Below are 142,050 nucleotides of genomic sequence, written 5' to 3'. Positions count from 1 at the left end.
CAAGAATTTCATTTCTGGGACTTCGTAGTTGCACATTAGTTTTTTTTAGAATGGGCTTCCTATGGAAATACATTTGTGGCATTACAAAACATCCAAGACATGCATTGTATTATATGCCTTGTATTATAATTTGTGTGCTATGAAACACTAATTTAGTGCTGAGCATCAGGAGACGCGACCAACGTAGAGCATTTGGTCTGAAAATGATCTGGATAAAATGAATGCGGAAAACAGAACTGGTATACTAAGTACTGAAGGGCACATTTGCATTGGGAAGGGATTAATGAATGAAAGGCCACAGCACCTCTGGCCTGCTCTCACATTAGTTCACTGCCCTGCAGCCCTGATGACTCAACTTGCCTGTCAACGGCCCCCTTCTCAAGTTGACCTCTGTCAAGTATTTAGAAAAAACAGCGGGTAATTAATCTCCCTGAAACGTCCTGGGACGTCTGTGTCACTGCGGGTCACGCTAGCACGCGTCCCCATGCCGACGCCTGTCAGGTGGCGGCCACGTTCGCTAATTGAAATCGCATGCTTGGAATTTCGGAATGTGCCCACACTTCGGTTTTCAGCCAAACGATGACAATAAATGACGGAATTCCTGACATTACAAGGGACTGGACTTTAAACAATTAAAGCTACCCCACACGCATGCTTGATTATTACTCTCTAGATAACTAAAAGTGCTGTAGTCAGCAATGATTTTGAACTCCACATCAAAGCATGAGCATGCAGTTTTGAAGATCTTCTTACAACAACAAGCCAAAAAGCATTCCAAACAACTGCCATTTTCCACATTTTCAGGCTGACAACCCTGTGCATTGCCAAGACCATAAAAGAAATTACACAACTCCTAAACGAGAAAAAGCAAAGTTTACGCAATTTTGGGGGCCTCAAAAGTCATGGAGGCCAAGCCTAGAGTAAGAAAGATTTTCTTAAGATTTTCTTTATATTAGCCTGTGCAAGTGCTATGAAAAAGTATTTGCCCCTATTCTCTATTTCTCTATTACTTCATATTTCACACGCGGAATGGTTTTAGTTCTTAGGACAAAATGTAATATTAGGGAACTGGAGTAAACACAAAACACATTTTTAAAATTGTTTCATTTATTTCATGAAAAACGTTATCAAACATGTAGGCCTATATCATGTGAAAAAGTATGTGAAATTTCCCACTTATACTTAATAACTGGTTGCACCACCTTGAGCAACAGTAACTGCAACCAAACACATCCTACAATTTCATATCAGTCTTTCACATCGCTGCGGAGGAATTTTAGCCCACACTTCTTTGCAGAACTGCTTTAATAAAGACAAATTGGTAGTTAACACACAAACACATACACACCCACACTCATGCACACACATACACTTATTCACACCTCAAATGGCTCATTTAAAATAGCCTATGTGTTTTGTGTTCACTAATTTTTTTCCCTTTGTTTAATATTAGCCTACATTTCGTCAAAAGATCTGAAACCATTCAGTGTGACAAATATGCAATAATCAGGAAGGGGGAAAATACGTTTTCACGGCACTGTACATTGCTCAGAATTGAAATTGAATCAAGAGTAATTTTGCATTTCATGAGAGGGTACAGCCCAAGAACTGAGAGAAGATGCTGATGAGACCAGCTTTACTCTAGTCTTGTCAGAGAGTTCTAGGCAATCAAACTAAAGAGAACCAGAAAAAGATTCGAACAGGGAAATCATACCTCTTTAAGTATGGCAATCTACACGAGAACCCAAAAACCTGAAGACAATATACTATGCTCTAATATGTCAGTTACAGGGAATGGCCTGGAATCAATACACCCTCAGATTTTTTATCTATAAAGAAGTCAAAGCAAAGTGAGTTTACAGTTTGTATATATCCAACGCAATGTGTGACACGTTTGTTAGATTTTGGAAATCCTCAGCATTCATTGGGTACCTTCAAACTGTATAAGATGAAGGAGCGACTTTTTTAAATGAACAAATCCTTTTTTTCCACCATGGATAACCAATACAACCATAACTCAATATAAGTAACTCAATATATGTTGATTTAACAATAAGACATATGGCACCTTAATGTTCCATCATCTTCCGTATCAAATTCCTCTGGTTTCCAAAACAAACGTGTACTGGGTCCTTTATTTAAGCAGATGCTACTTTTCTTGGAAAATAACTTCATTAATCTTCATGGCCCTTTTTCTCTAAACAGAAAGAACGCTTCATAAATCAGTAATCGGAGTCTGCCTGCACTGCTCCACGTTGACGATCCTAAAGCGAGATTGGGCTACGAGAACATGTTCGTCATGCTCACGTAGGTTCCTCGCTGGGCTTGGCTCAGACTACGAACAGGTGCACTGAAGACAGGCTGACAGGTAGAGCATTCCTTCCTACCAAATGGGATGGGATTCAATCCCAGCCACCCATGAAACAAAAAACACCAGGAATATTAGCTATGCTAAGGCTGTATCAGGCGGTATAAGGAAAGAACAAAAACGAAGAAAAATACAACAGTTTTAGTGCAGTACTTTATTCCTTGCAACAGTATTGCATGTCACACAGTCCTAACTGAATGACAGAGCATTAGCATGCTAATAAGGCAACACTGAGCACGTTCCAGGAACGAGAACACTTGAATTCTGCTTCTTCTTAGTATTCAGTAGAAGCTGAGAAAAATCAGAAGAAACAAATAGAGGAACAATCAGGGCAGAAAATAAAAGACCACAACCACAAGATTCCCAGTCTGGGCACCTGAAAGTCCCTCCATTTCATAATGACAGAAGACCATGTTTTGAAAAATGACTTCTCACTGCTCAGTTGATTTAGTTTCACTACACAACCCAAACAACTGAGCAGTTGTTTCTCGGTTCATTTATATTCACGGTTGGAGCAGAGGTGGAGTTGGTCAAACAGCAGGCTAACCATGAGCCATAGCAGTTTCTGGTGAAAACATAGGGGAAACCCTGTGACAGGCAGTGATCTGACCTTCCTTCCTCAAGATCTCCTCCAAGAAACATGCTAAAAGGCACAGCTCTGGGTTGACCTTCACCTGTAGAAAATCAGTTGCCCATGAGGGCTATCCCACATAACACAGACAAAAAAACTCAAAGCAGGAGAACAGGATGCCCATACCAACCCATCTGTCACCAAACAACATGGAAACCATTTCCTCATCATATTCCTCCAACATTTTTCAGAGGGAAGTGGGAGGAATTGTTGAGAGGGGCACGAACTGGAATCCAAAACTTCCCCTTAGGATGGAAAAAAGAAATATGCCCTTTGGGGAGAATGGGGTTATTAGTGATGGGGGGAGGTGAAGGGGGCTTAAATGCAGATATACAGGTTATCCTCTCTCTTGATCATGGGTTAGGGATGCCACATGGTGAAGACAGATGGTATCATCTGATCAACCCCCAACATGCTCCACTGCAGACTCTGCCCCCCCCCCCCCCCCCAATACCAAACTTTGGATCATCACTCCCTAATCAGAATCAGGCCAGGCTCAGTTGTTTTCTTAACCTGGCCAGGGCAGGAGTTCTGTATTTATTTTCCATCAAGTTTTTAGTCATGAAATGAAAAACTGGATCTTGAGTGAAAACAGCAGGTTTCTCGTTTCTCCAGTAATTGCAGTTTAAGGATCCAATGTGTTTTTCACAAGATGAAGCTTTGGTCTCATGCCCCATGAGCCAACTTCGTTGGGGTGTACTGATTTTAAATGTTAGTCAAAATTAAGGACAAATGTTGACGGCATCACAACCTGGAAGTCTGCAGCAAAACTGGCCTTGTCTGGCAGGTTAAGATGAATTTCAATAAATCAATGTCCAGCAGATTACTGACACAACTTCCCTCTGATCTCCACAAACAAAATGTCCCCTGTCTGGGTGAGGCCGATTCCAAATCTGAGAAAGGGGGAGGACGTGGTAAAAATTCAATACCCCAAAAATGAAGACTGGGAAGACCCCATTCTGGGTAAAATAGTAGAAAGACAGGACAACTGTAGTTATTATAATCTTTATGACATATACGCCGTCTTTTCCACTGCACTTGGCACAATTCTTGTAAACATTTCCTCAACATTTTTGGACTTTGAATGAATGACAATACAGTTGTTTGGCTGTCCAGCAATAATGTATGTGATGACAGATCTAATTCACACCAGCCTCATCAGAACACCATGATCAACAGGAAACCCTGGATAGAATTCCTGGCTCGCCAGATTTCACTTCTCTTATGTCAGAAACACTCCCATCCTGAGGACAAAAGATCTATAAAATATACTACAGTTTAAATTCAACAGACATACTGTACTTCTGCAATAAATCGACAAATGATTATGACTGTATTTAAGCATTCCGCCACATAGGCTAATCGAGGCTAAACTGACCTCACAGTGCAGACACAGCGGAGTGCGAAAAGGATGCGGGGATGAATCTTAGCCATATTATCTCCTGCCCTGGGTCTGTTCAGCCTCCCTGCGTACACAAATCATCAGCCACAGGTGCCGGCCTACTGGGAGCTGTAACACAATTTATGATGGGAGGTGTGCGAGACTCCACCATGTGTCCTTACTTCGTCCATTCTGAGCCGGGTTGCTGTCATAGACAAAGGTGCATTCCAGAGCTCTGACGCCTGGAATGCTCTGACTCCATAGGCAGTCTTGATTAAAGTAAAAGCTTTAAACTTTCAGAACCCCCCCCCCCCCCCCACAGCCAATGGAAATCAAACATGCTGAAGAGAACTGAGGAGATACACACAGCCGTAGTAATCTGAGCATTGTCTGAAGAGGACATGGAGGCTGTGAACTTTGTTGCAAGATTTATGTCATGTTACATATAAAATTACATTAGAGCTCCCTTAGAAAACATTAAATCTGACCAGCTATGCCTTTAAACTTTAAAATCATAAAAACAGCTTGACCCACGATCTGAGGCCAGTAGATTGTCTGTTGATGAGAATTAGCCATTCTGCTCATCGAGGCTTACCAGTTAACCATGGGCTTATTGGAGGAGAATGGCTGTGGTGTTAGCACGCTAACTATACATCCGGAAGTTTCCAAGCAATATTTAGGATAATTACGATGGCGGAGAGTCTGAAATCCGGTGTTGAACATTTGCTATGGAGTTAAACTCTGCCGGTCAAATGCTTGACATTGCAGTCAGATTTCAAGAGGGAAGTCTGGAATAACTAGAGCCTTGTTAAAATACCTCACGCAGTGGAATGATAATTCAAACCATGGAGAGTGATGTAAATTTAAAACAAGTGGACATCAACCGGACCATGCACGACACACTGAGTGTAACATGCTGCTAAATCAAACATCATAACCAGGCAGTAAATCAGCACTTCCACTTCAAGCACCGGCTGAATATTTTCTGCAAATATGCTAATTCTTGTCGTCCCACAATTCTCCCCTCAAAAGAAGGAGCCATGCTGTGCTTTTGTATTTTACTAGATTTTTCTTATGGACCAAAACAATATAACTAGACCACAAAAAAATCTTGGTCTGTCAGATTTTTAGGCTACATAATATTGGGCAGCATTTACAAGAAACATAGGCCTACATAAAGTAAGGATGATTTAGCTACTGCCTGTTTTATCAAAACAGCTTTGCAACTCACTGTTCAGCCAGTGCTTGATAAAAACAAAGTCAATCTACCGCCAGGAAATATGTCTGAACTGTTTGTGCCGTGTGCAGAAACCAGTACATGCTGTTAGGGCAGTCAGTGAGAGGCTTTAAGGAAACTGTCAAGCCTCCACCAGCAAACAAGCACACAATTACAGAACCAGCCCTGCACGGAGGGTCCTACTCACATCTTAATGTGAAGGCCCTGGTTTAACCCCTTAATAATCAGGCCACCCATTCCAATTAAACCTCTAATTAATTTGAATTAACAGACAAAATGGCTTACACAGCTTTTGGGCTGTGTAGAAAATATGAAAAAATATGAATATGACTGACAATTCAGAATATGAGTCCTATTTCTAACACAAAAATCATAAAGAATGGCTTCAGATAACCAAAAATAATTAATTCCTTTACATTCTTGTGCTTCGTTGTAGCAACAGCCACCACTCTGGAAGTTTGGAAGCTAGACCGAGGACAGTTAAGACTGACATGCTGAGCCAGGGGGACACGGAGACGCACACAACCAACTGTCACCGACAGTTGAAGAAAAAAATTGATACTCTTCAAAGCCCAAGGCATTACCAAAATTCTATGAGTCAACTAGTCAAACTAAACAAACAAAAAAATCCTATTTGATTGCAATAAAGAGAAAAGAATGTCCTCAGGCACATCTAGAATTTGGCTGTTCCTTTGGGTTGAGGGAGTTGTTTGAAATCACAAATAAACCCTCAACTCATGAAACAATAGGATCATCCCAAGTTATGAGAAACAACACTTGGTCCCCAGACTGACTGACCGACTGACTGACTGAATGAATGAATGAATGAATGAATGAATGAATGAAATCTTTTGTTGCACAGGCACAGGCCAACATAAAATCTTTCATAAACACAACTTTGAAATCTATTTTTCACGCATCTTCAATCAACTGAATGGCTGAAGGCTTAATTGCACGCCGATGTCTGATGAAACGGCCAGAGTCACGCTATCTGCTGATAAAACAACTCACCCCCCATCTGACCCTGACATATTTCTCATCTCAAAGGTACTGGCTAATAAAATCAAGGCTTGGGGGTCGGCAGGGCGTTCGAACGGACATCGGTCCGTCTGCATGTGGAAACGTTTGTCCTCTCCAAAAGAATCTGAAGTTACATCATTTGTTTCCTGTGTTCAAAAATCTATAAGCCTAATCAGCAGTGAAACAAGGCCTCTGTCATAAAAGAGAAGGGCCTGTTACTACTTGAAATCACGTCTTCCTCGCTTTAACAGGATGGGTCATTACGTGCCTCAACGGCAGGGTGAAGCAGGCCGCTAACTGGACTCCTCAGTTTCATGCTACAAATTACAATTTATTGCTTTCTGCAGAATGCATTTACAGAGTCCCTCTGCCAATAACCTGGATATGGGATACCTCATTAAGTAGACACTCCAATTTCAAGACAACACCCAGAGGAGTTGAAATTCCTTTGCAATATGGTGACCTGAACCAAAGTTAATGGAAAGAAAGGGCCTGCACTAGTTTTGCAAGCATTGAAAGGTGGGCTATATGAGACAAACATAGTCATAAATGTTTGCTTTGAATAAAGAAAGTTAATTCGTACCGGCAACATCCACTGTTATGAGAAAAGCCAAACAGCACAAGAACCGAACACGTTCTTCAGGCATCTGTTTGTGCTGAAGAAACGGAACATATCACGGAACTGGATGAAATACAAACTTTTCTTTCCCCTCGAGGGCACTGAGACTGTAGTTTTGGCTTTCATTTTTGCAATGTTTTTACATCACGCACACGAACGCAAGCGATTCTCCCTTTCAAAATGACCCACATTACTTATCATAAATACCACTCTTATATAATCGCTCCACTCCGGCCAAGCTCATTCGCAGTCATGTAACGTTGGCCGGGCTGCATCAGTGAAATATGTACCATGAGCTCCAGAGCCTTTCACAGTTCACACTGTTCAGCAGCTGTGGTCATTTCCACCTGCCTCTTTTCCAAGCTGGCCCACATCCTGCACCGTCCACATCCAACTGAGGAGCTGGAGAGATCCTCCAGTGAAGCGCAAACTGAAAGCAGATCAGACTGTTTTCAAATATAAAAACCCTAAGTGATCTGACACCACTACCCGGACCAAATGCAGATTCAGGGCATGGTTATCGCATGCAGCGCACGCAACAATAAGATGTTGGTATCTAAGTGTTGCCTTCCTAGAGGTAATACCACTGGTGGGAGACTGACATGGGAGTTTACAGGTCAATACCTACATATGATCGCTAAACTAACATCCAAAATATGTTTACGGACTGCTACATCCGAGTTTCAATTTACACAGCCACGTCTCCCAGCACATTGGCAGACTCCTATACCATATTATACTTGGCAAACTTTTATAGGTTGGCAGATGAGATCAGCACTGCATTACAGTGGACTGGCTGAGCACTTATGACACACCAGGGGTAAAGTGACTGTGATGCACTTTACATTGTAGAACAACAACTGCCAAATGGTTCCACTGCTGGCCTGCCACTGCATCACCATGCAAGCGGGTGGTAAATCTACCTCTCTCATATGGAATGGTCAGGGGAAAAAAACAAGGAGCGGAGAATCCTGAAAGGAAAGCAGAGGAAGTGTTTCTCTGGAAGGTCAAGCTGAACAGCACAACCACTGTGTTACTGCGGAAACTGCTGATGACATGTTTAAAACTGGCTCATTTCTCTGTCTGCTTCGACATTGGTAGCATTAGAACAACTATTCTACTGCTCGGCCTCCAATTAGTATCACTTAAAGTTTAATTGCCTAGGTGAAAATAATTTTATCAAAAAAACAAAAAAATAAATAAGTGTGTGACAAATACCTTGTGTGTGGTAAACTTACATTTCATTCACCCTTTGCTCATTAACAAGGAGAATAATCAGCAGTCTCATTCCCTCACAGTTACAGTACCTCTAACACCTTAGACAGTAATAGCCCATGTTCATCTGCAAACCAAGCTGGTTTAAAGTATAAAAACACTTTGACTCAAAGCTGTCACGTCAATTGCCCAGTGGGGCATGCTAATGATTAAAGCTAGGAAAATTCAGTGATGGATGGTGGAATTCCAATAGAACTGTTTTTACATTCCAAGCAAAGAATGTGATTTTGTCACTATAACACATGTTACTTTCTCATGAGGCCACTATGTCCTAAAGTTACATTTTGATTAATTGCACCTGAGGCAAAACATTTTTTAAACTAAAATACTAATGCAAGACTTTCAATCACAGATTGTTACTTTTTCATTCTTGCGGGTGCTATGAGGATGTTAGAGGACTGCATTATGGTGACTGATCTGTTCATTTCTCCAAAAGTAAAATCTTACCTTGTTTAACCTGTAATTCATTGCCCGTATTTTTTCAGTTTATATTAACAGTTATGACCACCAAGAGTATAGCACTGTGACAGTGCTTAAGGATTAACCAGAAAAGCATTTCACTGTTTGACATCAAATTCACAAACAGTCATAAATTTCTCACTCATAAAGTTCCACCACTGCGGTACAAAACTAGAATATCTCTACTGAGCTGCCCTTTAGCTGAAGCCTCTTCCTGCCACATGCCACAGACTGTTCCAGAATGACTATGCAAGATATCCTTTGGCTTCCAAGATATTTTCCGCTTGTGACTTTGAATCTCTTTGTAGCAGAGATGGGAACAGCCTTATGTTATTGGGCAAACTGAGTGGTTGAGTTGGCTTGAATCACACCCTCCAATTGGAGTCCTACCTACCCACGGGCCGTCTCTGAAGCAGTTTACTTGCCCACTACTGAGTATGCACGTTGTATACTACTTGTCTGCAAACAACTTACATATTTAATAGTAAGGCACTTAAGTAGTTTTGGACACAGCCAGAGTTTATCACAGGGATACTCAATTATGGCTATCGAGGCCAGTGGTACTGCTGATTTACCTTTCTCTCTGATAGTTACTTGATTGGTTTCCACTGACTGGCCAGAGATTTAACTCACCAGGTGTCCAGGTTTAAATCAGTCCTGACAGGAGAGGAAGAATGAAAACTGGCAGTACTACTGGCTTTGAGGGCCAAATGTGGTGTACCAGAATTGACCAACCATTGTTCATTAGCACAGCACTTCCCTGGAATTTCGGTAGCCTTAACTTGCATTATTTCAGCTCATAGTGCTGTATGCTAATGTGAGGCAGGACAATTAATAACTTGTAATTTAGGCTAATTATCAATCTTATAACAATTGTGTGAGTGCTATACACATTGATGATGGTTGAGGTTAATTTACCTCTCGTCACTGTAAAGCGCTTTGAGTGTGAGGAAATATAAATGCAACATATTGTTATGTATTTAATTTCACCTACAATAAAATCACTTACGTTTGAAGGATATTTCATCAGAAATATGCCATATTAATACAAACACTGGTTAATAGCCACCGACCTGAATTACTAAACCATGTAATAACCACCTAAGTGACTGGCGTGCAATAGGACCTTGTCCGGTTACTGGACCGCAGACAGAAAAGAAATCACTTACTACAAGGGTACTGACGGCCTCAAACTATGGACCTGTCGCTCAGAAACCTCAAGCTAGGCTAAATTCTGTTTCTGAAGCCATGGGAATGAATGCATCAGAATGTACGATCATCAGCGCATGCGGCTGCATCACATTCCATACTGGTGGCTGCTGGTCTACAATTATGAATCGCCTTTTGTATCATGCACTGAACGACGCCTATTTTGGATATTTCTAAACAAATGACGTTAATCTGACAACAAAAAATCGACCCACGCTTATATTACAGTCATAGCTACTGTAAATTGGCAACACCTGTGGATTCTCTAAACCAGCCGTGATGAAGAAAGGGACGGCAGCTGGATCTGCGTCGTTTACTCGCAGAAAGGATGCGCTCGTTTAATATAAATATTGGGACATCCTCACCAAAAGATAACATTGACTGTAATCCCCCGCAGCACTTGCCAGACGAACAAATGCATGGGTGTGAGCAGGCACTGTTCGTTTCAACAAAACAGAACTGTTCATTCTAAAACTATGAAAATCAGTGGACCACGATGCTCTACAATTAGGTCAAAAATACAGTCTGTTCATTGCAAATACTGTGTAAGTTGTCTAGTAACTTAAAACACGGTTTGTATACGCTAATATAATAGGCTACTACTTACAGTGACAGCTAGCTATAGGGCTATGACAAGTTAAGCTTTAAATAGTTAACTGTAGATAGGTAGTTGGGACAGCCAATATTAAATCCAAATTTCGAATCAAACACTGGGCACGTGACCACTTGTGAAATAACAGACTAGCTGAAATAATGCAGACTCAGACAATTTTATTGCGATCCGCGCTGTTTGCTCCAGTTGCGGCTTACAGTTTGCCAGTTGACAATCCATCACTACGTCATTCATGTTAGCCAGCCAGCTAACTGAGCTAACGTTGAACAACTCAGGCAGGATATGACAGACTATGCAGTTTCAAAAAAAGTTACAGTAACTTCCTAAATCCACGAAACAAGCCATATAACTAAAGTTAATCTGACTGCTTCTTTTATCGCTAGTGACATATTTTCACAAGTAGCACACACGCTACTAATAAATACTTTTAAAGTCAAAGTAATGAAACACAGACAGTGCTAGCCATCCAATCTCAAGACACCAATAACTAAGTAGAACCAACCCACTGCCTGCACGGCCTCCACAAAGGACGCAGACTTTTCTTGAAAAGTAGGATCAGTCGAAACTCACCGGCTTTTTCATGATCGTATCCCACGATAATCAAATAATCAGCCAGTCTCGCCATGTTTGGTCCCTTTGCGAAATTTACCAAGGCTATTCAGCATTTTTCTCTCTCCAAAGGTACAGCCATGTTTGACACAAGAGATTGCACTGCGCCTGCGTGCGGCCGCTGGTGCTCCTGTATGGGCGTGGGCCACTTTTAGTTTACAAACAAACCAGCGCGCTGTTCTTGAATTAGGTTTGATATGTGCAGTCGAGTTACGCAGATCTAGGGCAGGCACTGCTGCAAAATGTAGTGTCCTGAATCTCGCTCGCTTGTTCGGCAATGGTTACAGATATACAGTATACGGAACAGCATTGTTTAGATCAATGCATCAGTATATTATTGGAACTTAACCGGACCCGTGCTAGTTCTTTCATGATTGAGGAGCTTGGGGGAAATTGCGGACGTAGGACTTTGGATCGACGCTGCACAGATGATTTTAAGTGTATATTAACGCCCCACATTTTATAATGATACATACTGCGAAGTTATGACAATTTAAGTTTGCTGTTTACTTGAAGAAAGGCACAAACCGCCAAACTGACGTTACGAAAATATGGGTGCAATTTATTTGTTTGTTTGTTTTATTTTGTTTTTGCACACGCTCGTAAACGTTTCCTCTTGGAAATTGGTTGCTTCTTTTTGTAGCAGGCGCTCATAGATAGGCTATACGTGACAAAAATCGTATATATAGTATAGGTCGCGTAAATATCTAGTCTACATAGGCTATGCTATTTGTAATATTTCTGACTTTTGATTAGGTGCATGTAGGAGACAGTATAACATGGTTTACTGTACAGATATGTATGTAAAAACACAAGGAAAAAATATGCACAAGGCTGAAGTCCATATCTGACTGAAACGAACAATCCTGATTAAACGGATCAGATTATACAAAATTGTTGACATATCAGGGAATACATTTAGGCCTCTTGTATTTGAGTAGACTACGAAATATGACGACTCATATAGGGATTACATCCCTATATGATAGGGATGTAATTCCTACACATATGGATGTAAATACCCTCAAATCTGAGAGTCCGGACTTTAACCTTACATTCATTGCTTTATTTCAAATGTGCTGGAGTACAGAGCCAAAACAGTAAAAACTGTGAAACTCGAAGAATAAACTTCTCCGCTTTAAAGTGGAGCAGTCAGAACCCATATTCACGGAAACAAATCACAACACCCCACCCCCTGGTAATGATGCAGACACACATTTTTATTTTATATTAACCATATATCATCATTGACAGATTCAGAGTTTGAGGAGGCTTGGTATGAAATGCAGTTATGTCATTGGACACAGTCACATGGCAAGCACAATGCCGACTTACACATTTTCTGGCCTCAGTTTCCACTATGTTGATTGAGAGGCTCATATAAGATGCTTTTTCACTGAATTCAGAAGAATACATAATTAAATAAGTAAGGTGTTTGAAATGACTGATAATGGAATGTGGAAATGGTTTTGAATTATGTGCATGGGATCAGTGAAAGGAAAAGAGAGAGAAAAAAAAACATTTAAGAGCTTATATAAAAGCTTATTTGTGGGGTACCCAAAATCCCATTGACTACTATCTCATTCCGTACCTTAAATGGCAGCCCCACAAAACGATGAGTTAAGGAAGCAGTGTTTGATTGAACATTCGACACAGTAAATAACCAGCGAGTGTGCAAACGCTGTGAATCCTGGCAATTCACGCCTGGCTGCAGTCGCTCCAGTTAAACGGTCACAGGAGAATGGAACTGCACCACACTGACGCAGGTGCTCCTGAAGCTCTGCATCACTTGTCAGTCTTGCTGAGCCCAGTCGCTGGGACAACTGTGTTATCGCGTTCAGGCCTTTCACAGTCTGTGGTTCAGACTTGATTGTGTGTGCTTACCGAGGTCACATGAACGGGTTCGCGATGGAGCCGAAACGCAGCATAGCGGCAGTCCTTGACTGTGAAGCACCAACAGGCAGTGGACTATATACGTGTCCTGCCAAATGCTGGAAGAAAACAACAGAGTGGTGTGGAAAAACACTCAAGCCCTGTGTTTCTTCACTTCGCCTGTTTTTGCCAGGGAGTCAACAGCTTTAAAATACAAACGGAGGGAGTCAGATCTTCCGTCCCCATTGCACTTTAATGAAAGGGAATATGTCTATGCGAAAAAGCGCTGTCTGGACAGTCTCTTGTAGAAAAGAGATCGTTCCGTGATAAAACTTGTTAAGGTTGACTTGAACTTGAAGTTCTTCAAGTTTCTTGAATAGAGGGCAGTGGATAAGGGCACCACAAGGGTCCTTTAAAATTTAGTTGTTTTAGAGAAAGATGTTTTCTCTGCTAAGAGACCATTGTTCTGCGCTGAAAGGTATGCTCAAAAGCATTTTCAAAAGAAAACCAGGGTTCACCAGCGGACAAAAACATGCATGGTAAATGGGCACCAGTTCTATAATGTTAGTTAAGATATCATACAGACAAAACAGACCAATGTGCATGCGTCAGACTCACGTAAGTAAGCTTTGGTTTCATTTAATTGTCTAATGTTTCTTTTCACATTTAAGTCCACCCTGTTGGATGAGTCAGACTGAGCATTCAGAATTTCTGACAACACAAGGTGAGCTGTTTTGATGAAAAAAGTACAGGTATGGCAAAAAAATCACCTCTCTGTCTGTATGCATTTCCAAATCAGAGTGATGACAACGAGAGTTCCGTTTCAGCATCTGTCATTCTTATCACCAATAAAGCTAGAAAACAATTTCTATATAAGGAGCAACTCGCAAACAACTGCACAAGGGTATCGTTATTGCGCAATCCAAACAAAGTGACCATATTAGGAAAAAAGCTATTAGAGCACACAGAGATTACAGTTTCACCAGAGGCTATTATCATTACAAACTAGCCCCAGACAATTATTGTTTAACTGAATGAATCTTTCACATTTTCACACTAAGCTGTAACTGACACATGAAGACCCAACTGCAATTTCAGTTAAAGGCAAGAGTGTATGAACAGTTAAACTTAATAATAATAATTAAATAAATAATGAAAAGCCTGATCAAAGATATGCCTCACGCTATCTATGTGCATATTGTATGAATACAATACATACAATACATACACATACTATACATTAGAAATTCAATATACCTGGTAGTGAAGATGACTGATAGAATTAGAACTTTTGTAAACCATAAACACAGAGCATACATTTTTGTTCAAGAAAACTAATATATATTTTAAGTCAATGAACTTTAAATTTAAAAAATAGTTTTATTTTTATTTTTTACATTTTAAATCCTAGTGTTATCTGTCTAAATTTTTTAAAAGAAATTTCAGTCATTTGAACTATTTGGCATAAATAAGTGGTGGCGTCCAGAGGTTCACTGTTTTGGAATGTTCTTCTCCTAAATTGCATTGACAAGCCAGCTGTTTCTCAATCAGTTACCATTAAACTTGTACCCTGAAATTGCCTATAGCAGTCCCTCTGTTAACATTCCTATAAAAAAAATGGTTTCTGGAATTTAAGAGGTGAACCGAAGAATTATCCCCTTGACCCAAAATATGAGTTGAGATACTGCCTTTCCATCCTTTTTATTATACCAATGGAAATTAATTCTCTACCAAAAAATATTTTCTAAAATCTGCCTTTGAGTACTTTACACAATTCCTAACCTATGAGCAATTGTCTCTCGTGTGAATCATGGCCATGAATCCCTATCAGTAGACAAGAAATGGTCCATGTAATCTCTTTATAAAATTGCATCAAATGAGAAACAGGTTATAAAATTTACGGAAAAAAAAGACAACAAATAAAAATGGTCTGACTTAAAAATCATTCCATAATGGCTAGAGCAACATCAGATTTTTTACTGCACAACCCACATCAGCTTTAAATGACCCTAATCGCATGTTGGTCCATGCAGTCCCTTTCAGCCAACTGAAATTTAAACACACCCTTTATAATGCTGTTTGACTGTTTTATTGTCTTCGTGTGATTTAAATCCTTTCTCTGACTGAATTTCCCCGCTAAGAGAGAGAGAGAGAGAGAGAGCGAGAGAGAGAGAGAGAGAGAGAGAGAGTGCACAGCCTCCGGCGGCAATGTGCTGGCTGCTGCAGGCATTTGGGATGAGAGTGGCTGTCAGCCTGAGAGCCCCGCCCACCATCAGTATAAAAGCACCCACCTCTGGCTCGTAAGCTCAGATCATTGGAACGGTGTCACAGCTGCCTCACGGCACTAAACAGCAGACTTGGAGCTTCTAGGACACTTTCTCCTCACAGACTCTGTCTCTCTCAACACTTTACCCGAGTGGATTATTGAGAACTTTAGGTATGTTGCATCTGATACTGCTTGTTTTCTCTGGCTTTCCAGTGAGTGAATTGAAGGGGTCACGGTGCAAGTGCAATGGACTGGGGGTGTGTGTTTAGTTATCTGCCTTGTTGTAGAAGATGGGAAGTTATTTTGCTGTGTGTGTGGGGTATGTTAGATTGTGTTGAGATTTGATGGAGTTGTGATCTGATAGGGAAGGGAGTTGTATTTTTGGAGTGGATTGTTATTGGCTTCTGAACAAGTCTGGTATACAGATTGTGCCCTTCTACTCCAGACTGAACAGGGGCCAGAGGAAATAAGTTCACTTAGCTAACAAAACATAACCTCAGCCTGACATGTCAAATGAATAACAAGAACAAATAAGGATTTGGACTTTCTTGACCAGGGAACTTCAGATGTGCTGTTCAGAGGTGCAGGGGAGGGCCAGTATTAGTGGACAGGGCAGAAGTCATAAGTCATCCATTTATAAATGTCGTCAATGACTAACAAGTACTGTTCTACTTTCCTCACAGGTTTAAAGCCAAGATGAGACTGCTCCTCCAGACTTTCTTCTGCTGGTGGTTGCTGGCTTCTGTTGCCCCTGCAGTGGACAGTGCAAAACTGGACCTGAGTTCAGTGATGAAAAAGAGGTAAGATGTTTTGATCAGGATAAGTGTTTTTATTGTGCGTCAGTGGAAAAATCTGGAGTGTGTATAACCTTTCTTTCTGTGGTTCATTCTGAAGCAGTCGGTTGGTGTTTAATAAAATGGTTTTCCCTCCCACAGATTGAGCACCTGGCTGCAAAGCAGGACGAAAAGAGATCTAAATGGTGTGCCTGCAGCAAGTAACACAGACTCAGTGCAGTTTGTCCGGCCAGAAGATGTCAAAGATACCTTAAAGCCTCATTCCAGGTAAAGAGGAGGTTTCATTTAATCTGATCAATATGGCATTTCATTTGTTTTGCACTTTAAGCTGGTCATGTATATACTATTAAAGTTAGATGAGAGTAATGAGACTTTATTCAAGCAGTTAAGAGATAGTTAGATATATAGTTGAGAGCCCAGGGTGAGTCTCAGCAGGAATGCAGCATAAAGATTAACCCCCAAACCCCCCTCCCCTTCTTCTAGCACGGACATCAAGATCCGGGCAAAGAGAACCAAAAACTCAGTCAATCAGTCCAGGAGGACGGGCTGCTCCTTCCTGCCCACCTGCACAGTGCACGACCTGCCGCACCGCATCCACCAGTTCAACAACAAACTGAAGGTGGACAGCGCCCCCATCGACAAGATCAGCCCGCTGGGGTACGGCCGGAGACGCCGGTCACTGCCCAACAGCATAGCCGCCGTGCTGGGGGACCTGCAGCTGCAGGCGAAGAGCAGAAGGGAGGCCCGGGATCTGCAGCGGAAGGCTCTCCGTGAAATCCAACGGACGTGAGAAGCGCAGGGAGGAGGGGAGGTAAGGGAGGGTGGTGTCCTGCCAACCCACCCCCCCAGCCAAGCTCCTCTGGCTGATTCCAGAACTTTGCAGACGCCTCAGACTCCCGCCAAAGAGTGCTCTGCCGCATTCTTTCCAGGCGTGAACACCAGAGAGATGTCAGCGTGCCTTAGGAGAACCAGGGTCACCAGCATCGCAGGCGCAGAGCACAGCAACACTGGGGGTGGGGGGAGGGGGTGCGAAAAACAGGTGCCATGCCTGAAAATCTGGCCTGTGGGACAGGCTTTCTCAAAAGGCAGAGACTTCTCCTGCTTGTGGGACACTGGGGCGGACATCCCTCTCTGCCCCTCCAAGCTCCAGAGGAACGTCCCGCTGAATTACTGGACATGGCTAAACTAACAGAGACAGTCTGAAGGGGGCGATGTCCTAAATGCCAGCACTCATTTGCTTGGATTATCTCTGCACATTTATCTACATTAAATATAGGGAGTCTGACTGAAAAGATGCGGAAGTATAAAGCTGTTAGGCCGTTTGGACACTGTATGGGAAATTAAAAAAAAAAAAAAAAACAATGTTTCCAGTCCAAGGAGGGCTGTATCATACTTGAACTTAAATTTTTTTATAGAAAAAGTGCAATCTATATATATTTTTATTGCCAGTCTGTATATAAGTTTAAAATGCTGAGATATCACTATTTAAATGTTTTATACGTATACATATAAATATATCCATTACTTGTAACTGTACTTATGAAGATGGAATTATTTTTATACAGGAAAAAATGTATTAAGGGCATTATAGCTTTGTCTGTTTCCATCATTTGTGCTATGAATGTTAAGTGTTTCCAAATGTGGTAAAATAAAAACATGTTTTTTCCCTATGTCATAATAATTTGTATATTAGGTTTATTTTATGTGTCAAACATTGTCAAATAATAAACATTTGCGTAAAACCTGAAGTTGTCCAGAATCTCTCTCTACCATGAGCGCCGGATGCAGTAAATTGCTAACGACACGCTATTGTCTGTGCGCCTCCGTCTGCGGCATGCGAGACGCGCGCCACCTGGTTTGAGTTAAGTCGTTACAAGGTCTTGTTAATGTTGCCCCGAGGGCGGTCGAGGTGCCAACCGCATTCCTGCTCCGCGCGGCGCATACTTGCTGCCCTGCCCAATACCTCAACCAGCCTCAGCGAAACCTGAAAAGCATTAGGGTCTGCAGACAGACTTGATCATGCTCGACGGTTGAGGTTGACAGCCGAGACATCGGTGCTGCGTGTGGTAACTACAAAGCATTCCTCCGCGGAGTGCGCGTAAGTGGCGCGGGTTTCATTAAACGAAACTAGCGGCTCCTATAGGACGCGAGGCTCTCAGGATGTGTCGCATACGAGACGGGAAAATGAGGCTGTTTAACTGTTTCTTTACACATCATCACATTGCCTCCCCATCGCCCATAAGGAATTCACTTTGGTATGTGTGTTATATGACTAAGATACACAGCAAAGCTGACACGTGTATGTACTAGGCACCTCGAAGCGTGACACTTGTAACCAGACTAGGGCGTTTTTGACATCACCGTCTGAGATCAGACTGGCTTGCACGGGGTTTACAGTTAGCCACGAGCGATAACAACACATTTACAGTCTTGTGTTCAGTGTTGTGTAAATTATTATTACTACTCGTTGAACAATCCAGTTAAATGGGAATTGTTACTTAGGCTTATATCGTTGGCAAATTTTCTCATAAAACGAAAAGGCATTAAAAAAAAAAAATTATTTTCCAAAGGCAACATTTTAAAAAAATGACAAAACCATATTTTTTTCTAACTCTTTATGCAAAATGATTAGCATATTCATTGTTCTATTTATGCTGTTGTTCAAGAGTTACACAGAGGCGCATATACTATGCATTTTTCCAATTCACTAGATGTGTTAGCCTATTATGACTCGGCATTCATATCTTCAATTTTTTATCGACATGGCCATTATAAATCTATCTAAATGGTAGGGTTCTTATGGGGACTATTTCAAGGTTAGGAGAAAGTGCCATAAAGTTTTTCCGAAAGGTCTAAGATTGTAGTGCAGTTTAGGTATTTTATTATAGGAATAAGAAAATATACAGAGAGCGGAATCGCGCAAATGGACAAAGTCGTGTAACATGTCAAGGGTTGTAGCACCATCTAGTGGCACATACGCACTTACAATGCAGTTACAGGCTATGGGCCAGTTCTTTTTAATAGTGTATTTTCCAACATTGCAACACTGACATATGAGTTTTATAAGAAATTATAAATTCTAATTTTTAAAGTAAAACTCCGGTGCTTTATCAATAGTTGAACAGACCACTTGCAAAATTTTTTAGGAAAACGAGGTATCTGATCACAGTCATTCACGGTCAATTAATTAGTGTCCCCATCAGGGGAAAACAAAAGACGAGAAAGATTATGTGGATTGAAAGATGTTTAACAGATAGTATCGACAACTGTGCTGGAATTCACCTGATGTGCACACCGATTGAATGGATTTTCTCATTGTAGATGGGAATTAGGGACATTTACAAAGAAGAGAGAGGAATGTGTTCTGTTCCCTTGGACCATGGGGGCACAACTCCAGCACTGTAAAGCCACAATCCAGCTGGATTTAAAAGTGCTTCTATATTGCCAGACCAGAAAATACAACTTACCTCTCTACTCAGGACAGGAGATTGCAGCAGATTAACACTGTGGAAGTTACTCAGGTGTGTAGTTAAATGTCTGGCCCCTGTGAAATGTGCATTGTGTTTGGTACAGGCCACGGACATTCTGCGAACTACTGGCTCCTTTCCACAATTGCCGTTCTGGGACTCAGTATCCCATCAATCCCCATGGGGCGGCGAACAAATGTTGCTATGGTGATAATGCAATCCCCTGCTGTCCATTGCATGCATTCCTGCTCTGTCAGTCGTTCAATAAGATACCACCAAAAAAGAAAAAGAAAGTCAATAAAATTGAGTCCTAATTCTGGCATTTCCATTGGTCTGTTTCAGATGGAGCTTGGGCAGTAGAGAAGACATGAGGTTGGCTGAGCAGCACTGCATCCAGATCTCCATCTGACAGTCATGTGTCTCTCCTGGTGTTACGAGTCAGTGAAACAGCGAGAACTGGAGTGCCGCTATTCTTTAGGCAGGCCATGTATTACACATCTCTGGCACAGCCTGAGCTGGACTCTGAGCTGCATGTTGCCAAGATGTCTAACAATGTGAAATACTCAGATTTTTCATAGAAACATTAGAGCCCTGGGGTTAAGGCTATCCCTTGCAGCCTATAGATCACAGCCTCCATAGATCACAGAGTAATTAAGTGTCTCATATTTCATGGTGTGCTTTAAGAAGTGTAATTACTGAAGATTTATTGCTCTTTTCCCTCAGGAAAGATCTATGGGGGGGAAAATGATTTAGTAAGTGGAAGCAGCAATAAGAAATCCCTGTTTGTAAGTGTAAAAACTTTGAATGGTTCTTTTTTGTCCCAGACTGCTCGGTTTTAAATATCATGTGGTATTAGCCCCACCCATCCGGTACCCTACTGCGTTTGAATGCTTACCTGAAATCAGCATGTCTGCCTGTTTGCAGATGCAGTCATGGGGCTTGCTTGTTGTATCCAGTCCCAGATGTGCCCAGATAAGAAGGGTGCGTGGGTAGAATGAGCAGACACAAAAACAACTCCTGGGCACAGAGAAACAAAAAACGGCCAAACCACAGGTCAGACCAGAGACAGAGACATACATCCATCCTTCCATTATCTATACCCACTTATCCTGGACATTGGTTGTGGGGGGTACCGGAGCCTATCCCAGCGTGCATTGGGCGAGAGGCAGGAATACACCCTGGTCAGGCTGCCAATCTATCGCAGGGCACGCACACCATTCACTCACACACTCATCTTTATGCACAATTTAGAGTCTCCAATTAGCTTACCGGCATGTCTTTGGACTGTGGGAGGAAACCCACACAGTCAGGGAGAGAGCATGCAAACTCCAGACAGAAAGGTCCGGGCCTTTACACTCCTTTTCACTGTGTTTCAGTTGTTCATGGAGTTACCTGTGATATGGTGCTGTAACCACAGTACAGTCGCTGTAATCCTGTATACTTCTACACCTAAGCACAACCTGAGGACTAATGCTGCCATCTACTGGTTATTACAAACCGCACTACACACAAACAGTGAAACCGACAAAAAAAGACTGTTTTCTTCCCAGCAGTCCACCTGATAAAGGACTGAAGCTTCTGTGAAGCAGGCTGCCAGAAGATTGCAGACATCCTATTGACCAGAGGAGGCACTGCTTCTTCCCATGAAGCAATATTTTGTCCTCATGGGAAGAAGTATCCTTAAATCCCTTGCAGATTGAATCGCATTGTTTTCCTGATTAGAATTTTTTTTTTTCAAAAATGGCAGAGGAACTAAATGTTTGCAGTAATACAGAATTCTGGCCAAAGCATGGAAAAGTATATCAGAAAACACTGATAGCATTGAATGACCCAGTCATCCAACAATAACAACGTAAAGGATAAAACCAGTAATTTCAATTTTTGGCCAATGCCAATATCCCTGAAGTCATAGAACTCATTGATGTCCAAAAAAGTATTAAAATGAGCCAAGGAGACACTGTTACTTTAGTTAGCATACTTCACCATTATGAAGAACCTGGCCTTTACACTTTTTACTGAAATAACTTCATAAAGTGACAACGATTGATTTTTTGATATGAGGAAAATAGTATGGGGCAACATCGGAAATACTGAAAATAGTCCCCATCAAAATGAACAATTTGCTCTGTTTTGAAATACATTTGGTAAAAACTATACTAGCTATGTTTCTTGTGATAATAGGTTGCATTTTCAGAAAATTAAAATTTGATCTGTATTTAATGCCTTAAATGCACAACTGAAATAAATGGATTTCCAGGTCAAATGCTAAACAGGGTAGGAAAATGTAAAAAATGACTGAGAGTTGGACAGAAACGTTTTTGGTTTTGGTATTTTAATGTTGACGATACTGAAAAAATGAAAATTACCGGTGTAATCCTTTAATAATGATTTATAGCTTGTTCTAGGACTTGTTAGTCAAGTTTGTTTTGTCATAATCACATTAGAGGTGCATTGTTTCCATAGAGTTGTCATTTGAGGCAGCCGAACTCAATAATTTGATGAAAGCTCCAGATCAATGCACATCAATGTCTTTTATTTTCTACCAAATGCAAAAGTTTTGAATCGTTCAGAGGAGTGTATGTTGATGCTTCTGTGTTCCTGTGCCAGGATTTGCTTATATCATCAGCATAAAACCTTTCCGTCGTTCCTCCTGACCCAAAATACTTTCCCCGCCCTGACGAGGAAGTGTCTGTAAGTCTGCATTGAGCCACACTCTCTACCCATTTCAAAGCTGTACGCTCATATCAGAGGGTCACAGTGCCTCACTATCTCTGAACTGGCTGCCACAGCATGACACGTGCTATCCTGTCACTTCAGGAGACCACGTGTGAGCAGAGCTCTGGAGGTCGGCACATCATAAGGACTAGGACTCCACCACCACTGATATAAGGGATGCAGCCATTGGTCGCAGCCAGAGGTGTATTTTGTCCGTAGATACCTTTGTCCAAAATAACTTACGAGGGTCGAGGGCGATATGGAAAAGAACGCAAAGTGCAAATAGCAAAGATGCCTACAAGCACTAGAACAAACTCGATGGTAATGCTGACAATATTTAATGCAAAGCTGATCAGACTCTGCCACAGTGAGTGTGTGAATACTTGACACAATGCTTTTAGTAGCCTTAGTACTCACAAATATTAGTTAAATAAAACAGATAAATAAAACGCTATGCTTTTCAAACTCAAGTTCCTTGGTTCCTTCTCTTTGGTCTTTGGAAGGACTGATAAACAGATCATGTACAGATGGATCCCCCTGCCTTTAGTCTTTGAGAAGTGATTACTCGGAGCAGAACAGCGGAGCTCTGAGGTCTGGTATCGGCTGTGGCGACGGACTGGCTCCAGGGTCATCCAGGAACAGGAGGATTTTGGTCGCCCAGGATGGCAACGTATCATTGCGCACCAGAGGCCACGTTGGTCGATTGTTTGTTGTGCTGTACGTGGAGTGTCGTCCAACTCATGTCTGTGCTAGTCTGACTGGAGTGGAGTGATTACATGTGGTGGCTTACATCACATGCTTCGGAGGCAAGCACATGCTTGTCTGTGCATAGAGCCTTTGAATAGCTTCAGTGCCCATGATAATATGTCACAGTAAACATACAGAATATTGGAAAAAATTATAAAATCAACGAAAGGTTTCACAAATCAGCCAGGGGTTGTGAAAGTTTCTATGCGGGGTCCTCGTCCATACAAACTTGGTTAAGGAGTAGCAAGCCATTGAATAACTCCTACAAATTTAGAAATTAAATTCAGTAAAAGAATCAATACTTGCAATAACAGATCTGCCAGGCACTTTAACTAAAGATTTAAATACCTTTGGTAAGTCATACCACACTGGATTGGTGGAATAATCATAAGACAATCCTTTTGCCTAGTTGTTAAATATCCCGCATTACACAAGTCACATAAAAACAATAAATCTCCAATTTTCACATGCAAAACTGTGATTTTAAAATTTGTTTTAATAAATCTTGACATCCAAAAACTGTTGTCCTACATGACAGTCAGTTGCATTTATTAACGCTATGTTTTGCTATGTTTATGCTACCTTTGCCTGAAGGTTTTACTATAAAATCTGGGTGGTTAGCCATGGACAAAAGATGCATTCATCCTGCCAGATATTCAGTCTGGCATGATTCAAGGACTCAACCAGTTTTTCAACATCTCTCTCCGCCAACTTACAAAACATGTTAAGCGGTGCACTCGTCACAGAGTCAGAGTGGCGTCTAATGGTAGATGCATTCAGTTTTTATGACAAAAATGTTTACCTTAACCACGCATGAAAAGATAAGTTTGAACAAAAGATCGTGATTATACCAACTCCTGCTCCTGAATAGTTTTGGACTAAGGGAGAACTGTTCAGGTTTTTCCCAATCTGATCATTCTCTTCCTCTGGGTAGTCACACCTGCATCTCAGTTAAGGAACGAACAAGCCTGCATGTCACTTCCTGGCATCCACAACCCTTTTTCTAGGAAAAAAGGTGTGTGTATGCCTTTGAGAGACAAGTTAGAACCCCTCCCCAACTGTCACACACCGAATTTCTTAAAGAAAAACTAGACAGAATTAAATTGACTGAAGGATGTTGATAATCGACAACTGCAGTTGTACTATGGTAAATACATTTATGACAAAACACATGAAAGGTCCATTTTTAAAAAAGACTGTCCATTGTACCAACTCCAGACCTATTTCAGACTAAGGCAGAACTGTTCACATTTTTCTGTAGTACACTGGATAACTATTATTAGCATTGATCACTAGCTAATTTTTGCCAGCTGCTAGGTTCCTTTATTTAGCTAGACATCTTGAAGTGTATTGAAATGAAGTATAAGAAATATTGCTTTCTTATAACCAGTAGTATTAAGTGAGCTATTCTTTACAATGTTCAATGTTATTTAGACAAAGCACTGGTCTCTGGCTCAGTGACATGTCCTTTAGTTATGAATGCAATCGTACTCAGGCTTACAGTGGCAAATTAACATGCAACTGGCATCATCCAGGGAGAAAGGTTTTCAGCCAGCAGGGTATTCTCTACATCAGCACATAAGAGCAAATCCCATGTTCAATTTGGGGGAAAAAAGAGAAAAGAAAAATCATGAAATCATGCAAGACACTTTGCAGGCCACGAAATGCCTCCAGAAGTCCATCTGATGACAAAAGGTACCACCTCCATAGACTTGAGAAGTGCTGTAATTGGGAATCTCTTTTCTCATTCAAAGTCAGCTGGTCATAACACTTGACGTATGGCGCTCTAACAGAGGCAGTACGACGCTTTCATCTTCAGTCAGTCTCTTCTGCTTCCTCAGAGCAGACTTCAGAAAGCTGCTCAACAGGGCGTTCTGTTCGAAGACCTGTTTTTCACCTTCCATTTCCACAACACAGCCTTGGAAAGACTCACTCGCCCCGACATAAACTCTGCATGAGGTGAGTATGACGTTAGCTGTTAGTCGAGGAAATGCATAGACCTGAATGAGTCCTAGAAAGTCCAGGTGATATGATAAATTCATGCCTCAGTTAAAGATGACGAGAAGCACTAATTTTTTTAACCACATTTTTCTCTTTATTCTCTTCTCTTATTCTCCTACTTGTAATGGCTCATTTTAAGCATGTCCCATTGCTACAAGTTCTCTGAATTTGGAGTCATTTGTACTATGAAATTTCTCTACGGAAACACAGTAGGACAAATAAAATTTAAACACTGTCACTGAATGTCATACTGCTGTTAAATGTCCTTCTAGTAAACATTTCTTATGCTGCATATTTTAAAACCAAGGCACACAGCAAATAAATGCTCTTGAAAAAACAATTTTTTAAAGATTCAGTTCAAATCCTTGGGATGAAAAATAACAGGTCTAATAATAAATACATGGAGAGGCAACAAGGACAAATGCCGCTTGACTTTAATGATCTTGTAAACAACGAGGTTGTGACGTTTACATTCTTGCTGTCGAGGAAATCCAACAGAAGTGATCCAAGACAAACCTTTTTTATCAGCGTGCGACAGTTTCTGGGCATGTGCTGGTGTCTGAACGTTAACACTATCTGCATAGTTTTAAAATATTTTACGTAGTGGTTCTTGCAGTATTGTTTCTACAACACATAACATATTTACAGATTTTATAGATTCATTTCATTGCACTTTACATGTTAAAAAAGTTCCTTGAAGACTAGTTCTTAGATGAATGTTTTAACTATCTGTGAGAATTTAAGGATTAAAGGTAGAGATTAAAATACCGATGTCCTTTAAAGTCCTCTGGAGTCTTCCCAGGTTGGTAATGGAACCCTGTAATTATATCAAATTCCCAGCAGATGGCGCTTCAGACCTCCTGCTGACAGGAAGCAATGCCTGCAGAGCAAATTCATTTATGTAGCCTACATGTTAATACTCAATTATTAGTTTTTGTAAATTAAAAGGCCAAAACAACTCTATTAACAGTAAATAAGCTGTGTACATACAAAGCATTCCCTGCTGAATTAGTATATTAAAATATGCTTTGCATATAATTTTTATAATGTTGAGCTAAATAATATTAACATAAATTAGATAAGAAAAAATGTTGGGCATTCAACAGAGAGGTATGCAGATATTCATCTGGGTAGTTCCTGCTCTCAAAATAATCAATGTTTTTTAGTTACCAAAAAACTTATTCTACTGTATGTAGATACAGGGTCAGAGGCACAGACTCCTCAGTAAATTTAGAAAGAGGTTCGAATAAAGAATTCTGAGGTTAATGTTTGTTTCTTAGTTATATTTCCACACTTAAATGCATGTGAAACAAGTGCAGGAAATATGTAGCTTAAATATAGCTCTTCCTCTCTCCGGTCTTAAAAACAACGACAGCCTGATTTGCATAAACACAGCTGCAGCCAGTTTTGGTAAAAGCAGCAAACGGATTGTGGAGTCATTTCCCAGAGGTACATAAAACCGATTAACATGAACATTACTTCACTTCTTTCTCATCAGCGTTTTGCTTCTGCGTGCTTGAAGGCTTGTGATGCGGCAGTGAAAGAGTTAACGGTGGAGTCTTGACTGGGAAGCGCTATGCGAACGCTTATCTCTTACCGCAGTAGGGGCAGAAAACGAGCAACGGTTTCTGTCTGAGAGGGCTAGCACTAAGAGTGAATATTAGGTCCAGCCCGCAGAGAGGAGACGGTCCACGGCGGTAAGTGGGAGGACCGACCAGCGATGCGCCGCTTGCTCGCCGCCTGCACATTGCTCACACACCGTAGAACAGTGAATCTCCTCTGCCGGGGGACTGCATGCATGACTGGCTGCGATGCTTGATCACACACATGCCGGCTTTTTACAACTTGCTACTTATCTCTGTCCGTGCCTTTAACACCCTGAAAGACACAGCACTGTGACTGGTGCAGTTATTTATCTGAGGAAAGGGAGCTAGCGGAATCTGTTGTGCCTTCGTAATGTGTCAGGTGCACTCAATATCAAGTGGGTTCTGCGCATACAGTGCTGGTATTCAAGCTGCGTTGCTGCTTTGGTGCTAACTGGGGACATTTCATGCATGAGGGACACTGCCATCTCTGCGCAGCTGGGTGGAGCTGAAGCCCCCCAAGAGACGGGGGTGATGTGTGTGGGTATGAGATACGAGATAACCTGGTGATTACCCAAGTGCGTATTAGCTCTGAGAAGAGGGGCTGCTGGGTAAAAATGAACAAATAAATAATCACAAAAAGTTGCCAACTGCACGTCAGGACATCCGCTGGCACTGGAAGAAACATGAAGCGCACTGCAGATATGGATTACAGTATTCCTCAGTGTTAGGCTGACAGTTTGTTTCACATCAGTGTCTATGGCTGGTTTTGACTGTGCCCTACGCTGCCGCATCGCAGCATAAAGGGTCATTTGTGAGTGATAGTGCACATACGGTAAGGCCCTGCCCCTGCCCCCGCCCCCCCCCCCCCCCACCCCCGCATGAACCACAAGATACCTCACGCCACGTCACCCTACGCTGCTCTGTACTTCTGTTACAGTATACATGCGCCATCAACCTCCACGACCAGTCAGATTTCCTTCTACTGAGTGATTTTCTCAACACCTCCCCCCCCCGGCGCACACACTGAGGAGGATGAGCCGAAAAGGAGTCCCACTGTTCAAACAGCAGTCCACCCCCTGCTTGGGGAAGGGTAAGCTCTCACACTCCTGTTACGTCACTCTTCTGCTGGGGGATGGGGGATGGGGGATGGGGGATGGGGGGGGGGGGGGTAGTAACACTGCATTCCTGTCCCAAGGCTGTTCTGGGGCTCGGTGCTCAGTGACTCCCCTCCAGACCCAGGTGCGCTGTGCTCGATGCTCAGTGTCTCCCCTTTCACCCTCTCATCCATAGCTTGTAGAGAGACGGGCTACGGTAGTCATGCTAGAATCAGTGCATTCCTGTTCAGCTGTACATGCCGATGGGTTCTAGTACATGTCAAGACATGTCAGGGACATACTTAACAATAATATTAATAAAAGCTTAATTCAGACGTATTAAAGCATAGGGCTGAAACAGAATGATTGAAATAGCATGTCTGCAGGGCACAAAATACACAAATACAGAGATGCGGTTAAAAAGCATAGGGCCGAAACAGAATGATTGAAATCGCATGTCTGCAGGGCACAAAATACACAAATACAGAGATGCAGTTAAAAAGCATTTGGTGACAATGAAAGAGTTTTTCCGGCCAGTTATCTGCTCTGATCGTCTGTTGCAACAGGAAGGATGTGACGATGCCTACTTCCTGTATTTTGTTTTTTAAAGTTCTCTTTGCCAGGACAGTGAGCTAAGCTGAAAGAGTTAACTGTGTTGGGGTATGGGAACCCTAAGATGCTAAGATGCCTTCATATAATACCAGCTCCTCTAATGGAGTATGGTGTGATCACTTTAATGGGTCACAATAGTAGATCAGGCAGAATATAAAAATCAGGAATTATGCACCAGATTATACAGGCACTTGTATAATGGGTATTAAGTTGGCTGGTTTGGTGCATGATGAACTCGTGTGTAACTAGTTTAGGAGTCCCAGATCATTATGAAGGAAGCAGATTGGAATTGGCAGCGCAGTGTTTGGAGCAGTCCGTAAGGCGGCCGACTCAAGCCGGGTGCGATTCCTACCGTGTGGAGGGTGGGGGGGGGGGGGGGGGCTTAGATCCCCATCGTGGTGCTTTCTAAGTTGTGTTCTCTTCTCTGTTGACCCCTCTGCTGTCTGCCTGGGAATAAACCCAAAAATATTAAAGTAGGGCCGGCAAAACAGGCTTTTCTTTTTATTAAATTTGGCAGGAATGCAATTACATGGAATACAGTACATGTAGAAACTTGTACAAACTTGTCTGTGGCTTTCACATCTTGTTAAGCTTTGCATTCACTGTAAATTGTCTTCAACCTGCCAAAGATCACCTGTAAGAAAAGAAAAGGTGGTGTTCTACATTCTTCATTCTTTTGCAACCGCAAACGGTAAAACAGACAAGTGTACTACTACATAGAGCGAATTCTCTGTATGAAAAAAATGATTCAGATGCAAAGAGAGCAGCAACCCTGTTAGTGTTCATTAGGGCTGTCCCTCAAAAGCTCCTCCTCTATCAGATCAGGTGATTAGCTGCCCATCTTTAAAATCCAATTGGAAAAAGGTATGCCGGCCCAGTTACCTGATTGGCTGAGGCATGCTAGCCCTTGTCTTGGATTGACTGAAAAACACCCCAGGCCCTGCCTCAGAGAGGCCTAGGTTGGGTAAGAGTGACTAAGTAAGGTTACTCTTAGCCAAGGGTGCATTATTTACATTTGAGGGAGTCGTCCAGGCAGTAGCTGGCAGCAGAACAGTACACAAAGCCAGCACACAGAGCTACAAGTCATTGTAATGGGCATTTGTAGGAAACCTGTTTTCCTTTTAGCAGACTTCCCACTCTCTCTCCAGCCCCGATGGTCTCTCCCTCTTGCCTTTTAAGGATATGTTTGGTTTTTTCCCCACTTGGACCCTTTTTTTGGAGCTAGTAACTGCATAGCTTGAAGGGAACATTAATGTATGTCATTTTCCATCTGTCCATTATCAGGCGTTTGGTGTTTCAGTTGACAGACCGTTTTTTTTTTTTTTAAACGGAACCGTACATTGTTCTCAGTGAGGACTATGTCATGCAGAGAAGCACGTGATGTGCCACCAAGGACATTTTACGGTAGTGAACAACTCTACCAACACCCAGCCCCGCCCCCCCACCGCTCCGGGTGCATGGATACAGCATACCAGAGTGAAAGTAAGGAAGTGTTTCTGTAGTGCAATATAATCTCTAGAATTAGCGTTGTTATTGAAGTTTGGAGCAATGCTTTCTCACTGTTATTTATTAAATGCATTTGCACATGCTAACCAAGCTCTTATTTGGTGGAAACCCGCATTTAGAAGGCATTAAACGGCTTGTTTGTGTCACTCCGTTAGTCTGCATTGCAAAGCAGAGTGGGGCAGTTCTCTGGGTGACCAAAACCCCACAAAGAAAGACGTGACTGAATTATTTTGCCACGGTTGTTGAGCGTCCCTCCTGGCAATTCTGTTTGGCGACTGAATTATTGTGAACACCGATCAGCATGGTGCGATTAGTTGGGGGAAAAATGGGGCCAAGTTGAAAAAAAGCAAAGCTAACCTATAAAGCATTGGAAGAATGTGTCCCTGGTAACCCTGGGTTATATTGAGCTTCAGTTGAGACAAGAACATACAGTACAGTATGCTACCAAACCGCTTCTATATGCAATCTGCGGAATTCCTCTGTGAAGGAACTTTTGATACAGGTCTGTGAGATTCACGGAGTGTTACTACATGGGATCCCTGTAAATCTGAGCCGGGTCACTCACTTAGAGTGTCTCTCTGCTCAAATCACAGCATCGATGTGTTCTGGGGTCTGTATGTACCAACATTAATCTCCCGTAATGTGATCCGTGACACTCCCGAAATCACACGGCCTCCCGCCCCACCTCACTGATCGATAAAGGACAGTCGGCTTGGCATTGCAGTCACATTCTTCTTCACCGACTCATCAGGACAAAAAAGGGAGAGAGGAGGGTGGGTGGGGGGAGCAAGGGGGGGTTGAAGTTTGTGGAAGTTGTGGAACTCGCTATGGAGTGCGATTCAAAGTCTCGCTGTGAGTTATTGGCTGACCTGAATAAGGCAGGTGAAAAAATAACCATGGCAGTCGTCCAATGAGAGAGCGCCTAGCACCGCACCCATAGTGTGCCGGTGTGAGAGAGGGGAGGGCAGTGTTTTTCTGGCGTGAGGGCGGACAGGTAGCTGCTCTCTGAGGCGGAGTCGGGTTTCTCTGGGGAAACGGGAGACGCAGCAGTTGTTCCAGTGGGACCAGGAAGCAGGTGGGAGGCGCGACTCCACAATAAAAAGGAACAATTCAAACCCCCCCCCCTTGTTGGGCCACACCCCTCTCACTCCAGAGCAACACCAGCACCAGAGCAGGCAGGCAGACGGATTCCGCACGGATCAGGTAAAGCTGCTGTTCACTGCAGGGAGCTTAACAGGAGCACGGAGGTAAAGTCACAGACTCTTTCTGACCGTTTTGCCAAATTTACCGCCTGCGGTTAAGGCCTGGTGCCTTCTGGAGGTCAGAGTGGTGTTGACATAAGCTAGGCGAGCGGGCGTCGGGGTGTCATCACCCAATCTGGCAGGGGGTGAGCGTGGCGGGAGATCGGGTTCAGGGGGGCGATTACTCGTTCAGTGAGTGATGTGATGACTGCGGCAGGATTATTTATTTTGAGCTGTAATTCTATGCGCCTTATTATTGGAAGTCAAGGTCAGAGTGGGGATTTGCGCTGTGGTGGGGATGGCCGAGACCTGGACCCGGACCACCTGACCCCCGTCCTGTAACGGGCCGTCCTGAAACCCGGCCCTCACGCTGACCCAGTTATGCCTGGTCCGGACAGCCGGGGGCTCCTGCTCTGCCCCTTTTGAGGACATAACAGGGGATTCGGTGATGTTGTGCAGCATGCCAATTTAAGGAATCGGGGGGGGAGGGGGGGGCGGCTGGGTGGGTGTTGCGCTAGTCCCCTGTGTTGACAGTCAGTTGTGACGTGCCGCGGGGATTACTGGCCGTGTTCGTGCGATTCTGTCGGCTTCTTAAAATAGAGAGCGGGGGGTGGGGGGGGCACTCAAGAAAGCAAAACCCCACTCACTCAGCAGCTGGGGGCTCAAAGTGGGGCAGCAGCAGATAGGACACACACAGCACTGACCATCCCGCAGAGAGACCCAGACCCGATACAAGACTCAGTGCCTCGTGCAGCCACAGACATGGCACTGACCGGCCCGGAAGGTAAGGGAGGAGGCAGTGAGAGAGCAGTTCTAACAGCTCACAGTGGACAATGGGGGAGGGGGGGGGGGGGGGCTAACTCAGTGGAGGAAAAACAACGTACCCACGTATTGTTTCAACCCTCCCAGGGAATTATTAACAAACCAACAGTGTTTTAACCTACATTGTCTTCATCGGTTGGTCTTACTCACACAACCGCCCTGGGTCAACGTGAGTCACTGTTGTGAGCTTCGATGCATGGATGGATATGTTGAAATTACACCCCGTTTTCTGTCAGCTAAGAAGGCAGTAAGCTAATAATTCAGGCCAATGGACAATGGAGCTAGGGGTTGCCCTTTTGCTTTTAGACTAAAGTTTTTTTTTTCTGGTGGGTTTTCACTCAAAAAAAGAAATGACAATAACAAGCTGTGAGTCAGCAGTTTGTGTCTTGTGTTGGAATGAGCGCTGAGAGTGCGTGTGGGGGCGACGCTTGCGGCCAGTCTGTGAGGAGAAAGTGGGGCTAAATCATTCATGAGAAGCCATTACTGAATCAATACAACTTCATAATATCCTATCATATTTCCTCCGGGCTTTCTCTCGCACTTTCTTTCTCTCCTCAGTGCTGTGTGTGGGGCTGGGATGGCGGGTGGTGCAAGTGGTGTAAGGGGGGTGGGGGGGGGGGGGCGTGCCAGCACGTCTGCTTTTGGTGCGGAGTTATTAGGGCACACGTGAGGTGAACAGCTGTTCCGAAAGTGATGGGAACATCCAGCAGCTTCCATCTGAAGGCATGCCAATCACAGGCAGTGCTGAGGAGGGTGGCAGCGGGCTTGGGTTCCATGTCAACAGGAAGGGAAAGTCAATAGAAATGAGAGCCGCTCAATGCTCAGACACTTGATCTGGTTAGCAGGGGCTCATCTCTGCCCATGGCTGTCTGCACCAGCTCCTTTAACCACGGCAAGAAACGACTCGCTGACCGAGGCTACCAATGATCACATGTAGCAACAGCAGAGACAATGACACGATTGGCTGTAGTATGAACGTTAACAACAATAGCCACACCCCATTACTGGTGGCATTACTGCATGTGATTCCAACAACAGCTGTTTGGCAACGTAGAGAAGAGCAGTTGGGACATATATATTATAAATATTGTACGTGTGTGTGTGTTTGCGTGTGCTTGTGTGTGTGTGTCTCCGTGTGCTTGCATGCGTGTGTGTGTTTGCGTGTACTTGTGTGTGTGTGTGCTTGCATGTGTGTGTGTATAAACCGTAAACATTTACATTAGTCTTAGCATTATCACTGCTGCTACACGAGGGAGGGAAAGGCCCAGTAAATAAACAGTAGCTGAAACTCTCAGGCAAGGTCATGAGAACTTCCTGACCGGGTCTCTGTAAAGCACAAAGAAAAGTGAAACCAGGACTGAAAGAACAAATATAACAACAGCCATGTATTCCCTGCAGTCACCACTGAAACTAAAGTCTATTCTAAAAACAAAAACCCACAAGATCACAAGATTTCTGTTCTCCAACATCAATGACGTGATGTTACCAGGGCCAGGGGACTCCTTAAAAAATGTTGACATCAGCAGTGGCTTTGCTGTGTTGGTTGGCCAACAGAAACAGGACATGTACAATTTGTGACATTACTTGCACTGCAACTAAGTCTGTGAGAAACACACTGTGCCTCTCGTGACATTATGGGAAGAAAGATCTTTGTTGTAGAAATTCATTATGTTCACCTTGCACATCACTGCACCCTCCTTCTCACAGACAACTAGTGAGAGGTAGAGAGCAGACTCAGCATATATCTGGCTGTATAAATGGATACTATATAAAAAAATGCGAAAAGCTGTGTAGGAAAAGCTGGATAAGAAGGTCTGCTAAATGCCTGTGATATCATGTAATGGAATTTCTGATGGTTGCCACCCTGTTCAGTATTGCTACTGTTGCTTTTCTGTACGGAGAAACAGAAGCCGGTGGTTTAGGCCAGAGGTAGGATGCCAGAGGTAGGATGCCAATGCAGTTGGCATTCGCGCTGTAATGTGGAGTCCATGAACATCAGAGCAGGCAGGACGTGTTCACCGGCATGATTTATGTGTACTTGCGAAACCAGCGGGCACGTTTATTGAGATGTACATCATCTCAAGCATAATTCTTACAGAAACAAAGAACATATATATATATATATATATATATATATAACTGAATAATTAATCTTTGTATCTAATCAGCGAATACACTTTGTAGAACTTACATACCCAGTCTTTACATGAAGCAGAAATGTCTGGTAACCGTGTTAGTAGACAAGAGTGGATTGAAAATATGGCTGATGACCCTAGATGTAGATTTAATATTGATATTTCCTGACTCAGAGTATTATTTAAATATGTGCTGTTCTGGTTTATGTACAAACATGTATACTACACACAAACAGTCATGCAAACACGGACACACAAGCACGGAAACAAACACACAAAACCCCCGCCTGATATTCTAGAATCCTAAAAGCAGCAGCATAGGATTACATTAGCATAGATATGGAATTTCATTATCATCAATACAGAGTTTGAATTGCATCTGAATGCACCTATCAGATACTGCAGCACCAGCTCTCTCCCCCCCCCCCCAAGCACAGGCAAACAGCTTATCAGGTCTGTGAATGGCTCATGAGCGCCCCCTCTGTTCCCGCAGACATGCCGCGACAATTCCCCAAGATCTCGCTGAGCGAGGTGGACGAGGAGGTGCGGCGGTTGGCGGAGAGGGTGTACGCATCGGCGCTGAAGGAGGAGGACACGAAAAGTACGCTGGCCCTCTTCACCGTGCCCGAGGACTGCCCCATCGGCCTCAACCAGGCCAAGGAGCATGAGATCCTCAGGGAGCTGGCCGAGCAGCACTCTGAGGAGTCCGCCAAAAGGTGGGCCCCCGTCTCACGCCATCCTGGTCCTTCCTAACCCTCACTTCTCAGGCTCACCCTGCCACGCCCAGCCCCAACCCGTGTAGCCCTGCCCCACCCCAGGCTCACCATGTACGAGATTATGGCAGGAAAACTGGTATATGCTGAAAGTCCTGTCTGAGCTTAAATGCTCTCATTAATCCGTCTTTTTAAATTAGTGATGCAAAGCAAAGTGCCACAGTCCTGTGGGGCCTGTTCTAGCATGCAGTGGCTTACAAACAACACACTCGCCAGGAAAATATGCAGAATGCCTGAGGACTAGTATACCAACAATGGCAAACCAAATAAATCATGCCTTCACCAGGAGATACATGCATGTGTTTTCATACTTAATTCTGATCAAGTGTTTAAGTTGATATTATTTGACTGTTTACTGCGTTGTTCTCCAGGAAGCAGAGCTTCAAGCTGATCCGCTCCCAGTCCATGCAGATCGCGGTCGGTGACTGGGCCCTGTCCGTGGTGTCCCCTCTCCTCTCGCCTGCCTCCACCTGCCCCTCCCTGTCCGACGCTTTCCCGGAGTACCAGAGAGTCACCATCAGCGGGGACTACTGCGCCGGGGTGAGAGAAAGTCCCTCCTTGCTACCCTCCCCGAAACAACTATCGCAGCTGTCCCCAGCGATTTACAAGCCAGCGCAGCCCCGCCCGGCCTGGCCCATCGAGGCGACAGCCTGTACAAAACAACTGTGGGTCAGGGCCTGGGCTGTATAAATATAGGTCAGGGATATATTTTGGGGGGTTTGGCATGCTGTACAGTACTTGCTCCAGAATCCACGGTCATTCCAGCGCATGGAATAGCGGGATTCGTCTGTCGCTTTTCGTGTCTGCCGTGCGCGAAAGGTTAGAAGTGTCGGACGAGTCGTGCTGTTCTGCACGCCGGAATGACTGGGGAAAACACACCGGGCAAAACACATTGGGCAAGACGGTGGAGCACACGTCCTTCACGAAGGCCCTTCTCTAAAGGCCGGCAGGTGGGTGCGGTGAAGCTCACTGACAGGCAGGCAGTTCACGATTGCTGATGATCATTGCCGATTTTTTTCCCCCCTTGTGCTCTAAAGATCACAGTTGAGGACTATGAGCAAGCAGCCAGAAGCATCCTGAAAGCCCTGCAGATCAGGGAGAAATACGCCAAGCTGGCATACCATCGCTTCCCCAGGACCACGGCCCAGTTCCTGCGCAGTGCGGAACACGAGAAGTGGACCGAGGAGGAGGAGATTCTGCCAGGTATTGCCCTTACTCCAACTGCAGGTGAAACAGGAATTCACCCAGGAAACAAAAGGCTGCATGACCACTACCAGTGAGACCACAGACTAATGCCTTGCTCTAGGCTGTCTGAGCCCCTTAGCCAAACTGGACGGACTCGTTTAGTCAGACAGATTAAGCAACCGTCTAAAGGGTACATTTCATCTGACAATGGGAGGGTTTCAGCGCTGTCATTGTTAACTTACTACTTTTTGCCATTTTTAAAAATTTTTTATAAAAAGAACATTCGGTTGAAATAGAACAGGTCTGCATATTAATTAAAATTTTATATGCTTTTGCTGAAAGTACAGTACATGCAGTTACAGGAATTTAAACTGCTTCTTGCTAAATGAGCCATGCCCACAAATTATAGACAGCTCTGTTTGAGGAAGTAAAATCTGTTTGAGTTAGCCATATTACAGACATGTTTGCACAAGCTCAAGTGGAGGCTACAGAATTGGTCATGAAATGAGAAATGAGCCTAGAATCAGTTTGAAACAAAGAAGACAAGGCAAAATACTTTACGATCAAATTTATGCAGCTATTAATTTCCCCCCATCCATACCAGTTTAGAACATAAGCTTTGCAAATAGAAGGCTTCATAACAATTGAGTATTCTAACACCACAGGCACTTAATGAAATCCATACTCTAAATTATGCTCAAGAGAAATAATAATTTCTCAAACTTATATATCTGAAGTTGCTTGCAAAATGTGCATGCAAAAATGAGTAGTAGTAGTAAGAATGTGTCGTATCAAAAGGAACTAATAATATGCCGAAGGCGGATCAGGAATGCCCAGGGGCAACAGTGGAGACGTGCTGAAACGAATCATAAGGCCGATGCATGTGTGGGGCTCGGCCATGTAACCAGCTCTACCCTGTCCCTGCAGAAATCGTCCCCTGTCCACGTGAGGGGGAGGACCCTTACAGCATGGAAGACATTCCGGAGAACTTCAACTACGAACTGAAGATGAAGGACGGCATCATCTATGTGTACGACACTCCTGAGGACCTGAAGCTGAACAAGCCGCACAGCCTGCCCTACCCTGACCTCGAGACCTTCGCCATTGACCTCAGCCATGTCCTTGCCATGATCGCCGACGGGCCCACGTGAGCACACCGCCAAATCACCACATGAAACCAGCCCTGCCTCTGTTACATGGGCCATATCACTGCCCTGTTGTCCAGTCTGTAGACAGACTATACCAGTGCACATTGTAGTCTTGATGGTGATGGTGTACACCAGTACCTGTAATCTAGACTAGAGGCAGTGTTATACCAGTATCTCCATGTGTAATGGTGTATAGCGAAGCAGTTCTATGTTCTGCTTTGTGATATCGAAAATACCATTATTTGCATTTTGCTTTGCGGTACTATTTTTGTGGTATAGAACAAGAAATGTGCCTCATCAGGGTTCGAACCTGCAAGGCCTTTCATCTTGAGTCAAATGCTGTTCTCACACTCTTCGGAGATGACTGTTTGCAAAACATTTGCTGAGTATACCATTGACCTTTTTCTGCAGGAAGACTTACTGCCATAGACGTCTAAACTTCCTTGGATCAAAGTTCTACCTTCACGAGATGCTTAATGAAATGGCTGAGCTGAAAGAGCTGAAGAGTGTGCCCCACCGAGATTTCTACAATGTCAGAAAGGTGAATACCTTTATCTCAACACCTATATCTCAGTACCAAACCCCATTAAAATACAGCACATCTACACACCTGTGTTAACAGTATGGAAATGCAACCTCTCTGACCTTAAGACACATAGGGCCATATTTAGTAAAGATTTGCAGGGCTTTTATAGAAGCTAACTAGACAAATATCATTTTTTCATATTTATTAATGCTATCTAATGTTCATCATCTCCAATGAAACAACTTTAAATATTAAAACTGTGTTTTAATATTAGTTTTTACTAATGACATGTGAGATGTGTTAACATTTAAAGGTGACAGTGCCTATCCATTGCATCCATGGATCCTGACACCTGTCCAAAACGTGCCATAGTTGGAGGGGTACGACATTGTTGCTTTCCTGCCATGCGCAAGATGGTCCTTAAACACCGGCAGTACATTTACTTGAACTCACTGTGGCTGTGCTCATTAACATAACCTTAATGAGTCTTTAGTAAACACCCCGCTTAACGGAAAACATGGGGGGACGCTGAATTTTGCGGCCCTGACTGTAATTTGCGGGTTATGAAGATGATCTTCAGAACTGTAGAAATAGGCGAGACTGTCGTGCGTTTCCCTCCAAGTTTGGCGGTAACACCAGTGTGCACTCCAGATATGAGTCGCAGTACATCTGCTTGCCTTCTGGTTCCCAGGTGGACACCCACATCCACGCAGCTGCCTGCATGAGCCAGAAGCACCTGCTCCAGTTCATCCAGACCACGTGCAAGACAGAAGAGGACCGTGTGGTGATGGAGAAGCAGGGGAAAAAGATGACACTCAAGCAGGTGTTCGAAAAGTTGAACATGGACCCCTACGACCTCACCGTGGACTCCTTGGATGTGCATGCTGTAAGACCAACATGCCCCTCCCAACTTGCATGTTAGATTCAGTTAACACTGGAAACATTATTGCAATGTGTTCTTTTTTTCTTTGTGTCTTCTCAAGAGTAAACACTTTTTTTTTTTTAAAGCTAAAGAAATCTTTCATTTCCTTTGCAGGGCAGACAAACCTTTCATCGGTTTGACAAGTTTAACTCCAAGTACAATCCTGTTGGAGCTAGCGAACTCAGGGAAATCTATTTGAAAACGGACAACTACCTAGATGGGGAATACTTTGCACGAATCATTAAGGTAAGATATAATTTATGAAGGGGACTTTCCAGAGTGCGGCTGAGGCCAGGTCAAAATAGGTGTTAATTTTGTTTTAGCAGCTTTTTCTCTATCTGTTAACACTCGTCACTAACAAATTTGCGTTACATTTTCAGCTAGTGATAGAGTCTGGTCATGTGGGCTGGGGGAGGGAAGTGAAAGTACAGTGTGAACTTGGCAGGAGGAATGACAGAACACACAGTATGCTTTTAGTATGGTTTTAGCTGCCCAGTGAAACAAAGGCATGCAAATGATTGCAAACACTCCCTGAGACATCACGGGTATGCAAAAACAATCACAGTAACGTTGGCACGACATGGTATTAATCATGAAGAGTGCAACAGGAATAATTTATGCTTCATTTTCCATTTCCTGTCATTTACAGGAAGTAGCGCATGACCTGGAGGAGAGCAAGTACCAGCACGCAGAGCCTCGTCTCTCCATCTATGGCCGGGCTCCAGAAGAATGGCACAACCTGGCCTGCTGGTTTATCCAGCACAAAGTCCATTCCACCAACATGCAGTGGATCATCCAGATTCCCAGGATATAGTAAGTTTTGAGGTGGAGTGAGGAGTTCTGGGATACTGTGGAATTCAGTGTCCTAATATTACTCTAAGCCAGGGCTTCTCAAACCTGGTGCTAGACCCCCCCCCCCCCCCCCCCATCTGTATGTGTTGGATTTGTTCCAACTGATTCATTAAGACACTTGAAGATGTGCAGTGAAGTGTACTTCTGTGTGTTTGTCTTTCAAGCTGATTTTAACAGGATGTAGGTTTGGCTCATAATCCATTGCATCTTAGGTTTCCATTATCTAGGCACTCAAGTGTGGAGCTTCAGTAATGATCCGGAGTCTGGTGTGACATGATGCCCACTGGGCCAGTGTGTGCTCCCCCCCCCCCACCCCCACAGACTATGACAATAGATAATAATGCTAGTGAAGGATAATAAAAAACCAAACAGGCCACCCTGCTGTTTCATGGTGGTACATGATTTAATACATCAACCAGCCCCCTAGGAAAGCTGTGGTCAAAAATCTCAAGATATACTTCAGAAAAATATAGCATTTAATATGAAAAGGGTTCAACATTTTTGCATTTATATTAATACAATGGCTGAAGGAGCCACAAAGCTCGAATTATAGAATACATATGTACACTTGGTTACCATAGTTGCCAAAACAGAGATACTATGGTGTTTAGTTCAATGCAAATTAAAGCCCCTTGTTTGAGAGCACTTTTCACTGACGGTAGTGACATCTTGGTTAAAACCATGGCTTTCTCAGTCATTTAACTGCATTAGATCTGCCAAATTAAACAATTGTAAAATTATAATAATTAATATAAGAGCCTAGAAGAATAGAAGAATCTGGGTGTCTCAGGATTAGACAGCATAAGACTAATTTGGATTTGATTTTCTCTTAGACTGTATTACAAAACTTTTTGTCAGCGGAAGCAGCCCCTACGGCCTTAGAATGGCTGATCAGTTGGCACTTTCAAAGTCTCACACAAATTTAAAGGGAAAGAGGCATGTTAGTTTTTGGTACTGTAAGGATTTAGTGATTTTGACAGAAACCCTTTGATTTCTTTCAGTGACATTTTCAGGTCAAAGAAGACAATACCAAACTTCGCCAAAATGCTGGAGAATATTTTCTTGCCTTTGTTTGAGGCCACAGTAAATCCACAGAAGCAGAAGGAGCTGCATGTCTTTCTGAAATATGTAAGTACTGGCCAGTTTGTGTCAAGCTGAGTCGACAGATCAGAACGAATGCTCCAAATGCTCAATAAGAAAGTACATATTTTGTCTGCCCTGTTCCTCTGTCAATCAAAATTGCCCCAGCCATGAAAACAATAGACAAACACCCCTGGCCCGTGACACCCTTTTAAGGAACATACAGAACACACTGTCCCACCCACGTTTGATTGTTGCGCCCTCATGGATGTGCAGGTGACCGGATTTGACAGCGTCGATGACGAATCCAAGCACAGCGACCACATGTTTTCCTACAAGAGTCCCAAGCCAGAGGCCTGGACAGGTGACGACAACCCGCCCTACAGCTACTACCTCTTCCACATGTACGCCAACATCATGGTGCTCAACAACCTGAGAAAGTAAGTGTCCCCTCCCCATTCCTGGGCTTGCATGCAAGCAGGGAAATTCCCTTCCAGGGATTGTGGCTGTCAAACCTGTTTTCCCGAGTGAAAAGGAGCTTGTGAAATTGAGTATATGACTACAGAGATATTAATTGGTAGGGTGCAGATCTTTGAATCCACATCCAAAACAGTACTGCATGCGTCATGACCTTAAAATGTTTGCATTTTATCTTGCATAATAACAGTACATTACACTCAGATCTTTATATATGCAGATGTGCTTCATGTGTGTTCCTCAAGCGCTCCTATGTGTGTGCATGTGTTTGGGAGGTGTAGAGCAGAGTACATGTGTGGAGATTGGGAATATTCAAGGCTTCAGGGCTTGGAGATTTGCATTTGCGGTGCAGTTCGTGAAGGCTGTTTGAGGTGATCAGAGGGTTCACACTGAACCAGTATCTGCTTACCTGCAGGGAGCGAGGCCTTAGCACCTTCATGTTCCGCCCACACTGTGGAGAGGCGGGGTCCATCACCCACCTGGTCTCGGCCTTCCTCACCGCAGACAACATCTCCCACGGACTCAACCTCAAGAAGGTACCCTGACAACACCTTCCTTCTGGATGTTCCACTTTCTAGGCTCGAGGCTAAAAAGGCCCTTAGCCTGAACTTGAACTCCTCTGCTCTAGCTCACACACCACTCCATGGCTTGGAACGGCAGTGTTCCACAGGGCAACCCACCTGGATACTCACACTCTGATGTGTAGCAAGGAATTCAATCGCAGGCCCTGGGAAAAACAAACTTAGCAAATTAAACCCCATCCCATTTAAACATACCGTAGCTGCAACACGTGCGTTTCTGGATATCCTGCCTGTAAAAAGGAAGCTTACAGAAATAATTGTTAAACTGCTTCGGCTGTATGCTTGAGCGCATGTTGGTGAAGTGAGTAAGGTTCCTAAAGTGAATGTAATTGTATGGAGTGTGTGCTAGAAGCAGGAGACAGGTGGTTCAAACCTGTATGTGTGTGTGGTCTATACATTATGTATAACCGGGCTGCTCATCCCGGTTCTTGAAGATCTGCCGCCCTGTAGGTTTTCACTCCAACCCTAACAAAGCACACCTCAGCCAACAGCTAGAGATCTCATTGAGCTGCTAATTAATAATATCAGGTGTAAAAAATTAAAATTGATCTCCAGGAATGAGTTGGACAGCCCTGATGTATGATGTATGTGGTTTGTCTGTGGTGTGTGTAGCCTGTGTGATGTGTATGTGAAGTGGTTGTTAGACCGACAGTCATTTTTGGTGCGTGTATTTTCCCACAGAGCCCTGTGCTGCAGTACTTGTACTACCTGGCACAGGTGCCCATCGCCATGTCCCCCCTCAGTAACAACAGCCTCTTCCTGGAGTACTCCAAGAACCCCCTGAAAGAGTTCCTGCACAAGGGCCTGTGTGTGTCCCTCTCCACTGACGACCCCATGCAGTTCCACTACACCAAGGTAAGGGTTGCTTTGGAGACATCTCAAGACGAAGGCACTTAGGAGAATGCAAGTAAAACAGTATTAAAACAGGTAGGGTCCCATCCTGCATATTAACCAGCAAATTACTGATGAGTTTCTCCAGGTTCCTTGAGTAAATGGTCAGACATGGCTTGTGATCATATAAAGATCAGTCCTGTGTAAGACGTGCAGAATCTCTTATATGCCTGGAACTGTCATGAGCTGAGAGCTGGCAGAGAATATGATGTGCCATGCAGTTAATATTGCGAGCAGTGAATGGAGAGTTGACCTTGGTGAACAAGGTCACATCATGAGTACTGCATGACCCTTAGCGATAAGAGAGTGAGGCGTCTAAGTGGAACTTCTAAGTTCTGGAAAGCACAAACTAGTATTAACCAATCAATACTTTAGTTTCTATGGCATGATACTGTGATTGGTCAAAGCTGTGGTTCATTGATAACACATGGAAACTTCACCCATTCTGGGGATCATAAAGCCTTGCCTACCCTGTGACTCTATGCTGAGTGTGTTTTCAGCATATCTGCACTGCATGTTTGCCCTGCAGGAGGCACTGATGGAGGAGTACGCCATTGCGGCACAGCTGTGGAAATTAAGTACCTGTGACGTGTGCGAGATTGCCAGGAACAGTGTGCTGCAGAGTGGCCTGTCCCACCAGGTATGACCTGCTCACCTCCTCATATGCTTTACCTTTCAACTGACCCGCTGCGGAAAGGGGCAAGTGGCTCAATCAGTAATGTCAGTAGTGGCCCAATGAGTACATGGTCTGCTTAAAAATACAGTCTTGTTATTCAGTCTGGCAAGATAGCAGCCCAAGTAAATGGCAAACTTATTTTATAAATATGCATGAGGAAAAACCGTGTAGCATGACGCTAGAGTTGTGTAAGACATTACAAATCAGAATTACTTGTTTAGTGTCTTTCAACAAACTGGCTCACCTATGATGTTGGAAAATAATATCCTATTGACTCCCGCTCAAAACAGAATAGCGTTTAGTCTGCATAATGCTGTAGTTTGCACGGACAAAAATCCCAGCAATTGTTCCTGTCTAAGCACTGCCTACTCCTCTCTGGCGTGTCAGTTGAAATGTTGTTCTCCTCCCTGCAGGAGAAGAAGCACTTCCTGGGGCCCAACTACCTGAAGGACGGGCCCGAGGGGAACGACATTCGGAGGACCAACGTGGCGCAGATCCGCATGGCGTACCGGTACGAGACGCTGTGCAACGAGCTCAGCTTCCTGGTGGATGCTGTCAAGTCCGAGGCCACACAAGCCACACAGTGACCATAGCGGGCAGTTTTTGAATGATGATTTTACACATATATATCTAATCAGCCCTTTAAACTGTTTACCTGGTAACCCTATGGCAAAGTTTTGTCAGATATACTGTGCACATTTGAAGGCTAGTAGTGAATCCCAAAAAACACTTCACAACACCATGCCTCTGAACCCACTTGTGATTGGTCCTCACTGTGCATGACATGGAGGTCCACATAAGGAAAGGGATGAGGGACTGGTTTTGGAATGTATCCAACCTTGATTCTGTGAAAGGTTTAGAAATGCTTGGCATATCTAACCATACACCTACCCGGATTTTCACTGACCTGCTCTAGATGCCTCTTAAATGGGTACCTACATCATTGCATGCACATCTCGGTATTTCTTTTGGATGAAGCACATTTGCTGGCATACAGAATGTGTTCAGAGCTTCCTTATCTTCCACTGCCCATGGGGTCATGTATTACACAGCTAGCCTGCATGCAAAACAGCTTTCTATGGGTGTTTACAAAGCATTGCAGAATTATTACTGTATACTAAAGCCTGTCCTGTGGTATGCTACCCAGATTTTAGTTTTGCTTCATTGCGTTGCCATTGTTTTCAGAGAAAATACATGTACACTGTGCAATACATTGAGGGGACGGTGTAACTTTTACTTTGACTTTAATGCGTTTGTGAGAGATTTGTAGTGTGCAAGGCTGTGAGTTGCCAAGCAATAGAGGGACAACACCAAGTGGTCACAGTTATCCCACGATTGTGTTGGGTTGCCTGCTCAAAGAGCAGTCAACAAGGACTTTGGGGCGAGTGTGGCTCCTCTCTGTTTAAATTATTGCATAATACAAGCCAATTTCTGTAAAGCCCTGTAAAGTTTTGAGCATCTTACTGGGTGAAACTAGAAACATTACAGAGATGCAATGAAATTCTTTTGGCTGTTATTTTGGAGAAAGTGCGTATAAGAGTCACAAAAGCCAAAAAGCATTTTATTTTATGAGAAGTGTTCATTTTTCCATCCTTAGTGCGCTGAGCCCAGGCTGAGATATGAATGGTCTATCGTACGGTTGCTACAGGAGCAGAGCTGAATGTATGTGCTGAGAAAGGAACATTGCTTTAATGGTGCAGAATGAGGTCTGGTGCATTTCCACCGCCACTGTTCACACACACACAGCAGAAAGCTGATAAGTAAACGTCTGGCATAGCACTGGCCATTGAAGGCAGAGCAATGGAGAGCGCACACACAGGTGTTTTTCCACTGCAAGCTTCACATGTGGACTGCAACAGGGTGTGGCTGACCCGGGTCATGGGGAGCCGCAGGGTCTGCTGGTTTTTGGGTTTCACCTTAAACACAACAAGCACTTCAGACCCAAGGAAGCAGGTGAGGTGAGTTAACAGGGTAATCATTAATTGATTAACCAAGCAGGTGGTAGGTGTCAGGTTACAACGAAAACCAATAGACCCTGTGTCTCTCCAGGACCTGGGTTTGCCATTTCTGGGCTAGAACATACCTATAGGCTGTGGGATAAGAAAATAGTTATAACAGTAGTTATGTCTTTTTTTATATTTTGGCAAAATGGCATTAATTTTATTTTGACAACCTAATTTGTGAATTTTTTTTAATGACAGCATAACAGCACTTGGTATGAATTATTAAACATCTTCAGTCATACCATACAATAGATTGGAAATAAATCACCCTTATTAAAGCAGCATCTTTATTTAATAAGGGGTTCACAAACAATCTCTTCCATCTCTTCGCTATTACTGTAACATTACTGTACCTCTTAGCTCCCTTCACTCTTGCCAATTGTGTGTATTTCCATAAAAATTATATTTCTTCCTGAAAATAAAGGTTTTCTAGAAAAAAAGTTGTCTGCCTTATGGTTTGTGAATACATTTGCAGCTGGTTAGATAGGAAAACAACTTCCTTTTCTACGAGTTGCAACAAAGAGCATCAGCCTTTAGCAAGGGTACTGTTCAAAACAATTTATAATCACCAAAAATTGTTGGCACGTATTAAAAGTTGCAGGTGGTAGCTGACTTATTTTGTTACAGGATTTTTTATTTAAAAGAATCAAACGAGCATATTTATAATTTATCTTTATTGGTTTACAATCCCAATGATGCATGCTACCAGTCTACTCCCAAACTGAGATAACACTGACAAATTCACTGTCCTGACAACTGTGCCCCCTAGAGGCCATACACATCAACTGCTTGAACAAAATTTTACTCAAACTCATGTCTTTGTTACTGCTTTTCACATTAGACCAAGGGTTCAGTTACCCTGCCGATTCAACTAAATTGACATTATAATGCATAATTTTGTCCAGTGTTTTTATTACTTTTTAAAAAAATGTTACGCTTTCCATTCAGAAGAGAAATACTGCATACACATGGCTGCACAATGTACAGGAATATATTGGTATATCAAAATTGGTAAAACCATATATAAACAGAAACACACACAAAAGAATCACAAGATGCAAATTAAATTTGTAAGTGTTAATTAGCTTTGGATGAACTATTTAAGAAATTCTCAAAAAAATAAAAAATACAGTCATTATTAAAGACCCTTTCCAAAAAACAACAAAATATTACCCAAATATACATTTTCTATTCAAGAGGCAACTTTCCGTGCGACAACATCCAGTAGATGTAATCAGTTTAAATGAACTTGATGTGAAGCCATTTTATATAGGTATTTAAAGTAACCAAACTAACATCAGTGTAACCTATTTAAAACACACAGCACACAGTTTTACATGCAAGAAATAAAATAAATTATATATTAATTTGAACAATATGAAAACCATGTGTAAATTTATCCATTGACTGTCACCCTGTTAATTTCAACAGCCAAAAATGATTTTAAAATAGCCAATAACCAATAACTACTTAAATTCTCAGTTTAACGAAGTGTCTTGAATAAAATGAAAGACCATGTGGATTCTGAAAATGCGTGGAAAGGCTGCCAGTCCTCATTCACTGCAGAATCCCGCAGTGAAAGCAAGGATCACATGCGAGAGCAGCATTCCTTCAGACGAACCGGCATTACACTGCATCAAATCGATTTCAGTGGACTTGGACAGACGCCCCATTTCTCCAGACCAGTTGTATATCAGGAGTTTATTTACAACTGCGAGCCTTCAAAGTCTTTTTTTTATTTTTTATTTTTTTTAAAAAGATGTTTTTAAAAATAAATTTAAATAAAGCTTCCATGCACCTCTGGTATTTGCAAATCCCATTTAATCAGCTCAGGTTTCAGTCACTGGAACTTCCCCAGATCAAGGCTGAAGCTGAACATGATTCAACAAGCCTTTGAAAGCACCACAGCGGAAGTTTCACTCGCATCCAAGCGCACACACTTTTACACACGTGCAGGATTACTGTCGTGTGGACATTTTTACCCCTCCACTTTGAAATAATTGTATCTTAAGTCTGATCCTATATTCTTTTTCTGGACAACAAATAAAAGCAAAAGGTCAGCTCAGAAATCATAAAGAGAACCTGTCCATTTCACATCTGAAATACCATTAATATTCAATGTAGTGCAAAGTCATAAAACAAAGACAGTTTGAGCAGCCTATGTAATACAGTAGAATAATTATAAAGGAGTACTCCAAATCAGGAGTCTTCCAGTAGTGCTCTGACTCCTAGGGAGCATCACAGTTACAAATCAAAAAGACAAGCTGTCTTCTCTACAGCAAATCGAGCAATTTGGTCACTTGTTATAAATCAGTGTATTAAGTCGTTAAAATCTGTAACCGGCAAAGCTGCTTAATATATTACAGTTCTGAAATAGCGTGTGACATTTCATATACGTGACATTTCAAACAAAAATGTTCAAATCAAAATCACATTTTCATTAATAAATACTAGGATATACTTTATAATTATAGACTGATTTCCTTCATTGCAGTGACATTTCCTTATGCGAGCCAAATGGTTTAATCAGTAAAAAAAAAGTGGTTTTGCTCCTTAAAAATAACTCAAAACGTATTGCCACGGAAACACAAGGGATGCTTGCTGCAGGGATGATGCCCCTTTAGCATTTGAAACAGTAAATGCTTTGAGGCCTATGAGTGACGGTCATGGTCTGTGTGGGTGGCCCGCCTCATCAGCCAGATTGAGGATGTAGCTCGCCATGTCGTCCTCCGTGGGGGCATCGGACATCACCCAGGACTCGTTGGCCGCGGTGACCTGCAGGCGGCAGATGGGGCAATTGCGGCAGCGATCGCTCCTGCGGAAACAAGCGCGTGCGATTAGCGTCCGATCCGTCCCGTTTCCGAAAGGAGACGCACGTTACGAATGAAACGCACCTGAAAAGAGCTCAGCAAGAACGCTCCCCAGAAAGTTACATGAGCCTTGATGTCTTGTGAATTCACAAGACAACACTACACTCCAAAGACCTTCTCAAAGTTTTTGCCTCCCTGTTAGTAATAATATATCATAAATAAAAATAAAAATAAAAAAATTAAGCAATCTTTCAATTAAGCTGAAAGGTAGCATAAAAGCAGAATAAAGCCCATAAAATGTAAAGATCATTCTGCATAATATAATTTACTGGTTTCATTTAGGCTGAAATTAAGATCCATTATGAAGCATTTCAGACACAAGAAATGCATTTGCTGTATACCAGACTTTGACTGGGATAAGGATTTCCCACATGAAGGGTGGGCAGTAATTAGGCTGATAGTCATTTTTGTGAGAATTTAACCAGGTCACTGGAGTCACCCTACTCTTTCACTTACTAACTATAATTCACTATTCTTTCAAAAAGACCAGCACTGGAATGTTGTTACATTGAAAGGGAACAGTGACCTCTACTGGCCCAACAACGCCTTTTCCAACAACAACATAGTTTTCCAAAGTGTGTATGACTGCAGGCTTACTAATACTACATCTCCCATTAAAAATAATAATAATTATTATTATTATAATAACTTAAACAAGAGAAACTTTATTTATTGGTGTTTTAAAAATTCAAGTATATACAGTAGTACAGTAGTAGAGTTTTGTGGCATACCTGCTACCAGAGTCTGCTGTTTTGTAGTTGCTGTGAACAGCTCAATGACACAGTTCTGGCTATGCAGATCTGACCCTCTTTACAGCATTATCTAGCCTACTGAGCGCACTTCCAATTCTCTATGAAGAATACTCTCATTCCGCATTGGAAGTCACTCATCTACAATGTTTGAGAAATACAAATTAAAATGCAAATTGTGGGAAAAAGGCATTACCTTCACTGGTACAATCCAAAGCACTTGGAAAAGCCCTCCACCACAGCTTGCATAGGTTTATTATTAAAGTAGTGATGAAAATAAAACAAAGAAGCAGAACCAAATATCCAAGCCAACTGAAAGACCCAGGAGCTGTACTTTTCAGTGTTGATGCCAGTACCAAATTTTAAGAAGTTATTCATGGCAGAGGTGTTCAGTAAGGACTCACCATTTGTCGATGCATTTCTGACAGAAGCTGTGAGCGCAGGGCAGGATGAGGTCGGCCTTCCCATCCATACAGATACAGCACTCCTCCTCGTCTGTCAGCTGCTTCACCCTGCATCCACACACACACAGGCACACACACACCACTGTACAAATAATATCCAACAACCTCTAATTATGCAGGATTGAGTCATTATGCAGTGATTTCTGTCACTCGGTACCAATCCATAGGGGTTAAATTCATCAAATCTACTTTACTAATGAACTAATTTAAGAGGACTAATTCGGCAATGCCCTGTACTTTTAAGTTTTTAATTCTTAAAAGGATTCTGAGGATTTGGTAGCTCCAGTAACACTTACATAATTCATACATGGTTCAATTTCATGAAATGGAATCAGGCTGTGAAATCCTAAATCACTGAATCAAGCCAAGTTTTTCCAACATAAGCTGGAACTGCCTACATGAAAAAGGGATGTTATGATATGGTCACGCAACAGGTTGATACTGCAGACACGTGGTCAGAACAAGTAGACCTCAGTCACATGCTTAATGACTGACAAATGAAGAGAAATTAGGAAGACGTGGCTCTTATCAGAAAAAGCTGACACTGACTTAGGTCTAAACCAAATGCAGCGGAAGTTCAGCATTCCACCATAAGTGAGGTTCTGCTACAAAAAGGAACGCCACCCGCTGGAACCTGAATAGGAACGTTACACGTGTGCTGGGTTTCCTTCTCCAGGCACATGAATTTGGGGCTACCTGCCCATCCACATGCTGGCCTGGCAGGAGGCCACGGAGGACAGCTCTCCTGAAGGCCCCTCGGTGGCAGCCTCTGCTGCTAGCACCTCAGCCGCCTGAGTGGTGATGTCCTTGTACAGCTGGATGAACTGGTAGAGATTCATGATGCGTGAGGCTTCCACCATGCCATCCTCTTTGTTTATCTGCAATTTAAAAACACGAAGCACAGTGTCTTGCTAAATCATTTGCATTAAAAACAACCAAAAAAGAATGACACTGGACTAAAGGCCTTATCCAAATTACCTCGACAGTTCTAAAAACCTACCATGGTGAGCGTGTAGTATTTTAAATAAGGGTAATCAGGGATGCAATGCCTCCAATTCTCACCTTAGTACAAACTACTCTCACAGCAACTTTCCAAAGTGCAGAAGAATCAGATCCAGGCTGGACTTCAAAAAGCAGATGCTTCTGCTGTCCAGAAGCTAGTTTTGCAGTTCTGGGGATTCAAGATTTAAGATTATACATCTGCTGCTTACATACAAAGCATCACCCCCAACTCAGGTGACAAGAAACAAATTACATTTCTTCTTTCCTATACAGAAAAAACTACTCTAAAGTATGCAAAACACAAACACTGTAAAGAGCATTATTTTAGAGCAAGGTCGTGTGGATGTGGCCATCTTACACATCGTTCAGTTCTGCTACCCTTCCCAAGAACTCATCGTAGGTGAGGTAGCCGCTCTCGCGCACAAGCCCCGCATGCTTCACCACTTTCTCAGGCAGTCGGTTAATGACAGTTTGCGTTTGACTGGAGAATTGTTGACCCATTGTTTGTCCACTCAGACGGATTCACTCGGGGAAGGGCCGATAAAATTCAGCTCAGGAACCACTTAAAAAGAATAAAAGCATTCAACGTGAAACCTCAACAAGTAACGCTGGAGAACCATAAAGTAACATGAGTATGCAGCCAGCAACTTAACTTTGCAAATTCCACATTTCTAGTGCTAGCTAGTCTAGCTAGCTAGTTTCAGTCACCGTTATGTTCAATCAAAACTAAAGTTAGCTAATTTAAAGGACAATATGAGCAAGTTAATGGTATTAAGAAACGTGTTGCAATTTCGTAATTAAATAAATGTACAAATTCCAAAAACAACACGTTGCCGAGAAGGAGCAACCATATGTCGCTAGCTAAACTAGACTAGCTAGCTAGCTACACAGCAGATGTACCTAGCAGTGTCCATATAGAACCACTCACATTTCAGTTAAGTAGCTTGCTAGCGTATGTTATCTAGCCAATTCGCCAGTATAGCGAGGATAACTCACTTTATCCCAGCATGAAACTTAGCTTGCTTGCTAACTGGCATAGAATTCAGCCTGAGAAAAATAACTTCGTGGGAGGCTTCAGCTGAGGAAAGGCAATAATGTTACCGCTCTGTTTAGAAAATTCATCTTACCGGTTATACGTGCCATTACTAAATATTTAACTGTATCGCTATTTCGGCGTTCCACATTTTAGAAGGCGGATTAATAGTGCTTGGATAAGAGTAATAAATGTAGATACGTTGCTTCCAAAACACACACTAGTTACGTATCTTAGAAGTTGTCGCTGCTAGATGACGTTTCAAACAGCTGATATTTCGCGTTTAACCCTTGTAAGACCTATGCTTCAAAAACACGCTCAAGTTTTGCTTGCCTGGCAAGTCGTATAGGGATACTTAAATGTCATGGCTATCTGTTGAATGTTGGCCTTCAATATACCTACATAAAACGAAAGTTTCTTTGAAAAAAGGCCATATGCCAAACAATTCTACCCGTTTGAAAAACTACCATTCTCTCCAAATCCATCTAAAAGTGCATAAGTGCCCATAGCCTGAATCTGAATGATGTTGGATTTTATGTTTTTAATACAAAGTTTATTGCCATGAAGGTACAACCCAAAATGAGATTTAATATTCTTTCTTGGTATCTGTTTCTACACAAATAAGCGAACAAGATTGCCAATGGCAATGCACACTCTAGAGGGACTTACAACTAGTGCACAGAGAAAAGACATAGATTTGAAAATCATCAACATTCCAAGTAGTAATTAATGAGAGCGCAATGGCAGGGCTATAACACACAGGCAATCGATAATCCATTGTCACTGGAATTAAGATGTGGAAGGGAAGGTGGAGGTTCATTTTTTGGGGTAGGGAAACAGAATAGATTGGAGAATATATAGAAAAAGGGAATGGGAATCAGGGTAGAGAAGGAGGGGAGAGGTTTTTCCTGAAGAGATGGGTCTTCAGGTTACACCAGGGAGGGAGTGCCCTATAACCGAGTAGCCATAATAATAATAATAATAATAATAATAATAATAATAATAATAATAATAATAATAATAATAATAAAAATAGGGTGGCACGGTGGTACAGTGGATAGCACCGTCGCCTCACAGCAAGAAGGTCGTGGGTTTGAACATGCTGGTAGGCCGACTGGAGACCCTAAATTGTCCATAGGTATGAGTGTATGAGTGTGTGCCCTGCGATAGATTGGCGGCCTGTCCAGGGTGTATTCCTGCCTCTCCCCCAATGCATGCTGGGATAGGCTCGAACACCCCTGGCGACCCTGCTCAGGACAAGCGGGTATAGATAATGGATGGATGGATGGATAATAATAATAATAATAATAATAATAATAATAATAATAATAATAACTCTAGTGTGCTTGGAGCATAAGTTATTGGCTTTTGATGTCTTTTGCCATTCAAACTGTGATATTGGATGACATTTTGTATCTGGAGTATGCAGACACATCCCTCTGATAGTGCGATTAACAATGCAATAGTTGCCATATCACTTAGTCATAATAGACTGGTTGCATGTTTGACTGGTTGCATGCTGTATCTGACTGGAAAAAAGGTGGAAAAGAACCATTTGCTTCTATTTAGATCTGATTGATCGTCCCAGAAGAAAAGAGCCATTCATTCATTTATGAGTTGTTTATCTTGTGTGTTGTCACTCCTGCAGACTAACAATTGTGTAATATCATGCTAGTGAAGGATGAAGTCACCCTGCTGTTTAATGAGAAATACGAAAGTGTGAACCGGCCCACTGTGTTGGTGTGAAAAGCACTATTATAACAACAGGTAGGGGCTACTTCATAGAATATTTACAATTCAGAGTGTTCAAATACATATTATTACATTTAAAACATGTTTTATAAAATTACAAAAAATGTACTGAATTTTTACTGCATTGCTACAAAGCTTACGGGATAGACTAAAACACTACTAGTTTGTGCTTGATAATTGCCATTTGCTAAATGGAATTCTAATAATAGTATCGATATTAATATCATCATCATTATTAAACAATTTTACATTGATTTAAATAATTGCAATGCTTTATGCATTATAATTCATATGAAGCTGCTTCTTATACAGACTCTGTCTGTGTCTCAGGATCCACACTTGGGCTGACGTTGGAATTCTTCCTGTCCCTCTCTTCCTCAGACTCTGCCTGGTTCATCTTCTTCTCAGTGCTTTTCCACACCTCTGTCTCAGTACAGTCTTTCCTCGATTCCCGTTTCCAGAGTGGGATGCTGTTTTTGGATCTTTTTGAAAAGGAATGAGTTGGGAAGTTCATAACTTTAAGTTATAGCTATGCACATAATCAACAGACTTAACAGTAAATATGGTATTGAAGGTTTGTTCAGGAAAATAAGTGAGATTAATTCAAAACTTAAGGGTATGTTTGTGAAAAAAGAATTGAACCAAGTACTGTAAATCGTGGCTTATCAACCCTATTCCTGGACATCTACCATCCTAGGTTTTCATCTCGACCCTAATTTGGCATGCCCGATTTTACTTATTAGCTCAATGAGATCCCTAGCTGTTGAATGTTGTGTGCTTTGTCAAGGATGGAATGAAAACCTACAGTAGATCTCCAGCAACAGGGTTGGGCAGCCCTGAAGTAAATCATTTAAGTGACTCACAGTGTGCTGTAATCACTGGATTTACATCCTAATAAAAGATGAAACGCACTCACTTTCTGTAGCGCCAAAGTGCTGCAAACGCAATCAGTAGAAGCACTGTGACAGCAGTTATGATAACCGCAGCTGGAACCACTGGAACATTTAAACACAACAGAGGAAACATCAGTTGTGTAATTTGTCACATCACCTCTGAATTAAATAATAAGACACCAAAAAGATATAAGAAAATGTAATAGCTGCCTTCATTGACAGTGTGAGTAATAATGAAGGTGAGGAAAATCAGACCTCCAAAGGAAGACTCTGTGCTGCTCATGGGCTGAGGGCGAACAGGCTGGTGGGGACGGGCAGGCGGCATGGAGGGAGAGAGAGATGGAGAGATAAACGGAGTCCAATGTGTTGATTGGGGGAGTCGTACGAAGGGTGTTGAGGGAGAGGATGAGGATGTTCCAGGTGCTTGTTCTACGCTTGTGGTGGCATCCAAATGTATCTCTAAGGCTACAAGAAACAAGGACATACCACACAAACAAATATTAAATTGGATTAAGAGATCCTATTATATCTCATTTATCATTTATTCATGCAATCCTTTTTTGATTTTTTTTTTTATCTCTCAGCTTTTTCATGCCGCTTAGGGGATCACTGAAAAAAAATATTTAAGGAAGCTTTCACAGTGATGGCTTCCTTTTTCTTTTATTATTTGTCCAAATCGATATGCTCCCAATGCACATGACAGTATAATGATACAATTAAGTTTTTTTTTTTTTTTTTGGTACAGCAGTCCATGCAAGATTTTAACTGAAATCTTTACTGAAATAACCCAGGCAAACCCACCATTATTCATGACCACTTCCAGTCCAGCATCAGTAAGATTGTGTGTTGTGAATGTCTGCTGTCTTAAAAAATCTCAGATCACTATATTCTGATTTAATCATAAAAGAACTGCCACAGTCCATTACCTGTTGAATTGAAGCAAAAGACGTCAAAGAGTGTGGTAACAGATGCTCGCCAAATGATAAGTCCAGTGCGGTTCTGACCACATGCTGTGCTTGGGTTGATTCGAGGTATCACTGCAATTTGTTCATCTGTCCATCCAAACCTATGGGATTGTACATAGATTTTAACTACTATTGTACTACAACACTGAGGTGTTGAAGCTGTTTCTTTTGATATAAGTGAAAACTGGTATTTCCACCGTATTTCTTGTTTATTATGCCATCACGTGATACTGAAATATTGTATAACAGAAATACATTACTGGGCAAGTTGAGGTTTTAAGAATAATATGATGCCAGAAGTGATGGCTTGGTGCATGTCATCACTCTCCCACACTGCACTTCTCCCTAATCAGTGAATAACTGATGTACCTGCATGTCTGCAGGCCGCTTCGGTGTGCCTTTTGGACTTGTTTCTTTGAAGCTATGGTAACATTAAGAGACTCGCACACTTCCCTGGCTTGAGATGCATTAAAGCCATAGGACATCGTATTTGGAACAGGCATGAATGCGACTTCAAACACTCCCAAAACTGGCATGGTGTGAACTGATGAATAAAAATAAAAAATGTAAGTACCACACACAAATGGTATTTCACATAATTTAAATAGTCTGTTTCATTTCAGAAAAACAGGCATGGATCAGTTATGTGTATACACTGTATATCTTATATTCATAATGACAGTCTGATAATAAAAAACTTATACGAATACCCATTCATTCACAATGGATTTATATAGTTGAATTTAAAGTTTATTATTTAAATTAGTATCTTAAATATTTCCCTTTGCTGCAAAAAATGAAAGGTTCAATTTAACATAAAGATCATGCAGGATAAAAATAAATGCATTTACAAAAAGTCTTTAAAAATGTGATGCACACACACACACACACACACACACAAACAAGCTTACCTCGGATTTTGCTGTATTTAAGAGGCAGTACAACAACAGCCAAACTAAGAAAGAGGCATGACATGAAGCAAATCTTTTCCATGGCTGTCAAGTGTCAGAGATGTGCTGTTGGAAATAAAAAGTGCCCTGGAGTGTGTCCGACTGGTTTTTGTTGCGATGACCAAAAAATAGTACGCCTCAGGATGGAAAGGTCACGCAGGGGTAGGAGAATGGCCACTATCAGAAGTGACGACAAGGCCAATAGGCAGGAACAAAAGAAGCAGGAAGTGCATGGATTTTGAGCATGGAGGGTCCACAGTATGAGTGCTGCAGGAAGTGGCAACAGGGGAAGAGGGTACATTAAAAAGGGAAAATTACAGTAGTTCTGTTTTATTAGGGAACAAAAATTTCCCAAACAAAAAATGAAGCTGTGACTAACACAGTTTGTGATCTCTTTGCTGCTACTGTAAATGCATGTCTCGACAAAAACACATTTCCAACATACAAAAGTGCCATTTTCAGACAATTGTTCAAACATACTGTAGTAATTTTGGCAATTTTTAAGTGTAATAGCTGAATTGCAGATTATTTCCACTAGAAATGATTGGCATTTCACACTTGCATGTGACACAAAGTTTGAATGACCACATTCTGTATAGCTGATAAAAGGAAAAACCACAAGTCCAAGTTACATTAAATAATTAAAGAAACATTGGGTAGCATTGCATTTTGGTATAGGGCTTGTTTAATCTGTGTCAGCTAAGATAGCCAATATTGTTTGTTGGCCTCATTTTGATTTAAATTCTTTTAAAGACAGACATAGATTTAGTTAATTAACCTAATTCTTTTAGCCTAATTAGCCTAAGTTATAGACAGTGCTTTGCATTTGTGAGTAACAGCATTTTTGTATGTTGAAAAAGTGTTTTAGGTGATATATGTTTTTGTCTGTACTGTGTTTGTTATGAGTAAAACTGATAATAATAATAATGCATATAATTGTATGAACCATAAGGTCATTAAATTTAGAGAGAGACATGCATGCAAACACGCATGTATTCAGTCATTTTGCCTTCACCATGAATTAAAGATAAATGAAAGTGTTTGTCATATTGTTAAATGGATTACAGTAAGATTACAATTTATAATGGGTTATTGTATACATGGTAAACCTAGTAAGTGTTTGTATGTAGGTAGATGGTCTATCTATCTATTAGCTAACACTAATTTAACCCCTAAGTCACACCAGCCTGTATTCGAACCAGAGTGGGGTTATTGGCATTCATTCATTTTTTTATGGTGAAATTTTCAATCAGTCTGGTCACACAACATACTGTTCGAAAGTGTTAAAACTCACGGTTCTATCTCTATAAACTATTTTACCATGCCAATGTTTTAGTGACAGCAACTCCTAATTTTGTCACATAAGCTTGGCTGTCCTCACCTATATATTTTGGAAATCCACAGACAGTCATGAATCATAGAAAAGTCTGTCTTTTTATTGTGTACATATGAATGTTGTTGTCTCCAGTCTGGATAGACTTTCTGAAACAAGATTCCATTTACAAGCTTCTCTGACTGAATACTGGCTAAGTAGTCCCTCAGTATAACCAATGGGACCCACCATGCACCAGCAAGACATGACCTGGACAGTGTAAGTTTTTCCCAGTACACAGCTAGCCAACGGCAAGTGAAAAGCATTTTAGCTGATGAACTTAGGTTTCTAACGGTGTATAGTTTGTTAGGCATGCAAGAAAGGACACATTTTGATTCTCCAATCAGTTTTTTGAGTACTCATGCTGAAGATGTTATGCACTGCAAGAAAAGTTCCTGAGGCTTAATGCCTAAAAAGGTTTGTTTTCCCACAAAATGTATTTAGCAATGCCTAAGTCAAAACAGAAGACTTGAAATTTTGAGGCCTTGGAAGAATTTTATATCAGTAAGCATCTAAATGCATTCTCAAAATGTATTTATTATTATTCAGTATGCTTATAATTAAGGAGTAGACCTGATTTTGAATAATAAATGTGGCATGTGAAATTATGGGAGGTGACTGAAATGTTGATGAGGATGGGTTATTTGAGGAAAACTTTGATCAATGGACCTCAATCAATGGATTAGTAAACTAGTCAGCTAATGTAGATATTTTCCACAATCATCCAGACCTGCTGCTGCCAGAGTTGGCAAGGGGACAGCAAAGAGAGGGGGGTGGAGGGGGACGGCTGCAGGCGGGGGAAATCAAGCTAATCTCCATCTTCAACTTGCATGTAATATAAATATATAGTATTTTACACCACTAAACATCCACAATTTGGTTACCAAGTGTGCTTTTGAAGTCTCCAAATGGATTTTTTGGAAACCTGTCTGGACTTGGCTTTGAAAAAACAATGCAGAATGCTCATTTTTGGTGGGACTGTCATCAAATTCAAACCAGGAAATGTCCAGTGTGGTGGCTGTGGCTCCATTGTGTTTCTAAACCCAATAGGCACACCCAAAAGCTTCTGTTTCAATTAAAAAAAAACATCTTTTAATCTTTTAGGTAAGAAAAGACTTCGACTTCCACTGTGCTTGAGCTTGTTACTTTCATTCAACTCTTGACAGTAACTCCCAAGCGTTACCATTCAGAAGAGACCAGGATTACGCCAGTAGTCAAAAGGGTTCAAGTATAGTAACCATTTTATTTTGGCTATGTCATTTTCAGACTTGTGTTTAAAAAAAGGGGGCGATACAGAAGGGGTTAAAAAAATGTGGTAGCTACGGTAGGCTAGTTACATTTGCTAGTTGCAAAAAGTAGTTCACAGTAGAAACACCACAGTGGTCAATTTGACCATTCTCACTAGAAAATCAATAATTCTGCCATCATGAAATCCATATGACTCTCTCTTTGTGACTTTTCCTGGACATACATATTGAACATTCTGATATAATTTAAACATTAATATTGCATTAGGAAATAACGTTAAAAACACTTACTTACTTAAATGGCCATGAACGTTCAAATTGACTATCTACTAAGGCAAATCAGGTTAAATACCACAGGTACAGTGCTCCACATGGAAACTGAACCTGCAACGTTTGGCTCACAAACCCAGTTCTTAGGTCAGGACCCCATCCCACCAACTGTGGGGGTAAATAAGGTAAAGGTTCACTATGGTTCACCGGTGCCTCGCATGACAGCCCCCCCACACTTTCCCCATTATATCACGGTTGTTATGGAACACAGGCTCCCTCATTTCCTCTTGCTTTGCACTGACAGCCGCATCCGCTCTCCTGCATCCCAGGGAGACATCTCCATGGGAATCGCATAAGTTCAACAGTAATGGATGCTGGCCAAGAGTGCCAGCAACAACAAACGTTACCTAACCACAGCGTATCCCGATGCATTTCAAAACAACCTCACCTTGACATCAACCATTCATGGCTCTATATTCTTGTCATTTTGGCCATATATTTTGCCTGCAACTCATTAAATTCAGTTGATTTAGCTTGCCTTCAGATTGCATGACATTCACAAAACAGACCAAAAAAAAACAAAAAAACAACAACACTTTAATAGCACAGTGGAGTGTGGCAAAGTCCCAGCTGCATAGGCATTCTTGCTTAATGGTCCAAAGTAATGTTGGTGATTTCACAGAAAAAGCAGACTGAACCATCTATCATAAGGCAGCGGATGGACAGAAAAGTGACAGCTGCAATTAGCATCTCACTTTGCTCCAGGAAGACCGCTCTTAATGGCAGCGCTGAGAAGTGCACTCAGCATATATGAAACCTTCCTTTGTATACCCAGAATTCACTTGCAAACAAGGTGCAAATAAATGAGATGGATTTTTGAAGTGTCTTTATTTCCAGACTCAAGTAACGTGGCACTACAGGACACCGTACAATGTTAGCACACGTGCAAATGTTTAAGACGATTAAAGGAAAATGGACTCATGCTCTTTTTTTTCTTTTCTTTTTTTTTTAAAGTGCACTTTTTTATTCATAAAACCCTCCGGACTAATGGGATCAGTGCTGTGAAAAACAAACCAAATATAAATACAAACAGAAAAGGTGTACCATCTAGAAAAAATATTGCACTTTATGAACTATGTTGGAATATCCTAACAATATTACTTTCAAACGAGGTCTCTGCTTAAATATGATATATAAAATACTTCAACAAAAGACAAAAAGAAATCTCCTCAAATACATCAGTGATTTACTGCTTGGGGTTTTTCCTTACTGAACCTGAGAAAACATACATTGACCTCCGATTTGTGAGCACAGGCACATTTGTCTAACATTGTATTTTATGTTACACCCATCTTATAATTCCTGATAAGACCACAGCTTCACCCCATAGGAAGAGCAGAAATGCAAGCACAGGCAATTACCACGGTGTTCATCCAATTAAATATGAATATTTTCATTTTCATACATAAGGATGGGATCCTCTTCTCAAATAATTTGGCACTTCAGTAAAAAAAACATCACAAAGTTTTCACTGCAACATATAATATTCAGTCATATATTCAGGGCAGGAGTTGCAGACGGTCATGGTTGTGTTTGGATGAGTCTTTGCTGTTCTCAATGTGTAAAAAAACGGAGTGGGGCAGGGCTCCATGTTATTCTGGTGTGGGGTTTTTTGGTTGAAGTCTCACGTTCCACCCGAAGAATTTTTTTTTGGCCGGGCCCATCGCCTTTCCTGTGGACACATCTCCTAGTGCACTACCGCGATCCCCAAAGTACGTGAAAACGCTGACCAGAAAGAACGTGACCGCAAACAGGGTCATGGCGATCCAGAGCAGCCTGTGTCGTCTGAGGAGCTTCGGACACAGCCGCTCGAAGACATCAAGTAGCTTTTCATACTTGCTGTAAAAGCAAAAAAGAAAGAGGATCCTGTTAAGTGCACTTAGCACTTCATTTTTAATTCTGGACCGACCAGCAGAGTAGTTGAAAATATTTGTCAACATAGGCGACTATGGTAATACAGTTCAGTTGAATCAAGAACATGTACAGTATCCAAGTGGCAAGATAGAGGAGGGCTGGAACATGGTAGAAAAGCATTTGTAGAACACAAATTGAACTGGGGAAAATCTAGGCAAAACTGGCACATATTCAGACCATATTTGCAGCAGCCAGATGTGTATTTTCACAAAACAGAAATTAAATACTGCCCAGTATTTACACTAGTCCAGTCTAGTCATAGCACCCCATATCATGCAGGAATAACTGTAATCACAAACTGTGCTTTAAAACAATCATATGTTGGGCAGTACCAGTAACACTCTGTGTTACTGAAAAGCCAAAATGTGATTTGCAGTGACAAGAGGGTCAAGCTTTATTAACTCCAAAATAGGCAGAGCGACAATGTGCTGTCAGCCACTGATTCCTACATCAGCTGATAGCATCCAAAGACACTATCAGCTGTAGGAGTCAGGCTGCAGCCTGTATCAGTGCTAGAAACATCACCTGTTGTGTGTCTTTTCTTTGGCCTCATTCCTCTCTCTCTCCTCCTTCTCTTCCTTTTCTCCTGGCTCCTCCTGGCTCTCCTCCATTTTCTCCTCTGCCTCCTTCAGCTCCTGTAGCTCCTTGCTTTTCTTCAGTCCTTCTTGGTACCTGCATTATGGTTGCAGTGTTACCAAGCATTTAAAAAAGCACATTGAATATGAATTGTATCCATGTTTAACACAAAGGAGAATCACAAAAGTTTGCTTCAGTATGGTTCACTAATTTCAACGTATTAAAATACATCTCGTTATTAGGAGTCATACTGTGGGACAATTAGACACGATCAGCGCTCACAAGGGTAAATTGCTTCTGAAACATTGGCATATTACTGGATCCTGCACTTGGGAACCCCATTAGTTGTCTGTTTAGAGACATATTAAATGTCTTTGTATCTAAAGCAGAGCGTAGCATCTGTTTGGAGTCAGTGGTTGGGAGAAAGACACCGCTGGCTTCACCCTTTATTGTAGGCGTCCTCCTCGATCTTAGCCTTGACTTCGGAGCTGATCTCTGCAGGGCCACAGGGAGGTTTTGCCGGAGTAGATGTTTCACCCTCCTGGTCAGCCGCACTCTTTCCACTGCATTGTTTCAGATAGGAAAGAACATTTAGCACTCAAATCCTGACAGTTAGCATTTTAGCGCTGCGGTCCTGGCAGTCAAAACATCCTATTATGGCCCTGGTTTAACTGGACGTGATGGAGGATGATGAAAGGGGCCCTTTGGGGGCTGCAGCACCGTGGTCACCAGGCAGGTCCGCGTGACCGGGAACATGCCTGGCCGCTGTCTCCCCTTATGAACGCAGGAAGTTTTTCTTTTCAAAATTTTCCTGGATTTTGTCGCATAGACATTTAGGTAAATGTTATCCTCTCTCTTTCTTGCTCGCTCAGTCTGTCCTATGGGAACCCTGGGATTTGGACTTCCAACGCACACTCCAGTGAACCGTTGCTTTCACTCGCACCTTATTAACAGACTGCACAATGGCACTCACGTCTGGACTTTGTCAAAGCAGCATCGCGTGAGCGCTGAGATAAGATCTCAGCGTGCCACATAAATCAGACGCAGCTGGTGTTTCATGGAACGAGGGAGTTATTTTTATGCATGTTGATAATGTCAGAGTTACGTAAGTGCGTACAGTGCTCTGTGTGGCTCCATGTATCCTGCTTTCCAGCGATTAAGGCACTTCCTAGCGCTCACTCCCTTGGGGTCATATGAACAAGCTAAGTGCAGAACAAGATGCAGCACAAGATGTTCCTTGATAACACAAGATGTTCCTTGATGTGCACACGTACACGTTCACGCATACACACACACGCACACACATGGATATATATATATATATATATATATATATATATATATATATATATCGCTGTAATTTCTACATGGCAAAACCAGAATGTATACAAATACCCTCCAATAAAATCTGAGAATGTGCACTTTAACCACATGTGCTTTGTTTGATTACAAATCTAAAATTGTGGAGTGCAGAGCCAAAAAAATAAACAAAATATGTCTTCATCCCAAAAATTACATGGAGCTCACTGTATATGTATATGTGTACATTCATGCATTCGTCAGCATTTCATTTTGTTTCATTTTAGCCAGAGGAAGCTGTGAATGGAAAGAGTCTGTTCTGTTGAATACGCTGAGGTTGTACTCACTTCTCAGCCAGCGGCTGCTGTGCAGGTTCTATGGAAGTGCTGCCCTTTGCGCTGCTAGCCTCACACTGAGAATCACAGAACAACAGTAAACAGCCATGACAAAAACAACCCGCCATATCACACCATTTAGGTATCTGGGATAGACAGAGCGCACGTGGGAGCAAAATGACTAATATGATCCATTTTGACATAAAGGTTTTTCATATTTTGTTTACAGCACTCTTTACACAAAGGAAGCTCATCTGAATGTAAGAGCAACCGCAGCCAGGTATGCAATCAGACTGCTGAGATGGGACAGGTGTGGCTGAGGGTGTACCAGCACAGGGAGAAGAGGCCCAGAGGCACTAGGGGGGCTCTGGCCAGGGATGTTCAGGAGATTGAATTTGGGAACCACGGCGACGCTGACTCTCCTTCGAGGCAGGGCCTGGACAAAAGAGTTGAATGGTCAAAACAATGACAAAACAAAATCCAGCCTTTTTGTGGTACAGACCTACGGGCTGCTGGGGGGGAGGGGGGGGTGCACCCAGGAGGCACCATACCTTTCCAAGGGTCACTGACATTGATCTGGATGTGCGGGGGACGCCGTCATCTGAAACAAACACGCAAGGAAAGTCAGGGTGGGCACTGTCGTCATTTCACTGACATAATGCCACAACGTCTCCCTCAGACATGATGTGTGCTTACTGTATAACAACCCTGAGCATAAGACTTTAATGGGGCTTAACTCAGACGTTACCACTGATACTTCTCTTTATCCATATCAACTAATAGTCTTGTTTCTCGGTAGATTAAGCCTTGCTACATCTGGTTCTGATTTAAGGTAATGACTGCATAACGGGGGGAAACTGCATAACTGCTGGTGGGGGATCCTCCTGTTAAGGCACTGTCGGGCCCCACAGTTGGGCCCCACAGACTGTGCCAGTACTAAATGTGGCTGGTAAACCTGTAGGACGATGCACAGTTGGCATCCAGTCGGCCAGGATGGTAGTGCCTTATCGCACACCAGCGACCCCTGCTGAACAAATGGGTGCCTGCAAGTCCACCTGTTAAGCCGTGCCTGAAGCGTCTTCCTCTGGCTCATGTCCGTGCGAGCCTTACTTGCAAACTGTGTTGTCATAAACTCAGCTGAAAACACATTCCTCGGAGGAAAGCACATTCTTGTCTATGCATAGGCATGGTTCACAATTTACCTTAGCATGTAGAGTGTGTGTGCTTGTATAAGGGTACTTTTGACAAAAATAACACTGAGCCAGAGAGACCAGTCTTTCAGTGTAGCCACAGAGGCGTTTGTATCAGTTAGACTGGCACTCGAAACAGCCCGAGGGGGTGGCAATCACCTCCGGTGTCCATGGATCCACCATAGCAACGGTTGGAGTTCTGATTGGCCAGCTTCTTAAACTCCATAAGCTCAGCATGGTCCTTCTCATAGGTCCTCTTCAGGTTCTCCACATACTGCATCATCACCTCCGTTGCCTTGTTCATACGTTTCTCCTGTTCCCCCAAGAGGATGAATCACTACTGTCACGTATCCCTTACAAACAATAATTATCACGCTATACACTGTACAGATTGCAACCCATGTACATAGAAGCCGCTCCCATTGGATTGATATCTGAATGAGTTTTCCTCAGAGTCTGTTGAATTAGTGATAATGAAGTGCCTTTCTGCTTGTTATGCTGATCTGGTTTAGAGCAGTAACCTTGAGGCATGTGTCACTGAGCTAATTCCCTTCGCAAACATTACCCTTTCTATCTTTTAAAACAAATGTCCCAATCTTTGCGCCCTTTCGCCTTGGTGTAAAAGAGTAATCCAATGTTTTCTTTCAGCTCAGAGCACACTATTGACGTCATTTATTCAGGAATTTCCCATGTTCCTCAGACTGACCTAAAATACAGAGATCAGGGTTGCCCGTGAGTGTGCCATCCCCCCCCCCCCCCCCCCCCCTTACCTGACGCACGGCTCCCACCATCTCTGCTCGGCTAGAGAGACGGGTGGCCAGGCGGTGCAGTACCGCCACCGTCTCTAGGAGGCGCTGGAAGGAATCGCGCTGGTCTGAGGTCTGCCACAGTGACGCAGAGCCCTGCAGGGCACAGCAGCCACAGCACCAAACAAACCCATTAGGACCTCACACAGCAGCCCTGAGGGTTGGGGGAATGTCGCTTCACCTTTATTGTTATTGAGGGAAAGGGTGAACATTATCGCCGGCCGCCGCTCAAGCCAACCTTAAGGAAGCCTTTGAACTCTTCCAGTTCTTTCTCCGTGTTCTCCTCGGTGAGGTTCCGCTCACGCTCCGCCTGCCGCATGCGAGTCTCCAGGGTGTAGTTGTCGTTCCGGAAGGCCAGAGACAGTTGCACGAACGCGTTCTGTAGGCGTGGACAGGCACATAAACTCAAGCTCCACCTGGACAGTAAACGCTGCCAGAACATTTGGGATACACAAACTACACGACATCACCAGACTGAAAATCAACACTAGACTGGGTCAATCAGCCTGAACATTAATACCTGGAAAATCAGATAAATCTGTTAATCAGTGCCTTTTTCCCCAGAGATTTACTGGACCTCAACCAAAGGCATCCTCACTTCTCAAAGGGGCCTCTGGAATGGGTGTCGACCCAGTGTTCTCAAGAAATCACCGTCATTATAGCAACATTTCAAGAAGGTTATTGAGAAGGGACTCCTGATGCCAACAGCTTATCTGCAGATTTCACAATGCAGTCACTACACTGGGAAGCACTGACCTGACAGAAGGCCTTTTAAAGGAAAAGCGTCAACAGAGGTAGGACTGAGTTTATCAGCATCTGCAGAATTGGTAGCATTGACGACAGACCAGGAGACAAAGATCCCACCTTTAAACTGAACCGTCCCTGAACCCATTTTGATGTTTTCCTAATTATTATTTAGCTTGGCCAGTTTAAGCAAGTAACCCCCATTAGCAACTGACTAATTTTATTCTAATCCAGTTTCAAATTACATCTTTGGAGGACATGAAAAGGATAAAATGGATCTTTTATAATTGCAACCCATCTTTCTTTCCAGTATGCATGAAATTACTTCATGTAGATTTCATGTAGCTGACATTCGCTCTCTCAGTCCAGCTACATCTCATATTCTTTATTTCCTATTAGCAGCATAGCCAGAGGAGACCATATAAATCCATCCATTAAAAAATCAAAACAAAAATGTGCTTGGTAAAGTGTGGTGTCTGATAGTGTGACTGTGGAGCACTGGACAGAGAATCCTCTCCATTGGGAATGGATCAGAATCAAGAACCCCCAGCGTCACACTGGATAAAAACTAGACAGCAATCCCTGATCCCAGGAGAGACACCCCTGGAAAACTACACCGTTGAACACAGGCTGGGGGGGTTTATACATTTATACATACTCTATAGATCCAGAGACTGTGAAATGACTGGAGGGCATTAGATGGATATGAGAGACTGCTTGTGAGCATAGGGTTTCCAAAAGAGCTTGTCAATAACTGAAGCCATTTAACCACTATATGCCAAACAACCAGTTGACAGACACCTTTATCCAACACATTTAATTCCTTAGATAATGTATGTACATTGTCCATACTGATGACAAGCTAAGTACTGCAGCATTATCATCTAACAAAACTCAATGAGATACCAACCTCAATCTCTTTTTCCGTGAGAGGTGGACTACTGCAATGAAGAAGAAAAACACATCATGTTACCGTGGTGCTTTTGAAAGAAGCAATGAATAATGTCTCTTACAGGAACAGTAAACACAATGGACTTCATTAGACTCGGGTATGTATGATGATACATTGTGGTCTCTGCTCACTTCTGAAACTTCTGAAGAGCAGGTGCTGAAGTGTGGAGGCTTTTGCTACCCTACAAACTGTGCTGTGATCAGATGCTAGTCAAGGTTTGCTCAGAAATTCTGCAAGCATTGCCAAGAACTAGCTCTTTACTTTTAGTTTGAAGTTTAGTGATTGGAACTCCTTTTCTAATACCAAAAAGGCTTCAATACCCTCCATACAGTAAATGATGAAGTCTGGACAGTCAATGTGACACATGGTCATTCCAACATCCTGGGATCTACCCCACACGGACATTCTGGAATCTAGTATACACATAGGCATTCTGGAATCTGGCACACACAGTCATACCTGCCCGGAACAGCTCTGTGCAGTTTGAGTTTCCGAAGCATTATGTCAGAAATGTTGGGCATGACGTCTGACTTTTCTTTGGCTTCTTCTTCCGTAGGAGCTGCCAGAGGGGGACAGGGAGAGGGCCCTGGACATGCGGAGAGAGAGGGCAGTAGGACAGGAAATAGAAATTAGACATACTTTCCTGCACGTCTAAAGATGAAATGGAACACGCACAGGAACACTGTGTCTCAATACAAACCATCAAGGACAGGAAATCAGGACAATTAAATACCTTTTATATAGTATATTGTGTCCTATCGCAAAATGAAAAAAAAAAACTAATCAAACCAGTCTGTAACTTCTGGGAAATGCAACACAGGAGGAGGACCAGTACATACCACGAAACCCCCAGAACATTTTCTTCCATGGAAACAGGATCCCCCCCCCCCCCCCCCCCGTAAACCCACTTCCTGGAGTTGGCTGTCGTATGTTGTGACCTTGTTCCGTTCCTGGTCCTGCTGCTGATTGGGGCACCTGATGGTCATGTTGTCCTGCTGTACGGGGTCATTCTCAGTGCCACTCAGGCTAAGGGGGTTACCTCTTTCCTGTTCAGATGTTTCGCTCAGGTCCGGTAGCTTTGATCCCACAATGCTTTGGTTTCGAATCAGCTTGTGCTCCTAAAGGAGGGCAGAGCGTTTCAAAACGAGCGTGGGGGAATATTTGACAGACCTACACAAAAGAATAACATTCACTTCCATTCTCCCCTATATCTGAATCCTTTAAACCACTCCCCAACAAAAAAGAACCAAAACCTACAGTAAAAACAAGGTTTGTCTGAGAAAAACTCACGTCAGGGCTTACCTCCCGCATTTTGGCCAGTTTCTGCATCTTCACCGGCTGCACAGGGAAGTCCTTGTACCCCGAGGACTTGAACAGGGACTCGCTGGATTTGTCAAAGAAGGAGAGGGCCTCCTCACTGTTTGGGGGAGCACCCTGCGCCCCATTCCTGGGAGGGAAGGAGCCCACGGTGTCCCAGGACACGGCTCTCATGAGCGGTGGGAAAGCACCTATGGTCCTGATCTCTGCTGTGCAGGGGGCCTGCTGGGAGGCGGGGCGGGGCACGGGCTTGGCCACCCCCGTGGCGGGGGCCTCGTCATCGGGAGTCCTCCTTTGGGTCCCCCGCCCCGGGCCCTCTTCCTCCTCCCGGGCCTCGAGGCCCCATTTCCCTTTCTCCTGCGGTTTCCCAGTGTCCTCTCTGGCAGCCGCCGGTACGACGCGCCGTGGTGACAGCGTGCCAGAGGACACCTTGCGTTTCTCATTGGGCTTACATTCTGCCAGTTTTCTCAGGCTCTGAGGCATCATGGGAAATCACAGAGAACATATATCTGTTACAGTGCTATAATACACTGACACTGTTATTCTAAGACAATGAACAGTTTGCATATTTGGGGCTAATTGGGGCTTGAGTAAAAGGCCATTTATACCAAACTTCTTTATCACGCCTCTTTGATAAGTAAGAATTACCTGTGACCTGAGCTTTATTATTTCATTTGTATTATCGCAATGCATACATGCATGACTGATTAAGGGGGAGCAGTGCTGACCTCTTGGTCCTGTGGGCTGTTGTCTTCCAGCTGTCCAGACAAACATACCTGCAATACGAACACAATGGAGCAAAGGTGGAGTCAGAGGGACTAGCACAGCACTACTGACACCTGACTATATTAACTTTACGGTTTAGCCCGAGTTCAATGGAGTGCAGCATAACATAACATAACATAACATAACGTAACATGGCCTCGTCATTATGTTAAGTTATCTTATGTTATAATGTAATGGCAGGTGTGCATCATTCGTTTTTCTCACGGGCTACGTCACTGGGAGTTCAGACGCCTTCTCACACATCTCAGTGTAGTCAGTGACAACCATTTGGATGGTAGTATAGACTATACTGGCTCTTGACCAGACCAGTTTTTCTGACTGGCTGGGGGGCATTCACCATCTTCGTAAGCTCGCAAACTCAATATGATTTCACAGTAAATATGGATCTTGAATCTTGTCATAATTATCTGTCTATATTGTGGAGAAACATATCATTTCATAACTGCACCATGCAGTGAGGAAAAAAGTGAATTAAGCTTGGAAAATTAAAACGGTATCTCATAGGTTACGAGTTGCGACGTTAAAACCTAACATTTTTCTGACAATTTGGACCGGATCTCAAAAAAACAACCAGGAGCCTGCAACTTGTATAATGTCGTTCTAGGCCATTAAACTTATTTTATATGTATTATTGCATTCGTGTTTGAAAATCTGGAGACTTATGTAAGGATAGAATAACCTGGTCTTGTGTGGGTTTGGCCTGGCCTTGTCTTGCTGTTGACGCTTGCTGCTCTGTGAATGACATGACGTGTGGCTGCTGTCTGAACTAATGTAGCTGTACTACTTGAAGACAACAATGACAGGAAGCCCACAGTGACGCAACAGCAATCTTACTTGAATGGCTGGTGGGCTGATGTAATTTGCTCCCAGTTCCTCCGGAGCTGAAAAGTGCAAACAAAGTGGAATGATGACCCGTAGCTTTTCACAGCTCTGACACTGTGCACTGTTTCCTCTCATGTTTTTGAAAATTGTTTTTCTGCTCCATTACAGTGACTGCAGGATTGTGTGTTGGCTTCCCATGGTGGAACGTACCACTCTGAGGGGGCACGGTCAAAGAGTTGCTTCTGGATGGTACAGGAGAAGGGTGAGGCGTGGAGATGGGCGAGAGACCAGCTGCAAAGATACCCCTCCCATTAGAATAGTTCAGTCCAGCACTGAGGTGTCTGTGCTTGTCTATGTCTTTTCAGAACAATCAGTCAAAGCTGAGCGACTGTTCATTTTCAGGTAGAGGTACTAACATAGCAGAAAACCTTGCTTGTGACTGCTCGTTTAAAATATTTTTTAATTCCTTATTACTTATGAAGCATATTTTACAAAGATATACATGTAATGCACTGAATAAGGGTAAATGGAATGCTATGGAGATGTAATGCATGTCTTGTTGATGAATGTGAACATACTGGTTTGAGGGGGCACAGTCAGGGAGCTGCTTCGGGACGGGGTAGGAGAAGAGAGTGGGGTTGGGTTTGGGGAGAGGCCTCCTGTAAAGAACGCCTCACGTTAATATTCTCTGCTGCATTCGCAAATCGCCAGTCACAGAGGCCAACTTCAGTCGTAATCCCGTCCCTTTGCTGCAAAGTTCTCTGTTTATTTTCGGAAATTGCAGGCAAGCTTCTGTGTACTCTGAAATGTGTGTAAACCTCACTCTCCCTAGGGTGGCACTACAGCTCTCGTATGGTCAGGGACCTTGATTATGGATTGCAGGGCGAGTCTCTGCCATGAGAACCACTGCTTAAGCTTGTGACACACCATTTAACAGCAGCCTCGGCCTCCTATCTGTGCAAGCAGGATATAGATGCTGACAAATTCCTCAGAGGACAAGCACTCGATGTGCAGGCAAGATAACCAAGTCAAAAGCAATAATACAAACAGAGGATGGAATGTTTCCCTCCAGCACATGCCGCAGTTAATGGACAGCTCCCACGTCAGGCACAAAAAAGTATTTTCTATACAGGTTTCCACATTCCTATAATGAAAATACGATGAAAGTAATAAAAAAAGTCTGTGAAAGTAAAGTGTATTTATCTGTTCCATTTTATGTCGAAATTAACAAATTACTACTTATAGAGCATGCGAGAGCAGTTATTCATTCAGTTATTACCTGCTAAGGCCCCCTGTGGTTTTGTGACAATGGCTGTACAGCTGATGCCAACAGTTTGCCAATAAACACAAAGAGAAAAATGAAAAGCAGAGGGTAGAGCGGGGGGGGGGGGGGGGGGGGGGGGGGGGGGGGGGGTGAGAGGAGTGTGGTTTCAGATCTCACCCGTGGGGGACTCTGATAGGCTGCTGGTCGACCGGCGTCCCCGGCGGGACAGGAAGCGGTCGCTCACTCGCTTTGCCTCCTCCAGGAGTTCCAGATTCTTCTGTTTGTCCTCTGCAGTCAGCTTCAGGTCAGGCAGCTGGTCCTTCACCAGATCAATCACATGACCTGTGCTGTCTGGACACATGCAAGCAGAGAAGTAGGCAGGCAGATGCACACGTGTGTACGCACACGCACACACACGTACACACGCACACATGCACACGCCACACGCATGCACATGCCACACACACACACGTGCACAAACACATATGCATGTGTACACACACACACACAAATATGCATGTGCACACACACACACACACACACACACACAAGTGCACACCAGCACACAGCAAGATACAAGCACAAAAACGTGGAAAATATAAATAAAAATGTGCAACATTGCTCCAATTGCACATGAAAGGTATTATTAGTTCTATGGTAGTCTGGCAGCATTTGGTAGTCCTACCGACTGTGGTGATGGGGCCCCCCGAGGACGTGTTCCGGGAAAGTCGTGGCCTGGGGCTGTGGGGCCTGCGGGAGGCACACATTAGCAAAAATCACATTGCAAATGGTACCACGGTGTTAGCAAGCATCCCACTTAATGATAACCGCAAATGCCAGTGCTTTCATAGATTGGTATCATGCATCACATTCACCCGAAACTGCAAATGCTAACACTTTCATAGAGTGGTATCATAAATCCCACTCAATAATAACCGCAAATGCTAACACTTCCATAAAGTGGTACCAACCACAATAAGATATTGCAGTCAAAACACAATAAGGACCTGTTCTTTCCACCGATAACAGTCTAAAAGCTCGGTAGAATCTCACAGCTTCGTTCTGTCATTTTATCAGTGAATTTATATTTTTGACTGAATGGTGTAGTATAATAAATCTAAAATAAATATATGGAAGTTTTGAAAAGTGCATTTAAATGGGACCCTGACATGCATTCATTTTTAAAATGGCAAAATATTTGCTGCCAGATAGTAGTGGGGAGGTAGGCATTTAATTTAATTCAGGATTCATTAAGGGATGATTACTTCTATGGCTTGAGAGAGACAGACCAAAATTAGCATGCTAACTTTGTTTAACCACAACAGTTTAAGATTAATGTGATCAGGCTGGCTCCAGAGGGTTGTTAAATCAAGCTTAAGTGTGCATGCATGCCAGCAGCCACACCAAGTGGAAGGAGTATTGGTGGGCCAGTAGGGGGCAGCAGTGTTAAACTGAACAATTAAATGTGAGAAGAGTGAATTGCCTGGCAGAATACAGAAAATAAATTTGGGAAATATAAAATAAAAACACAAAGAATGCAGTTGGTACATGCATATGAACAGGAGTACAGTTAGAAATTAAACCCAACAGAACAAAAAATGACAATGAACTGATTATCAAGGCTTAAAATAACTGATTCTATAAGAAACTAAGAGGTGACCAGGATCATTGTAGACATTCCGCTATGTGATTTGTGGATTTCAGCACCATACATGTGCCTGATTGCTTTACTAGGCATTAAATGTTGTTGCATTGGTTTACTGGTACATAGAAAATTGGTTAACTGGCTTGATTCCATTAACAGGGTATGAAAGCAAACCAAATAATATCCCATGAGTTTCAGTTTATGTTCTAATGATATGCAAAAAGGTATGAGAAAGCTTCAATTTTTTCCTAATGATATGAATTTACATTAAAATATCCTAATTTAATCTCCTCAAATCTTTTAACTAAAAAACCCTTACCATCCTTCAGCCCTAATAAGAATTGGATCTCTAAAAAGGTGACCTAACTCCATTGGTCACAAGGACATGAATTATGGGCGAACACACAAACAAACTAACTCAGGGACAGCTTTACGATACTAGATGAGTCACGGTGGTGAGGAGGCTAGCATTACACAAGCTTGGTTTCTGTGAAATCAGTAAGCCAGTAGGTGTTCTTCCCAAATATTTACAGAAGTCATTAATCCTACTTCCTTAAATACCACAGCCCTGGAACCATTTAAAATGCTATCAATATAAGGGGCATCAGCCGGTTTCAAAACAGCCTGCTCATGCCGTGTATAAGCAGGCTTAGTCATAGTTCCCCAGAACCGATCAGTCTTCCTTAAGCAAAACATGTATTCAACCTGCACAGTTAAAGTCCTGTAACTGGCAAGGCTATGTTGTTTTTTTTTAAAAAACTATAAAACAGTATAATTACATTACAAAAACTATGTTGACCATTCCACTGAAGCTTTAATGGCAGTGTACTGTAACTGAATATATAGCAGAATAAAGGCAGCAAAATGAACAGCGCCATCCCCTCAGTTCAGCAGGATTAGCCTACCTGGCCTGCTCAAGGGGTCTGGGGTCTTGGTTGCCAAAATCATCTTGTCTTGGGAAGACAATAGACGGCGCAGGGAATGCCATGGTTACCGCTGTATTTCCAACAGGTGTGCACTGCTGACAAAACAGGGCAAAACACGCCGGTCAGAATTCCAACATTTCCATTTCTCAACCTGAATAAATACCAAAATACCATATGTCATCTGTTACAGTAAAAAAAACTCCTGGACTTTGTATATACGACTACATGCAATGTACAGGCAAAGTATGCAACTAATGTACACGACTTAATGTGGAAAAAATATTCTCTGGTGTGGGGAAATCAAAAGTCAAGTTTGTTTTCTTTTCTGGTAATGTTAGTTAGGGGTCAAAGGTCATGGAACAGAGACTCCAAGGAGTCGATTCCCTTTGAATGCCCAGATTTACTGTCATTTAAAGGAGCTGTGACTATGTGAGCACAGACGAAAAACATATTTTTTCAAAGCACTTTTTAGGAAAAATAAATAAATAGGGGTCACTTGTGTTGCTGAAGTTATTTCAGGAGGCTACTGAGTATTCTCTGATCAGCCGGGGATCGAGGAGCTGCTACAAATATGTTCCAGCTGAGCAGTCTCCATTCCGTGCCGGCTCTTCCTCAAAAATGCCTCCGAACAGCCAGCGGAACAGAGAAACTTACATAAAACACACTGAATCTCTGTCTCACGCGAGACACTCGCAAAAAGGAAAAACTGGCAATGTATACATACGACAAATGGCCAGACATATCTTCTGCTTCATTTATACGATTTCCAACAGACAAAGCTATCCAGTGTCTCAACATTTTAATACATTGTAAATAAGACATTAAGTACGTTGCACATTTCTGTTTGAAAATATATTGATGCGCTTTTCATCGTGAAATATAAAAATACACTAAATCACAGTTCGTTGACCTCAGTCTCTCTGATGCATAGAATTGGAAGACCTTGTGCGATCTCGTGAGAGTAACTCATTTGAAAACCCTTTGATGTCTCCTGGCAAAGCCTATTCTTTCAGCCAGATAAAGCACATATTACTTTGACCTACCCAGCCAGTTACTTGACAGTGTTGTACTCTTTTACCCAGGATATGCTAAAGCTCCTCTATCAGTGCATCTGAGAGGTGTGCCGGACTGGGCTGTTTGACATGAAAAGGCTCTTAAAACGTACTTTAGGGCAGACCACAATGTGAATGCTCACATTGTTCAATAAACATTTCAGGCAGGATTAATGGAGGTATGGCAAGGAGAAATCTGAGGAGAGGCCACCCCGTAAACGTGGAGCCAGGACCTCAGGTGAGAGTGGATGCGCTGTCCGAAGCGGCCCTGACCACGACGACGGCACTACCGCTTGCATGCATGTGCGCATGTGCGTAACAAGGACAGGCAAGATCACAATGCCATTACGCTAACTTTATCTAAAAGATCACATTTTAAGCAGTTCTTTGAGTAAACAGGCAATTGGATTTACTAAGCTCCACAGAACAAAATGTTCAGTGCTAAATAAATTGTTATAGAGGATGCCTTACTCTGCTAGGACACATTTTATTACTTTTGAAGTTAAATGACCTCGGGTAGAATTGAATTAATACTCAACATTCTGCAGTGCAAGAGACTTCCCAGATGGAAAGAAGATAACAGTAATGAATATAAGAGCTTCCTGTGGGTTGCCCCTGCCAAAGTTCTGCTCAGAGAGCATTAAAGGCGCCAGTATACTCAAAACTAAACCAAACTTTTTGTTCGAAACGATGCGTTTTGAACAAGAGATGAAGCAGAAGATGCAGTGTTTTGAGTTTCTATGGCGCGGTGTTCCCACTTTATTTTCCCGTTCATCTCATCACTGTACTGTCCTGTCATAGTAGGTCATGTCTAGATGGGATACAGAAGATTTCAGGAAGTGGTGTCTTATCCCACAGATTTGCTGTGACAGAAGAATTCAAATTTTTTTTCAAATCAATTGTAAAGCGCTTTGGATAAAAGTGCTATATAAATGCAGTCCATTTACCATTTACCAAAACAAAGAACATGGAGTCCATATTGAAAATACCAACAGCAGTGTTCTACGTTATGTTCACCGGTGGTTCTTTTTCGTACGTCTTTTGGTGTATACTGCCTTCTTGAGTGGGGTGTCCGTTTCCTGCATAAAGGCTGCTACGCTTGCAAGCCTAGACGCTGCTTTAGGCTCACTTGTGGTGAATGTCGCAACAGAGTGAAAATGGCTGTGTATGAACTGAGATGAGAGGAGAGTAAAGGAGAGTAGGGTGTAAGTGAAAGGTACACCACTCACAGTGATAGGTGAGCTGTTGGCACTGTCGAGGTCTTCAGGAGAGTCTTCCTCTTCCTCAGGGAGGGTGGGCATGGTGGGCGGTCGACGAAAGACAGATTTGGCCTGGGTGGCAATGAAAGGGGCGGGGCTCCGGGTTGGGATACCTGCCTGAGTCAGCAAATCGCGCTCTCTTAGGGTGGCACACTGTTCAATGGGGTCTTCTTCTGCCTAGAACAACAGCACACACACACAAACACACACACACACACACACACACACACACACACACATTCTTAAGTCGTCATTTAAGGAGACTGGTGATACTTTGTATCTGGCTACTGACACATCTGCCTATGAATGGCTGTAATGCAGGTTATTCAGACTGTCTGCAGGGTTGGATTGTATAATCTGATTTCCTCCATGTTCCAGCTCCTTATCTCTTTCACTGTTCATGGGGCTAAGAGGACAACATTTATTAATTACAATCTCTTCATCTGGCAGATGCTCTTGGGCCTGTGAATGAGTCACAGGCCCAATATTGCTTGACACATTGAACACCACACATGCACCAGGAGGAATATGAACAACACTAAAACAGGCATAGAGCAGCCACAGTTACTATGCAGCTGATGCAGCCAGACTGCAGACACCATAAGCCCTCAGGTAGTAAAAAGAAAACTTTTTTTCTGGTGCAGCAAGAAAAAAAAAAGATGACTTCAGTGAAGAAGAAGAAAACAGCAAGAGCCAATAATCAATTAGGAAGGATCAAAGCAGGGGATAACAACACCAGGTACACAAAACGCCACCAGGCTCAGGACTGCAACTGTTCACTAATAAAGAAGATTCCAGACACGTGGCCCCTGATAGTCACACTAACACAAACTCCATTGATTAAATCAAAATGCACTTAAGAAAGAGACCCATAGATGATCAGCCAGACTCCTGCAGTCATGGCAAGGTAGGCCTTGTATTGCTGGGACAGTTTTATGAGTAAGAGATTCTGAACCTGTGCTGGCTTACAGTCCTTCAGTCCTGGTTCTTAGGTCATTGTCGGTAGGGGACTGAGGTTCTACAATGTCATGTATAAGCCTGCCCACCAGTGTACTTCCACACCAAATCATGTTCGGCAGAAGAAAACAAAAGAAAAAATGGTCACAACTTTCCACATGGAACATATCCCTAAAGACGTCCTGAATACAGGTTTTATTAACATGTATATAACATCTTCAAAAATCATTATGGCATGATGGTATAATACATGTAATAAACACTCTCAAATGTGATGTAACATTTCATGTCATTTGATTTCAGGTCAATCCTCAGATGATAATCCCGACTCAACATAAACATGATTACACATATTAATGAAGACGCTGTGCAGAGGTAACGAAGGCTTACGCACGATTCAGGAATGCTTGAATGAAAGCACTGCACAGAGTATTTTGCTCAAGCTCTTTTGGCTACAGAAAAGGGGTCAACAGCTCTGTGACCTTCAGCCTGAAACTATTTGGCCAAGCAGACCTGACTAACAGACCTCTCCTAAAAATGGCGGGGGAATAAGTGGGGTTAGGCTGGGAGACTGTGAATATGTTTTTCCATCAGCTAAATTTAGGCTTATTTGATTGGAATGCGTAGACGTAAGCTACTCCTCGCTCGCACAGAATCTGAACAAAATTAGCCACTGCCTCAGCCTATGAAAGACAGAGGAGGAAGATGAGAATCTAAAGATGAGGTAATGCTGTAAAATCCAAAGGCGGGATGAATGATTCTCCTACGGCATGGACACTGTCACTACAGCTATGCTACACAGATCCAAGGTAGCTAAACTCAAGTGACATGCAGGGAAAAGTAGGTATCCACTTGCAGTATATTTAGACCGTGAAAAAAAATCCACAATGCAATGTAGATTAAGGAAAAGGAACATTCAACACAACATTTCTTTGTAAAGAATAAAGAGAAACATCTCTTTTTGAATGCACGTTTGCCTGTAGAGTTCCACACCACATTCGATGGAACTGTAAAAAGCACAAGAGATCTGGGACACTTTTGTACCTAGATGGGTGGTCTCAGACTATGGTGAAAAAAAATCTGTTGGAATCGGACAGCCAACATTACGTAATCACATCATAGGTCATGGGATGGGGGGGTCCCCAGGGTATTTAACCGGCAACTGACATTGCTAGTATGCCGACATTTACATTTGGAATTATATTTTTTCTTTATATAACATTGTGTCAGATCCGCAGAGTTGTATATAAAAGCAGGCTACCCTGGCTGAATTCAAGGTACTGTGTATTGAGGCTGTAAAATTTCAATTTAAAAAAAATGTCTTTAATCTGTCCTGCGAATCATGAGAAAGCATTGACGTTTGCCCTTTGCTTTGAGATAATGGAAGATTTATCTTTTATCTGTAGCCTATACCTGATTGATTTGGCTAAATTCAACTCCATTTTTGTCTTTTAGCTCACCACATTCTCTAACTTGTTGACAAGAAAGAGAATTCTACAATTTGAGACAATTAAGAGAAAACTGAGATTACTAGCCAACCGATTATTCAGATAATTGAAAACTGGTATTCTGGAAATAACAGGAAATGTGTCCATGTCACATCTGTGCCTTTTGCATGAGCAAAATTTTTTAAATTTTTTTTTGCAAAAGACAGACCCAAAACAACAACTTTACCATAGTGTCAAGGAAGGCAGGACTACAGAGAGAATGGATGCTTAAGATTTTCCAGTGTAGACTCCAATAAATTATGGTTGTTATCTTATATGTAAAAACACTATCACAAAAACATCATAAGCAGCTATACACGGTGGAGGGGATATACTTGGATTTCGACAAAGATCTGTTTGGTATTCGGTCTACCCTTTTTAAACTTTAATGTATGCCAGATAGAATGTTTGTACAACTCCAGAAAGAGATGGGTAACAGACACACTGGGAAAGTGTCACCATATCTCCCATAGTGTAAATAATCCCCCTGATGGAGAACCGGTCTTATCAGGCAAATCATCATTGAAAAACACAACTTGGTATGGGGGGGGGGGGGGGGGGGGGGGGGCTGTGCGCTCACTGGAATCTCCTTCCGCTGATGTAATCATCACTACTGCTGCCTGTTTTCCAGGCCCCCCTCCCCACCCCCTCACCTTTCTTCCATTCCATTCCTATCCCTCTGTGAGACCCCCCCTCAGTCCCTCCTTGTATTTGTAATTGTATTGCTCTGATACAATCACAATCAAGGTAATTTTTTAACAATGCCTGTCCACTTTTTTCTTTTGCTCCCTGATGTTATCTGGATGATAAGAATGATGATGATGGTGATGATGACTACAATGATTATTACTTATATTATTTCATATGCTGTATTTTTTATAATGGCTTCCTGCCTACATTAAAACTACAAAAAACATTCCCTGGTCTAAGAAAAACCTAAATCTAAACAGTTTCTACTGCAAATATTTAAAACATTCCATGTTCCGTTCCATGTGCTTCCATGTTCTTTTACTGCCAACATCTTGCAAGGAATGGCTTCTAAGAAGGCAGTATTTCTGGGTGAACAGGCTGGTCCTTGGGTTTACAATGCATACAGCATGAGCATGCAGTATGTGGACTCACCGTCAGTACCACAGCAGCAGTGGGGTTCTCAGTCAGCACGGCCTGGCTCCTCCCATCGTCTACTGGCTCTGACTGACAGCTGTCATTGCAGGCTGGAACCTCTGATCTTGGACCAGTCAGATTCCTGGATAGTATTCAGTTAAAGACATTCACGGGACAATAAAACATAAAAAAACGTTAGAGAGTTAGAGAAAGTCCAGCAGGATTACGATGCATACATGTGTAAGAATGACTGAAAGCTTCTTCAGCAGAGCCATTTCCTGCCACAGCAGACGTGTGAGAAGTCTGAGTGTTAAAGGCACAACTTCAGCAGTGCGCAGACACTGAAGCGCTCCGGACCAGTAGGAGTGCTGCTAGCCACGGAGTGCTGGGCCAGGCGCGGGACGATGTAAACACAGAGCTTTCTGCACAGTTTCAGATTGCGCCGAGCCCACTGTGTGTGTGTGAGAAAATGGCTCCCTCTTATAAACACTGGAGATTCTTGTCTGGTGAACGCTGAAAGAATGTGCGCGTGTGTGTATGAATGTGACTGTCAATGTGAACGTCGGCGTGATTGTGGAAATCAACGTGAATGTGAATGTTACCCTGTTGTGTGCTCGGGGGTGTGGCTCTCCGGAGCATTCTTCTGATCGGACGCAGGGCGTGTCTCCAGGTGTTGCTTTCCTGGTGCCGGGTTGGTGGTGTCCTGGGCCCAGGTTTCCAAGAGCGCTGTCTGTGTCCTTGCAGGTGCTGAGAATAGAAGATAGAACGCATTGAGACATGGTAGCTGGGGTTAATGAGACTAACGATGTAGGGCTAATGCATGTGTGTATCTTGGCTGTAAAGTTTTCATTACCTAACACATGAGGTCCTGTGCTGTCATTGTCTGTGCTGTTTGGCTGTGATTCGCTGCTGCCAGACAGGACCTGGGCTTGCGTTGGCGTGTCAGTAAGGCAAGATGTCCCAGAGGTGCTATCGTCCTGACCAAAAGAAAAACAGCATATTAATCTCCCATTATATAAGCCATGGACCAAGATAAGTTACAAGAGAGTGTTACACAGTTGCTTTCGCCATCACCATACAAGTACCAGCTTGTCTTTACAGAGGCGTCTTTTAGCTGATGAGAGGGGAACCGCCAGGTAGGGTGATATGACAGTCAGAACGGCATCCATAAATGGCCATATTTTATAGACAGGGTTTCCTCGTGCCTCGCAGGTAGAGGGAGCGCAATGGCCAATTCTTACCAGAAGATACAGACACCACCATAAAAGGCCTTTGTTAAGTAAGATCTCTCATTTTATTTGAGGCACATTCAGTGGAATTCAGATCCTGTGGGCTTAGTGAACCAGGATGCAGAGACCGTCATGCAGAGACCACAGAAACCGCTTGAAAAATGTTCTGCTTACCACTATTCTTTCTTTACATAAAACTTGACATAATGTAACACTACTGTGACTATTGATATTACTACCCCCGCTACTACTAAATAATAACAATCATCATCATCATCATCATCATCATCATCATCATCATCGTCCATACGATCATATGCATTAGTTTAATGCCATTGGTTAAAGGGGGGTAGTCCCCATTACCAAATAAGGAGAGTAACCCCCTTACCAAAATTAGGCTTAGACCAGCAAAAACGATATATGCTAATAATAGTCTTGGGGAGACATTTGACTACATTGGACAGCAAGTTTCTGAAAGGCTTTGGTTTTGGCAGGATAACCCAATACTGTAGCCAGGAGCATAGATGGCTGAATTTTACCAGGGGACTTTGTAAAAAGAGTTGTCTGTATTATGGTCTTTTTGAAATATGTATTCCATAGCCATAAAAAGTTAACCCAAACTTTCCAGAAGTCCTCAGTAATATTATTATTTTAAAAGGTATAAAACTTATAGTGTTTATCTCCAGTGGTCACTACAATTCACTGTACTGACACTTGTGGAGACAGGACTAGGATCTACAGTAAACTTATGGGATCACACCTGATCACACGACTGGGGCAAACCACAGCAGTAACTGACATTTTCAGGGGAGAACATAAGCACTTCAAAGCCAATAGAAATCACACCCCTCCACTTCCTGTTCATCATCATGGGATACATGAAGACCAGATTACACACATTGCAATATCACAAGGCTACCAGAAAATCTACCAGAAATTTAAGAGGTCACTTACATATACTTAGCAGTTGTGTGTGATTCTAATCTTGGGATTGCTGTCAAGGTAACAGGCTCCACCCACTCTGTACTTCAGGATCTTCAGAATGCAGCCCATCTACAGGCATCGCGCCCACAAGCAGACTCACCTCAGCCAACCCAGGGCTGCTCTGCTTTTCTATCCAATTCAGGACATGACCAACGGAATCCCAATGGGTTGTTTTCCTGCAATCCCTTTACATTAATTATATCATTCAGAAGGGGGGGGGGGGTCTGAATACCCCTCCTTTTCTGAATGAACATTTACAATGTTTGGATATTTATATCCCTGAGAGGAGTGTTTAGGAAGCTTCGCCTTCTTGCTACGTGACAGACAGGGATCCACTCACCATCACCCACATGGTGCTAAATCAGGCCTCATGCATGGCCTGGCACTGCCTGGCACAGAACAATAATGGCCAAGGATAGGAATAGGATACTGATGTCCACTCTGCCATATTCAGCCCTAGACAAAGGCCAGGCCAGCAAATCCCCTGCAATTATATGAGCCACAATCAACTGGCAATCCTTTACTGCCCCTTATGACTACTTCTCTTGCAAACATTTTCCTTTTCTCCCTTATTCTCTCATTGTGGATTCTCCAGTCAGCCGGACAACCCCGAGTGTGTATCTGAGAATTGCAGAAGAGGGACAACTCTCCCTTATGCACCTGATAAGCAGGGTTGGGCAGTGATATGTAGCAGTAGAGTAGAGATATTCAGCAGTAATTTCAGGCACATAGGCCTTGTACACAAATCTTAGTCCTGGTGGGAAAGAGCCAATCACTCTTAATCTTCACAGTAAAGACACAGCCTAGGCTTGAACCTGTGATGTCTGGGCTACAAGGCCTTGCCTTGAGCATGTGGTAAGCACAGCACACGCACTGTCAGACTGCCACTTGGCTATACAGACAGAACAACACATGAGCCCCATGAAAACGTATAATTAAAATATAAGAGAAATACTGTATGAATGAAAAGAGAAAGAAGACAGTTAAAAATGAAAGCAGTACTAAAAGAAATACAAAGGAAAAAATCATCTGTACACATAAACATGGTCACAGCATTGCTGTGTTATAAACATTCTGATGAGTGTTGCTAGTGTGTTGTAGAACTGCTGAGAAATGAGTATGGAAAGAGACTAGCCACTGTCCTGCATTCAAACGCACCTGAAAACCTGCTCTGTACAGGTTAGGCACAGGGTAAGCAGAACAGCTGTATCAAACAGATACACAGCGAACTGCGACAACCAGACATGTTGCAGTATAATTGAATCACCCAGATTGTTTCCTGTTGGGCAAATACATTAGGGAAGCTGTGTGGGAGACTACTCTTTTGCTAGAGCTATTTTAAGCATTCTGGCATTTCATCAAATGTGGGGGTCAGCTCACAGAGGAGAACAAATCCGGAGGGGACGGCGGGTGACCCCATCGCCGCTGGAGGGGCCGAGGGTTCATTCACGACAAAGCCTTTGCATTTTCATGAGAAAGTGATCGCTCTAGCCTCTTGCATCCCCCCCCCCCCCCCACTTTGCCCCTTTACTCTGTTATGTAAGCGCTTCCGTGGCTAGTCAGAGTTGTTTAAAATTTGGTTGTATGAAGCACAGAGCGTACAGAACAGAGCTGGAGAGTGGCATTTATACTGCCCCTGTGTGAGACAACAGGATGGAGAGAGTGTGAGAAGGGTGAGAGAGAGGTCGGAGATGGAGGAGAGATGATAGAGACAGAGCCGGCAGACCTTTTCACAAAGAAGCTTTGCCGTCATAAAAAACAATATCAGTGCGATACGTCAATAGTCAAATGGTTTCCCTTCACAGGAGAGCTGTGAACAGGTATCAGGAGGCAGGAAAAACTTCACAATCCTACACATAAATTCAGCAGCGAGCCAATATACTGTTGCAGAAGAATGGCTGCTTATTTTACAATCGGTACCAATACTTGGCAAAAAAATGGCTTTTGGTGTACGAAGCAGTATTACAGCTCAGTGTATCCTGGGCTACAAATGAATAACTAACCGTTTGACACTTGTACACAGATATAATGGCCTTCAAGGTGACAACACAGCCCACACACACACACACACACACACACAAACACACACACACTTGGGACTCAATCAACATTTCATCCATGAGCTGGGATAAAAATAACAGCAGTGAATAACCCACCCACCCTCTCCACCCAACCCTAATTACCCTACCTGAAGCTCTGGTGAGGGTGTATGGCACACCTGCCCTGCAGTGTCACAGTGTTCCTATATTCCACTGGTTGGGAGATTTCCACCAAAAGCCCAAATGAACCAGAGTCCCTTTTCTCCCTTTTCTCCTCTCCTTCTTTTCCTTTTTTTCCCCTCTCTCCTCTGCCTGCCTCCCCTTCACTCCTGGGAGCTTTTACCATTTAAGGGCAACGTTTCATCAGGCTGTGCTGCTGCTCTCCATGCTCACAGTCCCCGGCTTGCCTCGCGCCCGGAGAAGAGTGATCACGTCCTCTGAGATCCCCCCTTCCCTGTAAATCCCTCTTTTCTCCCCTTGTTCTCCCCCCACCCCCCCCCTCCCATTTCCTATTTGTGTCTGGCAGTTATTCTGAGGTTTCCTGGGCCCAAGACCGCTGCTCTGTTGGGTGGTGGGGTGGGGTGGGGTGGGGTGGGGGGTGGGGGGTGTTTTTACGATTGAGAGGAGCTTCTTAGGATCTCCTGCCCATCCGTCATGAGGGTCGGCCCCGACCTCAGCCATCTCGACACGGCACGTAAACATTCTCCCTGAGCCCCATAACTCCAAAGACCACTTCTTCACTCTGACTTATGCACAGCTCCTCAGGCAGGCCATGGCTAACACTACACGGTCCCAAATCTGGAGCCTAGGAACTACTTAATGAGAACATACATTTTCTATGACCCACTTCTTATTAAGTTGCAGATGAGTATGCATTTAAATGTTTTAATTCTGTCAAATCAAACGCATGTATAAAGCATCTGTTTCATTTGAGGGATGTGGATGCTAATGCAATGTGTACAATATAAAGTATGCTGTTTATTTTCATATTAATGGCGTAACTCAGCTCAGCTCTCTCCAAACACCAAGGGGTCCCACCAGTTTTTAAACGACTGGCTTATGTCATGCAAGTCGAATAACTGACAAAGTTATGTGTGAAATATGGCAGTTGTTCATTACTAATAAGCCATTTGTCTTCGTACAGAAATAAACTGAATCAACTTGCATGGAATTAGTCAGGCTGTGACCAATCTGGAGTCTGATGTTTATGTTAGTCAAGGATGAGGGAACTGGTGATGACCCCTACCTACTCTCAAGGCATGTGGAGACACACTTGTGTACAATTGCTTTTGTCCAAGCAGATGTGACACACACAAATCTACTCTCATATGACCTTTGACCTGACAGTCCACATATATCTGAAAGTGCATGACTGTTCATAAGAGTGTAGCTGTAGGATCTCACCAAGCTAACGAGTGCTAAACAAATGGGCACTAGCAAAAGTACCTGAAAAGACATCCTTGGAAAAAACATTAATGCTCACAGCCCAAGTTTAGAACATTTGTGTGTATTATAAGACATAAAAATAATGGAGAGTTTGGTGACATTTTGAGTCTGGTCCTCTGCATTTCAGTAATGGAAGATTATTTTAAAATGTTTTGCAATGTCCTGATTTTTAACATCAGAATTGGGACAACAAAAAATAAAAGACTGTTGCAAGACAATTGCAAAGGACAACCAACTGATGACAATAGGGACAAATCAGACCACATCATCTATGTCTTCCCTATGACAAATTTTGTAGACAAATACAACATAAATAAGGTCACCCCCAGTTTATAAACTCAGTTTACTGTTTACTGTGAAATGTGTACTACCAGGAAAATGTCTTGCTATATCACGCTTCTCTTTTATTTCGACAGGAAGTATCTTCACGCTCCGACCACACCAAAAGCTAAAAACAAAACTTCACACCAGCCATCCTTCACTTTGCGCCCGTGCCGGTGTTGAAAATGGACTGACAGCTCAGTGCTAACCCCGGAGATTAAAGCTAATCCACATTCTGGGTGTTCAGTGCCCAGATCGGATTGAGGTAACGAGCACCAGCCGTGCCAAAAAAAAAAAAAAAAAAAAATGCCAGCGATTTCTTTCTAATTTATCTTCACTGCATCAAAAGAGATATTAGATTCCCAGTTGCAGGTTTCGAGCATCTGCATATATTGGGATTGGGATTGGGATGGCAGATATGCCATCACGCCAAGTTACGCCTTGGCCGGGGCATGCCCCATACCTATACAGCACCGAGAGTTTGGCACTTTTCAGGGCTCCCCACAGAAATAACCACAACAGCCACAGACACTCAGCCCTTAAAAACATTCAATTCTGTACATTCTGACCCCATTTCAACAGACAGATTTCATAAACAACTTTCACATGTCCACACAATAAAGCCCCAAACTAAGGGGATTTTGCTAATGACATTTCGCGCATTGCATAGCTGTCATGGTGCTGCACTAACAAAGTCACAGACTGGTAAACCTCCGGTTGAAGGATTGAATCCCGCCTCGCCCTCAGGCAGATAATTTTCTCTTTTACACTAACGTTTTCTTACGCTTTTATATTTTCTTTACCAAAACTCACTCACAGCCACTCATATGCATTTCATGACGGCAAATGTATTCCTTTTATTAAAAAGTTACACCAGTTCACCACTGTGCCATTTCTACTAACTATATTTCTTCACTTGGCTACCGTACAAAACCTTCTTATCAGCAAACGCCACGTTTCTACATTCATGTTACCTCGCCCTGTTCTCTATCTAGCTACATACAAACAATTACTACGTATGTACGTTCTGCAACTCCCCATTAAAACATTACATTTAAAACCATGAGTCACTCATAAGTATAACAACTAGTACTGAACATGAGAAAAGCACATTAGTGCAATAGATGTCACACGTTACTTAACCCTCCACTTTAACAGCTAATGCTTTATACCGACTGTTACATATACCCTTCCATAAAGAAACTAAGCTCGCTCATGGTCACTTTATTTACTCCGCACTATAGTCTGTGATCATGTCAACCTTCACCTACATGCCCATTCTGCTAAAAACATATTGTTTCAACTACGCTATTTCATCATTTCATCCTAATTTCTCTCACACTGTTGTTATTTTCTCATATGCAAAGCCTACTGGGACATATGCGTCTGCTCCTATTCTCCACTATCAAGTTTTCCGGTTCTAGCTTAGCAAAACAGCGAACAGGATTCCCACCTGCAGATAAGCCTATCAAAATGCCTTACAAACCTTACAAACACTAAAAGTGCACCTCCACGAAATAACAGACAATGGAGCAGGACAGCAGGGTACACAAGTTGAGACCTAGGCAGCTCTAATTCTGCGGGCTTGCTGATTCTTTTCTCAATCAAGGCTTGTTGGATGGCCGTCAAATCCGTGAGTACATACACTGGCCATATTTCACATGCGTTTCTGTTGCGTTCACATTTACGCCACCGCACGCTTTGTCACAGCCACTGTTTTACATATATAGCAAACCGAAACTGCTAAACAGTACACGCTCATCAGACTGTACAAATTCACACAAGGACAGCCATAATCCACAACCGTTTCTTTCAGGGTCACTTCGCATTTCCCACACTCATAATAAAACGCTTTGCAAAAGGAAATGATATCTCATAAAGAACACGTTTTCAACGTACAAAAATGCCAAGTTATTCAAAAGTATTGATATCAAAATGACGCCAAGTTACGGTACTACAAACAATATAGGCTATCTTGCCTTGCCTTGTAAGTGACTTGAAAGAACTGAGGAAATATTGGGTAGCATTGCTTTGGAATACATCTTATTTAATTTCGATGAGGCAAGACAGCCTATATTGTTTGTAGTACCGTAACTTGGCGTCATTTTGATATCAATACTTTTGAGTAACTTGGCATTTTTGTACGGTGAAAACGTGTTTTTTATGAGATGTAGTTTACAGTTCCTTTACATTTGATTCAAAATATAGGTATATAATCAGGAATAAAAATGAAAAACAGAACAAAATGGAAATAACCACAGATCTTCAAAAATATCCAGGTAGGGTAAATATGTCACCCAGGTAGGGTAAATATGTTAATTAAAATCTCGTCAGCGCAGTTAATTGCGGCAGCCTAAGTAGATCGTTCACAAGAAGTTACCAGTTTGGCGGTACCACAGACAATGCCTGAGACTATTTTATTTCAAATTTAAACGAGATGCTATGGATTACAATCTTATTTGGAAGTGGAGCTGCAGCGAGGCAACAGACTTCCAGGGAACTGCGAAACAAAAAGGGTTTATAAATATCCCACAGTCCCAACTATCAAGACAGACAAGACGCGCGCGTTAAAAGAGCTGTTTCACTTGATAGTCTACTGCCGGCTATAGATGTCTGCAGGTGTGGATAAATACACCATTCGTAGGCTAGTCGTTTACTTTAATAAACGCCTTTTCAGTTCTCCTTGTATTTTATAATACTGATTATCCATATCGATAATCGAACTTGTATTAATGTGATAATAACCTCGTCGAAACATTAGCAGTTGCAATACCAGAAGTCTAGATTTTTTAAATGAGAAACAGTAAATGACGGTCTCCACCAAATGCCTGGGCTTAGATACTTGCAAGTAATTACATGTCTGGGCTATTGAGTAGGGCTTCATAGTATTTGGATTGATATTAAAAATGAATTTGTTGCAAAATACAAGCAAAGTACATTGAAGCTTCTTTAATACACATCAACTGCTTTCTTATAAAAGCTTCCATTGCTTTTCTGTAATATACTTCTTCAGGTTCTATGTGTTTTCATCTAACTCGCATCATAAAACAAGGCAAGGTTTAAAAAAAAAAAAAAAAAAAACTGTTCTGGGCTTACCTCAACGCAGCTGTCACCTCTTCCTGTAGTCAGACAAATGATCTCACCTGTTGGAAGCAAGACGTAAAAGCGGAGAGACAGAGTGAATTTGCATGAGGTCCACTAGCCATGTAAATCAGCAGCTTCTGAAATCCAAAGACATAAGACGATTTCAGAGGGCAATGCAGACGGCAGACAAGGGCCCTGCATACATTTGGAGAGGGCAACGGCACCTCTTTCACCCTCTTTGCATATCTAAGGGCAACGATAACCAGGCAACCATGTGCGCATGGTGCAGATCCTCTACAGAAACCCAGTCGGCCCTCTCAGCTTCCTCTTTGTATCATTTGCATTTTGGCAGCTAATAAAAGCAGCATCCATTGTGCTGTGCTAAGAAGCATGTCCTCAGCATCTTACCAAGCCAGTTACACACACAAGCATGCACACACATTGCACACATACACACACACACACTCTCTCTCTCTCTCTCACACACACACACACAAACACACACACATAGACACACACACACACACATTTTTTTCTGTTTCATATGGAACCTTCAGTCTCAATGTGCAAATTAGAGTGAAAGATAATTAAGTCAGTAAAGCCAGTTCAGCAGTAGGAACTATTTATAAGAGGTTTCAACAAAGACACTGTATGAACTGGCCACATATTCAAATACTGGTGGGGACTTTGCACTCTTTGACACCAGCCTCACGCAATGTAGTGCGGAAGTTAGAGAGCTACTTTTGGGCTTTCCTATTGCCACACTGACCAACACCCAAAAACTTGCACCATGCATGGGTTCTGCTTGTTTTTTCAAAAAAGAACATTGCACAGATTGTGAAAGATCCTGACGAAATTTGGTAAAACCAAATAGAAACTTGCCACTACAAGCAACAAGCCTGAAGTCAACAACTATATCTATAATTGTGACTGATCCAATGCCTTATGCAGCCAAAAGATTTGAAGGGGTGCTATAACACCACAGAGATGACAGGACTGCAGCTTTCCTGTGAAATAAATAATGCTGCTATACCATGCAAATGTAGATGTAAGATTTTCCACATGCTCGGCTTGTGTTTGGGTGGAGGATGGCACAGGTAGGATTCACCATTATTTTTCATCATAGTATGCAACCTGATGTTAATAGTGTTGTATGAAATAAGCAAGCTTATTTAAATAAGAGTTAAGCACCAGCTCTTCCTCTGTAATACTACAGAAAAGCAAAGAGCTGCTGATAGCTGATCTTTAAGTCAACCGAGCTTGATCACAAATCAAGTGAACGAGGGAGAGGGAGGGAGAGAGAGAGCGAAAGAGAAAGAGATAAATTGGGGTTTGGACCGGATCCATAGTCTGCAGGCTACAGCGGTCCCTGTGGACATAACAGGAAGTTAAAGGCACAGCAGCAAACAGGACCATAAGCTGCTCTAGTCAAGCTGTTTTACACTTGTTAAATCAGCTGTCTGAAGTCTCTTTAAGATGTTTGTGACTAATACAAAGGTGTTTGCGGCCATTGGACAGTACCTGAAGGGATGTTTGGTGGGTGACTTGGAGGGGCCTGGGATGACTGGCTCACTGACTCCAGTGCAGTGGGGCTTGTGGGTCTCTCTGTACTGCTGTGACTGGAGACTGTACCCTCTGTTCCCAGATCAGTCGACTGACTGGGATCTGTGGGCTTGTGAACAACATGGAAAGTGTTAGTTCATCAGCCAGCCTTGAACACGGCAACTGACAAAAATGGCAGCACATTTCCATAAAGCAATACTGCATTTACTGTTTAAAAATATACAGGTTAGCCATCATTGCAAAAATGTAGTATTTAAAAAAAAAAAAAAAGACCTGAGCTGATAGTTGACTGAAGAGGAAAGAGTTGGTCAGAGGAGCTGTGGCTATGCAAATAGTGGTTTATGTTGCCAGTGTATTCACATCTCGTCCCATCGCATTACCCGGTTGTTTTCTGTTGACCTAAATCATTCTTTAAAAGCATACTATGCAGGATTTGTATCCTGGAAATATTATAAAATTACCATGCTAAGGCCTATCTATGATGCACTGGCAATCTCTGTCATGCACTTTCACCAGATTTGTGCACCTTTACCTGTATTTGATATTCTAAAATGTGTTTGGGACGTTTCTGGGTGTGGCGCTCTTTTTCTGTGTGGGGAGGGGTGGGTGCGGCTACTGAGCCTGTGGTTTGGGATCAGCTAGCTAGCTGCTGCAATAGCCCAGATAATGGGCTATTGCAGCGGGACTTGTGCAAGAACTCGTTCAAGAACTAGAGTTAACCTTGGAATAGCTTTTCCTTGGTGGCGTCAGCTGAAGTTCACCAAGGCAATGAAAAGTGACACAGAGTTGGCTTGTTCTCTGTTGGACGTGTAAGTAATGGTACCTCTAGCTATCCAGCTAGGGTTGCCAGACGTCCGGTTTTTGACCGTAATGTCAGGTTTTCTAATTATTTGTACTTGTCCGGATCCTGTCCGGTCTGAGTAATTGATGGGAGATATTTACTGGTAGTTTCAAGAGTTTATGTGTTAGACTAGGTGGGGTACCTGGGGGTGAGTGGGTGGGGTTGAAGACGGAGGACGAGACTTCTTTGATTGAAAACACAAGGCTAAAAAATCCATCCATCCGTTTACCATCAATAATATATATTATATAGAGCTCAACAGTGAATGTTTCCCATTCATTTACTCCATTGACATTTCAGAAAAGCCTTATATAAAGAGTTTTAAGCCTGGAACCAAGCCAACCAACTACCAGATGTAATTATGTACACAGTCTTGTACCTTTGCCTTTTTTTCCGTTTTCCAATTTTTTTTTTTTTTGCTCCGAATCAAATGTTTTATGGTCACAATTCATCTGGTAGTTGGGTGGCTTGGTTCCAGGCTTACAACTCTTTATATAAGGCTTTTCTGAAACGTCAATGGAGTAAATGAATGGGAAATTCACTTCCGGAACCGGAGCCAAAGTCAAAAAGTGGGCGGTCACTGTTGAGCTCTATTAGAGTCTCCAGTTAGCCCACCTGCATGTCTTTGGACTGCGGGAGGAAACCAGAATACCCGGAGGAAACCCATGCAGAGACAGGGAGAACATGCAGACACACAGAATGGCCCAGGCTCCCCACTACACCACCATGCCGCCCTTCCTGCATAGTATGCTTTTAAAAAAACAAGGGCAGTGTGGCTATGTAGATCCCACATTTCCATACCGGTCTCTGGCGCCATTCAAATCAGCCACTGCTGATAACGTTACCGATTGGGCCTAAAGGTGAGTGATCATTACTGTCAGATACCACCAGTTTTGTATCCTTTATTTAAGCAGGGAAGGTCCGTGGAGAACATTTAAAGGGAAGGTGCATATACCTCTAGCTTTTTGGAGATTTTGGCCTTCAGCTCGTTGAGCTGGGCCTCGGCATCGGCAGCCCTGCCCAGGGCCTGTTCCACCCTCTCGGTGGCAGCCTCTACTCTTTTCCGGGCCTGGTGGAGCCTCCCCTTGCTCAGGTGGAGCAAGTCCGCGGCCTTTGCCACCTGGCTCGCCGTTGCCTCCACCCTCCTCCACGCGTCCATCGCTTTCTCTGCCTCCAGGTCTCTCCCCCAGGCCAGCCCCGCCGCCAAACATCCACCCGCCTCCTCCACAGGTTCTGTGGAGACGGCCGCATCCCTCTGCTCACCGGAGTTCACACATTGCTGCAAGGCAGTTCTCAGTGCTGCCTGCAGGTGGCGAACCTGGTCCTGCAGCTCCTGGATGGTCGCCCCAGCCTGTCGCAGCTTCTCTTCAGTCTCGTCACAGGCGTAGTTGGCCTGAGATGCCTCCTTTTGGGCTTTAGTCCTGCCCTCCTCCATCTTAAGGGCCCTCCACCAGTTGACTGTGGCCATCTTTTTGGCCTCCTGGGCCTGCCTTAATGCCTCCTCCAGTCTCCCCTCCACCTCCTCTCGCAGGGTCGTCTGCAGCGCCAGGTCCCTCTCCCTGGAAAATACCACCTGGCTTTCAGGCCTTCCCATGGTAGCAACTTCCTGTGCTGTCACCACATCAGTATCCTGCACTTTGATTAATGTATGCCCGTTAACCCTACATGCACTTTCTCCAACAGAAGGCTGAAAACAGGGAGGCATTCATTTACTTGCAAACATGAAAGCTAAATCTCAGTTCTGTAATATCAATTAATATGCTGGAATGATTCAGTGGCTAATGGCTGAGGCCTGTGATAGACAAGGAGATGAGAGGTAAAAACTCACAGACATACTTGGTGCAGTAAAAACTCACATACACATTTGCAAGCTGTTGCTTGGTGCTTGCCTGCTGTTGCTGGGACTGGAGGAAGGCTTTCTCAAGTACATGAACAGCACTGCCCACATGGGCATCCTGAATAAAATTAAGTAAAGTTAAACAATATCTCCTCTCATAATACCTTATAAAGAGGAGATATAAACTATTCATTTATGTATGATACAAACCATTTGAATGCCACAGACTAACACAATATAATGAAAGTGACCAATGCAGGTGGCAGTACTCTACACTATTGTTTCTCAAATATGTTGCTGCTCTGATTTTGGCCAAAGGATAACGTAATATGTGCCTGATAATGTGCTACATGCTTGAAAGACAACCTCTGTGGTTAGAACCACTGATTAACAGGGCCAGACAAAAGAGACACTCCAGACTATAAGTCCTCCTTCAAGGCTGGAGGGCCAGACAAAAGAGACATTCCAGACTATAGGTCCTCCTTCAAGGCTGGACAAATACGAGCTAGCACAACTATAGGCAAGCAATGTTAGATACGAAGATCTCTGCACTCAAAGCTGCTAATCTGTCTGCGGTTTGTGCTTGTAGATTCTCACCGTCTCGCTGTGCTGTCTGTGGAAGAGTGGGACAAACTCCAAGGACTTGATCTTGTGTAGAACCTGCTGAAAGTCCTCTTTCTGGATGTCCTGAGGTAAGATTCCGCAGATCGGACTGTTCGCCCCCTCCATATTCTCTCTCTGGAAAGCGTGAGAATGATGTAGCTCAGGGGTGTCCAGTCTTAACCAAAAGGGGCCGATGTGGGTGAAGGTTTTTGCTTTAGCTCAGCACTTTAACCCCAAATGTGGTCTTCAATCAAGACACCGATAAGTAGTGTCAGGTGTAGTAGTGTTGGGCTAAAACAAAAATAAGCACCCACTCCGGCCCTTTTCGAATAATATTTTGACACCCCTGATGTACAGTAGCTAAACAAGCCAAAAGTAGTTGGTAGTTCCTGTACTACACCTCAAAATGGTAAAAAAAAGAGTAATTTACCACTGCAACCACTACACAGATTTGAATTTAGTTGAACGACCAGCAAACAGCTGCAAAATATCAATTTTGTTAGTTAAAACTACTCCCCAACACTGCCAGGTACGTTGTCCTACAAGTTATGGTTATGATGGACGGACTGCATTGCAATGGTAAACCTGTTGAAATGGCTGTTGCTAATTGCACCGACATAGGTACAGTTACAAAAATACATGAGTAACAAGCTTGTTTATGAATGTTTCTGTGGTTTAGTTTAAAACCTCATTTGAATTTTCAGAAAATATGCACATGCAGCATCTTAGCCGCCCAGGGCCAGCCCTAGGATTTTGGTGGCCCTAAACAGCGTTCGAACGAGGGGGGGGGGGGGCGGCTGTTATGAAATGTTCTGTTGTCATTCCATTACAAATTAATACTGCTAGTTCCGCCATAGGGGATGAATAACGTAATTATTTACCTTAGATAAACATTGGATCGTGTGCGCCCCCCCCCCCCCCCCCCTGTGGTCGTGTGGCCCGCCCTAGGTTGTGGCCCTAAACAACCGCATAGAGTGTTTATGCCACGGGCCGCCTCAGAAGTTTGTGTTGGAGGTGTTACATTAAGAAAAGTGTACGACAGGTAAAGCACACAAAACAAATATGTGGCTTGTGTGGCTGTGCAAGAATTTCACCAGACCTCCTGCATCTCCTGGATTTCAGACTGCAGAGATGGGTTTTGAGGGGGGGTAGGGTGATGTCCTGTGAGGGAACTCTGACGGCCAGCTGCACACCTGTCAAACCTGTCCATAACAGACTGGACACATGAGTCATCCACAGGCTCAGAGCACTAGCTGGTGTCTTTGTGGTGATGTCACAGACAACTATTCTCAGGCTGCTCAAAACACAAAACAAAAACTGTTACCAGGGAAACATCTAGACATGAGAAGAATAGGTCAGAAAAGGCATGGGAGAGGCCTGCCCCGCAGACAAGCCTGCTCAGGTTTTGGCATCATACTTGCTTTCTATTCTATTGACTAACCATCTGCCCTTGCCTCGTTACCTCATTGTATTTATTTATTTTTTGCATCGTCTTTTGGATTGTATGTACTACATCTTGTATGTGACTGTTTTATAACACTTTATATATTGATTGTTTAATTGTATAAGAAACAAATAAACCCTATTATTATAATTATAATTATAATTATAATTATTATTATCATCATCACATTCCATGGGAGGGAGATGCAGCAGTTTGCAACATCCTTTTCCACATGGAGCGAATGAGACAGCGAAGCTACACCAACACAAAAACAAATAAACAGCTTCAGTGGCATTTTCTTTCCCTTTGTCTTCTGTGCTTCTGACAAACAAAAATTTCAAACTCGCTCACTCAGCACGTGCTCTCAGTCTCAGCCCCATACTGTGGAGAGGAACACACCTTTAAGCACCTGGGCTGAGTAGTTACACAACCCAGGCGTGTGTGTTCTCTTCACCGGTAAGCGTGAGTAGCAGTAGTCTTCACTGACTGAACTGCAGTAATGATTTTTCACCTCTAGATGGCAGAAAATATGGTTGAAGCCACTGAGCAGTACCAGTTATGTCTGAAAGTAACCAAATAAAGTGAAAATAAATTACATTTGTTGGACGTCTACAAATATTCTAAGGTTAGGTCTTATTACTAGGGCCACCAGTTTGTCTCCCCTTGTTTTCTCACATGGCACTTCAGTCCTCCACCAGCTAGAGGTCGCGATGGTCACTTGACTGTGCTGTTAGAGTGCCCATGGGGGCCCCTGGAGGATAACCATTGAAATACAATCCCTGCAGGTCACACGGTGGAGACGAACCGGTGCCACTACTACATTAGTGGATATCAATGGTTGGAATGAGTATGATGGGCTTAAATGTATTCTCTTTACATGTCAATAGCTCAGGATGGACAACATATGGAGACCATGAACTGTCTACCTCAGGAGTTCCTGTTGTGAATTCTCCTGCAACCGCATCAACTCCAGCTGCATTCCCTTTCAAAATAAAGACAGAGCAGCAGTAAATCCAGTGAGCGACCATGTCTTTCCAATACCACAGCAGAATGATTTTATTCATTGAAGTGTTCTGAATGCAAAAATGTTTATGAATGCAAAAATGTATCTGTTTTCAAAATAGGACTCTCTTGCCATAACAGTGGTGCACCATGGGTAAACATTTCACACTTATTTGCATGATTTTGATAATGTTGAGCGCTAATACCTCAATTATTCTCAGGTTGTCCATATGGGAGATTTTTAGCTCATTGATGAATGTGGTTTTCTTTAACAGAAACAAAAAACAACATTTTACTGTAAATAATTTGAAATAGAAACATTTCAAATACACATAAAAAAAATTAAAAAAAATCTTCAGTTTTAGCCAGAAAGTTGGAGACAGGCTCTACATACTGCACATGCTTATATATTTCTCACCTTGGAGATGCTATTATCTTTTTCAGCTAGTAAGACCAGCGTTTCATCAAGCTCTTCCTGCACACAATCAAAATGGGATTGTTTTATGATTTTTAGGTCATTTGGGCAGTGTTATGGTTTTTAGTTTTTTAATTTTTCACCCAGTTTGCAAAGCCACATGGTATTCAGGTTAGTAGGTACATTCCATCGCTGCAAGCTAAACTCTTCTCACCCTTATTTCAGCATTCATCCTCATCAGTTTGCCGACACGGCCTTCCGCACAAGTCCTCTCTTGGGAGAGTTTTTCATTCTGCTGACACAACATTCCCTCATTACACCAACACCAGGGATCATTTCAAAATCCTTTTTGGGGGATGACAGTTTTACATAACTTGGAAGAAGCTATGTATACATTATGGGTCAGTGATGTATAAGCACAGAATATAAGATGTGAAGATGAGCATACATGCTAGAATCGTTTCTCCTTACCGCATCTTCAATCAGTTTGATATGAGCTTTTGAGTTTTCATTTTCTTTTGTCTGCAATGAAAAGTTCATTCTGCATGATGAGTTCATTTTTTTATAAGACTGCTTAAGTACTTTCTAAGCTGATCATTCAAAATCACTGGCTAAAATCCTCTCCTGAGCAGTCCTTTTGTAATGTAATGATATTCAATCGATTTTCTTTGCAAATCCCTCAGTTATTTTTATTTCTCATGTTACCCACTTATACGGGTTATACAGGTTTTCTGAGGAAGTTTCATTTGGACACATGAACGATGCACCAACTGGATTTGAAACTGCAGTCCTATAGTTAGGCTGCACTTCATATGCAACGTTTCACCTCTCAAAAGTCTAACTGTAAAAGCCTTATAGAGCAGAAGAAGAGTGAGCATCATAAAGGTTGGAGTTACAAAGGTAAATCGGTGACTTGTTTTTGACCAAAGAATGTATTTTTCTGTATACAACAAAATGCAATAATTGGTTAGAATCAGTGAACTCGACCAACTCATGATGTCTTGAAACCTCACTCTCTGAATCACCACCGCGCTCATCAGGTAATGTATGACCCCCCCGCTGACATTTCCCTTTAACTCCTGACTGATTCCCGAAGACTCAGAGCTCGTACCAGCGTGCAGACCCTGGCCTGGGCCTGAGCCCATTTCTCCTGGCTCTCTTTCAGGGCCCGTCTGGCCTCGTCCAGCTCCTCCAGCAGGGACCTGGCTCTGACTGCTGCACGCTGCGCACTGATGGCCCAATGGCAGCACGCCACAGGAACAGAAGAACACAAGTACATACAAATATAAGAACACAAAGTACCTACAAACATAAGAACAAAGGAACATACAAACAGATGAATCCAAGTACATAAGAATGCTGGTGAGAATGGGTCACTCAGTTCACATAGGCTTATAGTTCTTAATACAGTCTAGAGCAGAGGTCCCTGACTCTTCCATTACATTACATTTACATGACGTACAATAAGTGCATACCGAAGCTCATTGGAACAACTACAAAACACAGGTCCGATAAGGTACAATACTCATTATGTAACAGTTATTCATAGCCATGAACACAGTAAGTCCAGTTCACACAGTAAGCACAGGCTAGGTCAGAAAGTAATGTTAAGTCAAACTAGGAGGCATGACAACAAGCTACAACATCAAGATAACTACACAAGTGAAATATAAGTGCTGGATGGAGGTACGTGTGTAAGATTAAAGTGCTACAGGAACAAGGTAGAAGGGTACAAGTGATAAGTGATCCTAGATTGGGAGTGCCCTGCAGAGCAGGTACAGTCTGAAGAGATGCATCTTCAGACTACGGTGGACGATGGGAAAACTCTCCCCTGAGCTTGCGCAGTGCGTTACCTGCCCAACTTGGCCTTGAGCTCGGCGATCTCTAGGGTAAGCTGCAGGTTAGTGTCCTCACTCTGTGCCACGCTCCTCAGCAGGTTCGCGTTCTGCTCACTCAGCTGCCGATGCGTGTGCCTCAGCTCCGCCACCGTGCCTAACAGATCCTTCCATTCGCTGAGGCCGGCCAGGGGGAGGAGCATGTGCCCCGGTCAGGGCATTTTAATTGGATAAAAACCAGTTATGTGCTAGCGGCATTGGTCATGTGATGCGGGTCCACTGTACATGCTTAGCTACTGTTTGTATTCTCTACCATATCAACCAGTACTAGTGCAAGACACCCATGACACACTTGCCAGATTTATTAGCAAATACTAATTGCATAGCAATAATACAGTTACACAGTCCTAATGTACACTGTAGAAGAAGTTTAGCATGATTCCTCTCAATGAACAAATGTGATTCACTGACCAGTAACACCCATCTCCGCACTCTGGAAATTCCACCTCGGTCAGAGCCTCTGTCCCAGCCTGGGCTTCAGTCTCAGCATCAGTCTCAGTCTCGAGAGTTGAGAAAATCCCTTGTAGCAGAACAAAATTAGAGGCGCCATTGCACTGGTATCTGAAACACACCCTTTCATGTCCTCACCCGAGAAAGAAACTCACCATTTATAGGAGCTGTGGTGAGGTGGGATTCCTGCGTCGAGTAGTAGTCCTCTTGCACGCTCAGTGAATGGTCCATTTGTTCACTTCTGACGACGGTCAGAGATTAAAAGATGCTTGGGTAAATTTAACGCTACAGAACCACAGATGAATACACTTCCATACAAACAGTTAGTGCTCATAAGCATTTGTGCAGAAAAGCTCATGATGTGCAAGCACTCCTATTTACAAAATAATGTATGCAGCTAGTTTTTTTTTCTCTGTTATTGCTGTGGAGCTTACTCAGGGGAATCAGTGAAACAATACAAAAGGTTGAAGGCTCAATAATTTTTGAAGGACAATTCTGTATTTTGGCAGCAGGGTAACACTGTGAATACAATGTGCTGTGTTATCTCCAAGAGCACTGAAGTTGAATAGCATGTCAAGCTGCCATCGTTCAGATGAGATGTTAAACCAAGGTCCTGATTCACTAGAATTCATTTAAAATACCATGCCACTTTGTTATCCACTGTGTCAAGGCTTAATCTAGGCACCTCATCACACAGTATGCCTACATCTGATTAGCTGTACATTACTATGTATTCCCTTCTGAGACCTGAGTTCTCAGTTGATAAAGAAATAAAATAAGTAGAGATGTACAGGTATGTCAGTACCCAGGCAGGTTTAGCTGGGCGAGGGGGTCTCACCTTGTCTGGCAACACTGGGCGATCCACACTCTCATGGTGGAGTGGAAGGCCTCCCGGGTCACGGCTCGATCCTGCTGATTGGGGTCCAGCATGTTGTACAGGGCGGTCAGCTTGCCCTGGTCAGGGGTCTGGGCTGTCATGTCCTGGAGGTACTGCATAACTCTGGAGGCCAGAACCTCTCCTGGGGACGCAACAACACTCAGGTGTTAAATCTGAGACCGTAAAAAATTTCTGTATTTTATTTCATCCCCTCACACCACAAAAGACTCCACCTTTGCCCATTGTGTCGCATGCCTCGAACATGATGTCGAGCAGGTGTCCCTCTGAAAACCCATTTGCAGAATGTGCATCTTCCTCAAAACCATTTTCCCGCTCACAGGTGTCAGGCTGGTCCCCTTTGGCAAAAACATAAACTTGCTGAATTGACATGTTTCTCAGGTGTGTCAACAACAGGGTAGAATCTGTAGTAGGCCTCAAGACTGAACTACTTACACCAAACAGTTACGTCTCCAACCACTGAATCATTATGCACAAACTTAAGAACATAATGAAAATAAATGGCAAGCTAAATATGCATTGAAAAATTATAGTGTCACTTTCTTTACATCTAATAAATAACATGTCTAAATGATTTTTTGGTGTGTGGAAGCCTAATACAAAAATAATTTCAAATTCATCCGAAAAGCACAACTCAATTTGTAATATCTTTCATTTGCACATTAATCAATGCCAACTGCATTGATTATTGCATTACTGACCTGAGAGCATGAGAACTAAAAAAGCTTGGTGTAACTCAGTACACATTTATTTTCCAATAAATATTGGTTTCATTAAAAGAAAATCTATGAAACTTGTTTGTCTTACTGTCATGGTTTTCAAGAAGCTGGCCTGGCTCTGGGCAGCTGAGGCCAGCCTCACTGGACAGCACTGCGGTGGAGCTTTTGGACAAAGACGGGACCCTCTGTCCTTTCCTGTCGCTGTGGTGGGCTCCCGTCTCAGACGGGGGGCTTTCTGCTGCCTGGGCCCTGCAGGCCTCAGGGTCTGACTGTTCCACATGACAGCTCTGCTCTCCATTCATGCTGCTTTCCGCCATAACCTCCTGAACAGAAGAGCAGAACGCCAAATTAACTGCTGTGTGAGATCACAAGCGCAACACAAAAGAGAACAGCGTAATGTAAAGTGCCTTGTGCGATCACAAGTGCTACACAAAAGAGAACAGCGTAATGTAAAGTGCCTTGTGCGATCACAAGTGCTACACAAAAAAGAACAGCGTAATGTTAAGTGCTGTGTGAGATCACAAGTGCAACACAAAAAAGGACACCGTAATGTAGTACATTACGCTGTCTTGCATAACAAACTGTTCCAATTTAGAAAGTACATTTGCACTATATATTTGATTTCAAAGGTTCACAGTGGCAGAAAGAAAGTATTTCACATTGCTGTTGGAACACTACACATTCACTGAGGTCAGAAATAATATCTTAAGGAACCTAACAGATATTTATCTACCAAATCTGCCAGATCAAGGACAGAGAGGAGTGTGCATACTCACCCCAGGACAGGCCAGTCAGTTAAGATTACACCCCCAGTCCATTCTGGTGGGGCTCTTTCTCATATTTCCACACTTCTGTCACATAGTTTTATATTATTGGTGCGCTCTCCACTGAAGAGGCAGAGCAAGGCTGACTTCTTAAACCCGAGGCAAGCTAGGATCACATAGGAACCAAGAGCTCACTTTCAGAATGTGACATACAGAACAAGGGCACAGTCACAGACACACCCTGAAAGAACATGGCATGACATGATGGTGATCTCACTTCCCCAACAGTTTTATTTATACAGGAGCTAATTCATATAAGTAGCTCTGGAAATGCATTCAGTACAAGGGAGCAAAAATCCATGTAGCACAAACACAAACGCATGAGACTATTTTATCAGCAGGCCATTTTTTAAAATAAATTAGAATCTGCTCTTACCTCGTTGCGGGTCACAGCTCCCTTCGAAGTATGCAAAGAAAGAGTTCTAAGGCAACTGTGGTATGTCCACACTCATACAGAAGGTCATACGAGCCCTATTTTAAGGCTGTGCTAAGGATGTGGAAGGCATTGGTTCGGAAACCACTCTTGCAGTGATGTTTACAAAGGAAGCTGATGATGTTGACAGAGCTGGGCACTTGCCTGTTTTGTTAATTCATGGGCACACATCAAAACCAGATGACACGGTCGGCCCCCTCTCTCAGCCGCAAGCTGCCGCGGACTGTGCCATTCACAAAGCTCTGATCAGCATGCAATTTTATGCACGGTGCAGAGCCCAATAATGGTGTGATGGGCCGTTTTAATTATCACTCTGCAGTTTTGCACATCAAATGTTTCAGGCCATTCCGCAGAACACATGTCATACTTCCAACCCCCCTCCCCCCCACCTCCGTTAACAGATATGAACATCACCTCTAGAACCTAGAACTCACTTTAGCTAGGCTAAACAGAATCTTATCTAGCTTGATCTTCATTGAGCTTGATAATTTATATGAAACCATCAACACATTTGATCATTGGTTTCATCATTCATAAAATGTATATATATATATATATATATATATATATATATATATATATATATATATATATATATATACATTTTATGAATTTAATACTCTCAAAATTTAACCATAATCATTTAATGCGGGTATAATATATATATATATAGCTCAGTATAAGAAATGGCACCGTCTGACACAAGTTTCAAGTATAAAAACTGTAAAATAAATACAAAGGACTCTCTTTGTACAGCAAATGGTGATGGACATTATTTTACAAAGAATTAGCTTCCATTCTTAATGGCTGTGTTGTCATCCACAATGCTACAGGGGTATAAAGTAAACTAGCATTCTATTGCTTTTCCAATGGACTTTTGAGAAATATGTGACTACAATTAAATAGAAATTAGGCTACATTATATTTGCATGTCTGAAAATAAATTTCTATGGAATTACTCCATGTTAACAGATTTCAATACAACTAAAATGAATTCAACTTTAAACTCTCTACACAGTCCCTGGTTACTATGCCTCTCAATCCCCTATTGCTGATTATAGAATGGATTCAGTGGAGGCTGCAGTTCAGCTGAAACTAAAACAAGATTCCAAAACCTCAGATCAGACTTGCAATAAATACTTTGATTACCCCTTCAAAAATTTAGAGAATGAATTTTTTGCCATTGCAAAACATTCTCTAATTAAATTCTTTCCCATTCTTTTTATTTCATTATTATCCCAACCACTAACATTATAATCCATTAATTGTATAGCTGTATATTTATTCATTTGAATTCAACTGTCTATTGAGGAATTTAATCAGCAATTCATTCACCCACAGCCATCATTTTCTGTAATGCATCCATGACAAAAAATTCCATTAGAAAAATATTTTTTACAGACAGCATTAATGTATACCAACATTAAATTCGTATGATTAAAATACTGATAACTATAGTCTATGTGAATTGAGTAATCATAATAATATAAATATTTTTTATTGCTCTTTTCCTTGCTTGCCTGCTGGACATATATCTACTACCAAGAAAAAATTTAAAGTCGAAGTTGTACAATTTTCACACCACTTCTGTTTTTCACACCCGTACTGTTTGCATATAAAATTAAACTCATGCCAGGGAACAGCATGGTCCACATGGTCTTAAAGGGGTCATCCCGCGAAAACGCAACGATAGACAACTGAATTTCACCCGGAAGTGCTCGGAAACGTTCTGAGCGGAAGCAGTTGCGAGCTAATCAGAAGAAGTCGGAAAGGATTCCACCGCAATTTATTACAAAAAACTGGGAACAGACCTGGGATTCCTGCCGACATAATGTCTCGGGGTTCCATCGAAATCCCTCTTCGGGACACGGACGAAGTAAGTTTGGATCTTCGAGCTGTGCTATTTTGGTGATTAGCTACCGAGCCACAGTGACTAGTTCTTTGATTACGGCCATACTTGTTGGTGAGCCAGGTTTGCATTGCCACTGGGTCTTAATGCAAAAAATAAAAAAATAAAAAAATCTATATATATAGCTAGCATGTAGATGCTTCTCTCTGTTTGCAATTAACAATAGCTGGCTGATGAATAAATTTAACTAGCTACATATGAGTTCTGTTTACCATTCCCTTCCATAACGATTCGGCTAGTTGAGTAGCTGGCTAGTACTGGGTACTTAACTTCACTTGGGCATTATCTTGGCTAATGGCTAACGAAGAATAGTTAAGAATGTAGAGTTTAAAACAATATGACAGAATAAGAGAAGCCATTAGTTTGCTGCCAACTTATGCACTGACAAACTGTCATTTCCAGCGCCAAGTTGATCACCTGTCTGGTATGAGGTGACTTCTGGAAACAGACTGCTCAGCCAGTAGACTCTTTCATGTATCTTGGGGAATGCGTAGCTTGTTTACTGAAGGGCTATTACTTTAGGTAGTAGCATAAAACCCCTCACCTTGATTCTATACATTTAGTAGCAAACAAATGCAGCTCAATTTTACCTTGAGAAAGTAAACATACAGTTTTGCTTTCATTCTTTACTCTTAATAGGAATTTATTATCGAGAGCACCTATCCCTGAACTTGCCTATTATCACAAGTGCAGTGCATTAAACTAGTGCAGTTTTGTTGTTACTTATCTTGCAACCCACTCGCAGGTTCCAGCCCACAGTTTGGAAACCATCTTGCTTAGTGTGTAGTATGCTTGCATAAAAGAAGAGCTGTTACAGGTGGATAGATATAATTGACGTGTCATTTCTTTGCAGGTCATTGAGCTTGACTTTGACCAGCTGCCCGAGGGTGATGAGGTCATCAGTATCCTAAAGCAGGAGCACACCCAGCTGCACATATGGATCGCACTGGCGGTAAGTCTCACCAAAGGCCCATTTGCAGTCTTATCCAAGGAGAAGTGTTCTCATATTAATCGCTGCACTTACACTGGGCGTTGAGAAGTGATGGCCTGCAACACACACTCCCACACATGTACACATGCACATGCACATGCACACGCAACACTCATGTCTGGCAGTGTTTGAGCTCAGAGACAGAAGTATATGTGTGATGTGTTTAGATGCTATACACATCAGTGTAATTTAAATAGCCTTGAAAATATGACTCTGTTGCTTTGTTGTGTTCCTTTCTGTACATCAAATGCACAATTGTACTTGCTTGTGCTAAATCAGGAAGACACACAGCTCATTCCTGGTTCCAGTGCAGTCCTGGTTCTATCGTTCAGTTTCCCGGTGGCAAGAATACGTTTAACTTATGCTTAGTTTTTCCATGTCAGCTGGAGTACTACAAGCAGGGGAAGACGGAGGACTTTGTCAAGCTGCTGGAGGCGGCCCGTATCGATGGCAACCTGGACTACAGAGACCACGAGAAAGACCAGATGACCTGTCTGGACACCTTGGCAGCTTACTATGTCCAACAGGCACGCAAGGAGAAGAACAAGGATGCCAAGAAGGAGCTCATTACCCAGGCTACCCTGCTGTACACCATGGCCGACAAGATCATCATGTACGACCAGGTAAGGAGCTGTCGCTTGTCAAACAAGACACATGAAATGTGCCTGGAATCTCTGAACCACATCTGGTCACACTGTGTGATACATTCTGCCATTGTAAAGTTAATGATGTATCTGAAAAAAATCTTAATGATGTATCTGAAAAATAGAACAAGTGAAGTAATAAAAGGTAATAACAGTAACAACACAACGAAACAACATTAAACACATAACAAATATTGTATTTATTGGTAAACATGCAGTTTATGTTGCTGTATGCTAATGTCTTTTTCTCTGTGAAGGACCCATCTGGTGCATGCCCATGACCTACACTCACAGACCTGCTCCTCCAATGGACTGTGATTGTAATTGTTGTGTGTTTGACCCACCAGAACCACTTGCTGGGAAGAGCTTGCTTCTGTCTTTTGGAAGGAGATAAAATGGACCAGGCTGATGCTCAGTTCCACTTTGTCCTGAACCAGTCCACCAACAACATACCTGCTCTGCTGGGTCGGTGAAACCAGGAGCCCCCCTTTTCTACTGCAAGCCAGACAGTGACAATAATAAAAGCCCATTCAGGAAAGAATAATGGCTATGCCCTTGGAAATTGTCTGTCAGTTTCATTCTTTAAGTTAAGTGCATGCAAACTTGCAGAAACGAATGGGCTGTTTGAAGCGTACAGTTGTTTGTTTTTAAACTTTAGAACCATGATATCCCATTTAGAAAAATGGCTTTTGCCAGACAGCTGAATATCAAGTGTGAATAAAACATCCTCAGTTGTCTGTTTCTTGATCCCATTTGTTATCTTTCTCAGGTAAGGCCTGCATCTCTTTCAACAAGAAAGATTACAGAGGCGCTCTGGCTTATTATAAGAAGGCCCTTCGCACCAACCCCGGCTGTCCAGGTATGCTTTTATTATTTTTCATGAATTTGTTCTTATCCAGAGCAATTAACTGGGCTATCATGACATAAAATGCACACCAAAAGGAACAAAGGTATTATGGGTACAGGACAGGAAGTGAGTCCCAGGTGGTCCTTAGTAACATGGGAAAATATTCAATATGTAGTAAAAGACACATTTTAGATCATTAGTTCAAATAACCTTTGTCCAGTTTGCACATCGTTAATATTACCATTGCAATTATTGAATGTTTATATTGTAGTAAATAGCAGTGGGCCAATTGCAGCATGCCTTGCTTGAGGTTTAAACCCTTAGGCCACAAAACTCCATTGCAACTAGAACAGATAATCCTTATTTCAGAGATTTTGATAGCTGTTTCAGTTGTAACGAAGTTCTGTGGTTGAGGGGTTTAAACTCCAGCTAAGCATGCTGCAGTTGACCCAGTATGTCTTTTGTAGATCTGTATTATAACAGCATCACAGTTTTGACATGCTTCTATGTACCCATGTGTATTGGATGGTTGCTTTCGAGCATGTTTGGGCATGGCCTGCAGTAGTGTGTGATGCGGCGTCTCTTGTGGTTAGCCGAGGTGAGGCTGGGAATGGGCCACTGCTTCGTGAAGCTGAACAAGCTGGAGAAGGCCCGGCTGGCGTTCGGCCGCGCCCTGGAGCTCAACTCCAAGTGCGTGGGGGCGCTGGTGGGGCTGGCCGTGCTGGAGCTCAACAACAAGGAGGCCGACTCCATCAAGAACGGGGTGCAGCTGCTCTCCAGGGCCTACACCATCGACCCCAGCAACCCCATGGTGCTCAACCACCTGGCCAACCACTTCTTCTTCAAGAAGGTATGAAGACGAAGGGCTCCATGCTCTGAGTTTGCGCTGTGTTACGCGGTCGCTCAACCTCTGACCTTGCTTCCCCCTGCGTCTGCTTTCAGGACTACAGCAAGGTGCAGCACCTGGCCCTCCACGCCTTTCACAACACGGAGGTGGAGGCCATGCAGGCGGAGAGCTGCTACCAGCTGGCCCGCTCCTTCCACGTGCAGGTAGGCCCCACACTGTCATTGCTCCGTTCTGTAAGGGGTAAAGGAACCTGGCTTATTTTTGTTGGTGTTTGACTGTGAGTTGCATATAGGAGTATATCACTTTTATGTAATGAATGTTCATGAGGGAGAACATAAAAAATCTTGTAAAAATGATATTGTTACTGTTATAAATTAAACTGAGAGGCCTCCCCAAATAAAATATTAAATATATTTGTGTTCATATTATTATGCCTATTATGTATTGTTGGAATGTGTGAAAATGCAGACTCACGGTGAGTCATCTTTCAGCAGTTGGTAAATCATGTCCCTTGTTCCTGCTGGTGGAAGCTTTGTGACCCCACAGCTGTTAACCGTGTCTTTCCTCTGGGGTTTCAGGAGGACTACGACCAGGCCTTCCAGTACTACTACCAGGCCACGCAGTTTGCCTCCTCCACCTTTGTGCTGCCCTTCTTTGGCCTGGGCCAGATGTACGTGTACCGCAGGGACAAGGAAAACGCAGCGCAGTGCTTTGAGAAAGTCCTGAAGGCCTACCCCAACAACTACGAGACCATGAAGATCCTGGGCTCTCTGTACGCCACCTCCGACGACCAAGAGAAGCGAGACATTGCTAAAGTACGTCAGGAGTTCATTGGGCGTCTACCTTTGAGCTCATAGAGAAGCAGTCACGGTCTCCTTAAAACTCACTCAGGAGTATGAGTTTAGGAAATCTGGAACAGTAGCAGGTGTCGCACAGGAAGTGATGTCGGTGTGTTGCCTTTCCGTCTCAGGGCCATCTTAAGAAGGTGACAGAACAGTACCCCGACGACGTGGAGGCCTGGATCGAGCTGGCGCAAATCCTGGAACAGACAGACATACAGGTAGAGCCCTCAGCGGTGGAGTTCAGCATCCTGAGATGCGTTCAGAGGAGGTGTTGAACTCCCTGTGGACCAATGATACGCTTCCCTCCCTCTCTAAGGGCGCTCTCTCAGCGTACGGCACGGCCACACGCATTCTCCAGGAGAAGGTGCAGGCTGACGTCCCTCCTGAGATCCTCAACAACCTGGGAGCTCTGCACTTCAGACTGGGCAACCTGGGAGAGGCCAAGGTGGGTCAGCTACAGGGCAGTGAGGAATGGTGGCCTGCCTCAGATCCCTGACACGGTTACTAAAACTATATTAAAATCCAAACCGTGAAGTTTGGATTTCTCTGCATTCGTTGAGAAATTTCTGTTTACTTCTTTAGAAAATGAATCCCAGGAAAAGTGTTTGGGCAGGCCTACTATAGAGTCCCTCAGGGCAGTAGTGTGTATGATCAGAGCTGGGTCTGAGGCACTAAATTCGGGATCCTGTTTACCACAGAGCAGGGAAACTTCTTCCTGTTTACCACAGATCAAGGAACCTTCTTCCTCATTATTCTACGTATTATTTTGATCAGTGCTCAGTGTTCAGGTCATTCTCTTCCACCTGTCCTCAGAAATACTTCCTGGCCTCCCTGGAGCGGGCCAAAGCCGAGGGGGAGCACGACGAGCACTATTACAACGCCATCTCCGTCACCACCTCATACAACCTGGCCCGTCTGTACGAGGCCATGTGCGAGTTCCACGAGGCCGAGAAGCTCTACAAGAACATCCTCCGAGAGCACCCCAACTACGTGGACTGTGCGTACTGTACCGCGAAGCCAAAAACATTCAGCGTTTTTTGCCCTCTTACTTCGTGAGAAATATTACCTTTGGCGGCCTGAACTGAACCCTGAACTGTAGCAGTGAAATGGAAGGTTAATTATTGAATGATTAAAGCAGCACACGGCTCCAGGAGTTTTAACTGTGTTGTTGTTCGCTACAGGTTACTTGCGTCTTGGAGCCATGGCTCGCGATAAAGGCAACTTCTACGAAGCTTCGGATTGGTTCAAAGAAGCCCTGCAGATCAATCAGGTATCTCCCAGCATATCAACGAGCCTCGTCACCTTTTTTGTCTCACAGTTCAAGGAAATTTTAATCAGTGCCTTCATCTTCCTGTAATTATGTAAGAGATAATTGCGTGGTTCATTTGATTGCATTGTGCGGAGCTTGTCCCTTTTTAAGCCTGCTGACACTGCTTACTCCTGCTAAATGCTTGCTGTGGGTTCAGTGCACAGTAATCCTGAGCATATGCCTGTACGTGTTTTCCCGCTGTCAGGACCATCCAGACGCGTGGTCCCTCATAGGGAACCTCCACTTGGCCAAGCAGGAGTGGGGCCCGGGCCAGAAGAAGTTTGAGCGGATCCTGAAGCAGCCGTCCACGCAGAACGACACCTACTCCATGCTGGCGCTAGGCAACGTGTGGCTGCAGACCCTGCACCAGCCCACACGGGACCGGGAGAAGGTGCGTCCTCCGCCCGTCTGTGCATGTCCCTAGCATGTCCCTAGCATGTCCCTGGCATGTCCCTAGCATGTCCCTGGCATGTCCCTGGCATGTCCCTGGCATGTCCCTGGCATGTCCCTAGCATGTCCCTTGCATGTCCCTGGCATGTCCCTGGCGTGTCCCTGGCATGTCCCTGGCATGTCCCTAGCGTGTCCCTGGCATGTCCCTGGTGTGTCACTGGTATGTTGCTGGTATTGTCGCGTAGCGGCTAAGCAGCTGGGCTTGTAACTCACAAGCTGCGGGTTTTATTGCACCGTGGGAAACTGCTGTTGTTCCCTTGAGCAAAAAAAACTTGCTTCGGTCACTGAGAAGGAGGAAGTTGATGCTATTACTGTGTTTGTCATGACATTTTTATTCAGAGTCAACCTGAAGCTGTTGAAAGGTCTGTGGTCCCTGAAAGCAAATGATGTAATTGTGCGCCGACTTGTGGGACTGCCTGCCACAGTTGACACTGCCACAGTCCAGAATCCATACCAGGCTGGAGCGCATCCTCCACTTGTGCCTTTTACGGGTGGAATGAGCCCCCCAGCATCTCTAAACCTTTATGCTCTCTAACATCCTACCATCCTAATGGCAGCATTTTTACAATGTTCTGTGTTTTTTTTTTTTTAGGAAAAGCGCCACCAGGATCGAGCCTTGGCCATTTACAAACAGGTCCTGCGCAACGACGCCAAGAACCTCTATGCCGCCAACGGCATCGGTCAGTATCCGCGCTTCCACCGCTGAGCCCCGATGGCGCAGACGACGCTGACCCACAGGCGCGCCGGCGCGGAAGTGTGGGGGAAAAAAACAACGCTGACGCTCGCGTCCTCCTCTCCGCTTCTCAGGTGCGGTCCTGGCGCACAAGGGCTACTTCCGCGAGGCGCGCGACGTCTTCGCCCAGGTGAGGGAGGCCACCGCGGACATCAGCGACGTGTGGCTCAACCTGGCGCACATCTACGTGGAGCAGAAGCAGTACATCAGCGCCGTGCAGATGGTAAGGGCGGCCCTCAGTCAGAATCTGCATTCCGCCCAGGGCAGACGAGGGTTGGTACTCCAGGGGGAAATTTATTGGCCGTGCTCATTGTCTGGGATATCGAGGTCACGTTTTATTGGCTTAATGATAGCCGCGCGGCACTCATGATGAAGTCTGCCGCGCAGGTTTTACGAGCCCGTTAAATTGAGGGAGTGGGACCTTGAAAGGACCTGAAGTGAATGGCTTAGGTAGATTTTGGCCCTGTTCTGACCGGGTGTGTGTGTGCGCAGTATGAGAACTGCCTGAAGAAGTTCTACAAGCACCAGAACACGGAGGTGCTGCTGTACCTGGCCCGGGCGCTCTTCAAATGCGGCAAGCTGCAGGAGTGCAAGCAGACCCTGCTCAAGGTAACGCACTGCGCCACCCTCCAGCTCTGTCTCTGAACCCACACCTGTTTAACTGCTGAGAATATCCAGCAGTGAATGGCAGGTGTGCATGTTTTCTGTGTATGTGTGTGCATGTGTGCGTGTGTGTGCGCTTGTATTGAGTGTATTTGGTACTGTATGAGTTTGCAGATCATATTCTTGACGTCCATGCCCCCCCAGGCTCGTCACGTTGCCCCTAACGACACGGTGCTGATGTTCAACGTGGCGCTGGTGCTGCAGAGACTCGCCACTCTGGTGCTGAAGGATGAGAAGAGCAACCTGAAGGCCGTGCTCAGCGCTGTCAAAGAGCTGGAGCTGGCACACAGGTGAGAGCATGCCCCGCCTAGCCCGCAGTCCTGCCCCCGTTACACAGCCCCGCCCACACCCCACAGCCCCACCCACACCCCACAGCCCCGCCCACACCCCACAGCTCTGTCCCACCCCGTGGCTCTGTCCCACACCACAGCCCCGCCCCACCCCACAGCCCCGCCCCACCCCCCAGCTCTGTCCCACACCACAGCCCCGCCTCACCCCACAGCTCTGTCCCACCCCACAGCTCTGTCCCACACCACAGCCCCGCCCCACCCCACAGCTCTGTCCCACCCCGCAGTTCTGTCCCACACCACAGCTCTGTCCCACCCCGCGGCTCTGTCCCATACCACAGCCCCGCCCACACCCCACAGCACTGTCCCACCCCGAGGCTCTGTCCCACACCACAGCCCCTCCCTCTGACCACAGCCCGCTCTGTCTCCCACAGGTACTTCAGCTACCTGAGCAAGGCAGGGGATAAGATGAGATTTGATTTGGCGCTGGCGTCCACCGAGGCTAGGTGAGTTACCGCACAACACCACCCCCCGTCAGGAACCTTTCACTGTTAGAGTCGCCTGCTGATTAGGCTGGGATTAGGACAGCAGCTGATTTACATACATACTGCTGTAGGACGGGTAGCATGGCCGCCCGATAGCAGCGTGAGTGATGTGTGAACTGCTCTGAGAGCCACGTGTGTGTCCGAGCAGGCAGTGCTCGGATCTTCTGAGCCAGGCCCAGTACCACGTGGCCCGGGCCAGGAAACAGGACGAGGAGGAGAAGGAGCTGAGGGCCAAGCAGGAGCAGGAGAGAGACCAGCTGCGCCAGCAGCTGATGAAGGAGCAGGTCAGTGCCTGCAGTTCGACCAATCCACTTCTGCAGATTCTCCTGTCAGTCAGCTGGAAACTCCTCCCACTTCCTTACTTCATGGAACTATTACATTCTGAATAAACTATATGACAGCAGGTTTCCCACAAAAAATTTGTTCAACATCATTTTCATAACGAAGAGCACACTGGCAATTCAAGATATTTTCACTCCATCAATTGGACAGTTTTTTTTAAACACCGTAAGAATGATAAAAATAACCCCAAAATAACACCTTTTGACCTGCATTAAGACTCCTGGACACCAGAACACCCATCATGTGATGTCCGTTTGAGGAAATCTATGTTCAGTGTCGAGGAGCTGCTCCTCACAGTTGTCCCTGAACCCCATCTCTCCCCCCAGGAGGAGAAGAGAAACAAGGAGGTGGAGGAGCAGAAGAAGCTGCTGGAGCAGAGAGCCCAGTATGTGGAGAAAACCAAGAACCTCCTCACCTTTACAGAGGAGTCTCAAAAGGAGAAGAAGAAGGCCAGCGGTGGACGGGTGAGTGCGGGGCAGTTTTGGGGTACCCATGCAAGTTAATCAAAGTACACTCATTTTAGCTGCCTTTACTGTTCATAAACAACAGGTTTTGTGGTATAAATGATACTAGAGCTCTTATTGTCCTCACTGGAGATACAGAGCTCCAGAAGGTGTCTTTTCACTTTGTTGTGCTGGTGTGGGGGCCCGTAGTTTAACATGCACAGTTCAGCCAGCATGCTGCAATATGCTGCAGTAACGTCTTTATTGGCAGTTGGTTGTGCTGAACGGAGGTTTTATGGTTTTTTTATGACCAATGGGATGGGGTCTCGCGTCTGTCGCAGCGGAAGAAGGGGGGTGACTTTGACGAGTTTGTCAACGACGACTCTGACGAGGACCTGCCCATGAAGAAGAAGAAGAAGAGGAGGGCTGGCAGCGGCAGTGAGCAGGAGGAGGAGGGAGAGGAGGGAGAGAAGAGACCGCGCAAGAAGAGGAGGAGGTGAGTGACAGCTCTCCACAGCAGGGGGGTGGTGGCTTCACTGAGTGGGAACAGAATCCATTATCGTGCATGTAGAACCCTGCAGACCCTTTATTATCCCCCTATTCATAAATACCAGGATAGAAACCTGGAGGTATAAACAGCACTAACCATGTCATCTGCCATGGGTAGTAGTGTTCTTTGTTTTTCCTCTTATTAACGAGCCTTGCTGTCTAGGCGATGGGTGATGGCTGGGGCATATCTTAACATGATAGGCACATTGAGTGGGAGGGAGACCTGGTTGGGAGCGTATGGGCCTCCTCAGTGATAGTAAAAAAGCAGCTGAATCCTGAGGGGTTGGTACAGGGCCATGTTAATGGCCAGCATGCCTCCGCATGGCCTCTGCAGTTACATGCTTGTTTCTGATGGAAGAGGAAGAGAGCGTCTTAGCCTAAAGCCACACCCACCCACGCACTCGCTTGTCTTTCAGACCCACAAAGGGCGGGGACGAAGGCAGCGATGATGAGGAGGGCTCAAGACCCAAGAAACAGCGCAAACCCAGGGAGCGCAAGAGGATGGAAAAGGTCTGCAGATGTGTTTGCGTTTGTGGATGTGTGAGCGCGTGTTTGTGGATGTGTGAGCGCGTGGTTTTGGATGTGTGAGCGCATGTTTGTGGATGTGTGAGCGCATGTTTTTGGATGTGCGAGCGCATGTTTTTGGATGTGCGAGCGCATGTTTGTGGATGTGTGAGCGCATGTTTTTGGATGTGTGAGCGCATGTTTGTGGATGTGTGAGCGCATGTTTTTGGATGTGTGAGCGCATGTTTGTGGATGTGTGAGCGCATGTTTTTGGATGTGTGAGCGCATGTTTGTGGATGTGTGAGCGCATGTTTTTGGATGTGTGAGCGCATGTTTTTGGATGTGTGAGCGCGTGTTTTTGGATGTGTGAGCGCGTGTTTGTGGATGTGTGAGCGTATGTTTTTGGATGTGTGAGCGCATGTTTGTGGATGTGTGAGCGCATGTTTGTGGATGTGTGAGCGCGTGTTTTTGGTTGTGTGAGCGCGTGTTTTTGGATGTGTGAGCGCATGTTTTTGGATGTGTGAGCGCATGTTTTTGGATGTGTGAGCGCATATTTGTGGATGTGTGAGCGCATGTTTGTGGATGTGTGAGCGCATGTTTGTGGATGTGTGAGCGCATGTTTGTGGATGTGTGAGCGCGTGTTTTTGGATGTGCGAGCGCATGTTTTTGGATGTGCGAGCGCATGTTTGTGGATGTGTGAGCGCATGTTTGTGGATGTGTGAGCGCATGTTTTTGGATGTGTGAGCGCATGTTTTTGGATGTGTGAGCGCATGTTTTTGGATGTGTGAGCGCATGTTTTTGGATGTGTGAGCGCGTGTTTTTGGATGTGTGAGCGCATGTTTTTGGATGTGTGAGCGCATGTTTTTGGATGTGTGAGCGCATGTTTTTGGATGTGTGAGCGCATGTTTTTGGATGTGTGAGCGCATGTTTTTGGATGTGTGAGCGCGTGTATTTGGATGTGTGAGCGCGTGTTTTTGGATGTGTGAGCGCGTGTTTTTGGATGTGTGAGCGCATGTTTTTGGATGTGTGAGCGCGTGTTTGTGGATGTGTGAGCGCATGTTTGTGGATGTGTGAGCGCATGTTTGTGGATGTGTGAGCGCATGTTTGTGGATGTGTGAGCGCATGTTTGTGGATGTGTGAGCGCATGTTTGTGGATGTGTGAGCGCATGTTTGTGGATGTGTGAGCGTGTGTTTTTGGATGTGTGAGCGCGTGTTTGTGGATGTGAGCGCATGTTTTTGGATGTGTGAGCGCGTGTTTGTGGATGTGTGAGCGCATGTTTTTGGATGTGTGAGCGCATGTTTGTGGATGTGTGAGCGCATGTTTTTGGATGTGTGAGCGCGTGTTTGTGGATGTGAGCGCATGTTTTTGGATGTGTGAGCGCGTGTTTGTGGATGTGTGAGCGCATGTTTTTGGATGTGTGAGCGCGTGTTTTTGGCTGTGCGTCGGTGTCGGGCGCATGCGTGCGGAAGTCTCACGCTTCTCCGTGTTCCGCTAGGCCAAGCCCGAGCGCCTGCCCCCGTCTCTCAAAGGGAAGATCAAGTCCAAGGCCATCATCTCATCCTCCGACTCGTCCTCCGATGAGGACGGCCTGAAGATCGCTGAGGACAGGTAAGGCTTTCAGCTGAAGTCCTTAAACTCCGTCTTTCACTGAACTGGTGTGCCTTCAGTTCTTTTCAGTGTCATTCGCTGAAGAAGGAACGATTGTTTTCTTATCCTTAAACATAGTCCCTGTGTGAACATATTTCAGTAGTTTATTATATATGAAGAGCCAAAGGAAATAAATGCCTTGGTATGAAGCCCATTTTATGTAGATTTAGCATTAGTGTTTTTTTTTTTTTTTGTCATCCTGAAACCTACTAAGTTCTTAGTCTGCCTGCTACTGGATTTCGTACTGGTCTACGGTCTGACTGATTTTTTCAAAATAATTTCCCAGAAACCCGCGGGACAGCGGATCAGGCTCGGAAGAGGAGTCGGGCCACAGGAGGCGCGTGGCCTCGGACAGCGAGTCGGACGAGGAGCGGAACCGCTCGGGCAGCGAGGGCGGCAGCCCGCGTCGCTCCGGCAACTCGGAGGACGACGAGTCCGGCAGCGATCGGCCGGTGAAGAGGACGCGGCCCGTCCAGTCGGACTCGGAGCAGTCGGACAACGTGAGCAAGAAGAGCCGCTCCGAGGGCTCGGACGACGAGTCCCCGCCCGGGTCGCCCGCCGCCGACTCCGACCGCGGCTCGGAGAACGAGGGCTCGCCGCGTCGCTCCGACAACGAGTCAGAGCCCGAGCAGTCCAACAACGAGGCGTCCAATCGCGGCTCGGACGACGACAGCGACTGAGTGAGCGTCCAACCGCAGCCCACTGTACTGAGAGTAACTAAGTGACGAACTTCCTCACCCCCCCCCTTCCCCCCCCACCCCCCCCCCCCCCCAAAAAATTTAATTTTGACATGAACTTGTTGAAGCTGTGGGTGTGGATGTTGCAGGTGTTCGTCTCAGGGAGGCAGTGATGCGATGGGCCTGCTCGTGCTGGAGCCATCATGGGATTCTCTGTGGTTTATCTGTAATGGACACCTGTTTCTAACCTTTTTTTGTTGTTTCTTTGTCCTGTTTATGAGCTGTGAGAGTGAAAGTGAAGCTGTGTATATAGAAATGCTAAATGCTATCCTGCCTTAGCATCTTCCTGTCTGCCCATTTTCGTATTGTTTTAATATCTTTCTGGTTTCTTTTTTTTTTTTTTTGAAGAAAAAAATAAAAGTGAGTATTACTTGGCTGAGTTGTGGGGAGAATGTGTAGATAATAAAATGATCACAAACCAACCCTGTGTAGTAAGAGATTTATTTTGCTCATAAAAGTGTAAATGGTCCATCTTTTGTCCAAAATGTGCAGTAATTCTCTGTCTTCAGCATATTCTGGTATCAAGCACAATCTATAATAGTCTTTTCAAAACAAACCAAAAACTTTAAAAAGCGCATTGAATTTTCTATCACTGGCACTGCTAGTAATTCTTTTGAGAAAAACAAAATTGTATGAGAAATGTACATTCTGATCCAGGACCTGTTTCTAAGGACATCAAATAAAACAGGTTTTCTATATGAAGGAAAAAAGTCAGGCACTTAAAAGAAAAATGTTCTCATTTTCAAGTCCTTGTTTTTATTTTCCTATATCTTAGGACATTCAGGTTTTTCAAGAGTGTAGGAATGTGTAATAGCAGGATTACCTTGAATCAACTGCTTTTCCCTCAGGCGTCCACTAGAAGGCAGCGTTCACCTGCAGAATACATGCAGGCCCCCAACACACTGTCCTCATTTCCTGCTCCCACCATGTGTCCCAGCAACAGAGGCTGGGAAAGGAGCACCATGTAGGCGCAGTGCTGCCTACATTGCCCCCAACAAGACCGCTTCAAAGGGGCACGCAGGTAATGATTGTGTTCCACTGAAACCGAGTGAGTGCATCTGGAGACTGAACGGAGGCAACATGACACACGGACACACTCAGGAAGACCAGACTGAGCATGAAACCGTAGACTGGGAGGGGGAAAAGCACCCCAGCAAGGGTGGGAAATGGGGACCCTCCATGATTGGGCAGTGGGACGCGGTGTTTCAGCTGTGAAGTTATTCATAGAGAGATGCTGTGCGTGAGCTGTGCCTCGCTGTGCTGGGGAGGATCCGTCGGGTGTGTCACCATCTGTCCGCCCACAGCTGGTCGCTGAATTCCTGGGCCTGTCTGGGCCAGGGTCATGGGTCCTGTGCCATCGCTCATCCCTTTGAAAATATTACCGTGCTGTTGAACCAAGTGCTTATGGGCTGGCAATGGGCCAAAGCAGAGCTTCAAGGCCTGGAGAAGACAGAAGTTTCTCCAGGGGGGCGGTGAGGAGAGGAGGGCAGACTCCAGCAGCCAAAGAGCTGCGTAGAGGGTGAAGGGTTTAAGTGGGGTCACGGTTAGGAAAACAGAAAGCCTTATGGGTGAGGCGTGATTAGGGCTACATTTCAGAGTTGGGGAAAGCCAACATTTCCTCGATTTGGATGCCAAAAATATTTTACTATGGTGCCAAAACAGTCATAGGGCTAGAATTAGGGTTTGGAATAGGTTTAGAGTTAGGAAAACGGTAAGAATTAGGGTTATGGCAAGATTATGGTTGCGTATAAGAGCTGGGGAAAGAATTAGCTATTCCTTAATTTGGACATTGCTGGTGCATGGTGTCAAATGTTTTTTTTTCTTTAAAAATGTGGTATATTTTGATTTATTTCATGTTTTGTGTATTTCAGCAATATAGTGCGAAAAGTAATTATTTCTACCGCTTGAATTTGCTGTGCTTCTTAAGAAATTTGATATGAGTTAGCAGAACTCCACTCCAAGCACAGAACATTGCCACACAGCTCAAGCAATACTGTAGGTCAATATGAACTCATAAGATAACAGTATGATAATATTCATTTCATCATCCATTGAAAAGATCACCTTTAAACCACATTTTAATCCAGTTTTTTCTCAGAGCCGTTCATTGACTAAGGGTGTTTTCACACTTTGTTCGCTTTTGCTTCTCAAGTGGACTCAGACCAATGACTTGCCATTTTGTGAGCATATGTGTACACACCAAATGAACTCAGGGTGTTTTCACATTTAGTTCTTTTAAAATGTATCAAATGCTGTTCTTTTAAAGTGAACCAAATGCTGTTATTTTAAAGTGAACCAAAAAAAGTGAACCAGCTGCAAATGTCACTTGACTTCATGTGATAACAGCCTCAATCAAAGTGAACCAGCTGCAAAAGTCACTTGACTTCATGTGATAACAGCCTCAATCATCTTGGGTAGGGAACTCGGTGTTGTAGTTTCAATTCCTGATGGCACTGCTCTTGCACCCATGAGCACAGTACTTATGCTGTGTAAAAAGGCTAAAAGCTGTACAAGTTGTTCTGCACAAGAGCCTTTGCTAAATGCCCATAATGTAATGCCTTTTCAATTCGGTGCCAGCTCTACACCCACCTCCAGAAATGGCTGTTCTAAATAGCCACGGTAAGATAGTTAGAATCACCATGATTAATTAAGCATTTGGCATTTCATCAGTAGCGGTGAGGTCATTTAATGCATTTATTGTGCTCGATTCATTGCTTTATTTCCATGTGAACATAGAAAATGGTCTTGGTCCCAGACAGGGGCAGACCCAGCAGAGGCTCCACTGGTCCCCTATGATGTGCTAAACCTCCTCTTTACAATGCATTATATCCATTTAGCAAACACTTATCCAGAGTGACTTACAGCATGAAGTGCATAAGTGCATTCAACAGGTTTAGAAGAGCAGCAGAACCTACTTAATATTAGAGACTGTAACACTGATGCACGCTCAGTGTTTACTGACTCGGTGCTATTAACACTTAACACCATTAACAGTCTAAGAAGTGTTCAAATCAGCTTTTACGGTTAGCATAATCTACTATCCTGGCAGACATTCAGTCCCTGTCAATATATCCAGTACTGAAAAAGTTCTTCATTGCCGCAAAAGAAAATAGAGCTTTGTCAGACCAGGCCAGTTTTTTGGTTTAAATCTATATGAGGTAATCAGGTTAAAGAAGTGGATTTGAATAAACATAGCAGATCTGCTGTGGCACTACAAATTTTGACTGATACATACTTGATTAATCTGACAACACATAAATATACCTAAGCACAGGAAAACAGTGAGGAAGCTGGTGGATCGGCTTCAGCTACTTGTTTCATTGTTAATCTTTGATCTCCTATGTCATGGTTATGAAATACAAAACTAAGATTTATATCTGAGACAGACTGTATCCAGTTCCGCCTAGATGAAAAACTTGTCTGGCATTGAACCAGTTATATTTCCACAGAGGTAATGTGAACATTACATTTGTTCTAGTAATGCTTTGAAAAACACCACCTCCCACCATCTCAAGCACTCGGTAGGGTCACATCGGAGTTGGTTTACGTATGAGAATGTGACCCCCCATTGCAGAGCAATTCAAGCCAACCAAGTGAAATGACCAGGCCATTCAAATATAAACTAGTTTTTAGGACTTAAATCCTAGGGAAAGTATGGTTTGTTCAGTAATATAAAATAAATATTAAAAAAACTTTATTTCTTCAGTAAAGAAAGGTAAAAACAGCAAATAATGCCACTAAAGCATCCATGTTCATTTCCAAAACAGTGCCTTTGTGCCATTAATAGGTACAAATCTTTCAACGAGTATTTTGTAGCAAGGCGATGCAAGTGGACGCATCTAAACTTACAGTGAAGGGAGAAGTGGGGGAAAAAGCATGAATCATCCAGTCTTTTCAGCATGTTCACCAATTTCTTCAGTTTGACATTAAAACCTCTTCCAGACCTGCACAGTGCAGAGCAAGATTGACAGGCCTTCTAATCCACCGTCCCGTGTATCATAGTTAATGCGCTGGGAGTATGAAATATTTTTTTTGGAACTAGAGAGAAAAGGAGATTAAATCAGGGAAACACAGCCAACCGCTTCAGAGCAAAACCAAAAACAAAATTCATCTCCATGGTAACCTGGACGAACAGGAATCCGTGCGATGGTATGAAAACCAAAGTGTTCCCTCCCAAGAGGAATCGGTGTACTGTATGCAGAAATACACGACCTCACTTCACCTTGTGAATCTACGAACAGAAATCGCTGCCACCTGGTCATGTACCGCACCTAGGGCATAACAAGAAAAACAAACGCAGCCCGTCTCTCCTGAACGGTGTACCACAGACCACTTTGCATACCGAGAGCAGAGTTAAACTGTCACACAGCTGAGAAAGGGAACACCTAATATGGTGTCAAACAAATGGAAAAAGGGAACAGATCAGCCCCTACACGTAGAAATGGGTCAGCAGCAAGCTGCAAAAACACAGCAACGGTCGAAACAATCACCCGTCTCACACACCCTGAAACGCGTGAGGGTTAAGCCAAAACGACAAAAACGGTAACTTGCAACTACCAATACCCATGGGTGGGAAAAGTTTAGACACTGACAGCTTTAAAAAATTCTAACCTCTCAAGTAAAAGCAATTGGGAAAGCCCAGAATAAAAATAAAACATTGTTCCTCCTTTGCATGTGAAGTGAATTCAATAATGGGGGGTTAAAAAAAGCTCTAAAATGGAGGGCAGAGCTTTTTTCATCCTCAGTGTGCTCAGTTACTGTTATGGTTCCATCCAGCTCCTGCTTTCAATTGGCAATCATTTAAGAGAAAGAAGAAAAGACAAGGGATGCTCTACAACAGACAAAGCTTCCTCAAAATATCCGCTTGATTGGTGAAAGACTATATTTCTACAACTTAATTTCCAAAGTTAAACGAACAGATTCTTCAGTGCAGTCATTGGGCAAAAGGAACCGATAACTAACAAAGCGAATACAAAGTTTTAATGAACCACAATGAACCAAATGCACCAGAGAATGACTCCATAAAATCACCCTGAGACAGGCCACACGTACACACAGACTAAGGACAAGGTTTATTGATCTTAAGTGTTTAACTTTACTGAAAGTTAAGCAATAGTGGTACACAGAACATTCTCAGCACTTACACATTACAATAACACTTTTAAATAGAAAGCGGTTCCTTTTACAGACGTAGGTCTCATAAGCACGCCGAGTGAAATTGTTACGTGCGGGGCAGAATGCATTTTAAAAACGTTTTCCATGATTTTGAATAGTTCTAAAATATCCATATTTAGACAATTGTTAAAGTCAATTTGTTTTATTTTACCAATTAAAAAAAAAAAAAAATTAAAAGCTCGCTTTGTTACACTTTCTATGGTTCGATCAAGTTGCTGTAACTGAACAGGCTGAATTTAAGAGTCCCTGAAAAAAAACACTGTGAGGAGAAAGCAGAAGAAAATAAATTCAAGTATCAAAATGTTTGACAGATACAGAATTGGGGTGGGGTGGGATGGGATGGAGTGGGGTGGGCATGTGAACACAAGTTAAACCTGAAAGTGGGTGAACAGTCTTCCACACATCTAGAAAGGGGTCAGGGGTGGGGGAGGGCGGTGGAAAAAAAGCACTTAAAAATGGCATGATTTGATCTTTCACAATCAGGATCTACTGTGCAAGTTAAACCAGTTTTGTTTTTATTGAAGACTTGTGCACCTGTGCAGGCTACTCCTCGTTTCCTTTGAGAACAGGGACTTGAGATCTTCTATACCCAGCACATAAAGCCCAGCACTAGGAGGTAGAAACGTGGGCAGCAACTATTCAAACGCTACGGAAACCGAGAGGTTAACATTTTAGGATTCCTTTGAGGCAGATCAAGGGATGGATGAATATCGCAATAACAAAAAAAATTACAGAAAGTAAAAGTGTTACACTGAGAAAAGTGCATTTCTACAGTTTGCCTAAGCAGGTGAAAACTCATAGCGTGCACAGACCACGGCTGCAGGGCTAGCCCTGGGCAGACGCCACCGTCGCTGGGCCAATCACATGGTGTCGTTTCATGCTTCTAAAGCACCGATGTCAAAAGGAAGCCTCGAAAACACGACGGTCTGCCCTTACGCGCTTAAGACCTTATGCCAGAACAAAAACAAAAAGGCGGGGGGGCGGGGTAACATGCTTGAGCTTTACAGGGAGAACTTTACAGCGGAATGGATGTCTGCAGTGGTTAGGTACAAGCGTCACAGGAAGGACAGGCAGAGGGAAAAGCAGTATCATATCAATAGTTGATTTCTGCACTATAAGGCTTTGGCTGATTCCTCAGTCAGCTTCCTCCTCAGACTCCTCTTCTTCAGCTGTTTCCAGCCAGGTCAGCCACTGGTTCACCTGTGGGGGGGGGGGGGGGGGGGGAGGAAAGAAACCAAATCACCATTAGTAACCAAGTCAACAGCGCAGAGCAACCCATACAACCAACAGAACTCACCTAATAGTAAGAACATTACATATCTACTCAAACTGAATAATTACATTACCGATCTCCAAGATAAATAAGTTTTAACTTAATTTCTGATTACTGAACTTAAAACACAGCTGTTTTGAGGAATGAGGAACACCAATTGTAAGTGCCACATAAATGAGGATTCTCCCAGCCTCGTTAACTTGGCCGATGAAAAGTAATCAACCGCTAGACTCGAACCCTAGGGCAAGAAAAGCTTCAGAAGGGCAGGCAGCCAGAGAAATCTGCACCAGGAAGTGTTCCAAAAATCACCTGGAATAACGCTTTTCCCTTTCCAGGGAATTCTTGGGTAATATCTTCTTTCCATGCGAGGAAGGCTTCTTCTTCAATTATCTCCATGTCGTAAAAGTTGACAAAGTAGCGCAGCAACATGCCTGAAAGAGACAAACGCCACAGTGAGTGGAGACGGATCCCAAAGGAACAGCGGCCGAACGTGGGCCCCAGACAGACGCTGGAGCGGCGCGTGCGCGGTGGTCCCTTACCCTTCGGGAAGCCGTTGATGTTGCAGTGGACCTGCAGGGCGTACAGAGCGCTGACCTGCAGATCCACGTGGTCGTGCAGGAACTTCTGCATCACGGGCTTGAAGGCGAGCAGCAGCTGCTTCTCCTGGTCCAGCTGTTCCTTGGAGGGAGCGGAGAGCTGCTCGTCCCCTTCCGTCATGCACATCTCGTGGGCGATGTACTGCAGGAAGCTGGGAGTTGGCGGGAAAAAATAAAGTCATTGGCGCATTTAGGAGACCCTCGAGTTCGCTTGTGTTTAATGAAACTTTACATCATAGCAGATTTGACATACTGGAACACCAGGAGCAACGTTCATAATAAATATGGAATAGGAGTTTTATTGTGACTTAGATTAAAGGAACACCAAAATAATGGAGATCAATACAAGCTAAATGCAACGTCTTAAAGATTAACATTAAACTACAGCTTAATAGCACTGGTCAGGACAGAAACATCCGCCAGTCTTCAGAGCCTTGGTTCCATGCTAAATACAGCCGCCCTGTCGTTCCTACCTGGTCATGAGGATGTTGACAAAGCCCTTGTCGGTGTGAAGCTTGGGCGAGATGTTGTCCTTGATCCACTTGTAGATGGCCTGAGGAGACGGGTCTGCCTTGATCTGCATCACCAGCTCCTTCTCCAGCTTCAGCAGGGGGAAGAGGAAGCTCAGCCCCTTGCCCTCCAGGATCTCCAGCATGCGGTCCTTATTCTGGTCAATCTCTACAGGGGGGGAGAGAGGGACCGTTAGACCAATGCGGTCCTCGTGCTGGCCAATGACAGCACAAATTTTGCGTTTGCACTTTTACACTTAAACCACTTTTTTTTTTTTTTTTTTTGCACTTAAACCAAAAATCCAGACTCAAAATTGCAATACCTCAAACAGCAGAGCAGTTTCAGTTCTTACAAGGAGAGTGAAAGAAGGAAGCCTCTACCACCCTTAACTTTATGACCGAAACATTGTGAGAAAAGTGCAAGACATGCCCAGCCTGCAGTCAAACCGAGGCTGAGGTTAAGCAGCCTGTCGGATGGCTTTAACAGACTCAAAAGGCCGGAGGGTGAGGGTCAGCGTACCAGGCAGCATCTTCTGCATGTTGACCTTGCTCTGCTGGAAGAGGTCGGTCAGCCACTCGCGGTCTTTCAGCTTGGCCGTCTGCTGCAGGCAGAGCAGGAAGAGGGGGAAGTGCGTGCCGTTCTCCAGCGGGTGCGCCAGCTCCGCCACGCTGATCAGCTCGGCGATGATCGCCCGCGCCGCAAACTGCGCCAGGTACGACTTCACCAGGGGGATGTCCACCTCGATCTTAGCACACTGCTCCAGCACGTTCAGGAAAGCCTGCGGGCGCACGAACCGTCAGCAAACAACCCGACCATGAGACGAGAGCCGGGCAAATTCACCAGTTATGACAAGTACTAGCTACGGGTGAGGGCGGGGGGGGGAACCCAGCCAACAGGACAAAAGATCAAAGCACGATGTTGAATTGTGATGCTAATGAGAACAGAAACTTCATGCCTGGCAGAAAGGCAAGCCTTTTTGCATTCCAGGCTGCGGCGCAGGCGTGACGGGCGTACCTGCATGAAGTTCTCCCCGGAGACCAGGCCCTCGGTACGCAGCGTGTGGATCAGCGTGCTGACGTGCTCCCTGTCCTCGTCGGAGCGGTCCAGGGAGCACACCACCATCTTGCTCAGCATCTCGGGCAGGAAGTGCTTCGGAGCCTTCATCTCCCTCACGCCGTTCACCGCGTCGGCCATGTTCTTACTGCTCAGGTACTCCGTCACCACGGTCTCCTGGAGGCGGGGGAAGAAAATGTGATGTTTTACTCAACGTCTCATCGCTAGTTCTCCATTACTCCCCAAAAACACATCACATCCCGTCCCAATCGCTGAAATGTCCCCTCAGAACGCAGCCAGCTGCCACTCCAGTCTACCAGATGAGTTACGCAGATAATATGAAGGACTACACAACAGCCAGCACACGAGCTCACTACTGCATGAAGAAGCAAGAAATATCCCACCTACCACAGCCCTCCCTGACTCACGCAAATGCTAATTACGTGACACATGAAACCCAAGCAAAAGATCATGATTAAATTTCAGACCAGTACGGTTACAGCCCTCGATAACTTCTCACGGACACAGCAGCCTCGGCAGGGTAAAGCTGCGCGGAGGAACGTACCGTCATCTTAAGCAGCTCTTCCCTGGCGGGAGGTGGCTTCTTGCTGGTCTTCTGAGGCTTTTCCTGGATGGGAGGTGGGTTGGTTTTGAGACCAAGCTGTGGGGGCTGGGGAGAGGGGTGGAACTCTTTAAATTCCGTTTAGGAATCTCACACACATGAATCCTTGTTACACAGGAATATATGTATATATGTGTATATACGAATACGTGTACACAAAGTATATATGTATCTATATATTCCCCCCCCCCCCCCTTTCACACCTTCGCTGTTCGTACACACACACACACACACACGCGCACAGCATGAGCACCATCCCCCTACCTGTCCCAGTGGAGGAGTCTGAGTGCGGGGAGGCTGTGCGCTCGGGGGAATCATCGTTGGGATCTGCGGCTGCAACTTTGGCACTTGGTTTTTATTCAGGAGGAATGACTGAGCTGGCCTCAGGCTAATCTGCAAGAGGAGACCGAGAAACCAGGTGTCAGGAGGACCCTGTCTAAAGAGACACAATTAAGCACCTTGCAACCGCAGGAGGTATATGCCCTCATCTCTCATAATCACGTTCAGCGGACCCAGCGCCACAGCAGAGGTGAATGGGAAGGGGGGGAAGGAGGAGAGGAATGAAGAAAAAGAGATGAAGAAAAAGACTAGGTTTCAGAGAGAACCGGCAGTGGGTTTTCTCCCTCAGAATAACGCGTCTTTTTATAATCACAGGGCACGGTGGGGCACAGTGGGGCAGCGGGCGGGCGCTCCCCTTGGCCTTTACCTCGTCGGCATTGAGCTGGCCTTTCTTAATGAACCGAGGCGGCATGTCCTTGGACTGGACTTGCTGCTGGGATGAATGGCTCTGGTTCTGGTTGTGGAAATGCTGATTCTGCCCCTGAAGGGAAAGAGAAAGAGAGAGAGGAGAAACAGAACCGGTCAGCACTCAAATACATTTCAGTGGTAAATATCACTGCAAAAATACCCACAGCTTAGTGCGGACAACTGAACGAGACAAATCGGCCCATATACTTTACCCAAATGAATACCAACGTCTTTCAAGCCATCAGTTTTGACATGGATTTGGCTACTGGCTGACAGTTAAGGCTCCTTACCTGGTTGGACTTGAAAGTCTTGCCCCCCATGTCGAACTGAGACTGGGGAACAGGAACGATGTGTCCGCTGTGTCCGTTGAAGAGCGGGTTTGTGCGGTGACGCCCCATAGTGGGTGAGAATCGGTCCTGAATGACTCCCGGACCAGTGCCGATCCCACTACCTACGGGAGACCAACAGCACAGCCAGTGAGCTCTCAGCCACATCTCAGAGGGCACTGTCCACTTTCGGGCCAAAATGTTTACGCTGACTCCCAAACACCACGTTCAGCTCACTCTAGCACAAAAACAAGGTTATGGGGATTTTCTGTTTTTGTTGCTGATATGTGGTTGTAATTGCAGCACAGCTTCAAAGAAAATATCAGCTCCTAGATCACATATTCAGGGCCAACTAGCTAAAGCTGTAAGCCACTTTAATTTACACACTGATCACAATACCATTTTGTACAGTAATAATAATAATGCCAAACTTACATTCAGTCATCTACATATATGTTCCTAAATGAAATTGTGGAGGAGGGTGGCAGAAAATTAACTTTCCTTTTAAAAAAATTAAAAAGAACCCACTCGCATCCAAACCGATGCAAAATTAAACTTGCCTGGCATCTGCCCAAACATATCAGCCAATCCCCCGAGTGTTTCTCTGTCCAGCTTCATCCTGGTTGGCATGAAGGAGCCTTCCAAAAAGAAATCAGTCCTCATTCCCTGGTTCATTTGTGGAATAAAAACACCCAAATCCTGTGAAGACAGAACCGGTGCAGGTTAATCAACTTCCTTCAACCATACTGTCAAGCAAATGCACTGCATGCAAGCCTATGTACAGCTGAACCTAAATCCCAAAACTACTGACCAAGATGAAATTCCAAGAGAATTAAATTTCACTTGAGACAGATAGGGCCTTATTCATTTATTTATTTTTATTATAGGGCTCACCTTTACGGCCTCCTGACGAATCTGGTTAATGGTCTTTGGTCCATTATCGATAAAAGCTTTGCGAGGAACCCAGTTGTTTTCTCGCAGCTCCACAGTGTCCTGCAGCAGGAAGCGAATCCGAGCTGGCAGTTCCTTGTTGTTCATTAAGGATCGCATACGGCCAAAGTACTGATCCATTAACGACTGCAAGAGGGCAACAGCAAAGTTTGAGCACAGCGTACGAGAATCGGTTTCAAACTACTCCAAACTGAAAGACAAAAAGGGTCAACGGCCATGTTTCCATCAGATTCTAGTCACCTCTTGAAAGTTGACATGAGGGAATGAAATCAATGGAAAAGATTACCCTGAAAATTAACTGCTTAATTGTACTCTCTTAAAAGGGCCGTGACATGTACTTTGACTCGACAGAACGGAAACTCCACCACACCTCTTACCTTGGCTTTTTCATGATCTAGTCTAGGCCCCACAGTTCTCATTATCTGACAGAGGCACTCCAAATCCTCTCCCATATCCTTAAGTTGGACTCTCTTCTTCTTTTCCAGAAGCTGAGAAATAAAAGCAGGACATGTAAAGTCTTCACACAACACACCATCAGACACGACCCTATTTAAAAACTGGATATATATATACACACACACACACACACACACAGTTATTACAAAACCCAAACAATTCATATAACAAACAGAAAACCTACTGTTTTGATGCACTTATGAAGGATAGATTCATGGATAAGGTCGAGTTTGCCAAGTTCCCCAATGAATTTGATATTGCCCAGCATCTTGATCTTGGCAATGGCACGCTGCTCCTCTTCCTCAGAGGTAAGAGGGTTGTCATGTTTGTCATAGACTGAGTGACGGGAAAAAAGGAAAAAAATCAGTTTGTTGCACACGCGGCTACATGCAGGCTTAAAGGAAAGGTGGGCGGCGTGGGTGTCCACAAAGCAAGACTCCCAAATTTTTACTCACTTTCAACATTTCTGGTGCGGTTTTCAAATTCATCCTGAAGCTTAGAAATCAGAAGTCTCCTGAATGTCTACAAAATAAAATCCAAAGTTCACGTTAAGAACCAAATGGGAAAATTTTCCACAATCTGTATGCATTAACTCCCTGCATTTATGAATTTAAATAAGGCAAAAAGAACTCCTGCCAAAGGTGGCAGATGGCTGGGGGGGTGCTCACCGTGCTCTGCTTTTGTGATGTTTGAATCTCAGGTGAAGGGCCATCAAAGTTTGGTGCATCTTCTGCCAAGCGCAGACATAGCTGAGCATATAGCGAGCTATACTTGGGCTCTTCAAGGGCTTTGTCTACAATCTGGTCGGAAATAAAGACACCTTATATGCGGCTGTTGATTGACTTGATAATGAAATGCCATCACTGCACATGCTTACACATTCGCAAAAGAAAGACCACTGATATCCTCAATGCTGATGCTTTGATGACAAGCAAATAATTTAACTTTGCACCTTCATTCATTTAACATGCATCCGGGGCAGGAGTGGTGCAAAAATAAATAAATAAATAAACACCAAGTAAAGGCTCTTACCAGCAAGATGACTCCTTTTAGGACGAGTTTAGAATCTACGCCCACATTCAGGAGCTCAAGGCATAGCTTGTCAAACTTTTCAGGGGTCAGCTTATTAAGTATGCTGAAGACAGGGAAACAGAAGGAAGAAAGCATTACTATTTATGCCCATACAATGGGAAACTGTTTTATCAAAACTACCCCAGCAGTTTGCTGTTCTTATAATAGATATGCTGACCTAAAGCACTCAGAGGTGCGACATTTCAACTACTACTTGCTACCTAGTGCCCCTGCGACAATCCACACAAACAGCAGTTATAAAACGAAGACAAGTAAAATAAGAGTAAATGGGGCAACAGTAAGAGTAAGAATGACGTTACGGGTGATGCTCATGAGCCGTCAATCACCAACGACTGAAACTAATGTGAAGACACAACTGTCCATTGCCAAACAAATAAAAGAAAAGGAGGGGACTGAAATCAATTGGACAGTAATGCTCTAGCCATTTTAAGGTTAATAAAGCCTCACTGTCCAACACTTGGCTATTACCTTCAAAAAAGGGAGGGAGTTACTCATCCTTCTAAAGCACACTTACCCTCTTACTTTCCTAAAGATTGCATCGTGTCGTTCTTTTTCGTTGGAGGAGTTGACATCTCGTCTAGTGCTTCGTGAAGGAACCCATCTCTGAACGCTAGGCCCTGGGGTTTTCCCCAGGTACTCGCTGGAGAACACACACACTATCAAAATGCAGAAGAGGATGCACACCGGCAACGATCCATCTGACAATGCTAGCAATTGCTTCAGCACGACTGACGTAAAGACAAACGGCCTGGGTGTGCCTCAAACAGCGCAGTAAAGAGAAAGAAATTCGAAGTACCTGTTGCCGACAGTCTTGGGATAGTGCTGAGGTGCACCCCTACCTCCTCCTCCGCCCGAAGAAGCACTACAACCGAGAAACAAAACCTGCCAGTCAAACTTCAGTCAAAACTACTCAGCTGGTATTGTCAATCTCAGCAATTTCAGCCAACACCAGACTTAAGATATAAAATCTTGTGTCATTCATAAACAATTATGGCCAAAATCTTATACTGGTTTCAATTATAAAAATAAATAAAAAAAATTCATAGAAATGTGAACGTAACAGAAGAAACTTCAATTTTAACATTCCAAATAAGCAACAACAAACAAGTATAATAATAGGCTACTTAACCATGCGTACATAGGAAAAAAAAAATCAATACCATGCTCACTTTGGTACCACTAACATGTACATTTACCATATAATGGCATTTGCAGTGAAGCATGGCCTACATCAGTTTCCAACAGAATAAATGCGAAATAGGTAGGAACTTGGGAGCCAATTTAACCACACCAGCATACCACAGCAAATGAAATGGTCAGAGCACAAATTTAAAGCCAAGTTTAGATGGTTCCACTCTGACTACAAAGGCCATCTTAACACAAAAGGGCCAAAACAAACACCTCGTCGTTTTGCCTAGACAGCACCAAAAGAAAGCCTAAACTTAAACGTAGAAGTCTTCATTTCAAGACGCGTTTTGGAACCAAAGGGGACCTACACTCGCGTCTGTGGAATAAGGGGAGGGAGGTACAATAACTCCAACTACTCTACGGAACACTGCTAGCCATAATGGAGACCGATCACGCAGTTTAAACATACCATTGGGCGGGACAAGTTGAATAAGACTAGACTAAAGAACAGTATGGAAAAATAGGCACTGGAAAGCTTAGAAGGCAGAAAATATCCAATTTATTAGCCCCATTTACACTGTTCAATACTACATGCAAACTCGGGAAAGCAAGTGAGGGGGAGGAAGGTGGAGGGTTACTTATATCCGTAAGTAATTTATTTTGTCACAAACCTGAAACGAGAAGCACCCCCTTCTGCAATCACACTCTCCACTTTGGCGGCTTGACAACGAAGAATCTTCAAAAGAATAATATACAAAGGGTGGGGTGGGGAAAACGAACTGGGAGAAAGAAAAAGGGAATGCCGTTATGACTTCTGTATTCTTACACCTTCATTAAACATTAGGACCTAGCTACATGGTAAGCTTATATCTGACTTACTTTGCGCTACCATATTTATACATATAAGAAAATATGGTAACAATAAGAAACTACATTGCCAACGACATGATTTTCTCCCTAGCAACACTTAATGGTACAATCAATCTCTAGGGAATAACGTCAAGTTTTCTGGCCACGGCCATTTTCGCCCGAGAACCTCCACACAAAAGAATTTTCCCGTAACTAGCAGTCTACGCAGTCGGGCTAACATTTCCTTTGTCGTCATGCTGGCTAGTGCGTCCATGGGTCCATATACAGCAATCTAACGTTTCTGTTTACCGTTAAGCAAACAAGTTGGCTGTATAGTTAAGAAACCAACTTGGCCAACTGATGACTTAGTCCAACTTCATTGTTTTACAGTCAACTGTTAAACAGCTGCATTGTTGCCTGGGACTGCAAAATACGCTTCTGGTAATCCTGAGTTAGTAAACAGCAATCGTCTGTGTCAAAACAGCTAGCTATCTAGGGAAAAACCCCAATGTGCGATGCGTCGATACTTTAAATCTGGTTACGTGAGCGATAATAGAGTGCAACGTCGTTGATTTTTTTTTAGCTAGCTTGCTAACGCTAGCACAGAAAACTCTCGTGTGGCTAGCTAAATAGTGCCGACGTTAATCGTTTGAGAAAGGTGACACTTAAAACAAGAAATCATTAGATGTAATCCTTAATGTAGCAAATATACAGATGTGTGAAAGCTTGTACATGGACACGATGTTTAGCGGTCCTCGTTGATGCTAACACTTAGCTAGCAAGCAGGTTACAAAACCCAATCTCATTTTTCCTGAACTGGCCAGCTACCAATGCTTGAAAGATCGATTTGGTGTGATTTTCTACAACGCGTCCATATTACACCAAATGGTGTATACAGGTAATATTTAAACCTCACATTTAAAAGGGGAACATTAATTATATATTTATGCAATGTCAAAACGCCGGCAATGCATTTCGATTTGCTAAACAACACCCGTGTTCTTCTACACGACGCCATTTTCTGTGATTTCGGCTTGCTAGCGCTAGCTAACTCACCAGCTTACTAAACAGCAACGCTACCGAGAGAAAACGAGAGCAGCCATTTTAGGCTGTCTTGGCTTAGTTGCTACCTATGGGCTGACAATATAGAAATAACGACCATACCTTTACTTAAACAACTTCAGTTTTGAGGTTGGTTCCGTTCCAAAAGAAGAAAAAGAAAACAAAGAAAACGATAGACTTTAAAGTGTTTAACTGAAATAACGAAACAAAGCCAATGCGTCCGTCTCGCCGCCACGGGGAAGAATGTGCTTGATGTCGCTCTACGTCATACATGAACCAAAATTTTAATCAGTCGTGGAAGTCAAACGTGCTTGCTTCTTACGTAGCCGCTACGTGAGAAGCATTTGGCTTATCGGAGTGAAGCTATATTGTCAAGGCGGTTCCCGAATGTACTACCATCAATCAAATAATAAAAAGAAAAATAATAGCCGGGTAACACAACCGGCGTAATTAAGATAGGTTGACGAGTAGCACAGCCGCAGTGCAGGATTTTTTTCAGTTAATAGCTAAGTTAGAACTTCGCAAGGCTGCTGCTGCTGCAACCAAACAGTTCTGTAAAAAACAAGCGCTAGTCATTTTATGAGAAGACAACTAGAAGTACAAACCACTGGACATTGGTAACCCTGTTAGACTTGCTTGTTCTTGGAAGCTAGCTTACCTGCCCGAGGCGGTTATGGAAATTGTTAGGACTAAGTTAGTGAACCTTACTTCTTGCTAACACAACTGCTCACTATTTTAAAGGCCATTTCAGGTTGTCTGAATCTTATCCAGCTAGTGCGGCTAGTAAAAAAAGTTATCGGACAGAACGCTGTGGAGACGGCAAGCTTAGGTACCTTTGCCATTTAGCAAGCGTCATTGCTAATTTTGCGTTGCGTTTCCGGTACTAGAGCAAATAGCGTGTACTACTATTTTTGGACAACGGTTATCGATCAAACTACAAAATATAGCTTTCGGTATTTTTATCAAGGGACTTGGTGTTTTGTTTGCAAACTTTTTTTGTTTGTTGTTTCTCTGGCCTACTACTACCACTACTAGTGCAATGCACAAACATTGCACTACAGCTGAAGCGATAGGCTACGGTCTAAATAGGTGGGTGTGTGGGCATTTTCACAGGTCATTGGATCTGTTAGAGATATCTCTCTGTTCAAACAGGAAGTTTCCACTAACGTTAACGCTAGCAGTAAATGTATTCTCCGATCGATACGTTAATTTTCCTGTCAATCGATGACATTGCAGCCGGATGGATGTCTCATTTATGTTAATTTCCCTCACAATGGGTAGTAAAAGATTTGAACAATTGAGCTTGTATCCTTCGTACAGTGAACATTCATTTTAACCCTGCTGGTCAAGATCTTGTTCCGCCAACTTCCACAACACATCCAGCCCAGGCTAGGACACAAAGCTAACTGACCCTAGGTATCTAGCTGAAGTTATTTGGTTGAGACATTTATTTTCCTTATTACTGCGTTACGTTTAAAACATCACTCGTAGAATGTGTGCTGTATATTTCTGTGATTGACTACTGTCTGATTTTCAAACTGATAAGGGGTCCTTGGCCAGACTTGATATGCAATGACTATATGTTGATTTGGATTATATTTCAAAATATATAACCTCGAAAAATTATATATATATATATATATATATGATGGGGGTCCCCTGGATGCCTTTGGGCCTAGGTCGGAGTCCCTGGTTCAGAAATGGTTCAAAACACCCCTGATGTTGGCCAGTCAGATTTCAGACAAAGTAGACATTTTCAATGGCAGCTGGGTGTTAACTTCATTCAGTTTGAGGCAGGTCTTAACAATATTCTGCAACAAGCGTAACAGTGTGGATATTGTGTCCCAAAATGTTCAGGGTACAGAATGTGTTTTTTAGTAGCATTTCTGAAACACAGATTGCAGTGGGAACATAGTGTATTACAAGGCCCATTGATACGGTTGGCCACACTTAATTTTTTTTTTTTTTTTTTTTTTTTTTTTTTTTTTTACAGATGAGTGATTTAGTTCCTACATTAGTTCTTTTGAGGGTTCAGTCTGGCAGTCTCATGGCACAAATGGCCAATTCGGAATTGTCATTTTCTATTTCCAGAAATGATTGTGTAAATACTTAAGGCCAAAGGATGAACTCAAACTGGAAATCAAATCGATAGCCAATGTTTTTTATTTGTTATTTTTATTTAACCAGTAAAACCCCATTGAGATTGAAATCTCTTTTGCAAGGGGGGCCTTAGGAAACGTAGGAAAGATTTTATTCCACACAAAACTGAGTCTGTTCATGTTTTGATGAGACATTCTATTTTCAAAGTTTGATGGGCAGGGACTCTTAAAGACAAGCTTCATTGAGTCATTAATTGTTTTTTATATTTTTAAAATGGTACTCTGAATACTTGCAGCGATTGCTGTAGTGCCGCAGGAACCAATTGTGTCAGACGGCACCTCCACATGTGCTGGGCCCATGGTTTGGCCTCTGCTTCAGTCTGAACCCTTTGAGTAGCCACATTACTCCTCTGTAGTGGGTGGTCCAGAGGCCCAACGCATTAGCAATACCCCCATGGTGAAGACCGAAGCATGCCATGTGGTGATGAGCTCTCGTACACATATCTCTCTCTCTCGCACACACACACAATGAGACCATCTGCTCCTACAGCCCACTGATACTGACTCAGAATTCCCCTCCCCCAGGCAGTGACTATGAAACACACCAACAGAACAGAGCCCAGAACAAAGACCTCAGGAGAAAGTGAGCAATTTGCTTGGATAGTAGACCTCACTCTATTTTATTGTTAATCTAAACTTAATTGTTGTGAAATTTTGTTTGATTTGAGTTGATCTTCCTGGGAGCTCACCATAGCTTTACCATGTACGTGCAGTTATGGTCTTACAACTCTCAAGAGCTCACAAGTCCCCTGAATAATAGCTTCACTTATGAAATTACCTCAAGGGTCTTTGCTGTGTTTAAACATACAACAGAATGAACATTGTTAAACAGAAATTTTTGAATGAATGTAAACATAAATGAAAACAAAATTATGTGTATTGATGGGCCAAATAGCCTGTTCTCATATCAAACATGTTTATGCTCCTAATTAGTTCACAGCTGGTATGCAAAACACTGTGAGGAACAGTGGGAATGTATCCCATGCAAAGCTCAACAATGTAGAAGTAGGCAAATGTACATTGTTGCATTTTCACCTTTTAGCAGGCACTTTTATCCTGTGACTTAAACCAATAGCATTTTTTTATTTTTACAAACAATCCATTTATACAGCTTGGTATTTTTCTGAAGTAATTGAGGTTAGGTACCCTGTTCAACAACAGCACCCCAGCTAGGAATCAAACCCACAACCATTGAGTCACTAGTCCAGTCACATATTATACCGCCCCTGTTGTTGTAGTGATCCTTCACTAGAAATTTGATTTGAACCATGCAGTAGGATTCTTTTCAATGGGTATGTTTCCAGTTCTTGTTATTCAAGCAAAATGACTCAGTCCACAACCCAAATGACTGTAACAAGTATTTACACTGCAAGTGTGCTTATTTTAGTGTTGTATCTCAGTGTGAATTTTAACATTTTTGTCAGGGAAGAGCACTAAACCGGGACATCATTTTAATAGATCAATGGAAGTTCATCGACTAAGCTAACATGATTGATTCATGAGTGGGAGAGCAGGAGAATACAGCTCCCAGGGGTAGGATAAAGGCCACCCCAGCACTCGCCATTAGAGATAATCTAACTCTCACCAACCATGGGGGGAGAACTGCTCTATTTAGTGACGAAAAAGGGAAGGGAAGTATTTTGAGTGCTGTTAACCTGGATAAATATGACCAACCATTTCAGTTGTTTGAAACAAATAGTTATTTGAGGAAGTACCTTGAACGTTGGTATTCACATCTGTTCTTGTTCTGAGAATGCAAATGATTGTTTATTCATTTATTTGTAAAATTTTTATACAATTATTGAAAAATGTTCTTAATTTCCTTAAGTACACTTATACAGGCAAACTTACATAGCGTACAGTCAAAATATCAGCTTGCAAAGTATTGATGAACAAGCATATTCCACTATTTGAAAGAGAGACCTTCTGGCAAGTGGTTTGTTTCCTGACTGCATCGCCACATCACCCCTGACTTCCCCCTCATTGTTCCTTTCATTAGGGTCCATATATCAACACACAGCTTATTTATTTATTTATTTATTTATTTATTGATAAATGTTACAGTAAGGTTGTTGTTGATTGATTAAGGGTGAATGACAATTCCATATTGTTAATTTCTTTCAAAATCCAAGAAGTGGGTGGGTATTTGCATGTACAGTATGTGCGTATAGGGGAAGAATGATGATGATGATAATGATGGTGATTATTATTATTGATATTATTATCATTATTATTAGTAGTAGTCATACTAGTAATAATTGCATGTGTGTTTGCTACTAATATCTCAATGCTGGACAAGTACATTTAATGAGATGATGTGGATTTATTTTTTGTAAAAGTTATTTTCTTTGAGTCCATAGGAGGGCGATGTTGCTCAGTGATGAAAAACACTGACATTCAGTACAGAAACAGACTCAGGGCCCTGTTTTATGAAGCAGGATTTCTGATTTAGCTGGATAACTGTGCTGAGTGGAATCCGGAACACTCCCAGTTCCGGAGCACGGACTGAAGTAAAAAGAGCTGTTTCAGGTTTTACTTGGCGCAGTTACTCAGCATACTCTGTAATCCTACGTGAAACACCCCCTTGGCCTGTATAGTATAGATTGCTTAATTTAAAGGTGAAAGAGCATGCCATATGCCATATGATATGAAGATCAGTAAATCTGACCAACATTGATCAAGAAAATGACAATGCTATTGTTACTGGAGTATTTAGCTCTTTTACAGTTTTGGATCTTAGGTGAACTAAATAACAGAAAGATCCAGAAAAATTGGAATGATGTAATACCCACGGGAATGTTTTGACACTAAATGTTTTTTTTTAGTCTTAGATATAGAATGTTCTGTTGTAAGACTTCCTGGAAGAGTCAAAGGGGGTAGACCTTTTGTGGTATCTACTGCGAGTTCTTGGAACTGAGTGGTGTTATTAAAACAGGGATAAAAGAGATTGTGATATATCCACATATTGGTGCCAAAACAGAAGCGTGTTACTGCATTTGTTTACATGACTATTTCACTGCTGGTTTGGCACCAGTAAGTGGGTATGTCACAGTCTGCATTAACCGTGTTTCGATTACCGCAGTGCTGCCCATTCTCAGTGTTAAATTACAGCATCTATTTGTAGAGACAGCTACACTCTGTGCTCTCTCATGTTAAGCATGATCCTCCCACGGCTTGAAAACACAGTATGTGACTGAAGACATCCATCCTCACAGAAACTTCCCCTCCGTAGAACAGTATGTACTCTTGTTAATAAACACATCTCTGCTTCACATCCCCTGTTTATGAGAACTTCAGTATTTTACCAAGGTTGTTACAGTGATGCTGACATGGTTGTGTTTGCACATCAGTGGCTGCCATTTAGTGCTTTGATACAGCTAAGAAAGGACAAAATGTATTTTGATTTGGTTGACTTAGGGCTAGAGGATGAGCAGACATCAGTGACTGGCTCACCACAGTTCAGCCCTTTGTCTTGCACATGCCTGAATATTCAAACCATCCCCACACCAAGGAGATGTTTGAGAGCACAACATAACCCCAGCTGTGCTTCAGGAAGGAACTATACATAAATCACAATGCTCCTTACTGTCAATTTGGGCAGTTTGTGGGGGAGAAGAGGACCCGTGAATGCTCCTTGCTTGGGTGAGAGTGCAAATAAGGAAGGAAAATCTGGGGAATTTACAACAGAATAGAACAACTTTATTTTTCGAGAAGGAAGTTTGCTAGTGGTATCAGTGGGCATCAGTGCCAAAAATAAAATGTACAGCACAAGCACTAAAAATGCAGAACACAGTTCACAGTTCACAGTTCACATTGTACGGACACGCATGACACAATTGATGAAAATAGACAGCAGACAGTGCAGTAAAATGACTACGTATGAAATCCCATTACCCCACCCCCTCAACCAATGAATTTAAAAGCATTATTGATTTTGGAGAAAAAAACATGTTGAAAGCTCTTCTGTTTTTAAAAGTGGAGATAGACTCCACAGTCTTGTAACTGGTTTTTCAGGGGGCCTAAACCACTCTTTTCAATTAGTTTGTGTTTACACTGGCAAGAGAACCATGGCTGGAAACCATGCTGTAAACTGTTACGACAGACTCAATAATGGCTCTATAAAACAATTAAAGGATTGATTGATTGATTGGCATTGAAACCTGTTTGTTTAAAAGGAGAGGAGAACAGTTCATCCTCTTTCCATTTTTTTGCTTAAATGAGACTGACTGCAGAGAAGGTAACAGGCAGCGAAGGGATCACAGCTGAGAAAGTGGCCTGGCAGGGATCGAACACCCACCTACGTAGGGGAATTGCATATGACTGAGGGTCAGCTGTCCTATAGACAGCACCGCGTGTCTCCTGGCTCGTCTGAAACTTATTTTTAAATGTGTATTTACAGTGTCAAAGTTTTTTGAAGCCAGGCTGTGAGTTATTTTATGATCAGCAGTGTGGTTATTGTCAGAAAGTGTGGTTTAATGCTCTCTGTTTCTGCCATCTGCTGGCTGTGTTTCTAGATTGTTCCACCTGCCTGCGCTCTTGGCCTTATTCGACCGCGCCCTTCTGCTTTAACCTGCTTCCTGAGGCAGAGCCAGCAGTCACAGCCTCCAGTGGAGTGGTTTGATTCTAAATCTTTATGCCCCTGCATTTATCCCTGCTAACAGGGGGGAAGATGTAAGCTGGCCTAAGTTAGCCTGCAGGCAAAGAATATTACAGTGTGTCTGGAGAGGTGCTTTGACTTCTTGCCAGTTGCTTATTTCTTGGTGGCGGGGGGTGCTTTGTGTTCAAAGGGTCTCTGAATGTGAGACTCTGGGAGGTGCGCAAGCATCACATGAGTCTTCCCTTTGAAAATGTCCTCCCGGAGGACGGTGATCTTTGTGGCAGATTGCCGTTGACTGGCCTTGTTTAGCTCAGTAATTATAGATGAGTTACTGATACTGTGGATATGTATGTTCTCTTTGTTGAATCATCTGCAGGCCGCAGGCCGTGGAATAGAGCAGCAGAATTAGATTGTTTCCTCCTGCTACTGCCTTTCCTGTGGAACCACACAAGAGCCTGGGGTAACAGGATGAGGGTGGAGTCTGTTCTTAGATTAAATCACTCATAAAAATTCATAAAACTTGGTTCTTCCATTAACTCTGTAAATTAACAATGTATTGCCACTGTTTTCACAGTTATCTTTTTTTGCATAGAGCAGGGACATTTAGTAAGTTTAGTCATGAGAGAATACTCCCTCCTCTCCTTGATCATTGCAGTATTAGTGAACTGTGAAAACAATTGAGAGGATTAGCAAACAAAAAACTGGCCTAATATTTTACACCTTCACTGTACTTGTAGGAAACTTTTACCCGTTTATTGATTTTAAATGATTTGAAAGGATTGACCTATTCTGCAATTTTATGAAAAATAAATGTGAAAAATGCAGATTAATTTATTTGATGTGGGCCGTTTAAGAAGCTTCTGATGGTCCCCTGTTATTTGAGAAGCGATTTCCGGCGCTAAAAGTTCCCAATCTGTTCTGCTTTAAAAAATACAGTATCTTCAGTGAATAGAATGTCTGGGCAGGTGACAGTCAAGAGTCCTCTTTGTGTCAAGGGCACTTCTCATAGAAGATGCATCCTAGTGCACAGTCAGAGAAATCACATGAGAACAATCACAGTATTTCTGACCTTCTTCTGAGGCTGGGCTCTGCAATTGTCCATTATAAGGAGGTCTCTCACCGTCTATCCACATTTACACATGAGAACAATCACAGTATTTCTGACCTTCTTCTGAGGCTGGGCTCTGCAATTGTCCATTATAAGGAGGTCTCTCACCGTCTATCCACATTTACAACTTTCAAAACCAGCAGCAGGGAAATACAGGGAAACCCCCATTGAACTCAGAACACTAGAACTGGAGTGCTAAATCAATCCACAGCCTCCTGAATGGGAACTCAACTCAAACAGAAAAGTGTGACCCGCTGCCAGAGGCTGCATCTATGATGATGATTCTCCTGTTCTTGATGAATGATGATGATCTGTTCAGGGATCAGGGAAGCGTCAGCCCAGTGAGCTAATTTCCCATTGGATGAACCATGTGTGCACACAGCCAGTAAGCTTTCAGACTTTTATCTTATTTGACTTGGTAGAAATGCATTAATTCCCATTCACACATGTCTGATTTTCCTTGCAGGAGCTTTATCAATGAAACACGACATTTATGCAGATCAAAACTACACATTATTATTACTATTTAACTTTATTACCTTATAAAAGACAAAGAAGCATCACAGTAAAGCTGAGTATCTGCTCTATTCAGCTCAAACTTAATGAGGCCAGAATAATGTAGTAACGTGAAAAACTAGTATGCTGAATTATACTTCAGTATAATTTAGTGTGTGTGTGTGTTTGTTTGTGTTTCTCTGTGTATGCATGATAGAGATAGAGAGAGACTGGATTTAAGTCTGTCTGCACATGTATTGAATAACAAACCACAGTATACAAACTTATTTTCCATTTCTGCCTACAATCACAGAAATTAGTTTTACTTAAAAAATAATCTTTTCCACCATTGGTGTGCTGGGCATGACCATGAGTTAATGCCTGGTTCCAACTGAAATTCAGCTTTGGAATTTTGATAGGATTTTGAAAGATTGTTCATAGAGGAATGGTCAAAGATCCCCACACTGAATATTTTCACCAATCTCATGAATCACTATAGAAAAAGTTGTGTCACCTTTGTACAAGGAGGGTGCACAAAGTACTGAAAACAGGGGTGAAAATAATTGTGATATATCTTTTTGGGGAAAAAAGGTTACTTGTGAATTTTTTTTTTCTGAGTGGTTGTATTAGTGTGAAAAAATATGATTTTCCTGTTGTTTTTTAGCATGTGATAGTACTCATTGTGTGTATGATTTATTTTATACATCCAAAATCATTTTGGAGGGCTCTGCATGCACTGCACAAGTAATGAATTAGACATTTTTATTTACAAAATAGAATATTTCATTGGACCTCAGTATGCCTATTCCAAAATAACCAACAGAGGGCACTGCTCACAATAAAAAAGAGTTGCAATTTCTGTTCATTTTCTGTTCACACACACTAATAAGTGCACATGAGATATGCTTGATCCTAATTTACAATCTCATTTCATTATAGAATACATTTTTGCATCTTAAAGGTCTCTGTTCATGCCAGCAACCTTCTAAGATGTCTTTCATTTGTCTGATATGTGTGTCAGCAGCTGTAAATTCCCCTTAAGAAGGACTAAAGCTTTCCCAGTTAACCTATTTCGTTTGACTTTGTTCCCAGTGTGTGCATGTGTATTCTCTAAGATGAGAACTGCTAAGACGGAATGCACAATAAGAACATGAAAGAGAAGGGTGAGGCTTTGGTGTTGTTTTGCTGCAAGACAAGCAAGGTATGATATTTTTCTCCTATATTGCATTTCAGAGAAGTGGCCAAAAATAGGACATTATTAGCAAGGTATTATTTTCCCCCTCCTATATTACATGTTATATTTCAGATTTGAGCATGAATCAGACATAATTAACTTGCTCATCATGGGTCACCATGGACTCATTATGTATGCATTGAATTATCTCTGAATGTTCTTTTATTATGAAGGTATGTTTAATTATGTTGATGAATAAATCTTTAAATGATGATTAGTCATTTTGATTATCAGGAACAAGCAAATACTCAAGATGGCTTTATGTCTGGTTTGTCGGCTATATAATTTCATCTGTGTTTTTTTCTTTATAGTCATAATGTGCTCTGATAAAGACAATAACAAGATCTCAGAATTCAGAGTTGTCTGAACAAACTTCACTGTGGGTGAAATGTATGCACACACGCACATGCACACACACACACACACACACACACACACACACACACACACACACAAACACTTAAGACTGAAGCCTTCAAACAAAGGTAAAGGCAAGCCAAGTCTTAACTGAAAGTTAAGTAGCAGAGGTAAACAGAATGTTCTCAGGACTTACAACCTTACAAAAACTGTGAACTTGTAGTATGGGGTGATTGTCAATAGAAAAAGTCAATTTAGAAACCAAAGCAGAAAAGTTCATAGTTTATAAACGATATGACCAAAAGTATCTGGACTCCCCTTGGTCTGGGGCTGTTTTTTTATGGTTTGGGCTAGGCCGCTTAGTTCCAGTTAAGACAAATCGTAATGCTACAGCATACAATCACATTCTAGACGATTCTGTGCTTCCCCAACAGTTTGGGGAAGGCCCTTTCCTGTTTCAGCATGACAATTCCTCCTGGCACACAGCAAGG

At 43.3% G+C, this 142,050-nt stretch overlaps 8 protein-coding genes, 1 long non-coding RNA gene and 1 other non-coding gene across 27 annotated transcripts in view; 4 read left to right on the top strand and 6 right to left on the bottom strand.

Annotated features, from left to right (window-relative positions):
* The window catches only part of sbf2 (SET binding factor 2), a 108,866-nt gene extending 97,328 nt beyond the window's left edge, over window positions 1-11,538 (bottom strand). For both annotated transcript variants that reach the window (XM_035417970.1, XM_035417971.1), the window contains exon 1: window positions 11,383-11,538. In XM_035417970.1, coding sequence (XP_035273861.1) covers window positions 11,383-11,394 — 12 coding nt within the window. In that variant the 5' untranslated portion in view covers window positions 11,395-11,538. The remainder of the gene's footprint in view (window positions 1-11,382) is intronic.
* A 4,053-nt stretch (window positions 11,539-15,591) lies between these two features.
* On the top strand, window positions 15,592-18,101 carry LOC118226985 (ADM-like). The gene is made up of 4 exons (XM_035417029.1): window positions 15,592-15,730; window positions 16,243-16,359; window positions 16,495-16,620; window positions 16,837-18,101. The coding sequence occupies exons 2-4, from the start codon at window positions 16,256-16,258 to the stop codon at window positions 17,141-17,143; spliced, it is 537 nt and encodes a 178-aa protein (XP_035272920.1). The 5' UTR covers window positions 15,592-15,730; window positions 16,243-16,255; the 3' UTR covers window positions 17,144-18,101.
* A 7,052-nt stretch (window positions 18,102-25,153) lies between these two features.
* On the top strand, window positions 25,154-45,833 carry ampd3a (adenosine monophosphate deaminase 3a). 7 transcript variants are annotated; one of them, XM_035417170.1, is made up of 16 exons: window positions 25,154-25,241; window positions 27,807-27,959; window positions 34,773-34,995; window positions 35,424-35,592; window positions 36,090-36,255; window positions 37,165-37,384; window positions 37,797-37,926; window positions 38,603-38,797; window positions 38,948-39,079; window positions 39,483-39,646; window positions 40,687-40,813; window positions 41,042-41,205; window positions 41,658-41,778; window positions 42,505-42,678; window positions 43,244-43,354; window positions 43,804-45,833. In XM_035417170.1, the coding sequence occupies exons 2-16, from the start codon at window positions 27,902-27,904 to the stop codon at window positions 43,975-43,977; spliced, it is 2,328 nt and encodes a 775-aa protein (XP_035273061.1). In that variant the 5' UTR covers window positions 25,154-25,241; window positions 27,807-27,901; the 3' UTR covers window positions 43,978-45,833. The 7 variants fall into 7 exon arrangements, with proteins under 7 accessions (XP_035273061.1, XP_035273062.1, XP_035273060.1 ...); XM_035417171.1 differs by lacking the exon at window positions 25,154-25,241 and adding an exon at window positions 26,713-26,732; XM_035417169.1 differs by lacking the exon at window positions 25,154-25,241 and adding an exon at window positions 26,781-26,980.
* Window positions 45,834-46,048: 215 nt separating this feature from the next.
* Window positions 46,049-51,777, bottom strand: rnf141 (ring finger protein 141). Of its 3 annotated transcripts, none has more exons than XM_035417175.1 (6): window positions 51,606-51,777; window positions 50,837-51,040; window positions 50,539-50,647; window positions 50,173-50,354; window positions 49,417-49,524; window positions 46,049-48,208 (listed from the first exon to the last, which is right to left on the bottom strand). In XM_035417175.1, the coding sequence occupies exons 2-6, from the start codon at window positions 50,977-50,979 to the stop codon at window positions 48,058-48,060; spliced, it is 693 nt and encodes a 230-aa protein (XP_035273066.1). In that variant the 5' UTR covers window positions 50,980-51,040; window positions 51,606-51,777; the 3' UTR covers window positions 46,049-48,057. The 3 variants fall into 3 exon arrangements, with proteins under 3 accessions (XP_035273066.1, XP_035273068.1, XP_035273069.1); XM_035417177.1 differs by having other exon boundaries at window positions 51,475-51,612; XM_035417178.1 differs by lacking the exon at window positions 51,606-51,777 and adding an exon at window positions 51,407-51,590.
* A 1,339-nt stretch (window positions 51,778-53,116) lies between these two features.
* lyve1a (lymphatic vessel endothelial hyaluronic receptor 1a) lies at window positions 53,117-56,200 on the bottom strand. Its single transcript, XM_035419410.1, has 6 exons — window positions 56,033-56,200; window positions 55,491-55,665; window positions 55,083-55,222; window positions 54,412-54,621; window positions 54,180-54,258; window positions 53,117-53,745 (listed from the first exon to the last, which is right to left on the bottom strand). Exons 1-6 carry the CDS (start codon window positions 56,112-56,114, stop codon window positions 53,568-53,570), a joined length of 864 nt encoding a protein of 287 aa, XP_035275301.1. The 5' UTR covers window positions 56,115-56,200; the 3' UTR covers window positions 53,117-53,567.
* Window positions 56,201-59,829: 3,629 nt separating this feature from the next.
* Window positions 59,830-101,551, bottom strand: mrvi1 (murine retrovirus integration site 1 homolog). 9 transcript variants are annotated; one of them, XM_035418451.1, is made up of 44 exons: window positions 101,423-101,551; window positions 100,999-101,152; window positions 100,311-100,545; window positions 99,719-99,841; window positions 99,447-99,627; window positions 98,764-98,849; window positions 98,570-98,678; window positions 98,117-98,275; window positions 97,375-97,492; window positions 96,735-96,785; window positions 96,478-96,558; window positions 96,267-96,323; window positions 96,055-96,114; window positions 95,773-95,828; window positions 94,502-94,618; window positions 93,397-93,537; window positions 92,819-92,917; window positions 91,918-92,521; window positions 90,080-90,230; window positions 88,571-88,617; window positions 80,309-80,432; window positions 80,058-80,202; window positions 79,474-79,597; window positions 75,878-76,084; window positions 73,576-73,691; window positions 71,711-71,775; window positions 71,203-71,376; window positions 70,340-70,420; window positions 69,972-70,052; window positions 69,774-69,820; window positions 68,882-68,929; window positions 68,127-68,627; window positions 67,876-67,954; window positions 67,296-67,422; window positions 66,795-66,825; window positions 65,379-65,519; window positions 65,105-65,236; window positions 64,494-64,647; window positions 63,696-63,745; window positions 63,473-63,580; window positions 63,157-63,221; window positions 61,954-62,073; window positions 61,460-61,606; window positions 59,830-60,859 (listed from the first exon to the last, which is right to left on the bottom strand). In XM_035418451.1, the coding sequence occupies exons 3-44, from the start codon at window positions 100,537-100,539 to the stop codon at window positions 60,613-60,615; spliced, it is 5,583 nt and encodes a 1,860-aa protein (XP_035274342.1). In that variant the 5' UTR covers window positions 100,540-100,545; window positions 100,999-101,152; window positions 101,423-101,551; the 3' UTR covers window positions 59,830-60,612. The 9 variants fall into 9 exon arrangements, with proteins under 9 accessions (XP_035274342.1, XP_035274347.1, XP_035274343.1 ...); XM_035418456.1 differs by having other exon boundaries at window positions 92,852-92,917; XM_035418452.1 differs by having other exon boundaries at window positions 96,478-96,555.
* On the top strand, window positions 89,442-95,862 carry LOC118227688. Its single transcript, XR_004765332.1, has 3 exons — window positions 89,442-89,655; window positions 93,389-93,491; window positions 95,734-95,862. It is a non-coding gene; the product is annotated as an uncharacterized LOC118227688 (long non-coding RNA).
* A 1,639-nt stretch (window positions 101,552-103,190) lies between the features above and the next one.
* On the top strand, window positions 103,191-116,191 carry ctr9 (CTR9 homolog, Paf1/RNA polymerase II complex component). Its single transcript, XM_035419717.1, has 24 exons — window positions 103,191-103,355; window positions 104,242-104,340; window positions 104,763-105,002; window positions 105,371-105,488; window positions 105,793-105,882; window positions 106,464-106,720; window positions 106,813-106,920; window positions 107,296-107,532; window positions 107,688-107,777; window positions 107,876-108,004; window positions 108,373-108,556; window positions 108,741-108,829; window positions 109,074-109,259; window positions 109,911-109,998; window positions 110,126-110,274; window positions 110,544-110,660; window positions 110,859-111,004; window positions 111,436-111,507; window positions 111,695-111,830; window positions 112,215-112,352; window positions 112,673-112,827; window positions 113,297-113,390; window positions 114,881-114,993; window positions 115,319-116,191. Exons 1-24 carry the CDS (start codon window positions 103,311-103,313, stop codon window positions 115,710-115,712), a joined length of 3,474 nt encoding a protein of 1,157 aa, XP_035275608.1. The 5' UTR covers window positions 103,191-103,310; the 3' UTR covers window positions 115,713-116,191.
* A 4,627-nt stretch (window positions 116,192-120,818) lies between these two features.
* eif4g2a (eukaryotic translation initiation factor 4, gamma 2a) lies at window positions 120,819-130,803 on the bottom strand. Its single transcript, XM_035419516.1, has 21 exons — window positions 130,787-130,803; window positions 130,370-130,477; window positions 129,367-129,432; window positions 129,085-129,210; window positions 128,511-128,613; window positions 128,147-128,278; window positions 127,934-128,000; window positions 127,663-127,814; window positions 127,400-127,510; window positions 126,966-127,148; window positions 126,632-126,770; window positions 126,036-126,196; window positions 125,705-125,818; window positions 125,263-125,391; window positions 124,942-125,046; window positions 124,338-124,553; window positions 123,843-124,101; window positions 123,287-123,491; window positions 122,757-122,965; window positions 122,527-122,648; window positions 120,819-122,144 (listed from the first exon to the last, which is right to left on the bottom strand). Exons 1-21 carry the CDS (start codon window positions 130,801-130,803, stop codon window positions 122,079-122,081), a joined length of 2,790 nt encoding a protein of 929 aa, XP_035275407.1. The 3' UTR covers window positions 120,819-122,078.
* Window positions 125,477-125,657, bottom strand: LOC118228554. The gene has a single exon (XR_004765527.1). It is a non-coding gene; the product is annotated as a small nucleolar RNA SNORD97 (small nucleolar RNA).
* Window positions 130,804-142,050: the final 11,247 nt, after the last annotated feature.

This window comes from Anguilla anguilla, chromosome 5 (assembly GCF_013347855.1).
Source record: "Anguilla anguilla isolate fAngAng1 chromosome 5, fAngAng1.pri, whole genome shotgun sequence".
NCBI classification, from domain to species: Eukaryota; Metazoa; Chordata; class Actinopteri; order Anguilliformes; family Anguillidae; genus Anguilla; species Anguilla anguilla.
This window is presented reverse-complemented; position numbering and strand designations above follow the sequence as displayed.

What these genes read in the sequence shown, in the direction of transcription:
- LOC118226985 (XM_035417029.1), top strand. Translation starts at nt 16,256, where the DNA reads ATGAGACTGCTCCTCCAGACTTTCTTCTGCTGGTGGTTGCTGGCTTCT. An exon ending in AGTTCAGTGATGAAAAAGAG is followed by an intron (nt 16,360 to 16,494) that starts GTAAGATGTTTT and finishes TCCCTCCCACAG; the next exon opens with ATTGAGCACCTGGCTGCAAA. An exon ending in ACCTTAAAGCCTCATTCCAG is followed by an intron (nt 16,621 to 16,836) that starts GTAAAGAGGAGG and finishes CCCTTCTTCTAG; the next exon opens with CACGGACATCAAGATCCGGG.
- ampd3a (XM_035417168.1), top strand. Translation starts at nt 29,934, where the DNA reads ATGTCATGCAGAGAAGCACGTGATGTGCCACCAAGGACATTTTACGGT. An exon ending in ACGGACTCAACCTCAAGAAG is followed by an intron (nt 41,779 to 42,504) that starts GTACCCTGACAA and finishes ATTTTCCCACAG; the next exon opens with AGCCCTGTGCTGCAGTACTT. An exon ending in AGAGTGGCCTGTCCCACCAG is followed by an intron (nt 43,355 to 43,803) that starts GTATGACCTGCT and finishes TCCTCCCTGCAG; the next exon opens with GAGAAGAAGCACTTCCTGGG.
- rnf141 (XM_035417175.1), bottom strand. Translation starts at nt 50,979, where the DNA reads ATGGGTCAACAATTCTCCAGTCAAACGCAAACTGTCATTAACCGACTG. An exon ending in GTAGCAGAACTGAACGATGT is followed by an intron (nt 50,648 to 50,836) that starts GTAAGATGGCCA and finishes TTGAATCCCCAG; the next exon opens with AACTGCAAAACTAGCTTCTG. An exon ending in CAGAAATGCATCGACAAATG is followed by an intron (nt 48,209 to 49,416) that starts GTGAGTCCTTAC and finishes TTGTTTCCGCAG; the next exon opens with GAGCGATCGCTGCCGCAATT.
- lyve1a (XM_035419410.1), bottom strand. Translation starts at nt 56,114, where the DNA reads ATGGAAAAGATTTGCTTCATGTCATGCCTCTTTCTTAGTTTGGCTGTT. An exon ending in AGCGGCCTGCAGACATGCAG is followed by an intron (nt 55,223 to 55,490) that starts GTACATCAGTTA and finishes ACAATCCCATAG; the next exon opens with GTTTGGATGGACAGATGAAC. An exon ending in CACAGAGTCTTCCTTTGGAG is followed by an intron (nt 54,259 to 54,411) that starts GTCTGATTTTCC and finishes TAAATGTTCCAG; the next exon opens with TGGTTCCAGCTGCGGTTATC.
- mrvi1 (XM_035418451.1), bottom strand. Translation starts at nt 100,539, where the DNA reads ATGGCGGAAAGCAGCATGAATGGAGAGCAGAGCTGTCATGTGGAACAG. An exon ending in ACAGACAGCACAGCGAGACG is followed by an intron (nt 92,918 to 93,396) that starts GTGAGAATCTAC and finishes AATTTTATTCAG; the next exon opens with GATGCCCATGTGGGCAGTGC. An exon ending in ACCCCCGAGCACACAACAGG is followed by an intron (nt 79,598 to 80,057) that starts GTAACATTCACA and finishes AATACTATCCAG; the next exon opens with GAATCTGACTGGTCCAAGAT.
- ctr9 (XM_035419717.1), top strand. Translation starts at nt 103,311, where the DNA reads ATGTCTCGGGGTTCCATCGAAATCCCTCTTCGGGACACGGACGAA. An exon ending in AGAAGCGAGACATTGCTAAA is followed by an intron (nt 107,533 to 107,687) that starts GTACGTCAGGAG and finishes TTTCCGTCTCAG; the next exon opens with GGCCATCTTAAGAAGGTGAC. An exon ending in GCACCCCAACTACGTGGACT is followed by an intron (nt 108,557 to 108,740) that starts GTGCGTACTGTA and finishes TGTTCGCTACAG; the next exon opens with GTTACTTGCGTCTTGGAGCC.
- eif4g2a (XM_035419516.1), bottom strand. An exon ending in TAGATCATGAAAAAGCCAAG is followed by an intron (nt 127,149 to 127,399) that starts GTAAGAGGTGTG and finishes GCCCTCTTGCAG; the next exon opens with TCGTTAATGGATCAGTACTT. An exon ending in CATCAACGGCTTCCCGAAGG is followed by an intron (nt 122,649 to 122,756) that starts GTAAGGGACCAC and finishes TGTCTCTTTCAG; the next exon opens with GCATGTTGCTGCGCTACTTT.